Genomic DNA, 117,282 nt, shown 5'->3' with positions numbered 1-117,282 from the left:
CCTGGTCTCGGATTCTGCCAGTCTTTTCCGTCTATTCCATATGGTCCATCAACCTGGTGATCTTCTGTCCGAGGCTCTTAACTCTTTTCCAAGTCCCTTCTGCAGGTCTTCTTCATATTTTACATGCACTTTACTTTGTCTTCTGTTGATCTTGTTCTTAATTTCCTTCCTTTGATGCCAAGGAGTAGATCTCGGGGAGGCTCCAACCTAGCAATATTTTTATTCTTTCTCGACAGGTCAGCCAAATCTCCGTAGTTAGCATTAAAGTCCAAAAGATGTTTCAGGACGTGTTTCAAAATCCCTCCAAAACTGAAATTCCCCACAACTCCAATCTCCTCCTGGCCCAAGTCCAAATCCCAAAGGTCAGTACATCCCTGCATGAGGGAATCTATCCAACTTTCCTTCTCAAATCCAAGCAGGGTTCCAATCCTCAAAATCTGACTTTCTCTAAATTCAGTCATAGAAGGCAACAACTTATATTTATCAAATTGCCTCTGTAAGACTGGGACTCTCTCCACTTGTATTACTTTAGGTTCAACAACAACTTTCTCCCTTGCCTTCTCAACAATTTGCCATGTCAAAGCAGATTCCTGAAACAATTCCTGAATAGTTTCTGTATAGATGTTCACTTTTTGTCCCAAATCAGTCACTTTTTGTCCCAAATTGTCAATTTTGATAGTCATCACATCCGTCTGTTCCAATGAGGCACTTATCTTGCATAATGCAATCACCAAGGCTTCTTCTGTCGACATTCTTACCAATCCAAGGTTTGATCATGTTGCCCAGGGAGGAAATATTAGAGAGTGGATGGTCATTTTTTGAAAACTCTGGATTCAGGCAGGAGATCTTCATAATGAGGCATTGGCCCATCCAGTCAGTCCCTTCAGCTATAATAAGCAGGGATCAAGAGATGGTGGATTCAGCCTCATCGCTGCATCCTGTCTAAATCCTCAGTCTGTAAAAACAGAAACCAATTCCACGAGCTGTGATTCAGTGGTGCTCCAGGGGCCTCCAACAAGCCCAAACCAATTGTGGCATCGAAAACAGTATTAATGTCACACATATTACCTCAGGCTTTCCTGTTTGCTTGCAGCAGGAGTCTTATTATTCAACATATTTTCTCTCCCCCAAAATAAGATAAAAGGTTTTATTCTTTTGTTTTCTTTATGGCTGCAAACATACAATTTTAATCACACACCTAAACAAAGTAGAGGGTTGTTGTTGTTGTTTTGGCCTGTTTTTGCTTTAAAATATTTTCGGTGAAACATGCTGGAAGAGGAACAAAGGAAGGGACAGTTCAATTACACTAAAATATTAAAATGTAAACATTCACATTTTATTTTATTTATTATTGCTTTTATATTTCAACTTTCCTCCCACAGCTCAAGGCAGTGGGGTATGTGGTTATCCCCCTCCACTTTTTATCCCCAAAACAACACTGTGAGGTAAGTTAGGCTCAGAGACACTGGCCTAAAATGCCATAAAATAAAATAAAATCTTGTTTCCCATGACCTAATTAAGAAATGGGAGACCTGTGGTCCTCAAGACATTGCTAGGCTCCTGTTCCCACCATCTCTGGTCACTGGCTATGCTGGCTGATGCTGATGGGAACTGGAGTCCAACAGAGAATCTGGAGGGCCACATGTTCCTCATCCCAGTCTTGGTCCAACACTCTGACAAGAGATAAAACGAACATGAGATAAAACAACTGGAATGTCTACAGCCATCTAAAAGCAATTATAATACAGCCACAGACTGGGAAATAACTCTGCTCAAAAGGGGGTCAGGGGCCCTGAAGATTAAATTTCATTACTTCCATAGTAAGTAAAAGGAAAGTAAAGGACCCCTAGACAGTTAAATCCAGTCAAAGGCAACTATGGGGTATGGCGCTCATCTCGTTTCAGGCCGAGGGAGGTGGCGTTTGTCCACAGACAGCTTTCCAGGTCATGTGGCCAGCATGACTAAACCACTACTGGCACAATGGGGCAGCATGACAAGTGCCAGAGAGCACAGAAACACTGTTTACCTTCCTGCCACAGCGGTACCTATTTGTCTACTCACACTGATATGCTTTCGAACTGCTAGGCTGGCAGAAGCTGGGACCGAGCAATGGGAGCTCACCACCAGAGCATGGATTCAAACCATCGAGCTTCTGATCAGCAGGCCCAAGAGGCTCAGTGGTTTAGAATTCAGCGCCACCCGCTCCCTTCCATAGTCTAGATCTGCCTTGATGGGAGGAAGTTCTGAAACCCACCTTCAAGATAAGGTGGGAATTGCTGTCAAACCGTGCTTACCATACCCATCTCATTAAGTTGGCGCAGACAGATGCCATGGTCCATGGTATCAAAAGCTGCTGAGAGATTGAGGAAGAACTCTCCCTGTCTTTCTCTCAATAAAGGGAGAAGGTGATTCAGATTCATGGTCAGGCCTGAACCCAGACTGATTCTGGGTGAGATTGTGTGAAGCTAGTAATATGACAAGTTGACTATTTTTTCCCATTCTCATAGCACCACTATATCAGTAAAAAAGGCAGCAAGCAACATAAAGGCCACTTCATGCCTTTAAATTATGATGTGGCTTTTTCTTGTAGATTGTGGGCATAATTAACAGAATTGCCTCCACTTCCGCTTCTCTGACCTGCATTTCTACAACCACAAGCCTTAAATTTGTGCACACTTTGCAAACTGTTCCTTTTGAAAATGGAGTTCATGACCCTCTTGTGGTCTTCAATTTCACATTGAGCAGAAACAGACCAGGGGTGTGTGGGTGTGCATAGGTCAAGTGCTACATGCAGCAGTTTTGCTTGTTTGCTTTTAAATGCATAATATACTTTTGGCCCTTACTTGGACTTGGACTTTTTACAAGCTCCCCGCCCCCACAAGGAATTTGAAATATAGCAGTCAATCATGCAAACTCTGTGGTACAGCATATAATGCAAATTATGTGTTTGTGTGCATGTTTGCACAACACTTGGCAGTTAAATACCCAATCCATAATGTCAATTTCATGGAAATAGATCAAGGCACCGGGATTGAAAGTTGCTCACTGGGGCAAGATGGTCTGAGCCTATTACACAGATCCTGTCCTGATTGCACTGGCTGCCAATTAGCTTCTGGGTCCAATTCCAAGTGCTGGTTTGGACCTATAAAGCCTTAAACGGCTCAGGACCACTATACCTCAAAGACTACCTCTCCCCATAAGAACCAACCCAGATTCTGCATTTATCATCTGAGGCCTTTCTTCATGTGCCCCCTCCATGAGAGGTCCGGAGGGTGGCCTTTCCTGCAGTGGCTCCCCATTTGTGGAATGCTCTCCCCAGGGAGGTTCGCCTGGCATCTTCATTATACATCTTTAAGTGCCAGGAAAAAGCTTTCCTCTTCAACCAGGCCTTTGTCTGGTTATGTCCTTTGTCTGTGGAAACGGGGTTATTGGTTTTCTTTGTTTTTGCTTTTATTATGTGCTATGTGGCTTTGTTCTGCATTTTTACGATGTGAACTGCCTGAGGATCTTCGGATGAAGGGCTGTATACAAATTTTAATAATAAAATAAAAGTATAAAGAAGGAATCAAGCAAACAAATACACATGCTTTGTTTCAGAAGGGACACACATGGAAACACAGAATGCGAGTCATCTAGCTCAGATCTGTCAACAGAGGCGGCCGGCAGTTCTGCAGGGTTTCAGGCAAGGGGTCTTATTACACCCTACCTGGATATACCAAGGAAGGAAAAGTGGACTTTCTGGATGCAAGGCAGGTGTCCTCTCTAGCGCTCAGCTACGCCTTTCCTCAAGAAACATAGGGAGGTCAGTCTTTCTATACTGAGTCAGAGCATTGGTCCATCTGTATGCCAAGCAATGCTTTACCATGGAGGTGCAGCCCTTTCCAAAAGGGCAATCATCGCCTTTCCTGCTGGGTTGTTGTTGTTGTTGTCCTGCTTTTGTTACACTATAGTGCAAGAGTGTTCCTCCAGATGTCAAGGATGCAAAACGCTGGGGAAGCATTACAGTACAACTAATAAAGCAGAATGGCGTATTGACTGCGACTCCTATCAAATGTAACTGATCTGTAGAAAAGACTTTACAACCTGAAAAAGACAATGCACATACTTTTTGTAAATCTTTAATAAAAATTAGTTTTTGGTTTTGTTTTGTTTTAAAAAGAGTGGCGTATTGATCTTCAACTATACATCCATCATAATGCACCACTGTTGAATCAACGACATGTTTCAGGAATACACCTGCAAAAACCCACCTGTTTGGAGGGGACTGTGGTCTAACCATTGAGTAAGCTTTGCACAAGTAAATCACAATGAACCCTGAACAAAAATGTCATTTGGAGGTACCCCTTAAATATCTTCTTCTGTTTCATCCAAAGGAAGCAAAACTCTCCCAGGACTTCTGATCGCTGGGAGAGGTATGGAGAGCTTTACAGGATGCGCCAGCAAAGGCTGGATAACCATATGCCAGGGGTAGCAATTGAACTGGATTTCCCGCACTGATGGGTTTGGACCAGGTGACCTTTGAGGGCCTTTCCGGTTCTGTGATTTCTGTGATGCAAAATTATTGCATTATTTGCAGGCATCATGTCGCCCCATGAGCTTCGCTGTACCAAAGAGCAGGTTGAGCACATTGTAAAATTAATTTGCAGGGAGAGGCACACGCAGACATGAAAGCGCAATCAGCCCCCCCCCCCCGCCTCTGGTTTCTGCGCTTATTTCAGGGGCACCCAGCTGCCTAAGCAACAAAAGAGTCTTGCTGTTTCTTTAAAGTCTAGCAGATTTATTGCCATCATCCTCTCTCTCATGAAACAGACCACAGCAAGGCTTGCAAGCTGTTTAGCTGCACAATTACATTCACAACGAATGTCATTCACACACACACAAACTAGCACGCTGGCTTTTTTGGGGGGGAGGGGTAACTTAAGTTAAGAGAGTAAAGAGTGTACCAGTCACAAAATGCGAGTCTTAAACAGAAGCAGCCTCTCTGAAGCCCTCGCTCCTCCCCCTACCCCGGAGTCTGGGGCGGGGAGGAAGAAGGGAGCTCTCCTTTCCCCGCCTGCTGCTGCTTTTCTCCCCACACACTGCTGCAACCCAGCAAATATGTACAGGCTGGATGTAACGGAGACCTTTGCCGGCCTCAGCCTGCCTGGCCATCTCCACACCCAGGCGTCCCTGAACTTTGCCAGCACTTTCCAGTTCTGCAGCTCTGATGTCCTCCTGGTTACCTACCCCAAATCAGGTAAGGGCTGTGTGAGGCAGGGCAGTGGAGGGAAAAGCCCCTCAGAGGCTCACGGACCTCCTGCCCTCCTTTCTGTCTGCAGCAAAAGCCATTGGGCTGAAACAGGAACTTAGGGAGTTGCTTTATTCTGTGTACAAATGGCCAGCTTGAAACATAGCTAGGTCACCCTTCTTCTTCCTTTTTATTTTAATTACCATATTTACTCAAATCTAATGCTCACCTTTATTACGCTGCAAAAATCGAGGGGTGCATTAAATTCGATGGCGCATTAGACCTGAGTAAATACGGTAGGGTTTATTTAGGGTACGGCGCATCAGAATGCGGTGTTTTGCAAGAAACAACAGGTTAGGTACAGGCTAGATAGGGGTTGCGGGTAACTGACTGCAGGGTAAATGAGAGTGTGTATACAGCCTTGGACAGACCACTGGTCTACTGAGTTGATGGGGCCCTCCAGGGTTTCAGGCAGGGGCCTCTCTCTCCCAGGTCTATCTGGAAATGCTCAGGACTGAAGCTAAGACAGGCTGCATGCAAAGCCGATGTTGTACCCCTGAGCCACAAAGATCTCTTAGCTGCATAGGAAGCTGTCTTACACTGTCAGAGCGTGGTCTATCTAGTCCAGTGTTGTCTTCTGTGACCGGTAGTGGCCCTCCAGGATTTCAGTGAAGGTTCTGTCCCAGCCATACCTGGAGATGCTGGGGATTGAATCTGGGCCCTTCTGTTAAAGGACTCCTCTTCCTCTTCCAGAGCTGCAATTCCCAGAGTGGTTTAACAACCAATCCCTCTTCCAGGGAACTCCGGGAATTGTAGCTCTGTGACGTAAACAATTGGGAGAATTACCTCCTAGTGACTTTTAGCACCCTTAAGAAACTTAACATAACAGGACTCTTTGGGGGAAGCCATGACTGTTTAAAGTGGCATGATTCTGTTTTAAATGTGTGGGGCAAATGTGTACTTAGTGTACATTTCTCCTAACATATGTATGCAATTTTGCTTTACATGAAGGCTTTTGCAAGCAATTTCCCCCCTCATAGGCATCTTTCTATATTATTCGCATTAGTATATGGAGTTTTAGGCACACTTTCACTTATGTACACAGTTTTGTGTTACTATTTATTGTACTCTTACCAAGTAACTCAAAGCAACCCACATTAAAACCAATTAAAAACAACAATAAAAACCTAAAAACACAACAATTCAAATAAAAGACTAAAAACACAAACAAAAAGGCAGGACTACAAGCCCTACCTCACGAAAAGAGGCCATGGTATCCTTCAAATCAGAGGGCAAAAATCCAGGGGAGAAAATAAAAGTCTTTGTCCAGTGCCTAAAACAGTATGAAGATGGCAACAGGTGTACCTTTCTGGGGAGAGCATTCCACAAACAGGGGGCCTCTACTGAAAAGGCCGGTTTGTGTGTTGTCACCCTCCAAGCCTCTTGTGATGGGGGCACACAAAGAAGGGCCTCAGATAACTGTACACTTTATTTGCTTAGAAAACTGCACTGCAAAATTGAGAAAAGGACAGATTTCAAAAGATACCTCTGTTTTCATTTGCATGCTGTTTGAGATGTGCAGATTAGAAAAGTTTGTGGTAAAATGCAAACCAAACCAAATGTCTCACCCATCCTTAGATAGTGTGATAACTTTTTAAACAACCAGAAGCCTTCCTGTTAGGTATTTTAGGTCAAGATCTGCCAAAAGAGAAAAGGGCATTATTTATGTATGCTACTACAGCGGCAAGAATTTTGATAGCACAAAACTGGAAGACTGGGGAAATTCCAACAAAGGAACAATGACAAGAGAAATTGATGAATTATGTGGAACTGGCAAAACTGATGGATAGACTACGAGAAAAGGACAACAGTGACTTTGAAAAAGAGTGGGAACCTTTTATAACATATTTGCAGAAACAAAGAAAAAACATTGACTTGATGACAGGATTTAAATAAACACATCTTTATTGATAGAGAACATTTAAAATAATGAAGAAATGATACAGTGGATTGTAAGAAACAGCAGTATGCAATAAGGGGGTAACAAACCAGAAATGGAAGCTGAGGGAAGCCTGGGAGGAAAGGGGTGAAGATGTGTAATATGTATGTTACTGATATGAGATGTTTGTAATGACAGAAAAGAAAGTTTAAAAAAAAATATTTTTTTTTAAAAAAAGATAGTGTGATAACTTTGAGTGTGGGAGATAGGTGGTGTCTAGTGAAAACCCAGGCAGTGCAAAGAGGAAGTCCATCTCGATTTTAATCATGGACATCACCTGGCACACTGGGTTGCTCCAGGTTCATAGCAGTGGGGTGGTCCCAGCATCACACTTTGGCCTTCAAAGCTGCATGGAACCAGTGGCCTAACCAGTGGCTCAGTTTTGCAACAGGATGGTGACTCAATCTGTAGTTTTCTATCACCACCACCAACACCCTCAACAAACTTTTTGATACGCATACCTGCAGTGAAGGATGTGGTGTCAGAATGTGGCCACACCACTGTATAATTCAGCTTTGCTAAAAGGGTCCAGCAAATTAAACAAATTAATCCTTTTCTGATTGGTGTGGGGAGAAACAGGACATGCTCAGCTCATCTGTTTTTTCCTTTCTGGGATGCCTCTTGTTTTATCATGGAGTCAAGTTTATAGCAGTTTGTAAAGTGGAAGGCCAAGGGGCTCCTTAAGCTAAGAGATCTTCCCCCCTAAATGGCAGACAAGTTAGAGGGGAGAAACTGGAAAGTGCACTGAAAAATGTGTAGTTTAACTGCAGGGGTAGGTGGGTTGCACTTCATATCCAGCTTGAATACCGCTAGACAGAGGTGTATGGAGTCTTAGGAAGAAGAGTTTGGATTTGATATCCCACCTTTCACTCCCCTTCAGGAGTCTCAAAGCGGCTCACATTCTCCTTTCCCTTCCTCCCCCACAACAAACACTCTGTGAGGTGAGTGGGGCTGAGAGACTTCAGAGAAGTGCGACTGGCCCAAGGTCACCCAGCAGCTGCATGTGGAGGAGCCGAGACACGAACCCGGTTCCCCAGATTACGAGACTACCGCTCTTAACCACTACACCACACTGGCTCTCACTTCCTTGAGGGGTATTACCTGTGGTGGGAGACATGTCATGCTCCTTTTGGGGTAGTTTGTCCACTTTTGATACCCATCCTGCACTCAGCACTGAACTGTGGCTCCTACAAGCTGTCAACATGTGACAGTGGCCACACCCCAGCAACAGCTTTGATGACTGGCTAAACCAGGTGAGGGTAGCCGATGGGTCTCAAGCCCTCATTGTTCTAGGGACTTCCCCTGCATGCAAAGACAGGCTCCGGCTGATTAAGTGGACAAGACCAATAGTGGGTCCAATGGTCAAGAAGGTGGTTTCTGCACGTGCTGTAGAGGGAAGTGAGGGGCAGTTGGAGCTCAGCCTGGGAAAGTAGCCCATCTTGGAGAAGGAAAGCATGAGAGATGAGGCAATGTTCTGATGACCAGAGGGTGGTAGTGGTTGCGACTGGAAGATGAAGGAACTGCATGGAGTTAAGACTCACAGCATCGAAGGCCTTCAGATTCCTAAGCTGTCCCTTTGATCTCTGTGCTGACCTACCCTTTGAGGTCAAAGTGAAATGTGTCAAGTTGCATTGTCTTTCACTTCCACCTTCCCTCACACACTTTTCTCTGGACCTTGAGCCAACAGGTCATCTCAGATGTCTCTTCTGACAACCAAGGGGCAAGTCTGGCTTCTTTGTTTCTCCAACTAATTAGTGCTGTAGAACTCAAGAATATACTTCCCTTAATAAACATAAGCTTTCTTCTTTTATAGTCCCAGTCTGAACACCTTCCATTTGAAGGTGTGCTCCAAAACAAGGATTCCTTTCACTAAACTTCTGGTATTGCATCAAACTCCGTTAGCTGACACAAAATTTGGTTACAATATCTGAAGCAGTATCCAAATGCTTGGTGAATGGACTGATGAACTGCTTTCCAAAATATATAGTAGAGACTACAGAAATGAATTTAACAAATAGCAAAATAAAAGAAATTCTTTACCCTCTCCATATCTGTGTTGAGCCTCAACAGTCTCTGCTGGACTGGTACCAATGATGAGAAGCTGAAGCAGAACCGCATCTGGTAATAATGACAATGAGGCCACGGACTCACTGAGAGACAAGTGGGGAGCAGTCGGCCCAAGAGTTTTCCAGTATCTGGATTAGAGACTCAAGGAAGCCTTTCATTTGTGCCAATGGGAGTTTCCACTGAAATGCAATAGCAGCTTTAGAAGCTCTTATTTTTGTTGTGGACTTTGGCAGAGAAAGAAAGAGAGAGATGGCTGCATAAACACCATACCTCTAAAGCATATTCCCACACTGCCCAAAAATATCCTTGTAACTGTAAGGGTGCTGGTAATTGTAGTTCCATTAGGAGTAGACTACAGTTCCCAGAATTCGTTCGTGTGTGTGTGTGTGTGTGTGTGTTTTAAATGTTTGGTATGTATGCAGGGGGAGAGAGAGAGAGAGAGAAAGAAAGAGAGAGAGAGAATGTGTTCAACTCTCCTCCCCTCCTCCCAAAATGTCTGGCAACGAGTTTCCATACCAGAAACGACTGTAGACATATAACAATTTATTCATAATTGTTGGATTTTCTACAACAAGGGAACATCTGGATTAAATGTATAAAAAGTAAGGGTTGGCATTTTGATGATGATGATGACTTGTGAACATTGCCAAAAACACACACACACACACACACACACACACACACACAAAAACTGAACCAATGCCACAGCAAACTCCCATCTGGACCTGCCCCCAGTCTATAAGAAATGTCTAACTCATGCTTTTATTCTTTGAATGACGTCAAATGAATAAGCTAACACAGGCTGCATGCACACCATACATTTAAAGCACAAGATCTTCCCTCTCAAGAATTCTGGAACTATAATTTACCCCCGCAGAGCTATAATTTCCAGCACCCTTAACAAACTACAGGTCCCAGGATCCTTTCGTGGAAGTCATGTGCTTTAAATGTGTGGGGTGTGCACAGTCACAGTTTATGTCATCCATACAATACATTTAAAGCACATTTAAAGGGCATAGCTTCCTCCCAATAATATTGGGAAATGCAGTTTTTAAGGGTGCTGGGAACTGTTATTCTGTGAAGGATGAAACTACAGGTCCCAGGATGCTTTGGTGGAACTCATTTGCTTTAAATGTACTTCACATGTATAGTGTGGATGTGACCAAAGGTGGACCAAAGACTGCCTTTGATAGTCTGTAACCTTATTACACCTATATGAATAAGCCTTCTTCTTTGCAACAGAAACAATTGCAGTCCTTATATTTAACAAGCCTGCCATTAATGAGGTTGTCCCTGGAGGTCATGCAGTGGTTGGAAGTCAGAGGCCTTCCCCTGCTGATGTTCTTGTCCTCCCCTCTAGGCACCACCTGGATGCAGGAGATCCTGACCTTAATCTACAGCAAAGGAGACCCTCAGCCTGCCAAGAACATCCCCAACTGGACCCGGAACCCATGGCTAGAGCACACTTACTTCTCAGAGATTCTCCGGGAGACAGAAGGACCTCGCCTCCTCACCACCCATTTGCCCTACCGTGTGTTATCAGCTTCTCTGAGGAAAGCTAAGCCCAAGGTATGTGCAAGGAGATATCATACTTGGCCATATTTCTCATGGCATCAGGACAGGGCTGGCACTACCGTTAGGTAACTGTCTCAGGTGGCAGATGTCCAGGGGTGGCGGCAGCAGCAGCAGCAGCAGCAGCAGCAGCAGCAGCAGCAGCCTTCATGGCTGTTTCCTCCTGAGCCCCTTGGCCATTCCCTTCTGTTGGAACATAAGCAGCTGCCTTTTTCAAGGCAGACTATTATTCCTTCTGGCTCAGTGTTGGCAACATCAGGCATGGGGAAGCTCAGGCCTCTCTAACTGGCCCCTGGGTCCCTCCCCGCAGCACACCAGCTCTCCCTAAGCCACACCCCCTCACTGGCCCTGCTGCACACCCTCGTTGGGTGTTTTTGCTCATCAGGAATATATCCTTGAATTCTTGCTTGGCTGGATAGAGAACAGAGAAGGGCGTGTGAATGTGTGTGGAAACTATGCTACTGTTCAAAGGTAAAACTTACACCCCTTTGCCCCACCCACTTTTGCCTCTTGCCACGCCCACCACTGGCATGTGGCCCCCAGAAGTCTCCCCAGAAGGGAATGTGACCCTTGAGCCCAAAAGGGGTTCCCCACCCCAAGTCATCAACACATGGACTGCCAGCAGCTCTCCACGATTTCCCACCAGGCATTTTAACATAAGGAAACTTATTGGCAACCAGCAGCACTCTCAAAAAGATAAGAAGAAAGATGGATTTGACTCTATGGTCTCGATTCATGTCGTTTATTAACAACAGTACAGCGGAATTCCTTCTGTCTCAGTCACAGCAGCCACTATGGAGAAATTATCTTAACACTTTAGATTGAAGAATACCCTGTGGATGTGAGTTTAATCTGTAATGTAAAACATTTTCCAAGTCTGTTTTGATGTCATGTGGATGACTGCATACAAGACTTAACATGCTTACATGTATTTGTCCTGGAAGACAACACTTTATGTTTTGTATTTTATTTTATTTTTTACAAATTTCATTAAAGTTTGTAAAAGGGAGGGGAATAAGAATATAAGAAGAGCCTTGCCTGCTTTGGTTGCATGCTCACCATACGTTTAAAGGACACTTCCTCCGAATAATCCTGGGAGCTTTAGTTTGTTAAGGGTGCTGGGAATTTTAATTCTATGCAGGGTAAGCGACAGTTTATCCTGGAAATGTGTTTTAAACACTATGGTTTGTATGCAGCCTTAGATGGCTTTAAAATTTGGAGTTAGACAACTTCAGGGAGGATAAGGCTATCCGTGGCTGTTAGTCATGATGGCTCTATGCAGTCTCTAGATTCAGATATTGTATGCCTCTGGGCACCAGTTCCTGGGGAACAACTGCAGCAGGAGGGTCTTGTTTGTGGGCTTCACAGAGGCTCCGAGGTGGCCATTGTGGGGCTGGTTGGTTGCTTCCAGAAGGGCTCTTGTTATGGAGGGAAAGGAAAATAGAGGGGTGCTTTTCGTCCTTTCCACCTGGGCTGCGGTGTGTTGACTTACATGGCATGTGCCCTCTGCCTCTTCATTTGCTCCAGCAGGTGATCCACCTGACCAGAAACCCCAAAGATGTTGCTGTGTCCTTCTATCACTTCTGCAGAATGGCCAAATTCTTCCCTGACCCTGGCACCTTTGATGAGTTCCTCCTCAACTTCTTGGATGGCACAGGTGTGTGAGTCAGGTCGGACATCTCTGCGTCACAGGCGTCATTTGGGCTGCCTGCCTAACAATGCCTTAACTATCATGGCTTCAATCACACACACACCCCAGAGCCACCTGGGAATATGTAGTTTTGAGATGGTACAGATACTTCTACCTATTAGAGGAAGGGCCAAAGCTCAGTGGTGAAAGGTCCCGGGTTCAATTCACAACATCTCCAGAAGAGACACATGTCTGAAACCCTGGAGAGTGTAACCCAGGGGTGGGGAACCTTTTTCTGTCTGAGGGGCACATTACCTTTGAGTAACTTTCCAGGGGCCTGAGCACAAGAGCCCTCTCCCTTCCTGTGTGCTTTCCATCAACTGATATTCAGAAGCATCACTGCCTCTGACTGTGGAGAGCCTTATTCTCTATCAATGTGTCCAGTCCTCTTTCAAAGCCATACACCACTGCCTGCTTTGAGAGCGAGATCCATAGTTTAATGCGCTGCATGAAGAAGTCCTTTCTTTTATCTGTCCCGAATCTCCAAACATTCAGCTTCATTGGACATCCATGATTTCTAGCATTGAGAGAGGGGGAGGAAAACATTTTCTCTATCCACTTTCTCTGTGCTGTGCATAATTTTATAAACTTCACATCTTGCTCATCGGTTCTCTAAACTAGTTGCTGGGTCATTTCTCTTGGCAGCAACACTGTGCCCAGGGTGTTTCCTAAGGCAGCTGGGTGCGCTGCGAGACACAGAGTGTCATGGAGACCCCAGTCACCTTAAGTTGCAGAGGGCCTTATCCACAGTGTACTGGGCCCTGGAAAACCTGTTAGCATCCCATTCCTCAGAGTAAGCAAAAGGCAGAGTTTGTATTTCCCACCTCTGGAATCTGGCCTGATTTTGAAATTGTACCTCTAAATTAGCATATACAAATTTTATGCAGATTTGCACTGTTGGCCTGTGCCCTGGAGTCATTTAAATACCCAGCAGCACTGAGGGCTGGGCCCATAATGATGCTACCTGCAGCAACAGAAATTCAGTTCCCTCCAGTGTCATCATTGCTGCTAAAAAGCCATGAGGAAACTCATAAAAGCTGAGATTTAAGGTCACAATAACACAGTAAAAGAACATATAACTTCTCTCCCTGTGTGCTCTCTGGGATCTTCGCTGCTAGCAATAGTGCCTGTTTGTAAACCTTACATTTGCTCGCATTTCGATTTTACTCTGGGATCTATAGTGCTACCAGTACAATCTTAAAAAAGGTAAAGGTACCCCCGCCCGTACGGGCCAGTCTTGACAGACTCTGGGGTTGTGCGCCCATCTCACTTAAGAGGCCAGGGGCCAGCGCTGTCCGGAGACACTTCCGGGTCACGTGGCCAGCGTGACATCGCTGCTCTGGCCAGAGCCAGAGCCGCACACAGAAACGCCGTTTACCTTCCCGCTGGTAAGCGGTCCCTATTTATCTACTTGCACCCGGAGGTGCTTTCGAACTGCTAGGTTGGCAGGCGCTGGGACCGAGCAGCGGGAGCGCACCCCGCCGCAGGGATTCGAACCGCCGACCTTTCGATCGGCAAGCCCTAGGCGCTGAGGCTTTAACCCACAGCGCCACCTGTGTCCCTAGTACAATCTTAGTACTACTACAATTTACTGCTTCTATTTAGAATTTCTAGTACCACTAGAAGTGTCATATTATTACTACTATCTGGGATCCCTAATGCTACCAGTAGTGTCTTTTTCTCTTTGAAATCCAGTTTGTTTGTTTTTTGAAAAATAAATAAATAAAAATAAAACATTTTGGGGCAGTCTGGCCTCCATTTTAAAACAATTTAAAATAGTAATTGAAATTCTTACACAAATATGAAACCATAATAAGAAGCTGTTTGATTTCTGCCCTCTGAGGTTCGTACTGAGATTCCAGGAGGGTCACTCTAAGGGAATGTAGCTTCTTAAATTTCCAGCTGTGTTAGCTTGGCTACCTTCCCAAACTTCTGCCCTTTTAATATGAGCTTATGAAACACTTTTCTAGCAAACACCCACAGGACAGCAGAGGTCAGGTTTCCCTTTTGATTCTAGCAAAGTTCACTGCAGTTTGCAGCCTTGGAGCTGTGTGATTTTAGTCATTGCAAAGTGGCAGTTCTGAAAAGCAGAACCCCTAAATAAACCCAGCTTCTAACTTGCTTGAACTGATAGTTATTGAGACCACCTTTATTTAATCAGAAATCCAGTTGAGACAGCTTGCTGTGAAAGAGAATGGGAAGGATCCTTGCACCTATGGAACTTCTGCCTGCCATACCACTAATGTTAAAGGCACAGTATACTTTCTATTCTATTCTATTCTATTCTATTCTATTCTATTCTATTCTATTCTATTCTATTCTATTCTATTCTGTATTAAGTGGCAACTCCAACTGTGCCAGATCACTGGTTTTGATTCTTCCTATTTTAGATGGGGAGCCTGTTCCCTGCATTACTAGGGGAGATTTGTTGATTCAGAGCAACATTGCACACTTTGCTATTTACCTTTGCTTAAATGAGCCAGAGCCACTGGATGGATTAACCACATTCTGAAATCTCAGCAAAGGGCGTGAGGGTGGAATGGACCCTGCCCTCCAAGAAGACCTGTAGACTGGCTGGCTGGCATTATTGCAGGGATGGAAAACATCAGACCCAAAGCCTCTCTGTGTGGCCCTTGGAACTCTCCCCAGTCACACACACCCTGCAACAGTCCCCAAGTGCTTTTGCTGGGCTGGAATGTGTCCTTGAATTCTGATCATACCACTTGCTTTTGTGGATGGAGGTTAGAGCGTTGTGTGTTGAAAGTAGCCTACTCTGTATAAAGGTAACATTTACAGTCATTGCCTCAACCACTTTTGCATCTCGTCCTGCCACTGCTCCCATGTGGCCATCAGAAGGTCACCCCAGACTAAGATTAATGCAATGTTGTAGGCAAAGGCGCTGCTTTCACCCTCTGACCCATCTCTTCTGTTCTGTCCCACACAGTGCACTATGGCTCCTGGTTTGAACACACCAGAGGCTGGCTCAGCTGCAAGGAGGAGTTGGATGTTTTCTACATCACCTACGAGGAACTGCATCAGGTGAGTTTCCCTAGCCCAGGGGTCACCAAACTTTTTCAGCAGGGGGCTGGTCCACTGTCCCTCAGACCTTGTTGGGGACCAGACTATATGGGGGGGGGGGATGAATGAATTCCTATGCCCGACACATAACCCAGAGATGCATTTTAAATAAAAGCACACGTTCTACTCATGTAAAAACACACTGATTCCTGGACCATCCACGGGCCGGATTTAGAAGGCGATTGGGCCGGATCTGGCCCCCGGGCCTTAGTTTGCCTACCCATGCCCTAGCCCCCCCCCCACATGATATGGGTGGTTAAATTGATGCAGCCTTTGGTTTGGAGAGCAGGTGGGATGTCTTGCTTTGGGAGGGTGAGTGTGAGCAATTGCCCTGGAGTGACAGGTTCATGCAGGCGGCTCAGGGAACAGGTTGGATGGTGATGCTTGAGGAAGGGCTGAAGATTAGCAGCAGAAACCCTGCTTTGCATGCAGAAGGCTCCAGGTTCAATCCGTGGCATTTCCAGGTGGGGCTGGGAAAGGTCCATCTGAAACTCTGCTAATCAATGTATAGACAGTATCAGAAAGCTACATTCCCTGTATTGTTTTGCTATAGCTTAGCAGCAGAGCTCCTGCCTTTCATGCAGAAGGCCCCTGGTTCAATCCCCAGCCTCTCTAGGTAGGGTTGAGAGAGATTCCTTGCCTGAAACCCTTGAGTGCTGTTCCCAGTAAGTGTAGACAATACTGAGCTAGGTGGGCCAATGGTCTAACTAGGTATAAGCTTCCTCTGTTCCCTTTTCCAGCTTTAAAAAAACCCCAGCTTTGCAGAGTAGCTGGACATGCTGCAAAGCTCAGTGCCAGTGAGACCCTGGGCACCTACCCATCTTAATTTGCCCAGGGGCAAATGAGTGTCCCAGGCCTGCGCCTTGAGTGTTTTATGTGTCTCTCAACAGCTGGATGTAGCCTGTAAGGTCCAGCTTCTTCCCTCTACTCACTTCTGTGATCCCAGGGTAGGGATAAGAGATAAATTCAATTCAGGTTGCACGTTCTGAAACAATACGCAAACTGAAGCAGCAATCTTTTGTAATCTGCACTTCTCTGAATTTTGCAGCGCAGTTCTCAAGACAAGGAAGGTCAACAAAAATGCACCAACCTGAGTAAAGCTTACATTAAAATGATTAAATTACTGAAAATGACATGCATTATAGTAAAAGAAAGCCACTTTGCAAAAATGTTTATATTAGGCAAAATTGCATAGAAACCTGTGTGTATTGGGATTCACAACTAAAATGCCGGTGAATTTTCATTCTTAAAAAATAAATCTCACACTAATGCAGAAATGCACAGAACTGAAGATTGGGAAAAATAAGAAACTGAAATGGATTTCCTTGCCTGCCCTTTCCCCAGGATCTGGAAGGCTCTGTGGAGCGACTGAGCGCCTTTCTTGACTGCCCTTTGCAACCAGGCCAGATGGCTTCCATCCAAAAGCATTGTAGTTTTGCTTCCATGAGAAACAACACCATGGTGAATGGTACACTCATCCCTCATGAGATCATGGATCCAAGCAAGAGCCAGTTCATGAGGAAAGGTGGGTGGGGAGACAAGGAGGGCTGGGTGAGTGGGAACTTCTGCAGCAAAGCTGCTGCTCCCTGCTGGAGTTCTGTGCTCCTTCCAAACACACCCAGTATTAGTTTGCTGTAGTCTGTGGCAGGGTTTCTCCTGCATGTTCCATCTCAGAAGGCTGCTCTCCAGTAACTCAGACCAGGGCTGCTAGTGTGGCCGCCCCTGTTCTGCAGAACACCATTCCTGTTGAGATAAAACAGGCATTCACTATCTGCATTTCCCACACTCCTCAGTCACTGATTGCTGCCTCTGGCCAGATGTTGCCGGACAAGGTGAGGTCTGCTGTGCTCTGACCCAGCCAGACAATGCCTTTATGTTCTTCTTAGGTATTGTTGGAGACTGGAAGAACCACTTTTCCCCACCGCAGATTGAGATGTTCAACAAGAAGTACCAGCAGGAAATGGGAGACTGCTGCCTGTGTTTCATGGATTGATGGCAACATGATCCAGGAGCCAAGGGATTATAGCCAGCTGGGGATTCCCACTGTGTTCAAAGAACCAAATCCTACACACCAATGGTGGGTGTATGGGGACCAGCTTGCCAGAAAAGGGCAGCCACTGGACAAAGGCTCTGCAGGGACCTTTCCCATGCCAGATGAAATGTGAACGAGCTCCGAGCCAAGGTCGTCACCCACATAGACAGAAGCTGTCTACCTTCCATAACCTGGTGTCTACCTTCTGTAACCTGGTGCCCTCCAGATGTTTTGGACCAGAACTCCAATCAACATCAGCCAAGTTGACCATTGATGTTGATAAGAGTTGTAGTCTGAAACACCTGGAGGGCCCTCGCCAGCAATGAAGTGCTTTTACCTGATATTCCTGTTACCTGAGGTTCTTTAACCAGAGATGGATGAGATTGAAATGGGGATCTTCTTCAGAGAAGCCACATTCTCTGCCAATGAGCAGGGGTGGTTGGGAAGGCTCTGTGGGGAGTAAATTACCAGCTTACCACTCTGGCAGGGGTGGGAAACCTGATCCAGGCCCTCCGTATGCTGTTGGACTCCAGTTCCTATCAGTCCCAGCCAGGATCGCCAGTGCTCAGCAGTCTCTTAAGTAGTCAGCTGCCTGTACCCAGGACTCAATAAAATGTTTTATCAGTACCATCTTGTGTGTATCCTAAACATTGCTGGAACTCACAGAAGTAGCAAAGTGTGCTTCATCAGTTTTGTATTACTTATCCTTTGCTTTTAATTTATTTTTACTCCCACACCACAAAGTACATAAAAATACAATAAAAATAAATAAACTGCTAACAATCCAAACCTAAAAATCCAGAATGGCTGTTGGCTGAGGCTGATGGGAATTGTAGTCCAAAGCTTCTGGAGGGCAGCAGGTTAGGGGAAGGTGGCCATTTTTCTCTCTTTCACACACATGGACCAGACATAGTTCTGTGGTGCTCTGATACCCAAGTGGGGACCCCATGTACACAGGAGTGAGTTATATTCTGGCACACTGAATTAACTCCCTGTCATTTTTATAATGGTTTTCCTGTATTGTATTTGCATTTTCTGCCACCACATTTTATAATTTGCCACCCTGGAAATGTTGTTGAGTGAGGGAGAGAAATCCATTAGCAGTTTTTATGAGGCTGTAGAAGACCTCACATGAGCTATAGTGTCAGGAGACTGAGTGAACTCTGTTGCTTAGGGACCAGGAAGCAAAAGGCTCAGTTGAGTTCTACAGAGTGTTCCAACAGCCACCCCCTACCTACAAATGCAATATCACTCAAAATTGTTCTTGGGCAATATTGTATTCTAAAGGGGAAGAATATAATGGAAAGGAATGAAAAACAGCAGCACAGAGGAGATTGCCCATGGCATTTTCTCAACCTGCTCTGTTGCCTTTCACAGCCCACTGGCATGCTGCCATCCAGAAGTTGAGATTTCCTCCCCCACCCACATGTCAGGAAAAGCTTCACCATGTCAAATCCTGTACAATAGGCTTCTGTCAAGGCAGAGGAACAGGGCCAGAAAATTATGCTGGCAATTCTCCCTCCATCCCCCAAACTACTGGCATGGGGGAGGGGGGAGCAACCCAAGGGCCTTTGACAGTGCTAGCAGAAAATAAAAATTAGGAGGCAGAATCCAAAAGTTATTTCAAAAATCTTTATTTTTATTCAAACATTTTAAATTATAACGTAATATTTTTTCTCCAAGGAACACAACACTTACAGATCAGAAAGGAAAGGGGGAGGGTGGAGAGAGAAAGGATTGTTACTTACACGCAGAACTCCAAGCCACAAAAGGATTTTTAAAAGGCTTGGAAAACAATAAAACAGAGGGGGATAGTTTTAGAGAGAGGTTTGGGTTTACAAAGTAGATTTGGATCATTTCATGCTGCTTTTCTTTTCTTTACATAAAAAATCAATAATACTCTCAATATGGCTATTTTAAGCAAATCAGATACAAACATGCTATTTCGCATAATCGCTGCTGCACAACAGCTACAGAGTGGGAGAGAACACCCCCCCCCCCACACACACACAGAGGGTAGGAATATTGCAGGTGAAAGGAGGAAAACAAATAGAGGGCTCTTGGCATCCCGTCATGAACACAGCTAGTTTTCTGAACAGAAGCCCTGCCTGAGATCTTAGTCCAATTTTCTTGCAGCAGAAAAAAAATTCTGTAACAAGTTTGCCCCAATACCCCACCCGCCACTGGCCTTTTTGCAAAAAAAAAAAAAAAAAATAGAAATAAAAAATGCCTACTTAGAGAGGGAAAAAGTTTCCCAAGAGAATTAGTCACTCTCTATGCAATGGCTTGTGTTTCTGCATGTCTGTAACTGCTAGGATCTTAAGGAGGGGAGGAGGCAATTGAATCAGAAACCTTGATCTCTTCATTCAGAGATGTTGATCTCTTCAGTTCTCTGTTCTCACTCTGAATCATTTAAAAACTAGTGTATAAAATAGTTAAGAAGAAGAGGTTGATGTGGGGCAGGGAGAGACAAGGTTATATAAAAACTGACTGGGCAGCAACAGGATACAGGGAGGGAGGGTCGAATTCTGCTGTAAAAAGACGAACAGTCACAGGAGTGCTACATGCTATATCATGGCTTCTGGGAACAAGGAACTAGTTGCCCAAGCATTTTCCACCCCTGTGGGATGAGGTGAATCCAAGTGGTGGTCTTTTTCTGCGGGGTTTGCAGTCTGCGCTGGCACGTGTCTTCTGTTTTAACCCACTGCAGCCTGGTACATCTCTTTAGAGGAGGAGTGGAGAGCCTTTGGACCTCCAGACTCCCAATGGCCCTGCTCTCCAGGGCTGAAGGAGTTGAAGCTTAGCAGCGTTCAGCGGGACAAAGGTTTTCCACTTCTGCTTGAGATGAAGAGATTCCAAGATGTTATGAGGTCTGGTATGGGGTCTGTGGCCAATTCAACATGCCAAAAAAAGGGGGGGAGACCCTACAGGGTAGTCAGCTCAGATCAACTTCACAGATGTTTTCATTTCATGGCAATTTCTTCCTCGGTTCATGAGCCTTGGCTGTTACGGAACGTGACGATGGGTCTCCCACACGTGTTTTTCTGTCAACAACAGCCCAGCACACTGGAGGAGGGAAACCATTAGCTAAAACCCTACTCTTAAAATTCAATTGGATGGCAGAGTCTGGCTGCTAAAGGAGCATTAAAATAGTCACCATGACCCTTACCATTTTTCATATTTTATTACTATTATTATTTTTAAAAGGGTTTCTCTCCTCGCCACCAAGTCTCCTTTCCGTGGGTCTGGGGGAACAAAATGGTTGCTGCAGTGTTTGTAATGGTGAAGAGAGGAGGAATAGAAAGAGAGAACAGAGATAGAAATATAAATGGGGGGGGGGGGAGAGGCAGCTCTCTGCTCAACTTGATGTTCCAGTGACCCCTGCTTTCCTTTTACATCCCTTGTACAACTTTTGCCTGCGGCTGCTCTATCACCACTTCCCAGCAGTTGCTTTGGGGGTGGGCAAACCACCCAATGTTTTGGCGAAGCATTTCTGAAAAGTGGGAGCAGGCACATCAGGGTGTGGTGTGGCACAGCACTCGTCCCCAGCTCCTTGGCCTTCTCAGCTTAGACCCTAGTTCAGCCCAGCCAGTCACAAAAATAACCCCCAAGTGGAAACCCAGCCAAGTAAGACACTGAGTTTCCTCTCTTGAATCACTTCCTGGCATGGCTGTTTCCAGAACTGCCCTTCCAACTGCTTAGGCATCCAGGTCTCTCCCAAAAGATACATGCAGATGTGCTCCAGGAATGGCCCTCATGCTGCAGCAAGGTTTCCTCAAACCAAACTGAACTGAGTAAGGAGAGCCTAGATGGGTGTTGGTTTGTTACAGTTTGGCTTGGCCTTCTTGGAAAAGCTGATGCTGGGAGACTCATGTTGCAGGAGGAGCCTTAGGGGGAGGTTATGCTGCTCACAGCCGCACTGATGGTAGGGAGCTCCTGCTGCTGTTGTTGTTGCTGCTGCTGCTGCTGCCACCATTCGTCCTCTGTGGCCTTATAGCAAGGCCAGCACAGCTTATGCCCGATCTTCTGGAACTTGTGCCGGAAGCTCCTGTTGGTCCAGAAGTAGACAAAGCAGTTGAGGAAGCCGCTGCCTATGGGGAGCCACAAGGCCACCATCTCAACCCATCCATGGACTCTTTTGTGGGTGATAGCTGGAATGAGACAGCACAGGGAAGGCATGTTTTAGCCAGGAGGCTGCAATGCATTAATTTGATTTCATTCTTTATCTTAGAATATTTTTTTGTTTCTTTTATTTCTTTATAAAATTTGTATACTGCCTTTCATCTCTAGATCGCAGGGCAGTTCACAGCATTATTTCTTAATGGCTTTATGTTCAAAAGAACCTCTAATAAGTGGTATACAGGATAGAAATAAATACAATGCAATATATTAAGAAAACCAAGCAAAAATCCTATTAAAATAACATTATAGTGCTCCAAAATTAACAGTGACCAGGCTTGGATTATCCTTCTGGGGAAGCCAGGTGAAATAAAAATGTATTTCATAGCAACCAAAATCCCCAAAGGATTTTGTATGATCCTTAAAGGCACCTGTATTATATCCACTGGAAAGAAGTTCCATGCCATGTGGGCTGCTCGGTTAAAACTCTGCTGCATGTCACCACTGAGCAGATCTACCACGTAGCTCAGTGGTAGAGCATCTGCCTTGCAAGCAGAAGGTCCCACGTTCAATCCCTGGCATCTCCAAGTAGGGCACAGAAAGACTCACTGTGTGAAATCCCAGACAGTCACTACCACAAGCAATACTTGATTGACCAATGGTCTGACTCTGTATACGGCAGCTTCCTATCTAAGAAGTGCCTCCTCCAATGTCTGCAGCAATATATAGCAGGTAGGGTGATCTCTTACCTGGAGCATTGGTAGATGGTGCACCTTGGGACAGGTAAGGCATAAGACAGGGAGTCCAAGAGCACATGGAGCCAAAGTCAAAGACAGGCAGAGCAAACTCATTCCAGTTTTCTCCCCCTGCTCAGTTCTGCAAAGGGCAATGCTGAGACAGAGGAAGAGGAGGTGGTGGCAGAGGAGGAGGAAACTGACAGGCAGGACCACCCTCTGGACTGGTTATGGGTAAGTAAGAAGGCAGGCTGGTGGGGGCTGGCAGAGGGCAGACTGAGGTTGGAAGGGGAGTACCCATTCACTCCAATCATGGATAAGCCTTCTCTGCCCCCCGCCATGTTGCCTGAATGCCCATCTTCTATGACACCAACTCAGTTTGGATACATGATCATTTTGAACTAAGTCCCTCTGAATTTAACAGAGCTTACTCCCAAGTAGGGCTGGGTGAATTGGAAAAATGAGAAACTGAAATTAACCCATCTTAAATTCCCTTCTGCACTGAACTTCACACCAGTTTGCGGATTCATATTATTTTCTTAAAGTCTTCATGAGAACCCACCAACATTTTAATGCGATTTTCTCCTAACATACTCAATTTTTGTTTTGCAGTTTTGTCAAATAGCATACACACATTTCTGCAAAGCAGTTATGTGTGTTATTTTTGCGTGCTATTTCCACCATGTACCCTAGAATATGCACTTTTCTACACGTTACTCAGATGGAGAAACGGATTGCAAAAGTTAGTGAATTTCAAAAGGGAGGCAGTGTTTCAGTTCGCAAATTGTTTCAGAAAGTGTAGATTTGGTAGGTTTGCCTTTAAATTTGAAGCAAATCAAATTTCTCCCCCATCTCTACTTCCAGGTAATTGATCTTAGCGTAACAGTCTTAGCACTGGCTCCTACTAGTTTCTCTATCCCTCCCACCCCTACTCTTGAAATGCCATCCACAGACACACACACCTTACTGCTTGGAAAGAGGAAAATCTACCCAGCGATGTCAGAAATTTGATTGAAACTGTAGTGCTTAATTACCTCAGTCTCTAGACCTCCATGCAAAGACTCGCCCAACCACATCCATCCTTCTAGGGTCAAATTACCTAACGCCAAACATGTTTTAAAGAAGTGAACATTGCAGGTTGTTTATGTTTGATACATGAGGTCAAAGTCGTTTTTTGTTTGTTTTTAAGCAAGCTTCTAGACCACATTGTCTGGAAAATCTTTGTGAATAATGCACTGTAGTATTTAGGGAATTGGGGTGTATACGTGTATGTAACGACTGTGTCTTAATTGCAACACAAACAACCTCCCATAGTTTGGGGACATGTTTTCTGTTGCTGCATCCATACAGACTTTTAGTTCTTTATGTTTCTTTGCAGGATGGGGAACAGCAAATCAGACGCTGCAGCTGCTGAAGTGTTTTTCAAACTGTAGATAACCTCTTTAGAACAATTATACTTGCGTTCTCTCTGTTGAATCACTTTGGCTTTTCAATCAATGAAGTACAAATTGCCGCAGAGTTAACCAATACAGCATCTAGTACTTGGAGGTGGGGAGAGCCTCAGGCAGCAATAAGAGTGCCCATGGCCCTACTTTGCAGAGGAAGTTTCTTTGTTTGAACTGCTGTCAGAGGACAGTCCTCTTTTGGGACCGGTCCATGTCAAATTTAAAGATTAAAAAACCCATGAGAAGGGGAGAGCACATCAGCCTTTGAAATTGGCCATCAACAGTTTGTTCTCCAGGTGTTGCTTACTGAGATCCTGGTCGTAATCTCCCCAAGTGTTGTGAAATGTATTGCATTTCCATTATTTTGTACCATATATTTTGGAAACTTGTTTGTCTGATTGCTTTGCATCTGAGCACCTCTTAGGATATCATATCCAAATTTTGCATGCTGGTTCCAGAGCTCAAGAAGCAAGTTTTCATCTATGTTTGGATATAATTAGATACCATTTTGTTTCAAGATAGCAGACCGAACCTTTCAATACTGCACCGATTTGGACCCCCGATTTCAAAACTGCAGCATCTTTTTTGTTTTGTTTTTGTTTCAGCGTCTGGCAAGAGCCTGCTGGTAGTAATTAGATCAAAGTGTATCTAGGCGCATATGAATTGCTAGCCAGCCCCCACCCCTGCCCCTCTTGCTTTCGGTTTGCTTTGGATCCCCAGAACAGCAACCACTCCCTCTCTGTACACTCACCATTGTACAGCATGGTGACGATGCAGGGCACCCAGCAGACATAGAAGGCGATGACGACAGGCAGGAGGATGCGGGCTGCAGCATCCAACGGCAGCACACAGCGCATCTTCAGCCCTGCCTCTTTCGCTGGAAGGGCCCTGCCACCTTTCCCACGCTGGCACTGGGAGCGGGCTGCCCGCCACAGACACAGGTTGGCAAAGGTGATGGTCCCAGCAGCAGGGCAGAAAATGGTGCCTGCTATGAAGAGGGAGTAGGTGGTGTTTGAGCCGTAGTCTGGCTCACACAGCAGGGCTGAGGCCGAGAAGCGAACTTGGAGCAAGGCTCCTGGGCCCGGCACGGCCAGCGGCACCAGCAGAAGGGCCGGCAGGAGCCAGGCAGCGGTGATGAGGAGGACCACCCTCCTGTGGCTCAGCAGGCGCCTATAGTGCAGAGGGTAGAAAATGGCCACGTAGCGCTCCAGGGAGACACCTGCCAGGGAGTAGAGGGAAGCCCCAAAAATGCAGCAGTTGATGAAGGCCACCGCCCGGCAGGACGACGCCTCCCCTTCTTCTGCCATCGGCCCCACCACCAAGCTACGGTAGAGGTTGAGGGGCACCACCAGCACTGCCAGGGCGGTATCGGCCGCAGCCAAGGACAACAGCACCAGGCGGGTGCTGTGACTCCAGCCAGACACAGAGGAGGCAATGACTGTGATGATGGTCCCATTGCCCACCAGGGCCAGCAGCCCCAAAACACAGATCAAGCTGGTTTTCACCATCCAGCTGCCGCACCACTGCTGAGGGCCTCCATTGCTGGGGCAAGGGCCCTGCTGCCAGAAGGGACCTTCTTTAATTTTGTGGTCCTCCCCTACAAGATCCTCAGGCAGCCTTGGCTCAATTGTTTGGGTTTCTTCCTTCCACTTCAGGTTGGGAATTTGTTTTCCCAGGGCATGCCCATCTCTCCTTGCATCTTTTCTCTCTTGTACAGCCAACAGGTTTCCTTTTCTAGACTCCGGCTGCTCTGGTCCTTTAGTCACAGGAGTCCAGGCCTCATCACATTCTCCCTTTTGAGCAGCCCAGGTGCCTGCTAGCTTTAGAAGCAGCAGCAAGATATAGCAGGGAATCATCATGGTTGATAAGCACACCTGCTAGCCTTTCAGGAGTCTTAAGTCTGTGGAGCTGAGCCTCACATAGCCTCCTCAGGAGGAGAAGTCACCATCAGGATGCTTTCTTTGGTTGCACTGGGAGGTGGAGGCAACGAAGGAGGTAATTTGCACCTGGAATTCTGTTCTCAGGGTGGAAGGCCTCAAACAGCTGGGACTGGGGGGCTTGAAGGTCCTTGTGGCCCTGGCTGGATTTCTCACACTTTCTTCTTCTACTCTCACACGTGGAGCCCCCCAAATCATGTCCAGGTAACAAGACTGGCCAACCCCTCCAATCCGTACCTGCCAACAGCCACAGATGATGGGAATTGTAGTCCATCAACATCCCTGCAACTGAAGCATGTCCTGCTGAGATGCTGAACACCACAATCTGATGCAGGCTGCATTTACCCCATACATTTAAAGCAGTCTTCTGCCACTTTAACATTCATGCCTTCCCCGAAAGAATGCTGGAAACTGTAGTTAAGGGTGCTGAGAGTTGTCATGAGAACCCTCATTGAGCTACAGTTTCCAGCATCCTTAACAAACTACAGCTCCCAGGATTCCTTGGGGGAAAGCTGTAGCAGTTAAAGTGATATCAGAATGCTTAAATGTATGGGGTGGAAGTGACTGCAGAATTAGGCAAGCTGAGGACTTTGCTATGTATAGGAATGGGCTGTGAATGGGAAAGACGGCAACAAAGACAGCCTTGGATCTCAGAGCAAAGTATTAGGGCTTGGTTCCACAGTGACACAGTGTGAAATACTGGGCCCTCTTAGTGTCAGCAAGGGATCTCATACTGTCATGATAGTTCCAGGGATGTACCATGAATAGAGCGAAAGACCGTAGCTCAGTGTCTTGCATGTAGAAGGTCCCAGGTTTAACCGCCACCAGTATCTCCAGGCACGGTTAGGAGAGATGCTTGCCTAAAGTCCTGGAAAGCAGCTGCCAGTCAGTGTAGACAATACTGGGCTGCATGCACCAACGGATGGAGCTGGTTAAAGGCTGCTCCCTGTGTTCCTTTGCTGATAAGGACCTGAGCATTGGATTCTTTTCTCATGAGGTGCTGGTGGTAAAAACATGTCACTTGTCACAAGCAGGATATTTTCATGCCATCCTTTATCTACCTAGATGTGGCTCCATCATCCTAGCCTGTTGGCCAACCTGGTCAAAGAGGGTTGTGGAAGATGGAGTCCAAGGAAGTTTTCTTTATGACCCCTAGCTTTCTTCTCTTGGCCGCCACACCCATATGCTTTTCCTGGCTGGCTTTGTGGTCAGTGAGGATGATAAAAAGGCTGCCTTCTCTCACTCACACACACCCTGCTGTGCCTTTAACATGCCAAGCAGAAATTAATTCAGCCAGTAAGTTTGTTTTCCTGGCAAAGATCTGAAAGCTGGAATACTGCTTGTCATAGCAATGTCAAAAGCAAAGGAGTCAGAAAACCCTTTTGTAGGTGATCCAGTGAGCACCTGCTCTCTCCAGCTCATTCTCATTTCATGATGATCACCCTTGTGCTTCCATATGGGGCTGAATTCCACAGTGGGGGATGGGATGTAGGCTCTATTTGAAAGTAGCTCATGACTCAAGACTTAGAAACCATGACCCTAATTTGTTTTAATTTGTTGTATCTATACCCCACCATTTTCTCCAAGGAGCTCAGGGTGGTGTCCATAGTTTCCCCCAGTCCTCATTCAAACCTCACAACAACCCTGTGAGGTAGGTTAGGCTGAGAGACTGGGCCAAAGTTACCCAGTGAACTTCATGGCCGAGTGGAGGTTTGAACCCTGGCCCCCCAGGTCCTAGTCCAACTCTTTAACCACCACAGCACACTAAGAGATGACTCTTCACAAATGCAGGACCTCAGTAGTAGTTGCAGAATGGAGGCCCATGTCTATCAGTTACTGTTGCATTAGGAAATACAGAAAGCTGCCCTACATTGAGTCAGCACCTTGGTTATTTTGCTCAGCACTGTCTAACTGGTAGCAGCAGGGACTCTCAAGAGTTTCAGGCAACGAAAGACACCTACCTGAAATTGCTCAGGACTGAACCTTCTGAATGTAAGGCAGATGCTCTGTCACTTAGAGCCTGTAAGGATTCAAGGAGTGGGGAGATACATATTTCTGAAGCAGCTTGTTGGGCAGGGTTTCGGACAAACTCATGGGACATAAGGTGACCTGTGGCCACCAGCCATGATGGCTGTGTCCTACCTCTGAAGGCCAGTGGCTGGGGAGAGGGCTACAGCACTCATGTCCTGCTTGTGAGCTACCTCGAGGCATCTGATCGCCCACTGTGACAAGAGTATGTTTGACTAGATGGGCCTTTGGTCTGATCCAAATTTAGGTCTCTTCTTAGCGCTCCATTTGCCAAATTGCTAGGGTAACGGAAGACCTGCCTTGCTCTGCAGGTGAATGGCGAAGATTATGGGGTTTTCAAATTTGATTTACAGATCAGTGCAGAGGAATAAGGAAGTTAATCAGTCGGGGGTATATACTGCTTTCCATTGATGCAGTTTCTTCTTCATTCTCACACCACTTTTGCAAAGTTCTAACTGAAAGCAAAATGTATTTTATATTCTTATTTTGTATTTTTCTGTTGTGAAATGCCCTGGGATCTTTGGGTGAATGGCAATATACAAATTTAATTAATAATAATAAAAATATTAATTTCAGCTGGCAGAAGATCTTTTGATAAAGCTCAAAGCATTTTACAAGTTGAACCTACACAGTCAGAAGTAGGTATGATTGAGTTCAATGGATTTTACTCTTAGTGAATTAGCATAGAATTGTGTGTATATGGTTCTCTGGAGGCCTGGTGACAGGACTGTCATGAGGAAGTCCTGCACTTCAAAACTTGTCACTATACTGCTTGATTGTGTGGGTGAGCTTTTACCAAGCTGGTGCCTTCCAGATGTTTTGGCCTCCATCTCCCATCAGCCTCAGCAAGAACATCTGGAAGGTACCAGGTTGGCGAATTCTGCTGGAGATTGGCATGTTGGTGTGTTGCAATTCTTTGGCAGGATCTGCAAATACTTAAGATGTATATTCTGTCTTGTCTCCACTATTTTTATGAGTAAGAAATGCAAAGCGGGCTGGGTGAGAAAATTCCAAAATCAAATGGGGGGGGAGCATAAATGTTTTGGCCCATCCCCCACCTCTGCTTAATGTGGATTGTGAACTTCCTGCACCTCCTTTAATTCCCCCTCTTCCATGCACACTTTTCTCCAGTGATTTCTGTCCCATACTTTCTCCTCCCTAAATCTAAGATTCCCAATGTAATCAATGGAGCTCTCCTATTCAAATTTTCAAAGTGCAGGTAATCTCCAGATTTAGGGAGGAGAAAGTGTGGGGCAAGCAGCAAAAAGAGCTCCGCTTGGAAAAGAGCTTTGCTTGGACGAGGGGAATTTTCAAAAACTGGCATGGACATATTCCTTTTCAGGCTGGTTCTAGACATAAGTTTCTGTCAGTTCCCATCTTACAAAGCAAGTGATGCTTGGCACTGTGCTCCACACGGGGTGGGGAGCTCCCCCTCAGGGACCTCTTCTCCTACAAGCCGGGCCTCTGATCTCCTGGAACAGGCGATGTTCCCTTTCAAGTGTGCCACAGGCAACTGCTGAATGATTCATTGGGGCTTTGAGCCTCCATCTCTCTGCGTTGTGGCTGCCTAATTTGCCAGCCTGCAGGCCTGGCGCACGGGTTAAGCGGTCTCTAATGAGGTGGGCACCCTGCTGCAGGGGGTGCATCTGCTTTGTGGCACCTCCCCTGGCCTCCTTTGCCTCTGGCTAAATTGGGTCGCTCAACAGGAGGCTGGCAAATCCTGATTAGTAGGCCTGTTGAATCATCAGCTGTGCAAAGCCAGGAACGGAGCAAAATATCACCACAGGGAGGTGATCAGCTGCAACCCTGTAATAAGCCTCAGCAACCCACTTTGTCTTGCGTTGTGTCAATCAACTGGTTATCTTTATGGGTTTGTGAACCAACTGCAATGCTTAGAATGGGGAACCCTTCTCAGCCTTACAATCAACACCTAGCATCTGCTGCCTCAAACAGCCACCTCACTCTAATGGTAGGGCTGGCCCTGATGCTGGGAGTCTGCCCAGAGGTTCTGAGATATGCAAAACAAAAGCAGGCTCCTACTTTGGTAAAATCAGAGAGGTGGGGAAAGCACTGGAAAGTGTGGTGCAACACCACCTAACACCCCCACATCAGAGTGAATGCCCATTAAATAGCCAGTGTTGTCCACTCTCCCTGCAAACCAAACCAGGATGAATGTTTAATTTGCAGCTTTTCTGCAAGCTTCTCCATGTTATCGACAAAATGCTCCTGTCCTTTCTGCTCTTTTGTTTCGCAGTCACTTTAGCCAGCTTGCCGAAGGCTTTGGGTTTTGGTTTAGGCTGGCAGCAGCATCATGCAAGGCACAATCCCATCAAAGGACAAGCTCATCTTGTAGACCCTTTTCTCCATTCAGTAGCAATTTGCTATAATCTTGGAAACGACAGAGCGAAAGGCTTTCTTTGAAGCTGATGAAGCAAGGAAAATGTTTTCTTTTTAAAAAACCGCACAACAACAGCAGGAGCGGCACTTGTTGACAACTCAACTGTCTGTGTTCGGAAGATGCAGGTCACAGGTTCCTCCACAGAGAGGAAATCTATTTTCCTTTCACAGATAATTTTGCGCTCTGTTGGAGGCAGGATTATTCTTTTGTTGCCGAGCAATTTGCAAACGCAGATACGACACCTTCATCCAAAGCAGCCACTCTGGGGTGGAGAGGGAGGGAATGGGGAGGGAGCAAACCGGGCCATATCAGCCGACCTGCAGGGGATGCTGTGCTTCCTGGGAAAGTTAACTTTTTACAGATGCACTTAAGATAGACCGGATGTTTTGAGGTATGGATAATGGTGCATTGAAAAATGTGGGGTTTGCTAAATGTTTAAGGGCAGCACCTGCCCATTGAGATTGAGCAGGCACCTTCACTGTACTCTTTGACACCTGCTAAAAACATTCTTATTTAAACAAGTCTACCCAGATCCTTAGAAGACTGAGGAAATTTTAATCTCAGTATTTTAACTTTTATACAGTTTAAAATATGGTTGTATTTCCCCCCTCTGTTTTATTATTTTATCTTCTTAAAGCCACTCGAAGGTTGGTTGGTTTTTACAATCAAGCATTGTGGAAATTTTATGAAATAAAAATAAACCAATAAGATAAATAACACCCCACGAACAAATCAGGATGAATGCAGGACAAATGTTCATTGTCATATAACCTCCTGTAAACAAATCAGAACAAATGCTCTATAAAGACCAGATATAGTCAAATCACCATGTAAGCTTTGTGCAAGCAAATCAGGACAAAAGCCCAAGAAACAGGTTGCCTGCAAAATCCTTGACTTGGTGACTGCTGCTTGTTGGCAAATCTAACTGAAGGCCACCAGGGGGCAGCAGCATCCCATTATGGACAGAGGAGAAGCATGAGATAACACTTCTGGTTTGCGAAAGAGAGGCTAGGACAGTGATGGCAGACCTTTTAGAGACCGAGTGCCCAAACTGCAACCCAAAACCCACTCATTTATCGCAAAGTGCCAACAAGGCAATTTAACCTGAATACTGAGGTTTTAGTTTAGAAGGGGAGGTTGGCGCATCCATATGGAGAGAGAGTGGAGCAATACAGTGGAACCTCAGTTTTCGAACAGCTTAGTTCTTGAACTACTTGGAACCCGAACACTTCAAACCTGGAAATGAGTGGTCCGGTTTTCGAACTTTTTCCGGAAGTGGAACATGTTCTGTTCTGAGTATAATTTCTGTTTTGAGTGCCACACTTCCGTTTTCAGAGTGAGGGAAGGTGGGCCGGGCGGCAAGCGAGCAGGCAAGGGATGTTGCCGCCACCCCAGCCTGCTCCTGCTTGCAGGCAAGTAGGAGTGGATTGGGCTGCTCTGCTAGGCAGCACTGCTGCTTGCACAGGAACAGGAGCTGGATCGGGGCTGCGGCTGCACTCCCCTCAAGGGAGAAGTTTAAAGGAGCCCCCACCTCCGCATCAGATGCCCTGCACCCCCGTGAAGGCAGTCAGGCTTAATAGTTGCTGAGGTTGGGAGAGGTGGGGGTAGCCCGGAAGCTGCATCTGAGAGCCTCTGCACCACCTGAAGGCAGCCAGGCGCTCCTCAGCTGAGCTGCCTTATCCCACTCCTACTTGCGTGCAAGCAGGAGTGGCGGAGGGGATCTCTCAGAAGTGGAGGCTTCGCACTTCCCAGCTGAGACATCCCTGCCCTGCTCCTGCTTGCACGCAAGTAAGAGTGGGATCCGGCAGCTCAGCTGGGGAGCGGGAAGCCTCCACTCCACTTCTGACTCCACTCCCATTGGCCCCAGCCAGAGGGTGTGTAAAGCCTCAACCTTGCAGCAGCAGCAGGAGGAGGAGGAGGAGGAGGAGGAGGAGGAAGGCGGCTGTTCAGAACTTTTGGTGACGCTTCTGAGCCCTCCCCACCCACAGCGGAGGCTCCCCAAGAGAAAACCCGTGCCCTGGAGGTTGTGGCTCCGTTTTGCGCGCACACACACCCCTGACGCCCCATCTGAGGAACTTCTCCTTGGACACAAGTTGAGCTGAAGACTCAACACACTGCCCTCGCCTTCTGCCAGCTCTGTGCTGGGGTAACGGCGCGCTTGCCCACAGAGAGGGCTCTGAGTGCCCCCTCTGGCACGCGTGCCAAAGATTCGGCACCACTGGCCGAGGAGTTATCTTTGGGGGCCAGGCTGCAGACTGTGGACCTTTTATGAAAGCCAGGGTTCCACTGGACACCAATTACATACAATACACAGCACACACAGGAAAACGCAAAAGTCAGCATGAGTACAACCACTGTAAAATCAGAACAAAACCAGCACACTCCCCAAGTGACCCTCCACCCTATCCCATGCACTGCTTCCTCCAGTGGTATTCTGCAGAATGATTTATTTGCGTGAATGAGGTTCACTGTGTTTCAACAGTTGATCAGCTGTGCAGCTGGAATTCACTTGTGGGCACTTTCAGACCGTCTGTTTTTGGGTTGATCATCCTGATTTCATTGCAGTGAGATGAGATGGCATTGGCTGTTTAATGAGAGTCCAGGGATGTTGCGTCAAAGCAAGTGTCACTCCACATTTCCATTGCATTTCCCCATCACTTTACTTACTGCAAAAAAATTATATTTTGGGGAAGCGGATTTGTTGCGTAAGCCCTCCCAATCAATTATGGAACCTGAATTTGCCAGTATTGTGATTAAATCCCATCCAAACACAATAATTGTCTGTTGCCACTGCCACTCTCTTGTGGCCTGTTAATAGTTACAGCCCCCTGGCTGTTAGTTCTAACCTCCTGTGAGTTTAGAGAACCTAACTGTGCTTTGCAAGCTGAGGAGAAGGGGGAATGGCACACCCTTTCCCCACTCTGATTGAGATGTGTTTCTACCTAACCTGACCTTGGATGAGTTCTAACCGCATAGAGCAAACTCCACTGGAACCAGCATGAATTTCTGGTTCATTGGCTGAGGACAGGGAATTAAAAACACTTTCAAAACATACTGTCTCTAGCTGATGTGCAGTATCTCCACACATGCGCACGCATATACCTACCAAAAACCTCTCTCTCTCCATCCATCCAGCACAGTGGTCTTCTCTGTCTTGACTCCGCCCCAACTATTTCTGGAGGCTCCCCCACTCCTGCCGTTTGTTCTTCATCTGGTGTCAGCTCAGTCAAAAATTGGTCCTTCTTCCCTTGGCATATACAAACTTGCACAGCACCTTTCCCCTCCTCCTTCCCTCTGATTTGCTGCACTCCGGCACCTGCTGTGCCCACTCCTCTCTCCCTGAGAATAATTATAGGCTGTGCCATTCAGCTGTGCAGCCAAAGCAATTTGCCCTGCAGGGAGCCAGAAGGTGGGCGACTCTCTCCATCCACAGGTAGCAGCCTCCCTGGTAAACCCCTCCTGCCAGCCAGCTTGGTGTGGAAGGGGGCTCTGCGAAATGTGCGCACTAGCATATGATGGTTGCTGTGCATAGGAGCACCAAGGGGGGTGAAGTGGCCTCCCAGCTGCGGGAAACTCTTTCCTATGACTGTGTCCTGCATGGGTGGCCCAAGCCAGGTGTGGTGCCATCCTTCCCTGCTGCTGCTCCTCTTAAGGCATTGCCATGCCCAGGGATGGTCACACAGGTGAAACCAGCCAGGCCAGGCATGGACTGATGATACCAAACACCCACCTGTCGGGCTGAGTGCATGCCACACCAGAAGCAGAGCAAAAGATGCCCTGGAACATCTGTGGCATGAAAACATCCCGGATTTCATCAAGAGGTTATGGGACATAGACTGACTGGAGGTGAAACAGTATGTCTACTCTGAAACCTTTGCAGACACAAATAGTATTGAATGTGGGATCATGCAGAACTGATCCAATACTATCATGAGCACTGAGCACCATGAATGTGCAATGAAAAGCTCATATGGAGGAGCCTGCTGTTTATTCTTTATTGAGCCTTCATTCTGATTTATTTGTGCAGTGGTTATATCCAGATATCCAGCTGCTTTCTTTTTTGGCTCTGAGTGGATATTATATGCTGTTGTTCTAAACTGATGGGTTTGTTTGTTTTTTACATTGTGTTTCTATGCAATTGTTTTAAACTGTTTAAAATATATGTAACATTTCTTATTAGTATGGCTTAATTTTTAATTGCATTTATATCCCTCCTTTTCCTCCAAGGAGCTCAAGGTGTCATGCATGGTTCTCCCCTTCCGCAGTTAATTCCTGTGACAACCCTGTGAGGTGGGTTAGACCAAGAGATGGTCACTGACCTAAGGTGACCCAGTGAGCTGCATGGTCAAGTAGGGATTTGAACCCTGGCCTCTCAGGTCCTAGTCCAACAGTCTAACCACAACCCTGTGCTGGCTTTATATATGTCCTTGTATAGTAAATAGCTTTGAGATGCTTCATGGGATGTGATTCATAAATGAAAAATAGTAACAATACTAATAATATGACAATGAGCATTTGTCCTGCTTTGCTTGTTGGTTGTTTACACATCTTCCCATTAATCATTCATTCAACCCCCCCCCCTTTTCAATGCATTTCTCCATCATTTTCCTAACTTCAAACATGCCAAAGTGCATGGTTGCACGAATATGACAGAGCACTCAAATCCACTTTAATTGTGCAAACCTAAACTTCTGTTGTGCGCTTGAATCCCTCCCACAAGATCACAAGTCTTGAAGCACCCATCAAGAGTTTAAGTTATCCTTTGTCTCCCCATTGTGCAGGTGGAGGTGGGGCATGGCTTGCAATGGCCCAAAGCCTGTTTGGAGATGCAGAGAGGTACTATTTAAGGTGCCTCTGTATCTCTGTGTTGACTAAGGAAATGGGTACCAGCAATGAAACTTCATCCCAATCTTTTGGCAGTGGGTGGGGCAGGAGGAGTGAGAAAGGGAAGGGGGCTGGGGAGGGTTATAGGAAAAAAGCATCCCTGGGCAGCCTGTTGCAATGTGCGTATAGGCACACATCTTGAAGTGCTGCAGTGTTTCACATCCATGCAAAGCACATGTATGTCCATGTAGACATATGAAGAAGCCCTGCCCCGCCTCACAACAATCCCCTGCTACTGTTAACCCACCATCCAGGACAGGGACGACATTAAAAAATGATGGTGAAGTGCAAATGGCGTTAAAGATTCATCCCAGTGATTTAATTAAACATCCCTGCTTTGTTGTGCATGAAGCAAAGTGCTCTGTGCCACCCCAGGGAGCGTCTCCTGCCAGTAGCCTAGAGCTCAGCATCCTTTGGTCCAGCTGGGTAGGTTGGACTTCTGCATGCACAGGATCCCAGCTCCACAGCAGCATTGCAAGGAGTGGCAGCGACACCACTCAGGTCTCAGTCTACCCCCAGGGGTCAGCAAAATTACCACGCCTCAGACTGGTGTCTCCAGTGCTCATCGTGCGGCGGGCCAGAGAGCGGGGGAGTGTGTGCCCATACACATGCGCACACGCTATTTCCAGTGCACTTCCAGGTCGGAGAAGCACCGGAAATAGCTTGTGTGCATGTGCACAGGCATCCTCCGACCCAGATGTGCACCGGAAATAATGTTTGTGCATGCGCAAATAACGTTTGTGCATGTGCACAAGCTATTTCTGGTGCTCCTCTGACCCGGAAGTGGGCAGCCGCGCAGCGCAGTGCTGGTAAGAGCGGGCTGCGGCAGCGGGCGGCAGGGGTCGCCATGGGCTGGATAAACGAGTCCCTCAGGCCTTATCTGGCCCACAGGCCTTAGTTTGGGGACCCCTGGTCTACCCTCAGCCAGCCCCTGCCTACCTGCCTGCCTTCTCACTTACACCCAGCCAGGGGGTGGCTCTGTCTGCTGTGGGCTCTGCCTGCACTCCCTGCTGGTCTCCCTGCCTTCTGCCCCATCAGTCCCACTGGGCACCAGCCACTTCTGCTGGTCATGCTCATCATAACCAGCAGCAAAGGGTTTAATATTGGGCAGAGTAACTTGCAAAACTGTGGTTTGCACTCCTAGCAGATTATGGAAATCTGTAACAGAGGGAAGAAAAGAGGAAGGAAAGAGTCTGGGTCCCTATAGAAGAGCCCTGTGATTGAATTGGTCTGAAGTTTTTTGGAGTCTCGGAAGGGTGGGCGTTTGCTGCTGGAAGGGGGCACACATGGCTGCCCATGCACCCTGCAATCATTTCCGTTCCCCGCCTTAATCACTCCCTGCAATTAGCAATGTTTTGTGTCTCTCCGCTCGCAGCTGGCTGGCATGTGCTGTGGCTGGACTCACAATGCGCCTCCAGTCACCTCCGTGCATTGCCAAAGCGGATGCTGTTGGGGAGGCTATGTGCATCAATGGCTGCGAGACAAGATCAAAACACATCCCTGGAGGGAGGAAGCACAACAGCTCCATGCAGAGCCAGTGAATGCCTTTAATTCCTGCAAGGGTGGGGAATGTTTTTCAGCCTAGGGGCCACATTCCCTTCTGGGCAATCTTCTGAATGCCACATGCCAGTGGTTGGTGGGGCCAGAGGCCACATCTTCACCAGTCACTTGAAACAGTGTAGCAGAAGTGTGGAATTGGATCTCTCTTGGCCCTCATGGGCCAAGTTGGGCAGGTGGGTGGGGCTCCCCACATGGCATTCACCCGACATCACAGTGATGCACAGCACTAGGCAAAAATGGGTAGTAAAACAATGCTGTTGGGTGACCTATTTTTGCACAGTGCTATGGACAAGCATTGAAGAACAATGTGGATGGCGCTTTGGAAACCTCAACAGTCAGCTGATCATTCGGGCTTGGTAAGTCCTGGGTGCCGTGGTTTGGAAGGCCTTGCTGCAAAGCTCCACATGAAGCAAGCCTTGACAACCAGCTGATTGGTGGAACTTGTAAAGACCCAATCAACTGATTGTCTGCTCTTGCAAAGCACTTTGCCCCATGCCCTGCACCCGGCATCTAGCATATAGGATTAGCCGCCCCCAAATTCCAGTGGGCCTGTCCTGAGTGGAACTTAGTCTGACGCAACCCACAGTGATGGAGTCCAGTGTGCCTCACGTGGGCAATGCATTCTGCAGGACAAGTGTTGCCATAGACAATGCTCTAGCCCTGGTGGTTGCTGTCAGTCATGCCTTATGAGATCCAGGGATCTGGCCCTTTGCCATCCTGCCTGTTAAGTTGTGGGCAAACATATCAGACAACACAGGGATTCTTCCAAAGCAGCTCTTTATTTGTAAGCTGGAACAGAACTGAACTGAGGAGCTCAGTCAGCCTGCTTATATAGAGCTCCACTAGAATGCAACAGTAACCATATTCTGTAACTAGCCAATCACTGAACGTCACTTTCGATCCTTCATTTGCATACAAACTATCCAATCACTGAATGTCACTTTCGATCCTTCATTTGCATAACTATCTACAGTATCCCCCTGCTGGCCCAGGGTGAGAACTTCAGTACATAACACTGCCTGTGCACCCATTTGCTGCCACGCATTCCCTTCAGCCTGGAGTCAAGTGCAGGGCCTGGAAAAGAGCTTTTCTGCAGCTTCAGCTGGAGGCATCCATCTAGCATCGATTTTCTACTTAACCCCAATCAGGGCTTGGCCTGAACTCCAAGAGGGAGGCAGCAGCGGGGTGGGGGTGGGGTGGCGGCTTTCATGCTGCTGGATTGAATTGTGCAGCTTGCAACCCAAACCTGAGGTTCCCACATGCAAACATGACAGTATTGTGAGAATCTTTTGAATTTGAGATCTGGGTGTGTTCTGAAACTGGCATTTTATGGGGTCAGAAACTACCAATTTATTTCAATAAAAGGTAGTTATCACGTTTCTTTAAAAGATGTTAATTAACAGAATCAATTGACACAGACTTCTTAAATATTTAATGTTTCTTAACATTAGCTTAAATCTAGCCTAAAGATTCAAACTGCGACTTTGGAGCGCATATGTGAAAACACACAGAAACTGTAGGATGCAGTAAAATTGGTCAAGAAAGGGTGCCGGGTGCTGGGGGGTGGGACTGCCTATAGATTTATGGTGTACAAAAATGTTTGGAGATTAGCTCTTGCTGGGAAAACTCATGGAATAGAAGTCTTTAAAAGGACTGAAAAATCAGACCAGTCTTAATGGTCTTTGGTGTCGATGCATTTCCTATGCTAAGGAAATAGGAATCAGGGGCAAACTGCCAAATATGTCTCTTACTTTGTTATCTTCCGTTGCTGGGAAGGTGCATATGGAACGGATTCTAGTGGAAGTTTGCACACAACATTATCCCATGTCGAATGCCACTAGGGGCATATGAGAGTGGATGGGCTGTGAGGGCTTGCTGTACTTTTTATGTCTGCTGTTTGTTTGTATTCTGTATCGGTAAAATCCTATATCAGTGCCCATCCTGGCTCTCTGGGGCAGGCTCACTTCTGTGGTGGGTGATCTCATAGCTCAGTGCATAGAACCACGGGTGGAGAACTTTCAGCCAGCAGGCTTAATCAGGCCCAGCAGGGTCCCAATTTGGCCCATGATGCCATTCTCCCTAAGCCACACCCACCTGCTAGGTTTGAAGCAAGTGAAGGCAAAACTGTCATCAGTTTTTATGTCCATTTGTACTGAAACTGCTTACAAATGGACTTTAAAGGTGTGTCCCTTTCCAAGGTTTCAGCTGATGTCCTTGTGATGTGAGGTGATTGACAGGTGGATGGCTCCTCCTACCTATCAAATACAGCAGCCAAGAGCCGGCCCTCCTTGAATGAATCACCCTAAGTATAGTGAAGGGGCATCCCTTAAGCACTTGAATCCGTTTGATGGCATCCATATACTCGGTCACAGAGAGCAGTCTTAGGGGGCAGGTTTGGGTCCAGCCAGGCCTGTGCAAAGCTTGTCTTGTTCTTGCTCGGGGTGAGAGTCTTGTTCTTGACATGACAGCTTAAGTACGGCAGGTCCCTGACAAGGGCCCCTGACCAACTTAGCCCTCTGAGACCCAGGGCAAGTGTACCTGGCTGCCCCCACTCTGCATGAGCCTGGGTCCAGCTGAGTCAAGCCAAGGCGGGTTTGTCGCAGCGCAGACCTGCCAAGGCTGCCCTAGGCTGACCTCCTGATGCCCTTGGTTCTCCTCTCTGCTTCCTGCCCAGCCTAAGTTTCATTCTGTGGTCTGGCTAGTCTAGTGAGCTTGCTCTCTCTGCGGTCTCAGATTGTAGCATCTGCAGCCCTGGGAATGTCCCTGAGACCAAATGTTCACCTTAGCTTGGCACAGAGTGAAAAAAACCAGCTTTCCTTCCTTCCTTCCTTCCTTCCTTCCTTCCTTCCTTCCTTCCTTCCTTCCTTCCTTCTTTCTTTCTTTCTTTCTTTCTTTCTTTCTTTCTTTCTCTATCAATCAATGTTTCTTACTGGTTTTCTAAAACCTCAAGCCTGTGCCCTGCTCAAAGGAAAAACCGGCCTCCTCTGCTGAGGCATCTGCACAATTAGAAACAGGGCCATCTCAACCATTGGGCACAGTTAGACAATTGCTTCAGGCAGCAGGTGCTGAGAGGTAGTGGCTGTTCCTCCTGAGTCCCCCAGCCTTTCCCCTCTGTTGGAACATAGATCTAAGTGTGCTGTGTGCCCTGCTTGCATCCCCTGAACTGGCATGCTGCCTTCTGGTGTGTTGGGGGGATGTATTGAAGTAAGATTCAGCTGACATTCCTGTCATCTTCTGTGAGTGGAATGGGGTGGGGGTTGCCTGCCACCTTGTCTTTTGCTTTGGGGGGGGGGAATGCTGTGGGTCAGAACAGGAAAGAGAAATGATGAGTAATTGTTGCAAAAGTGTAAATAGGTAATAACTTGACTCAAGAAAAACAGCATTCATTGATTTTACCAGGCTCATTATTAGGGAACTAGAAGGAGAGAAAAGTACATACCCAAATGCATTTATAATATTTTTATTGCACATGTCTTCCAATGAGCTCCCAGATGTTTTTCCTTCCTCCACCACCATTTTACTGTTGTTAGCCGCTCTGAGCCCAGCTTCAGCTGGGGAGGGTGGGATATAAATAAAATATTATTATTATTATTATTATTATTATTATTAATCCTCACAGCAACACTGTGAAGCAGGCTGGGCTGAGATAGTAACTGAGGTCATCCAGTGAGCTGCATAGCTTAAGTGCAAATGTGAAGCCAGGCCTCCCTTGCCCTAGTCTGACACTTTCACCACTACACCAACATAACAAGTACAATTCAGCCTTTCAGAAAGAGAAGAAATGTGCAGCTACATGGCTGGTCTTTGGCCCAGAATCGTTGAGCTTGCAGTACAGAACTACCAACCAACAGATACAGAATATGCTCTTGTTCCACACCCAGTTGCTTCCCCAAGGTTGCTCTGTTTAAGGACAGCACCATCCAGGTGAGAGGAGGAGGAGGAGGAGAGAGATCCATAGCTTGGTGGTAGTGGGGGGGGGGAAATAGTGGCTAATGAAGACAGACAAGCACCTTTGCTGGGTCACAGGACTGAGTAAGAGCAACAATGGAACTGGAGCAGCTGCAGGAGGAAAGTGAGCTAGCTGGTGGGGTGGCCCGCTCTGCTGTGACGGAGGTCTCTGAGGGAGTCTCCAGTTTCTCCTCACTCAAGAAACATCTGCTTCAAGCAGAGGGACAGGCACCAGCATGAAATTCATCAGGCACAGGAGTTACTATGGCGACGTCTATTATCCCTCTTTATAGGGAGATGAATCAGGAGCTATAAATAAGAAATCTGTAGCAGATTGATCCACGAGAGGTGGCATGTGGCTGGGGCAAAATGGTTGATGGGAATAATGCTCAGCTTCTTCCCAAATGTAGAGAGAGCTCAGAGGATAGAAGGATGTGTATAGATTTGCACAGGGCAGATGGGAATGCGCATGTCAGCTGTGGGCCACATCTTATGCTAGGTGGGTAACTGTTAGATCAGAGGCTGCATCCATATGCACAAATTCAAATGGCCTTAGGTGAACTTTAAAGGCTTTGTTTTTGTGGACTCAGGTGCTTCCAGATGACCTGCCTCTTGATTGGTTTGTGGGGAAGTTAGATGAAGTTGCACTGAAGCAATGTGTCTCCACACCTTCCAGTGCATTTCCCGTTCACTTTCCTTATTTCAAAAAGTCTGAACTTTTGGGGAAGATGAATTTGCCCCAAAATAGCAACTTTCTGAAAGTGCCCTTGCCCTGTTGGCTATTCTCCTCTTTAAGGCATCGTGCTGTTCTCATTTCTGATACGGTTGTGCAGCAACCCCAGGGAAAGGGGGAAGAGATCCCTGAGCTGTGAACACCAGTTGGTCCAAACAATCCTATTATGCCATTGCTTTGTGCTCTGCTATTTTCTGGAGCCAATGTGGCTATTCAGACTTAGAACCATATAATTGTAGTGTTGGAAGGGACTTGTTTGCCCTCTGTCTTTGCATTCTCTGGATATAGAGTGACCCTCTTTTCCTCCCAGTTTCCCTTACTTTGTGGACAGCTTGTCTTTCCTTGGCACATTTGCCTATTAAGAGATCTGGGGGCTTAGCCTATGCATGGCTATAAGTGTGAAAGGCATCCTCAGAGCTGCTCAATTGTCAAAATGGGGCATCTATGCACTGGTGAACCCAGCAGCCTCCTGTGGAGCCAGGCCTGCTTCCAGCAGCAGTTGGCAAATCATGGCAGAGACGGCTCACTTGAACAGTTCAGTGTAGTGAGGAGGGAAATATCCGACTCCAGCAGTTTTGCTGGAGTCTCGGGTTCACGCGAGCTCTTCTCTGCAGCAGGTGTTTTCCCATCAAACTTCATCCTTGTCAGCATGAATGCATCTCACTTCAAGCCCCATTTATTGTTAGAACAATTTGAGCAATTATCCCGACAGTCAGAAATAATCACTTTGTCTCTGTTGAATAGAGCTGTTTTTGTAACGAAAGCCCGTCTCTCTTGTGGGTGTGGATGAGTGTGGAAGGGGGGCGGTCAGGTGGGGGAGAGTGACAGTTGCGCTGATACTGAATGTCCAAACTCTAAGGGCGATTTGCAGGGAGCTTAAGAGTGTGTATGTGTGACTTTACTTTCCATGGCTGCATTACATTACTTGCTGAAATAAACATGTTCAAGTTGAAGGAAGGCTGTATCACAGAATGGAAGGGACCTTTGAGGTCCTCCAATCCACCCCACTGTTTAGTGCAGGATGCAGCTGCAGCATCCCTGAGTGGTGCCCTGTCCAACCTCTGCTTAAATACCTCCAGTGAAGGAGGTATTCCTAATCAGTTGGGAGAAATTTTCCATCTAAAACAATGTGTGGTTAATATAGGGGATCTGTTGTCATTAGGTGTTGTGATGGCTTCTAGTTCAGGGAGCTGTAAGGGGATTCGAGAAATTAGTGGAAGGGGAGGAGGAGAGGTCTTATCAAAGCCTAGTAAACCCTGATAGCTAAATGGAGCCTCCATGTTCAAAGGCAGTATACCACTGAATACCAGTTGCTGGGGAGCAACAATGGGACAATTGCTTTTCCTGCCCTGTCTATGGGCTTCTTAGAGGCATCTGGTTGGCCACCAGATGTGGAAAAGAGGATGCTGGATGAAAAGGACTTTTAGTCTGATCCGTTAGGGCTCCTCTTATGAGAGTATGTAACAAATGGAAGAAGGGAGAATAGTGTTCTATCCCTTTATGAAAGAGAAGGAAAGAACATATGTGGTGAAGGAGAACATGGATACAGGAAACTGTTGAGGGCAAATGCTCACATTCCTCTGCAAGCAGCCAAATAATATGGCCACATTAATACATGTGGGAAAATGTAGTCAGAATACAAAACCCATGTGGCTTTTCCAAGCATTAACTATGGACAGTAATTGGCAACAACTGAGCTTCCTCCTGGCAGATACTTCCTGGATTTTTCCAGAAATAGTGTTTCTGCACATACACACACACACCTTCCTACACAGAAATAATTCTCATGAAAGAAAACATCACTTTGGAGGGAAATCCAAAATCTACAGTCATGTATTCCTTTTATGAGGGCCAATTAAAATGTCACAAAGTACTGAGCAAGCAAGTTTGAGTTTTTCAGACACTCCTGAGTAAGCCTATAAGACAATGGGTTATCTTATGGGTCGATAACTGGTTAAATAGCTGAAAGCAGCAAGTCAAAATAAATGGGTAGTTCTCACAAGAAAGTGAGGTACCTCAATGATCTATATTGAAAGCTGGTTTTAACTGGTTTTAAATATTGTATTTTAACATTGTAACCTTCCGTGGAATCTTAGGGTGAAGAATTTGTAATCATAATGGAATATTAATCGTTATTATTATCATCATCATTACATTGGGATTCATGCTTTTTGCCTTCATAAATGATCTGGAGTTAGGAATGAGCAGTGAGGTGGCTGAGTTTGCTGATGATGCCAAATTATATAGGGCTGTGAAACCATAATGATTTTAATCTGATTTTAATCTGTATTTCAGTCGATTTCTGGATTTTATGTTTTAGTGTGTTTATTTTGATGTTAGCTGCCCTATGCCCGGTTTGGCCGGGGAGGGAGGGATATAAATATATTATTATTATTATTATGAGCTCTGAAAGGATCTCTTCAATCTGGGAGAATGGGCATTAAAATGGCAAGTGAAGTTCAATGCAAGCAAATGTAAAGTGATACACAAAAAGCCCAGCTTTGCATATATGCTGATGGGGTCTGAGCTGGGAGCCACTGGTCTGGAAAGGGATCCTGGGTTTGGGATGGATAGCATGAAGAAAAAGTGGGTTCAATGCATAGCAGCCATGAAAAGAAAACTTCCACATTGGAGATAATTAGGAAAGGGACTGAAAAGAAAACTGTCAATATCATATAGGGTAGGATCAAACGAAGTTCTACTCAGAGTAGACCCATTTAAATTAATGGCTCTGAGGAGAGTTTGATTCAGCCTAATGCCTTTACACAAATCTGTGGTGTGACTGCTCTTGTTTTGTGTACTGCCACACCTCTCTCTAGATGATAGATAGATGATAGATAGATGATTGATAGATAGATAGATAGATAGATAGATAGATAGATAGATAGATAGATGATAGATAGATAGATAGATAGATAGATAGATAGATAGATAGATATAGATATATAGATATATTGCAATGCTGGAAAACTGGCAGAAAGGGGTAACTATCAAGGAGATGGAGCACCTCTGCAACATTTGAGTCTTTTTAGTTTGGAAAAAAGGTAAAAAAGTAGGGATATGACAGAGGTGTAAACAATATGCATAGTGAGGAAAGAAAGCAATTTCCCCCCTTAAATATAAGAACTGAAGCTGAAAGTTGGGAGATTTGGGACAGTTAAAAAAAGGTACTTTCACCAGTTAAGCTATGCAATTCAGGCCACAAGTTGCAGTGATGGCCGTCAATTTGGATGGTTCTTAAATGAGTTTAGACAAAATTACAAAGGATAAGGTGATATATATTGCCTTCGGTATGCCTCTGAATATCAGTTGCTGGGGGTCATGAGTTGGGGAGTGCTACTGTGGGCTTCCCACAGGCATCTGGTTGGTCACTGTGGGTCTCTTTTTATGTTCTCAATTCTTCTTTAGGCTTAATGTTTTGCTTAATTTCCAGCCTGAAGAAGAGTTCCAGAAAACTCAAAATCTTGCTCATACTTTATGGTATTTTAGTTGGTCCTAGTAGAGAGATATTGGCAAAAAACAAACAAGCCAAGTAATGGGTCCTCTGGGCTACATACAAGTTGTGTGCGGTTTTGATTAATTAAAGGAACTGGTTGCAGTGTTCCCCCTGTCCATGGTACTGAATTGCCATGAGCCCTGATTGTAGATGCTGCCCAATGTCCCGAAAAGGCTAAATAGGTCAGACTGACCAAGTTAAGCTATTGCAGCTGCCCAGAGTGTATTGCACAAATCTTCCCGCCTTCTCTCATCTCTCTGTTTTTCTGATTTTTCTTATAATGTGACACATAGGCTTTGAAGCTGCCTCTCTTCAGATTATGTTAAATTTTCCCCTTGAGTGTTAAAGCGTCTATTATTTGCTGGAGTATTTATTGCAAATGCTGTGAAACGGCCTTTTAATGACACTGAAATGGTGATTGGATTAGAGCTCCGTTCCCTCTGTGCCCATGTGCAGCCCCATCAGGGTGGCTGCAATCAAAAGAAAGAATGTACAGGATATTCTGTTCACAGACTGGCATGGTGTGCACTGAAACTGGAAATGAAGATGGTCATCTAGGGACATCCACCAGGAAAGGTTTATCGAAGAAAGCAAGAGAAATAATAGACAACCAAGCTGCACTCTTGGTGATACACAATTTGGTGGTCTGTTTCACAGCCAGAGGCAGTAATGCTTCTCAGTGCCAGCTGCTGGAAACCACAGGAGGGGAGAACGCTCTTGAGCTAGAGTCCTGCCTGAGGGCTGCCCACAAGCATCTGAGTGGCCACTGTGAGAACAGGATGTTGGGCTAGATAGGCAAGTGGCCTGGTCCAGCAGGGCTCTTCTTATGTTCTTATTGCATCTCCCAACACCACTCCCTTTGAAGTTATTTTTTCTCCCTCTCTTGAATCTCCCTTTCTTCCTGGCAAATGCACATGGCTACTTAAATAGCATAGGAATGTGGGGAAGTCCTTCCCAGATTGCATCTCTTCTTGAGAGAGCAGGCAGGGGAGGTTTCAGAAAGGACTAGTTGACTTTGCAAAGAGACTCTTCCCCATGTGGGAAAGAACACATGTGTGCCATCTTGACTCCACACCATCTATCACAAGGATGAGAAGAAGTTAGATTGGGGACTAATGACAAATCTCTGAGTGATTTTCCAGTAGATCAGCAATGATTTCGGACTCCCAACTGTTTACCAAAAGCAGCTCTAAATTATACTGCTAAAATTAAGCTTGGAGTAAGCAGGAGTAGGCTCCCTCGGCCAATAAATCGAGATGAGCGCCGCAACCCCAGAGTTGGTCACGACTGGACCTAGTGGTCAGGGGTCCCTTTACCTTTAAGCAGGAGTAGGCATTTTTGTGGAAGGATGGTGAGCTCTGTTCTGGTACTCAAAATAAATTCCTGGGCTCAGTGCTCTTTAAGTCTAAGCCTGTATCATTTGTCCCAGGCTATGATTAGTTGGTCTTATTAAAGAAATAAAGGAAGATTCCATAAGTCTGAAGTTTGCCCACCCCTGAGCATTATGCATTTGATGCTCAAAGCATTCATTTGGTCTTCTCATGATCCAGTTGAGACTTGGGGGAAGGTCAGGTAGACTATTCTGGTCCCTAAAAAGGAAATGGCAGAGTTTCACAAACCTTGGCACAAGGTCTTCCCCCTCACCTCTTTCCCTGAAGATTGGAGCTCAGCTTTCTATCTACAGTCCAAGCTGAGGAGAGTGTTGGGTGGCTCAATGGCAGAAATAGATTGTGGTTTGGATAGTTATAAATACATAGATTTATGATACTTCCATGACCGAAATTGCTTTGGGACATCTTTGTGTTTTCCTTTCCAGATTTCTGCTCAGTAATTCTCTGTGAGCTGAACAGGCATTCTTTCGGTGTGGAGACTTACCCTGAATTGAGCTTACCCCACAGTGTGACTGATAAACACAAACAGAAACTTGCAATGACTTGGCTTTATTGATCATGCATCTGTTTGCTATTTTCTGCCAACCAACCAAATTCCTACTGGAAGGCAGAGCATCCTGATTATTGTCCTTACCAGTGACTAATCAAGAGCTACTAAGAAGTTTTCCCACCTAACTGGCCTAATTTGTCTAAGATGGGGTAGTCAGTGTAGTGCCCACATATGTTGCTGAGTTGCAACTCCCATCATGCCTGGCCATTGGCCATGTTAGCTGAAGCTGATGGGAAGTGCAGAGTACTACTGTGGTTGTCCCTAGTCTAATAGAAAGGGGAGAGACCATCTAGCATAGGCTTCCTCAACCTCGGCCCTCCAGATGTTTTTGGCCTACAACTCTCATGATCCCTAGCTAGCAGGACTAGTGGCCAGGGATGATGGGAATTGTAGTCTCAAAACATCTGGAGCGCTGAGGTTGAGGAAGCCTGATCTATCATGTTGCTATCAGGTGTGATTTAGTCAATCAAAATAAGTCCAGAAAGAACTTTTTTAAGGCTTTATACAAGCCAGCTTTGATTCTTCTAGTTCTTAGTCTTTCTATTTTTCCTCTCTCTTATCCCTGTGGGAACAGAGAGCCCATGCATTATTTTAAATAACAATAGATCTCAGAAGCCTTGGATATGCTAACCAAAGCAACCTGCTTCTGAGCTTGGATGATGGACTCCATGGGAAAATCCATGGGAAGTAAGAGAAATAACGTTGTTGCAACTTGTTTCTTAATTTTCAACAGTCTTCTTCCCACTGAGATCTAACTCCAAGAATATCTCCATGACCAGTAAACCAACCTTGTTGCCGATTGTGGTAGATGCCCACTGGGAGAGTTAGGGCAGAAGGGAGGGAGATCAACAGCAGGTGTAGCCAACCCAAGGACAGGCAGAGCCAGCTACTTCTAGTTTGTCCCCATCCTCCTCCTCCTCTTCCTCCTCCTCCCTAATGAGTACTACAAGATTGAGATCAGGGAGGAGGAAGCTGGCAGGCAATGCCAACTCCCGGACCAGTTGTAAGTAAGAAGGCATGCAGGTGGGGGCTGGCTGTGAGAAGATTGAGACTGGTGGGATAGTACCTCATTCTCCCTAACTTCTACTGGTTGATGCTGGGCTGTACATGTGCTCAAGAAAGAGGGCAGAAGAGAAGCAGCAAGTGAGCTCAGCACTTTGTCACCAAGATACATTGCAAGGCTTCTTTGTGAGAGGTCTCTGTCTCGCCATTCTCTAGATGCTTGGTGTCCTTCCCCTTTCACATTTCTATTACTGACTGAAGACATTGGGTGTGTGCGCGTCATTCTCTGCTTTAATTAATTTATTACATTAAAGTCCACTTTTCCTTGAAGGTTCTTAAGGCATCATATGTGGTTTTCAGATATCCCATTGCATAATCTGGTAAGATAAGGTTAGTCTGAGAGAGGCTCTGATTCACCTAACTTCACCACACTGGGCTCCACTACTTTTCGGCTCTAGCATCCCCACAACCAGACTTCTTCCTTTCCCTGCATTAAAAGGTAAAAGTAAAGGGACCCCTGACCATTAGGTCCAGTCGTGGCCGACTCTGGGGTTGTGGCGCTCATCTCGCTTTACAGGCCGAGGAAGCCAGCGTACAGCTTCCGCGTCATGTGGCCAGCATGACCAAGCCGCTTCTGGCAAACCAGAGCAGTGCACGGAAACGTCGTTTACCTTCCCGCCAGAGTGGTACCTATTTATCTACTTGCACTTTGACGTGCTTTCAAACTGCTAGGTTGGCAGGAGCAGGGACCGAGCAACAGGAGCTCACCCCGTCACGGGGATTCGAACCACCAACCCTCTGATCGGCAAGTCCTAGGCTCTGTGGTTTAACCCACAGCGCCACCCGCTTCCCATTTCCCTGTATTACAATTATCCTGAAGCAGGGAGCACAGATGATGCTGTAGGTGAAATGTGGGTACAGTTTGGCTTTGGACTGCATTACTCATACTTGCACATCTTCTGGCGATTAGGTAAAATAGGTGGCCCTAGGGACCGAGTACCATGTTGCAGCCTTGTCATGTTATCTGGTCTCTATCCCCCTGGCTTAGGGGAAGATTCCTCCTTCCCCACTCTAGCCTAGAATGTGGCTTTGCTGAACTCCTCAGACTTGGAACATACCCCTGATGCAGTTCTCACTGCCTCTACTCCGTAAAAACCCCGTAACTGCAGAAACACAGGGAGCTCTTTGGTGAGTTGGGGGTAAACAGCTTGACCAACCTGCCTTCAGACGGCCTCAGCATGCTCCTGTGGCAACAGCTCTCCTTAGGTATGGCCACCGTGATCTGTCCAAGGTCCTGAAAGGCCTGGCCTTGCCTGTTGCGATCCTGCATAACTTTCCAGTTCTGGACATGACCCTGTCCTTTTATTATATGCCACAGCTTCCAACCAGCATACCCTGGGAGCCCTGAGTCAAACTAAGGCAGAAGAAGTCTGGCTTTAACTCTATTGAAGGCGATTCAAGCTTTTACAAAAAAAAATATTAAATGAATAAATCCTGCCATTTCAAACATTCAAAGAAAGGAAATCAAATCTCTGGCTTTGATATTGGGCTCTCTATAGCCGCCAACACTGTGCAAACAGACCTCTGTCTGTTCCTATGTGGCTAAACTTCAAAAAAAGGAAAGGCTGATCGGAGAGAAGCATCAGTGGTTTCAAGCTGGGTTGCCTTTTAGGCTTCCCACCACTTTATTTGTAAAATAGACTGTGGCCTCAGATCCTATTAAGAGGTCGCTGCTTTTCATCTCTAATTGGCATCACTGGTCTCCAACCAGACATGTCTTGTATGCGTAACTGTCGGGAAACATAGGACCAGGATTTTTTTGATATATATATTTTTTAATGTCATAGTGAGATTCAGAGCCTGATTAGACCCAGAAAAAGCAACACCCCAGTTGGACATGGAACAACCGGCATAATAACACAGCAGGGGTGTAATTCTGCACACACACACACACACACACACACACACACACGTATGCATATGGAAAGCACATTTATTTCAGTGCGAATTTCCAGTCACTGGATCTTTTCTGTTGCTTCTTTAAAGTGGAGCCAGTTGTGACATTTAACGCAATCTCTTAGGCTTGCCAAGGCTAAAATGCCCACTGTGTGGATATGTCCACACTGGCCACCTCCTGTTACAAATTCAATTACTAAGCTGCCCAGACATGCCATGGTATTTTGCTGTCGCGAAAATGCTGTACTGAATAAGCCAAGGTGTTTGCCCCACCAATTATTTGCATCATTGCAAGGCATTCTGGGAAGACGCCTCTGGGGTGACACCTGGCTACTATGTGGGCACCCTCCCAAAAATCACTGCCTCCAGGAACAACTCCATCTAGTAGCCATGAGGGCTATGCTCTGTCTCCCTGGCTGAAGGCAGTTGTTGGAAACCATATGGGTGGGAGGGGATGCTCCTGCACTTGGGTACTGCTTGCAGATTTCCCACAGGCACATCCATGGCCACTTTGAGAACAGGATGCTGGACATGATGGGGCATTAGCCTGATCCAGCAGCTCTTACTGAGCTGCTGCTCCTCTCAGCTCCTGTGAATTGGTCCCAACACCACTACCGTTCAGTAGCCTTACTTTGGGGCACATTTTAACTTTCCACATCAGAAAAAGTGCAGAGAACAAGGGGGAACAGAACATATCCTTTTATTTGGCTGCCTCTTTTGGTACATCAAGTAGATTTGTCATGCAAACCTTAGGCAAACAACAACATCATAGTGAAAGACAACCACGTACCATGTGGAGGAGTAGGCAGAGCTGGGCATGGTGCCTCCACAGGAACCCAATGAACTTCATGCACAGAATGGGATGGTGAAATGGACATAAGTGCAATAGCAATGTATCTGGGGACCCTCTTAAGCCAGTCTTCCTTAGCCACTTATTTCTCGAGACATTTTGGACTACAATTCCAATTAGTCCCAGCCAGCATGGCTAATGGTCAACAATGTTGGGAGGTGCAGTCCAAAACATCTGGAGGTTGTGGGAGGCTGGCTCAAGCTGTCCACTGAGGCCACACCCTGCATGCCATGCAGAGGGAGAGCCATACCCCCAATGTCAACCAACGCCCCCCCCAATGGTGCTGGGCATCAAGGGAAAGTTGAGGGACTCCAGCTGGTCACTCAAGAGAATCAAGGATGGTTTGGGGTTGGTTTTCTGCAGTTGACATGGCAACGGACAAGGTGTTGAAACAGTTCTTGCAGGGACTCTGCCTTGGCTCCTCTCATCTTTCTTAAACCGGGGGGGGGGGGCAGCTGGCATTATTACAGCAACACACACCAGCAGCCAAGGGGGAAAGGCAGCACCAACTCCAACAGCACAAGGGGGGAGGCATTTCCTCTTCTCTGTTCCCTCTCTCCCCTTCCACTATCCTCTCTGCTTCACTAGCTCATCCACTTCCACCAGGCCTCTCCATGGAAGCAAATGGGAGCTGCAGACTCCCTTGCCACAGTTTCATCCAAGAAGAGGGAGGCTGGGGGCGAGGGGTGGATGGGAAACAGAAGTAAACAAGGTCAGAACTACCTTCTTTGAGCAATGGTGTGTGTGTGTGAGAGAGAGAGAGGGGGGGGACAAAGCTACTCATTCCGCCCCCACCCACTAAGCTTTGTGCATCCTTCCCTGCCCTCAGTCTCCCATCTCCAAATGGCCAACATGGGGAATGCCAGTTGCCCACCCAACGCCCTCTCTCCCCTTTTCCGTAGGTGAGACAGAAGTGGGTTTTCTCTGGTTGTGCTTTAGGTATCTCCTGGGCCAAACCACATTCACAAGGGAATTTGTCACACTGTGTGTTCTGCCTGGGGTAGTAGAGGCCCTTTTCTTCTCCTTGGGAGAGATGGGTCCTCCTAGAACTCACTCGCTTCCAAGGGGCCAGCTCTGATCTCTTATTGTGCCACTGGGAGAAGGGCATGCAAGGGATGTGGTGGTGGTGGTGACAGGCTGGCCTTCTCCTCTCCTTTTTTGGTGGCTGAAGTTTGTTGCAGGACCCGGGAACCTTCTATCCTCCCTGGCACTGGTTTGGGCTCCCCTTTCTCTCTCTTTCTCTCTCTTCTACTTCACTGGGGGAAGGAACTGGCAGATGGAGGGAAGACAGACAATGTGGCTGAGGCCCAAAGGGGTGGGGGCCCTTGTCACTGGGGTGAGGGTGAGTTCAGAGTCGGGTCAGGGGTGCTGCCTTTGGGGCATCGGGGAGGTAAGGCCTTGTAGCTGTAATATTCCACAACCTGCTTGGGCACCTCTGCCAACACACATTTGGCCAGGGCAGTCGGGGAGGCCTGGAAGGAAGAGGAAGGAAAAGGTTAGTGGTCTCTTTCCCTTATCTAGAATTGATGCTGACATCAAAATGCATTTCAATGGCCATTTGGAAGAACATGTTGCTGCGTACTGTCACTTTAGGATTAGGAATCTAGGAAACAGCCAGGCCATAGCTCAAGGTTGCCTACACAACCAGAGTGGAAAACTGGATTCAACCAGCAGGCAAGATTCCTGATTTTCACCCATTCTGCCCCTCTGGGTGAACTTTAACAGGTGAGCAGGACTGCCTACCTGTCAATCACCTGGCGCCACAATGACAACAGGAGACTGACACCTGCCACAGTTCAAAAGAGGTGGCTGCCACCAGCTGCTTGGCAGATACAGCAGCTTCCTTTTAAGATGCACTTCCCGTGCCAATCAGCTGACTGGTTCTGGAGCTTGCCTTCAAAGGTGTGGTTTACAGAGAGCTCCTCTGAAGTCCATTTTGAATCCATCCTGCTTCCTCTGCTCCAAACTGCTTCCTCCAACCGTCTTGGCTGCACTAGGGATTTCCCAGTGGGGAGCTGCCTAGTACAGGCCACCCCAACATAGCTCCCTGCCAGTGCTGATCAGCTGGGAGCCCAGCTAGCAAAGGAACAATTGGGAGGTCACATTAAGCTCCCCATTGTTCATTTGTAGCTGCCCTGATGCCACTTCAGGTGGGGGCAGGTAGATGCAGCTTGTAGTGAATGACTGAACGAAGTAAACAGGGACCTATCCTGGGCCCAGTTAGTCTGCACTGACTGGCAGTGGTTTTCCAGGGCTTCAGACATGAGTCCCTCCCAACTCTTTTTGGAGATGATGGGGCTTTAACATGGAACTTTCTGCATGCGCCTAGGACTTGCCGATCGAAAGGTCGGCAGTTCGAATCCCTGCGGCGGGGTGCGCTCCCGCTGCTCGGTCCCAGCGCCTGCCAACCTAGCAGTTCGAAAGCACCTCCAGGTGCAAGTAGATAAATAGGGACCGCTTACCAGCGGGAAGGTAAACGGCGTTTCCGTGTGCGGCTCTGGCTCGCCAGAGCAGCGATGTCACGCTGGCCACGTGACCCGGAAGTGTCTCCGGACAGCGCTGGCCCCTGGCCTCTTAAGTGAGATGGGCGCACAACCCCAGAGTCTGTCAAGACTGGCCCGTACGGGCAGGGGTACCTTTACCTTTACCTTCTGCATGCAAAGCAGGTGTTCTGCCACTGAGTCACAGCCCTCCCCAAAAATCCCTAATGCAGAGACCTCATAGCCTTGCAAGGTCTCCTGCTCCACAGAAGAAAAGCCCCTGCTTTGCTGCTTCCCTTCCTCCTCCTGAGCAGAACTGGGAATGTTGCCAGGATGAGGGCATTCTGAGGAAGGGCAAGTTGTCTCCCTCCTCCTTCCCGCAGAGAAGGTCCACGTCTGCCTCTCTCTCTCTCTCTCTCTCTCTCTCTCTCTCTTGACTAATAGCGCCTGTCACTTCTCGGCGCTCTTGGCGCCAGGGCCCAGAGGGTTAATCTCGCCTCACTGCTCACTCGGGCTCAGCAGCAGACAGCTTGTCTCCCGAGGCCTAAATTACTGACAATCAAGCCCAATTAGGCCTTCGCAATGGCCAAGCATCTTGTGCCTCTGGCTGCCAGAAATACCCAACTATGGATTTTCCTTTCCGACATGCTGTGGAGTGAGAAAACAGGCAAAGTGAAAGAGAAAACCCCCAGCAGGCCTGCCCCTGCCCCTGCCCCACTCAGCCCTTGACACCCCCTCATGTTCCAGGGCTGGGAGGGCTTCGGGGGAGAGACTGCAAGCCACAGTCTATGCCAGTGGCCTAGATCACTCTTCCTGCACCCTTGTGCTCTTCAGTTGCAAAATCAGGGGATGGGGGACCCCTTTTCAGTTCGACAGGAAAAGCGGGCAGAGCAATAAATGGTTGTTGTTTTTTACCTTTGTAGAGAAGACTAATTTCTTTCTTCTTTTTTTTACAACCCAATCATATTTATTTATTTTTGATTGGGGTGTGTGTGGATAAACCACTTAATATATGTTATATTGTTTATTATATTTGCATTTATGTTTAAAAACCTTAATAAAAATTGATTTTTAAAAAAAACACCACTTAATAAAAAATTGTGAACTTAGTAAACCCATCCCCATTGTGGGGAGACATTTAAGTCTGTGAAATATAATGGAAATGGAATTAGTTTGCCAAATGTTATTCATTAATTTATCTAAAAAGGAGGTGTCTCTGTCCTATCTATCTTATAATTAAGTATATTTACTGGATACAGTAGATTTCCCCCCCCCCCCCCGAAATGGAGATTTGTATACTGCAACTTGTGTTATGATACTATAAGTATAATGTGTATATTGTAAATGGATTTAGAACCGGTGTTGTTTATAATTTCTTTTAAAAGTGAGATATTTCTTTTTTAAAAAAACACCTCTAAGTGGTGTGCATAAAACAATTATTGATAAGGCACACAAAAACTCAGCAAAATGTTGAAGACAAGTAGGCAGAACTAAATCATATGCCTAGGTAAGCTTCCTGAAATAAAAATCAGTAGACTAGTATCTACAGACGCTCACAAACACCTGCTCTGCCCTCCACCCAGGCAACTGAGAGGCATGATCAGAGTTCAAGGACACATTCCAGCCAGGCTGGTGCTAAGAGGAGTTAGTATCAGATGTGTTAAGAAGAGGGTACCTTCCAGCCCTGTGATCCTGTAACTCTGGGTTTAGAATCTGTAAGAGATGCATGCAACACCAGAGAGAAAACGGGTCTGTCCTAACAGAGCGGGAGAAACTAGGGGGAAGATACAAATGTGTCTGCATTGCAAGGCAACTTACATTCTTGAACTCTCGGAAGGGGACAAATTGCACGATGTCACGCAGGACGGGCTCGCCTTTGGGGGAGCGCAGGATGCCATCATCCCCATCCAAGACCTGCATGTCAGTGAAATCGGCGTTGCCCACACCTACGATGATGATGGACATGGGCAGGTAGGAGGCCCGGACGATGGCCTCCCGCGTGTCTCCCATGTCACTCACGACCCCGTCCGTCAGAATCAGCAGGATGAAATATTGCTGTGGAGAGAGAGAGAGAGAGAGAGAGAGAGAGAGAGAGAGAGAGAGAGAGAAAGGATGAGGGGTCAGGGGAAAGGGAACCAGGAGAGTGGCTAGAAGGTCCAAGGATCTCCAAGGTTCATTGCGGGAATTTGGAGCACAGTTCCTCATGCAAGATGCATTTTATTTGAATGCCACTTTTCCAAAGTTAAAACCATGCTCAAGGTGGCTTACAACTTCTAAAATAAATAAATAAAATTACATAAAATTACATAATCACAAAAATAACAATAGTAGTCGTGAACAATGAATAAAAAGTACATGCTGAACAATGTCCATAACAAAAAAACCGCTAAATATTACCCCAGCTCAAGAGTCTGTTCCACAGCCTCCACTTTTGTAGCTGGAGTCAGTCTTGGCCCCACCCTCCCAGGCCAGGTGGGAGGCCTGCAAGGCAGGGAGCAGGTCTCCCGGGACTCACAACCAAGGTGGTTTCTGGCCTCTTCCCATAAGCATCCAGCAGGCTGCCCACAACAGACAGTGCAGCACAAAGACCAAAGAGAAGATGCAGCTTTCAGGGTACCAATAAAAGCCTTGAGGTCACCAGCACAGAGGGTCCCTATGCCCTCTGGAAATTGCTGGCCTACAATTCCTATCATCCTTAGACATTGGCTCTGATGATTGCTGGGAGCTGGAGTCCAACAACAACTGCAGGGGTTCACATCCCCATGCTTGCTATTCTCTGTCATCACACACATGGAGCCCACAACAGTCTCTGCTTACCCCCAACCCCAAAGAAAGCCCCCTCAGGTTGGCATCCTTCATGCACAGCTCTAACCAAGTCAAGGAAATGCAATTTCCAGCCCTCACCCACCCACCTGAAGGTCAGGCCCGTAACGCCACATTAACTACTGTCACTAATTGATGGGCTCAGCAGCAAAGCTTTCAGACATTTAGCGAGCAAACAGCTGACATGATCCCTGAAGAATCCAAACTGGCATGTCCCTGGGTCCCAGAGTACTTGGCGTGTGTAAATAATGAAGGAGAATTTAGTTAAAGTCCCTTTAGCCTGTCCAGGGCTTTCGTGCATGCATGCAAATAGCCCAAGCAAACCCTCCAGAATGTGAGTCCCCCAGCCCCAGCACTCGGTAGATTTCCATCAAGCAGGGCAGGGTGAGGGAGCAGGGCTATGAAGCATCCAAATTCAAGCTCACACACAAATCCTTGAAATTCTGGGGTGAGAGCAGACTTGCCATCCTAACCGTCCCAGAACATAGGACGGTGCCTTATACCAAGGCAGAGGAAGGACCAGTGAGCTCAGTGCTGTCTGTGCTGACTGACAGCAACTCTCCAGGGTTTCAGGAAGGATACTTTCCCAGCCCTGCCTGGAGATGCCAGGATTGAACATGGTACTTTCTGGATACAAAGCAGATGCTCTGCTACCGAGCTATGGTGAGAAAATGCAGGGAACCTAGGAAGCCACTGGTCCACCTAGCTTAGTACTGCTGACACTTTAACTGGCAGCAGCTCTTCAGGGTCTTGGGCAGGAGACTCTCCCAGCCCTGCCTGGAGATGCCATGCATGGAACCTGAAGCCTTCTGCATGCAAAGCAGGCACTGCACAACTGAGCTGCAGCTTGGTGGCCCACTTACAGAGGCTTCCTTTGTCTTCTCCTCGTCTGCTGCCACTCTGGCTACCTTGGAAATGATTGGCGCCACATTGGTTGGCCCGTAGAGCTGTATCTTGGGCAAGCAGTTCTGATAGGACTCCACCACGCCTTGGATTCCTAGCATGAAGAGGGAAAGGCTGGGGTTAGGGGTAGCCAGAAGCCATTGCCTTCAGTGGAGCACTGTGATAAGGCAATCTCTAGGGTTTCAAGCAGGAACATTTTCCAGTCCCAGCTGGAGATGCTTCCAGGGATTGAACCTGAGATTTTTTGCATGCAAAGCCAAGGCTCTTCCTGCTGAGCTATGGCCCTTTCCTGAAAACAGACCTGGAGGTGCCAATCCAGGTACAAGTACCGTACTGGTGGAGTCAGGGGTTGGGGGGGGGGTGATGGACTCAGGCATTGGCTTGGGGGGTGATGGAATGAAGACTCCAAAGCAACCCTGGTCAGCTTCTTACCTTCACACTCATCATCATTTGGGTTGAAGTTAATGGCAAAATCATGGGAGATCTGCCCAGGACAGGAAAGACAAACATCAGCATGTATATGAAAGGGACCCACAACACCAGCCCCTCCTTCTTGCACCCTCCTCTGGCACTGATCCCTCCCCATCCTCCCTTATTTCCAACCCTGTCCAGGGGCCTCTTCCCCCTCCCAGCCCCATCATTTCCCAGGTGGTCCTTCACTTACTTCATAGTTGGGTGGGATTCTGGCCCCAAAGCCTAAGGCAGAGAATTTCTTATCACTGTGGAGAAGCAGAGTGCATGGTCTTAGGGTGTGCACTGGAACGGTTTCCCTGCATTCTTGGTTTGGCACCGTAAACACATGAAGAGTCACCCCAGGAAACCAAGGTCACATTCACATTATAACACCCACATCATATATTTTAAGCAGATGGCTTTCCCCCAAGCTATCCTGGGAACTGTACTTTGTCAAGGGTGCTGGGAACTATAGCTCTGTTAGTAGTGGACTACAGCACCATGATTCATTGGAGGAAGCTGTGTGTGGTAGCTGTAAATGTATGATGCAGATGTGACCGGTGACCTCTCTCCTGTTCCTGGGCAGCCCAGGACATCCAGCCTCACCATGTGAGAGGTTATCCCCATTGTCCTTCATTATTGTGGTGCAGAGATGATGTTTGTGCGCCATTCTCCTTTGTTGCTGGGGATGAAACATTATCAGCCCAAGCAGACACAATGGTTGCTTGTGCAACTGTTCTAGCACTGAGGGTGAAACTGGATGCAACCATTAAATGCATCTTCATTTAATGTGCATTTTTGTAAATGCACACAATAGCTTCTGGGGAGTGGCGATAATTATCAGAAGTGCAGCAGGTTTGGAAGGAGAGTTTAGCTTGATGAAAATGGCTTTCTCCAGAGCAGCTAGTTGCATTGCGATGGAACCAGGAACTTTTGTTAGAAGTACAGCAGATGTAAAGGTAAAAAAAGGTAAAGGACCCCCTGGATGGTTAAGTCCAGTGAAAGGCGACTATGGGGTGCGGTGTTCATCTCACTTTTCAGGCTGAGGGAGCCAGCATTTGTCCACAGACAGCTTTCTGGGTCATGTGGCCAGCATGACTAAACCACTTCTGTAGCAATGGAACACCGTGACGGAAGTCAGAGCTCATGGAAACGCCATTTACCTTCCCACCACAGACGTTCCTATTTATCTACTTGCACTAGTGTACTTTCAAACTGCTAAGTTGGCAGAAGCTGGGACAGAGCACCGTTGCATGGATTCAAACAGCCGACCTTCCGATCAGCAAGCCCAAGAGGCTCAATGGTTTAGACCACAATGCCACACACGTCAGCAGATGGAAAGGGCTAAACTCCTCTTCTCACCTGTTCAGATATGAAAAATGATCAGCCCCACCCACCCATCAGCTCTCTGCATTATTTTTTTAAAGTGTGCACGTTAAATGCAAAGGGTATAATCCAAAGGCACTAGAGGCCACCCACATGTTCCTGAAGCTAAGAAGGTCTGTATCTGGACAGTGTCTGGATGGGTGAACACCTGGGAACTACCTGTACACTACCTTAAGTTCCATAATGGATACAAGGCAGGATATAAAGCAATAAAATAATTAACTGAAGATGCATCTAAGACCACATCTTATTTGGTCCTGACCATGTTCTTCAAGACACATTTGTGTTCATTCCAGGGGGCAACTCTGGTATACCAAGTACGTTGATGAATATGCTACAGCAGGAGTAGAGCACTGGTGGCTCTCCAGGTGCTGCCAGACTACAACTCCCATGGATTTCTGAAAAATAAGTCATGTCAGACTAACCTGATCTCGTTTTTTAACAGAATTACAAACCTGGTAGATGAAGGGAACACAGTGGATGTAGCCTACCTTGATTTCAGCAAGGCATTTGACAAGGTGCCCCATGATATTCTTGTAAAGAAGCTGGTAAAATGCGGACTTGACTATGCTACCACTCAGTGGATTTGTAACTGGCTGACTGACCGAACCCAAAGGGTGCTCATCAATGGTTCCTCTTCATCCTGGAGAAGAGTGACTAGTGGGGTGCCACAGGGTTCTGTCTTGGGCCCGGTCTTATTCAACATCTTTATCAACGACTTGGATGATGGACTCAAGGGCATCCTGATCAAATTTGCAGATGACACCAAACTGGGAGGGGTGGCTAACACCCCAGAGGGCAGGATCACACTTCAAAACAACCTTGACAGATTAGAGAACTGGGCCAAAACAAACAAGATGAATTTTAACAGGGAGAAATGTAAAGTATTGCACTTGGGGGGAAAAAGAGAGAGGCACAAATACAAGATGGGTGACACCTGGCTTGAGAGCAGTACATGTGAAAAGGATCTAGGAGTCTTGGTTGACCACAAACTTGACATGTGCCAACAGTGTGACGCGGCAGCTAAAAAAGCCAATGCAATTCTGGGCTGCATCAATAGGAGTATAGCATCTAGATCAAGGGAAGTAATAGTGCCACTGTATTCTGCTCTGGTCAGACCTCACCTGGAGTACTGTGTCCAGTTCTGGGCACCACAGTTCAAGAAGGACACTGACAAACTGGAACGTGTCCAGAGGAGGGCAACCAAAATGGTCAAAGGCCTGGAAACGATGCCTTATGAGGAACGGCTAAGGGAGCTGGGCATGTTTAGCCTGGAGAAGAGGAGGTTAAGGGGTGATATGATAGCCATGTTCAAATATATAAAAGGATGTCACATAGAGGAGGGAGAAAGGTTGTTTTCTGCTGCTCCAGAGAAGCGGACACGGAGCAATGGATCCAAACTACAAGAAAGAAGATTCCACCTAAACATTAGGAAGTACTTCCTGACAGTAAGAGCTGTTCGACAGTGGAATTTGCTGCCAAGGAGTGTGGTGGAGTCTCCTTCTTTGGAGGTCTTTAAGCAGAGACTTGACAACCATATGTCAGGAGTGCTCTGATGGTGTTTCCTGCTTGGCAGGGGGTTGGACTCGATGGCCCTTGTGGTCTCTTCCAACTCTATGATTCTATGATTCCCATCATCCCTGAACCCTGGCCATGCTGTCTGGGGCTGATGGGAGCTGGAATCCAAAATCATCCTCCTTCTACAAGCTTGGCTGAAAGAGAAGGCAGACTTGTGAGCTCCAAGCCCCCAGTCTCCTCCCCACCCCCCAACACATGGATGTTGTGGCTGTTCCTGCCCTACTCTCTCTGCCCCGCCCCAGCCCAGATGTCCTTAGGCAGGGCTGGTGAGTAAGAGGTAAGGGGGTTCAGGTCTGCTCAGGAAGCAAGAGTAGGAGCCAAGACACATCGGGTCACCTGTCATAGTCTTGGCAAATTTCCCCCACGGCTACCAACGCCTTCAGGTATTCATTGGGCTGGTAGGGGTTGATGTAGTGGAGGGAGCAGCTGTTTCGGGGGTCTCCGTTGGAAGCTGTGAAGTCAATGGCCACCTGGGAAGGCAGAAGAGCAGAGAGGAAATATAACACAGAAGGATCCTCCACTTGGTTTCATGTTTTCATTTGTGATGGTCTGACAGGGTGATTGGGGATGGTGGGAGTCTTGAAATGTTACATATCCTCTAGTTTTGGTTTAAACATGCCAAAGTCCACGGTCCTCACATCATATCTCATTGCAGACAGGCAACACACTAAGATGCTTACAAGAGCATCTCCCTCCTTCTTTCTCTCAGTTTCACTCAAACTACAGTCTGTTCTTCTTTTACAACACAGACACCTAGATTAAAACATCCCTTTGCTGCGGGTGGGGAGTTCTGTCTTTTGCGCACACACCCAGAAAATGTTCTAACAATTAGTTGCCATGGAAACAAAATGCCTGCAACAACTGACACGCTTGTGACAAGACTTTTGTCTAGCCAGGAACTGCCTCAGGGCAACCCGCACAGATCGCCCTTCTCACAGATGCCTGATAGGAAAGTCACAACAATTTGTATTTGCCTTAACAAAGCAGCCGCCTCATTCTCCCACTTGCTCTCCGATTTCACACCTCTCTCAGCCGAGAAAAGAACAGGCGCTCCAAGTGTGTTTATTGGGTTGAAATAAACCGTTCATGCAGTGATGCAGACGTGCCGTTTGCAGGTTTATGAGAATAGACGCGTCAAAACCAGAAGCGAGTTAGCAGGCGGCAGATAGATCCCAAAGTGGTAGGCTTGAAGGTGGTAGCCTTGACGATGGCCGCCTCCCACTCGACAAGGCAGAACCAGGAATCTCTGCTAAGATCCTCACTCCATCTCCAGCTGCAGTGCTTAGCAGTTTTACATGGAGAGTTTGGAGCAGCCCTGAAATATCTGGCAAAGCCTCCCCAACGCAGCATGCACACCCGGCCAGCCGATGTTTCTGACTATCAGCTCCGCAGGTGACTCCCATTTACGGAGCTTTCATCTTGACTTGTTCGAGCAAAGCTGACACGGAGCTTAGAATAGACTCAGTCCTTACTGAGCATTCCTTCAGATTTCTTTGCTGGGAACTTCTAATTTATTTATCTATCACGTTTATATCCCATCTTTTTCTCCAAGGAGCTCAGGGTGGTGGATATGGTTCTTCCCTTTCCTCATTTAATCCCCACAACAACCCCGCAAGGTAGGTTAGGCTGAAAGGTCACCCAATGAACTTCATGGCTGAGTGAGGATTTGAACCTCGGTCTCTCCCAGGCATGGGCGTGGCCAGCGGGCGGCGGCGGGGACGACGGGGACGGGACAGCTGCCTCCCATCAAGTAAATAAATAAAAATACTTAACTACCAATTGCATTGCAGATAGCTCAGTCCGACTCCTGCCCCCCCCCCCACATAAATCTTGGGTACGCCCATGCTCCCAGGTCCATCACTAACCACTATACCAATGAGCTCCCTTCCAATGAGGCATAAATCATTCATCTTGCATTCATCCTGATTTGCCCGCATAGCAGTTAGGCATCTCCCATTGATCATTCATTCATTCCACACTTTTCAATGCATTTTCCTGTGACTTTCCTAATTGAGAAAAGAGGGTTTCTTTTTCTAAAGTGGATTTGTTGTGTTATGGTGCTTTAACCCACTGCCCAAACTTAAGCTTCCTCGTGGGCACTTATATTTCTCCCACACAGCAGTGAAGCACCCTATAACTCCCAGCAGCCCCAGACAACACAGCTGTGCTGGCTGGACCTGATGGTAGTTCTTGTCCGAAACATCTTGAGGGCACCAGGTTGGAGAAGGTTGCTATTTAGCCAAGCAATTTGCTGACTATGGATGCGAAAGGAGTGCAGAGAAATGAGCCTCTTCTCTTCCTTGGAAGATGAAGCAAGCTTGTTTTCTACTGCTCCAGAGGGTAGCACCTGAACCAATGGATTCAAATTACAAGAAAGGAGACTCCAACTAAACTTTAGGAGGAATTTACTGATGGCAACAGCTATTAGGCAGTGGAACTGCCTCAGAAGTGGTGGACTCTCCATCATGGGAGGTTTTGAAGCAGAAGTCGGATGGCCATCTGCCAGGGATTCTTTAGTTGTGATTCCTGCATTGCGGGGGGTTGGACTAGATGGCCTTTGGGATCCCTTCCAACGCTACAATTCTATGATTCCTTCTCCTTCCCTTGCTAAGTAGCTGAATGGATCCATCCCAACCTGATATCTCCTGAAAACAGGCATTTGCCACTAGACTTGAACTCAAAGGGAGGACTGCCATCTTGGTGCACTTTCCCATTTTGCCCACCAGGGGCAGCACCAAGCACAGCACAGCTTTGTGCCACCTGCTGCTACCATTCCGTTCTTGCTCTGCTGTTCGCCTCTACGCCGCGGAACCAACAAGCAACAGGCCTTGGCACCTCCAGACATGGCGAGCCTCTAATTCCTGGGATCGTTCCCAGCTCGTATCCCAGCGAGCGGAGAGGCTGAGAGCCAGCAATCTGTTCCTTGAATGTTCTAGGATCTGACTCACTCCAAGAAGGAGAGTTGCTCTTTCAAAACGCAATCTGGGCGCTGGTTGTTTTCAAGGGAGAAAAATCTGTGTGAAGCTGCAGCGAAGGCCTGGCAGCAGGGACTGTGAAAGCCCAAGGAGGAAAAGGAGCTGCTCCCCACACATGCCCACCTGGCAGCTCACCAAGGCCTGGGGGAGGATCACTGAAGAAGCCTCCATTTGCAAAACTGCCTGGCCAAGCCTGTGGTTGATTTGCACGTGACAAGCTGGCCTGCCAAGGCAAGGGCTGTTTGTGCGCACACGTGTGCAGATAGCATACCCTAAGCCTGTATCCTACAACAGTGTTAGCGACAGCAACCAGGGAAGTGACATCCCCATATGGAGGAGAGTTGACAAGCCTAGCATCTTTGCTGAGATCGACACTGCCTTTGAGCATATGCAGTGTTTGGAGGGTTTTCTGTATTTCTGTTCTACTGCAATGTGTGGAACATGCTTTTGAACCTCGAACAACCATGGCGATCCAGGACAGTGACAGGATCCCACGGATTTGCTGCATGTGAAAAGGCAGGATGTTGCTGCTTCACATATGGAAATATCAAGGGCTCGCTGATACCCATTTAGACTGGTAGGGTGGAAGGCACGGAGGCCAACAGTAGGTGGAAACAGAGCCAACAACAGGCAGATTCAGAGCCAACGACAGGCAGAGCAAACACGTTCTGCTTTTGTTTCCATCTTTCTCCTCCAGGCTGAGCATTGATGCTGGTGCCCATTGGGACTGGTAGGGTAGAAGAGAGGGAGCCCAACAGTAGGTGGTGCCAGAGCAAATGGCTGGCAGAGCCAACTAGCTCTAGTTTTGTCCCCACCCTCCTTCTCCCTGCTGAATTCTACAAGGACAACACTTGTAATTGAGGAGGAGGAGGCTGATTAGACTGGTTGGAAGTAAGAAGGCAGGCAGGTGGGGAGGGCTGAGCATAGACTGATGTTGTTGGGGCGGTGCCCCATTTGCCCTAATGAACTGGCCTCCAGTGAAAGACACACACTCATCAGAAGGCTTGCCTTAAAAACCCAGACTATCCTATGATGTTCAGTTGAGGCTAGAATGGGTTCACTGTGCAGCGGGGGAAGGCAAGTGTTGCTACTCACCGTGAAGTGGATCTGGCAACCACCCATGATGTAATCCAAGAAGGAGTAGACCCTGTGAATCTTTCAGACAAAGAGCATGTTAGCTAATATCATGGGTGGGCACATCCACCTTCCTCCTGCAGTCTTCCAGGCATGAGGAGGCAGCCATTAAGGCTGCACATCCAGGTCGATGGTGTGTGGGGAGAGAATTCAATGAGGACCTGGCTTTGCTTACAGCTCAGCAACCCACCAGATTCCAGAGGGGAAAGATTTGGAGAAATTCCCAGTCAGAGATGGGCAAATATACTCCATCTTGCTTTCTCTCCATTTCTCATTTTTTTCCAATCTTAGATTCAGTTCTCTGCAATTCCACATCAGTTAGTTTTTTGGTTTTTTTAATGTTTTCATCAGCATTTCAGTGTTAATTCCTCCCAATATATACAACCCTGTATGCAGTTTTGCCAAATGTACACATTTTTCCAAAGCAATTTCCCCATATGTAATGCATATCTGTATGTTACTTTCACTATCATATGCATTTATATGCATGCTTTACTCTTTTACTTGTTTGGAGAAGTACTTTACAAAATTCTCAGAACTGCGAATTTTGAAGATGACCGTGAATTGGTTTGCTTACTGTTTAGGAAAGTGTAAATGGGGTCAGTTCCCCTTTTAATGCAAACTGAATCAAGTTTCAAGTTTCTTCCTCATCCCTACTCTCTGATACCAAACTGACACAGCCAGACTGCGGGAGTGAAAGGGTAGCCAGCAGCAAAAGGCTCAGCTTTTCTGCTGGGTTCCAAAGATGTCTTGATGCCCTTCTATCTCTACCCATGTAGATTTCCCCCTCCCCCAGGCACTGTGCAGCCTCTTCTCTCAGAGGAAAACTGTCCCATCCTGTGTACATTTCCCCCACCGCACAACTCACCTTCAAGTCTAAGAGAATGACCACACCCGAGTTCTTGTAGTTTCGCTTCTTCAGCTTGTACTTCGGATTCATACAATCCCACTGGATCTGATTTGGGGAGCAGAAGCAAAGGTGAGAAGGTGTGCCGTGCCCTTATGAGAGGTAGGCACTGCTGGGAAATGCAAGCGTTCCCTTCCCATACCAGGTGTCTCCCTTGCAAGCTGCATCAAGACAAGTGGGGGTCTGAGCAAGTAAGATCACAACACCTGGTGCTGGACACATGTTGTGCTCAGCTGGGACCAGGCAAGGTCTGAATGAAAGGGGAACCTGACTGTGTGTATGCCAAGCCTTGGGGCATCCTTCCCAGGGCATGCTCACGCTAAGCCGTCTAGAACAAAGAAAGGGAAAGTGGGTGGGAAGGGCTGGTGCCAAGGGATGGCATGGCATCTGCCAAGGGTCCCCACCCCAGCAGGGCCCCACTGAAAAGAGCCCTTCTGCAGGGAGGAGGTTGGCTCACTGGCAGAGGGGCCCCCTGTGGAGCATGTCTTCCCCAAGGGGCCCCCAAAATGAGAGGGGGGACCCTTGTCTATTACAAGCAGATGGTGGGCTGCCCCATGGGCCTCTCTCACACTCCTCTCCACACACCAACCTTGTTGCCCCCCATCGCTTTCTGCATCTCCTCAAAGGTGGTGTAAAATTCTCCGATGAAGTCGTGTTTGCCCCGGGAGTCATAGTCAAATACGACACACTGAATGCAGAGAGAGAAAAAGAAAGAGAAAAGGAGAGAGCTGCTTAGTGTGTGGAAAGGGTGAGCAAGCCCCCTTCTGGTACAAGGCCCAGTGGTGGAATGGTCCAGGGTTGGGAGCAAGGGTCGAAGATCCATTACTTTTTCTGCAGCAGGGTCCCAGCAGAGTTCCAGCACCCTAGAGCAATCCCCCATCAGCATGAAAGGGGAGCAATTTAGCCACTGAGAAGAAGCCTTCTCACCCTTTGTGCTGATTGGAGCCAATCGGAGTGAAAGGAGGTGAGTCAGCCACTAAGGACTGGCTCCTAGGGTCACTCTGGAGAAGGCACACAGGAAAAACACAGAGGAGGCGGGAGTGGTGATGGTTCTGGATGCTCCAAAGCTAAGCCTTTTGGAAGACTGAAACACAAGGTGCTTCCCTTTCAAGAGAATATGTGCATGTTCTGCTATGTACAATGCAACTTCATGGAAACCACAACTAGATATTAGAGCACTCTAGATCATTTGTATTTCTGCCCATTTATATGGACAGAAAATAGTAGATCTCTCATATGTTGTTAGCCGCCCTGAGCCCGGCTTCGGCTGGGGAGGGCGGGATATAAATAAAATTTATTATTATTATATATATTTATGTATGTATATGTATATGTATAATTTCTATTTTAGAATTTTAAATAAACATTTTATATACTTTAACATATTTAGTGATTTCCCTTCTTCTCTTTCCACAGTTCACTTTGCATATTTTACATCCCTGCATATTTTACAATAACTATTCCAATTGGTTTTCCGCTATTACATCCATCTAAAATTATTTACTCTGTTGAATTTATCTTAATGCTGCCAGTGTTTTCAACTGTACACTGATATTTTCCATATACTCAAGAAGCGTTTTCCAACCTTCTTTTAATGTATGTTCTTCTTGCTCTCTTATTCTATATGCTAGATCCGCAAGTTGCGCATATTCCGTGTACTTAAATAATAGATCTGGCTGGAAGGCAGCACATGGAAATCTGCACTGATCATTGCAATGCATTCCTAATGATTGTTATTGAATAATTTAAAAATTATTGCTTGTATAATCTTAGAAGGGGGCATGGCAGTAAGGGGGCATTGCTGTGACTATCATGAAGGGACCCTGCTCTTCTGAATTCACCTCTGCACTACTGGCATGGTCAGCCTCTGTGCTGAGTGTGCTGTCCAGTCACAGACTCCCCCCCTTTCCCATTTTGGACTTACCCTCAGCTTCCGCTTCTCTTCACAGCTGCACAGGGAGTTCAGTGAGACTTTAAATGGCTCCCACACGGGACTCAGGTTGTTCTTGACAAACTGCAAAGCACAAGAAGGAGAGGGCTGGTGATTCCTGACAGCAAAGTCTTACAGAATGGACTTCTCTTCTCAGGGGGCTGCCTCCATTCTTGACTCCCTTCACCTGGAGGCTCACCTCAGCTAGAGCCTGAGCATTTCCCCAAACTGCCTGAAGACCTCCTGGCTTGGATTGCATCAGAGGTCACATCCATACCATACATTTGTTTTTTGTTTTTTTAAATAATATTTATTGCTTTTAAACCTTACAAACCAAAAGAAAAAGAAAAAGAGAAAAAAGAAGAAAAAACAAAAGAGAGAAAAAACAATACAATACAATATATTAACAATACACCACACAATATTAACGCTTTAAACTAAACAAAACAGAACAAAAACAATTTAAAAACATACATCATACCATTTCAGTGCCTTATCTTTCATTCCATTCCCTTGTTTCCTCGACTTCCTCTCACCTCCCTTTTTGTATTCCACTTCTATTAATTGTTTCAGCAATTCTTTTCCATCTTTCACTATTTTCTATCATATAAATATCTTAACTTATTTTAACCTTATTTTCCATTAATACTATAATACTTATCTATACTTAACTCCTTATAACACTTCTACTAAAGCCATATAATTTCATTCCAACATTTTCCTAACACTCATTAATTTTACCATATTTCTATAAATAAACTTTAAACTTTTTCCAATCTTCTTCCACCGTCTCTTCTCCCTGGTCTCGGATTCTGCCAGTCATTTCCGTCAATTCCATATAGTCCATCAACCTGGTGATCTTCTGTCCGAGGCTCTTAACTCTTTTCCAGGTCCCTTCTGCAAGTCTTCTTCGTATACTTTGTCTTCTGCTGATCTTGTTCTTAATTTCTTTCCTTTGATCCTGAAGAGTAGGTCTCGGGGGAGCTCCAACCTAGCAATATTTTTATTCCTTCTCGATATGTCATCCACATCTCCGTGATTAAAACTAAAATCCAAAAGATATTTCAGGACGAGTTTCAAAATCCCTTCAAATCTGAAGGTCCCCACAACTCCAATTTCCTTCTGACCCAAGTCCAGATCCCAAAGGTCAGTAAATCCCTGCATGAGATGATCTATCCAACTTTCCTTTTCCAGTCCAAATCTGACTTTCTCTGAATTCAATCATAGAGGGCAACAACTTGTAGTCATCAAATTGCCTCTGTAAGGCTGGGGCTATCTCCCTCTCCACTTGTATTACCCTAGGTTCAACAACCACAACTCTCTCCCTCGCCCTCTCCACCATTTGGCATGTCAAAGTAGATTCCTGCATCGGTTCCTGAATAGTTTCTGTATAGATGTTCACTTTTTGTCCCAAATTAGTCGCTTTTTGTCCCAAAATATCTATTTTAATATTCATCACATCCATCTTCTTATGAAGCTGTTCCAATGACTGACTTATCTTGCATAGTGCAATCACTAAGGCTTCTTCTGTCGACATTCTCAAGCGATCCAAGGTCAATCTCACGGTTTTCTCTTGCAGCTGGAGATTCCACCAGCCCAGCTCTTGTAACAATTTCAAAAGCTCCCTCTAGAGGAAACAATTTCTGTTTGTATCAATCCTTTTAAGCACAGTTCAAGCAGTAAGATTAGTTTCAATTTTCAACTACTTTTACTCCTTTTTAAACGCAGAAGGAGACAATGGAAATAATGTATTTCTCTTATTTAACTAACTGTCACAGTCAATGAACTTTCCCAAAAACATCAGTCTTACTAGCAGACCATTTCCAGGTTCAGATTGGTGGTGATCCAGCTTTCTTCACTCTCTCCTGCAGGCTTACACGATCCAAAATTTTCCCCCTCTTCTCCTGCCTCCAAGGGGGGTTTAATGATTTTAGCCGATGAAAGTTTATTCCTTTACATAGGACTTTCCAAGACTTTAGCTTGCAAATTCTTTGCTTCAATCTATTTACAAAAGGGGAAGGCGGACTTCCTGTTTGAAATCTCCCCGTTTCAGTGCCAAATTAAGACGTTTAAAAATCCAATTTTCCGTTCTACTCACGGGTAGTTGTTTAGAGTCAAATTGTCCACAGGAAAAAGTCAGCGCTCTCCGGCAACAGCAATACGGCTTCACTCCGTGAAAGAAGCAGTCAATTCGAAGCACCGCACCGCTCACCCCACATCGCTCCGGATCCCCGAAACCGGGCCTCCCCACGAGTAGGGGAGGCGCAAAAGGTGCCAGCCGAATCCCACGTTCACAGGCTTCTCCCACCTGCAATTTTTAGTGGGTCTCCGCCTTCGCCGTGGCGGCCAGACCCTGAATTCCACGGAGCAAATTCCTCCCGATCAGAGGAATTCCACCATTGCCGGAGGCGCTAACCCGGAAGTCTTTCCATGCCATACATTTGAAATGCATGGCTTCCTCCCAAAAAACTCTAGGAACTGTAGTTCGTTAAGGCAGCTAGGAACTGTAGCTCTATGAAGGGTAAACTACTGTAGTCTCTACATTTACGTTTCAGGTTTATTTCCCTGTTGCTGCTTTCCCCCCTTTAGAATGCACAGTTCTGGTTTTCTCTCTCCTTATGGTAATATTATTGTGGTTTTCTTAAGGCTAGTAGGGCTTTTATAGCCTGCTTCTGTGGACATCCCCCCCCCCCCGTATTTCTCTCTAAGGCCCTTGTGGAATTCCAGTAAATAAGCACATGATTCAGGACATTCCAGTTGCCTCTCAGTTCCTCAGGAAGGTGTAAAAGAGGTTATCTCACTGCTTGCCCCCCACATTTCCCCAGGATTTTAGAAGGACCAGCTCAAAGATGAATAAAGGAGCAACACACCTGGATCTGAACCCTCATTCTCTATTCCACTCTGGGTTCTCAGTCAGCTGGCCAGGAGTGAACGTATTGGGGAATTACACCTTTTGGCCTCTGCTGTACACTCTTACCTCTGTGCGGTGAACCAGCTGCTCACTCCCATCATCATTGATCCGGTAGATCTCCAAAAAGGGATCTGATTTGCTGAAGAGATCCTGTGGGGAGAGAGGGTTTGAGTCCCATGATCTTGATGCCAGGTCGTTTATTATTGTTGTTGTTGTTGTTGTTGCTGCTGCTGTTATTTCATGGAGGAGAGGGCTGTCGAAGGCTACAAGACGTGATGACTATGCTCTGCCTCCACAGCCAGAGGCAGTAATGTTTCTGAATATCAGCTGCTGGAAATCACAGGCATCCATGCTTGCAGGTTTCCCACAGGCATCCAGTTGGCCTGATCCAGCAGGGTTTTTCTTATGTGCTTAATAATAATTAATTAGATGTATTGTGTTGTTGGCTCCCCTCCACCCACGGGTGCTTCAATAAAGAGCCCAGTGCCAGCCCTCCCAACAGAATGTGGCTAAAAATGGGAAGGCTCAACCACTATACTGCTTGCTGTGTGTGTGTGTGTGTGTGTGTGTGAGAGAGAGAGAGAGAGAGAGAGAGAGAGAGAGATGGGTCCTTTGTGGCCCCTGTTACCTTGTCATCCAGCTTCTTCGCTCGAAAGAACAGTTCCACAAAACCATTGTCCCCAGAAATCTCTTCAGACGTCACCTGTTGTGGGGCGGAGGTTCAAGAGGGAGGCCAGTCAGAAGCCATTTTATTTATTAACTTTTTATATCACCCTTCACCTGAAGATCTCGGGCAGTTCACCGCATAAAAATACAAAATAAAAACATAAAATACGTTATAAAAACAAGAACAAAACCAAAACAAACCCATAATCCCCACAGGGCCTCAGGTCATGGAGGCCAGAAGGCTGTCATAAAATGTATGCTTCAGTGACCGAGCTGCTCACCGTAATGGTGGACTTGCCCGCATACTTCCCGTACTTCAGGAACAGAGGCTTGGTCACCCGCTTCTGGGCCACAATCTGCAAAGGAAAGCAGAAAGAAAAGATTTGTTTGTTTGACCATGTTTTCTGTGTTGCTTGGTTGTAATAAAACTCAAGGTGCTTCACAACAAATGTTAAAATGAACACAAAAAATCTGTTAAAAGCAATCAATCAAAAACCTTTAAAAGATAATGGAAATGAGCAGTAAGTTAAAAAGAAATCAAAACACGTCAACATCTGTGTTGATAGGCTTGCCTCAAGAATAATGTTTTAAGCTGGTGTTGAAAGCAGTATAGAGAAGGTGCCTGCCAGATGTCAATAGACAGGGAGTGCAGGTGCTGCCACACTGAAATTCAACACCACTCCTACTCAGGAGTAGACCCATTGAAGTTAATGGACATGACTCACTTCGGTTCATTAATTTCAATGGGTGGATTTTGAGCAGGACTTAGTTAAATGGGGTTGGACTAGATGACACTCGGGAGGCCTTCCAACTCTGTGAATCTGCGAATTTCAATTTTTGCACAAGTGAGGAATGACTATTATACGGCATCTATAACAGATTGAAGTGAAAAAGTGGGCACTATGGGGGTCAGACAATCCCGCAAGTATATCCCACAAGACACCTTCCCAGTGACGCTTGCCTTGGCTCACTACCAAGCGCCACCTCTTTTATCTCTGCTCTCAGGGGCCCCAGTATACCATTCCTCATGCGTTATTACACTCTCCATGTGATGCACTGCTTCACTTGGAAGGAGTGTTGGAGTCTATTGGCATATTGGGGTGCAGGAAGGAGCTTGAGGCAGTCCCACATATAACACATTTCAGGAACCTAACCTAGAGGTTACCAGAGTATAGACATAGACATGGAGTGCATAGTTATGGACCTCGCTCCCACAGGAGGCTGTGCTGGTCACCAACCTGGATGGTTTTAAAAGAGGATTGGACAAATCCATGGAGGAGAGGGTTATCAGTGGCTACTAACCTGGTGGTAATGCCCTACCTCCCCTGTCAGAGGCAGTAATGCTTCTGAATAACAGCTGTTGGGAATCACAAATGGGGAGAGTGCTATTGTGCTCACTTTCTGCTTGTGGTCTTCCCACAAACATCTGGTTGGCCACTGTGAGAACAGGATACATCGGCCATAGGTCCGATGCAACAGGCTCTTCTTATGGTTTTTTTTAATGGGAAATGATCTCAGCACTGGCTCAGGGACCAAAACGGGTGAGTCACACAATGGTTCTGCCTGACAAAAAAGCACAATGAGGGGGAATCCTGCAGCATGCTGGGCATGGGGGAGACTCAGCAGGCAGACCCGTGGAAGCTGCTCAGAGCCTCAAGATACTTGCTCATCATTGCTTTTGCACATGAGCCACACAGCAAAGCCACAGGAGGCTGGCAATGGCTGGCAATTATCCCATGGAGAGAGAGTGTGGAGAGCTCCAGTCCGCATGCTGCTTCTTGCTTTTAAGGGGCAATCGCTGTGGACGAGCCACAGCAGGAAAGTGGATGGCAGGCCTTCGCAGAATTCGGAAACTCCATTTCGTTTGAGCTCAGCTTCAGCATATCTAAAAGGGAACTGAATCCAGTTCACATTTGTCCCTTTGCAAAATGAATTATTAGTTCAGTTCACATTCAATGCACAGCTCAATTCAAGTTCATCCAAGCAATCCTTAGCCATTTTTTTGTCTGCATTCATTTGGTTACAAACTGCTGTACTGACGTATAAAATATATCCTTGGGCTGGTCACTCCCTCTCAGCTTAACCTACCTCACAGGGTTGTTATGAGGATTAAGGGAGAACCACATAGACCATCTTGAGCTCCTCAGAGAAAAGGTGGGATATAGATGCAATGCAATGCAATACTGAACTAGGACTGGGCCTTTTTGTTGGCTCCCAGATTGGCCATGCAGCTCTTTCCCTTTCTTTCGCTTGGAGCAAAGGAGAGCTGTTCTGTTCTGCTACCACTGTTTGCGCCAACCTCATGTGGCGGCACTTGCCCCTCCTTACCTGGCCCACTGTGCATTCCATGCCGCCCAAGAAGTCATCATCGTGTGTCCCAATGCTGCTGTGACCATGAATGTCATACACTTCAAACCGCAGTTTCTGCACCTCCTCAAAGTAATAGTCAACCATGAAGACCTTGGCAAAGATGGGGTTCAGGTTGCTTCTGATGACCTCTGATCGGTCCACCTGTGGAACACATGGGAGGAAAAGCAGACATTCAAGATGAGTGCAATATCAAGTTCAGGGTTACTGGAAAGAAAACTTCGAAATGAGCCGCTCACAGGGCTGGCCATATTCTTAGGCAGAGCGAGGCAACTACCTCTTGCAGCATATCTTGAGGGGCAGGGATTGAACACAGATGGATGTACCGTGCAGTCTGTCTGCTGCACTCAGTGCAGGTAGAGGACCCTATTCTATCACCAGTGTCAAAATAAGATTCAGCTGCCAGGCCAATTAGATTTTTCTCATGGAGTGGGGAGGTGCCATTTTGCCTGAGACAGCAAAATGCCCTGGGTCAGCCAGCCCTGGACATCAGATCCAAGTCCAACCACCTTTGCCACTGGCCTACTTGTGGCCTCTGAGAACAAGAGCAGCAAACCTCACAGCATTGCTGTGAGAGTTAATGCAGAACAAAGATTGTAGGCTGTTTTGCAAATTCACAGTGCAATCCTAGGCATGTTGCTTACTCAGAAGTGAGTCCCACTGGTGTACTTTGCAGAGCTGACTGACAAGTTAAGTGTGCACAGAACTGTAGCCTAAACATAGTGTAGACATTATAAAGAAGGGGAGAGGAGACAGGGTCACTGCACCCAGAGTAATGCCAGTTTCTTGAGCAGGCAAAGCAGGCAGACTGGTGCCATTAACTGCCTATAGTGGGAGGTTGAAACACTGCATGCTGGAGTCACCATTTGGTGTCCCTGAGCCAGAACACAGAGTCTGTGGTGAAGACAGACCCAACTCTGATCACTTCCTCCTTCTCCTATGTCTTGTGGGTGAAATATCATTGAGTCCCGCTCACCAAAGCATTTGTTCTTCTAGTTAAAACAGAATGCAAAAGGGACAGGGGTATGTATGCATTATTTTTTAGTTCAGAAAGGGCTGTCACACAGTGGTACAGCACATACACCCAGTTTAAACCCCTGGCATCTGTAGTTTGGGCAGAGAAAAACTGCCCTGTCTGAAACTCTGGAGAGCCACTGCTAGCCAATGAAGACAATACTGAGTTAGATGGACCAATGGTCTGACTCAGGACTCATCCTGACTTCCTTCTGTGCCACATTTCTAGGCACAGGTGAAGACTTTAGAACTCTGTGTCCAAATGGTGTTTATTATTATTATTTGTCCTGGCAGCTTACCTGGGAAAACCTGCACTTTACTGCTGAACTGGAGCAAACGCCAATCAGTTCTTTCTGTGGATTGCCGCTTGTTACGATTGGAAGGCAGCTTCCAATGTTCCTATTGAAATCAGCTCTTTTTCAAAATCATGAGGACTGAGGTGAGGCTAGGAAAACTCCGTCTGAAGCTCTGGAAATCTGCTGCCACTCAGAACAGCTAAGAGTCTTGTGGCACCTTAAAGGTAAAGGTAAAGGGACCCCTGACCATTAGGTCCAGTTGTGACCGACTCTGGGGTTGCGGCGCTTATCTCGCTTTATTGGCCGAGGGAGCCAGCGTACAGCTTCCAGGTCATGTGGCCAGCATGACTAAGCTGCTTCTGGCGAACCAGAGCAGTGCACGGACACACTGTTTACCTTCCTGCCAGAGCGGTACCTATTTATCTACTTGCACTTTTTGGGGTGCTTTCGAACTGCTAGGTTGGCAGGAGCAGGGACCAAGCAAAGGGAGCTCACCCCATTGTGGGGATTTGAACCGCCGACCTTCTGATCGGCAAGTGCTAGACTCTGTGGTTTAACTCACAGTGCCACCCGCATCCCTTAAGGTCCTGCGGCACCTTAAAGACAAGCAAATACTGAGCTAGATGGACCATCAGCCTGACTCAAAAGAATTCCTGTGACTGAAAGTAAACTCAGGGCTTCACCAGCTAAGTGATGAGCTTCACGTTTTTCTCCAGAGACGTACCTCTAGGTCCCCTGTCTTCTGAAGTTAGGCAGGGGATTGGGGGGCAGTTGTGGTTGTGGCACCCCATGTATGGAAAGTCTTCCGGGGGGGTGTACCGCCTTGCATCACATACAAATTTGAGGTTTTTCCAGTGGTAGGCAGAGAGTTTTTATGCTTGTCCAGGACTTCCAGCATGTTACTGATGCAGTTTTTGTTTTTCCCCAATTGGTTATTTCTGCTGGATATTATTGCTTTGCTGCTTTCTGCAGATATTAACATTGAGTTTCCTTGTATTTTTTATTTTATCATTTTAAATTATATGCATCCATTTGGTTTAAACAAAATAACGCTCACATGATGGCTCATATGAGTATGTTGAATATATAAAAAATAGAAATGAGTAATTAAAAAAACCAAAACGCCAAACCAAGAGTTCTTCAGAGGTAACAGCTTTGTAAACACAGACACACATGGACAGTGGACTTTTATAGCCTAAATTAAAAGGTCTTTTTTCCAGTAAGAAGAAAACGAATTCTGGAGCCAATTTTTTAAATATAATTAATATGAAATGTTGGAGAAAATGCCGCAAATCTGCAGGCCCTGTTCCCTGCATTCTCTACATTAGCAATATCAGTCTCTCTCTCTCTCCTGGATTAGCAGTGGAATTATTCTGATGAAGGAAAGGATCTGCACATGTGATATTCGTGGTAGGAAGGGAAGGGAAGAGTGTGTGCCTTCTCCTGCCCTTTATCTCCAGCTCCAGAGGGCTGGTTATTTGAGGCTGGTTATTTGCGGCACCCGGATAGCATCACAGCTCCCTCCCTTCCTCTCCTCCTCCTACCTACCTTCTTAAGGGATAGAAACTGACGCTCTTATGGAAATGGAATAGAATTTTGCCTAAACATTCGGGGAGTGGAATCGTTACTGTGGTGAATGCAGATGAGATGCTAATGAGCCATTCCTCAGGCACTGATCCCAGGTTTTGTGGGGAGGCTTTGTGAGGGTGCCAGGTTATTTTTTTTGGGGGGGGAATTGTCAGGGTGGCTGGCAGCCTCAAGCTGAAGGTACCTGCCCTGCCTCTCCACCAGCGTCAAGAGGGCCACTCCAGACTGGTGCTTGGATTTTTTTGCAGCATATACTGCAACACTGATGCAACCATAGTTCGCTGGCATTGGGTACAAACTGGACCCATCCACACATCTGTCTGAATGATGAGTTATCCTGTAATAATTCCCCAATGCCACCACATCATGGCCATCTGGAGTGAAAGTGCTGCAAAAAGCGAGGCAAAAAAAATAAGCCAGAACATTTGGGGTATGGAAAGTTGCCGGATTTCAGCAGAAAGTTATGGGACATGCACTGACTGGAAATGAAGCAGTCCAAAAACTTTTGCAGGTGCAAACAGTATGGAAAGCAGAACCTCATGAGACCACCCCAATACCATTATAAGCACAAATAATCAGGAATGCAAAATAAAAAGGGGGCCCTTCCCTAGCCCTTCTGCTTACTTGGTCAGGGGCTGTCCCCTTGCTCTCTTGTCTAAAGTAGATCACAGGTCCTCTGTTCCTAGTATGCGAGTAGTGCTCTGTAAACAACAACTCCCCCTAGGCAGTGGTGGATCAGGGGCTGTCACAGGTCCAGTCCCCAGCATCTCCACATAGGGGTGGGAGAGACTCCTTCATGAAATTGTAGAGAGCTGCTGCTAGTCAGTGTAGCAGATAATACTGAGCTAGATAAACCAAAGGCCTGACTCAGTATCAGGTGTCTTCCTATGAATCTATTCCAGGCAGCCTGAGCTTTCTTTCACTTGCTATCCCTTCCTTGCCCCTGCCCCAACACACGCAAGAACAATGATGGCATCAGAATCCATTATTCCATCAGGGCTGGCGCCAGCAACTACATGACAGCATCCCTTGGAGTGCCAGTGAGGGTGCCAGGGTGACACTGCTTCATAGCAGTTCAGATTGGCATTGACATTCCTCAGGAATGTGCCTTGGCTGGCTTGCACGAGCCATCTGCAGCTTTCCTTCTGCAGGCACCACTTTCAGTGCCTCTGCTCTCCAGTTCTGGCACAGTGTGGCAGTGGAGATGGTGTCAGTTGGTTGCGGCAGGAACCGATGACAGACTTGGCCATGCCTTGGAGAAGGAGGCAGGTGAACGGGAGGAGTGCAAGTGTGCTGGGACCCTATGGAACAGCTCCCACTCCGCTCAATGAGCTTGTGCAGGAGACGCTCCTGCTGCTGTTTGTCCAAAAGTGATTTCTTTTTTTCTTTTTTCTTTTTGTTCCCAATTCCTCAAGCTGAATTAAAGCCTTTCAGACCAGCAGCCTTTTCCTTTGGGGGAGGGAAGAAAGTGCTCTTGCTTGCTTTCCCACCTGAAAGTGGGAACTTTCTTTCTCATCCTGGCAGGGAAGGGAACAAGATTAGCCTGGCACAATGCCTCTCTGCTTTCCATATTGATTACGCAGCAGCAGGGAGGGCCCTTCCATTTGCTTCCCCAAATCCTGATTTCATTTGAGTTTCAATGAGCCAGCCGGAGGTATGCACGCTCCGTGGCAATCGATTCCCCCAAAGCTCCTTCATCTCAGGAAACTTCACCAAAAACCTCCCCCCTAATGAGCAGGGATTTATTAATTTGATGCAATAACTGTCAGCTCTAATCTCCTCCAAACGTACGGCTAAGATCATCCTGGAGCAGCGCTCGCCATCCCTCAAGACGTCCTCTGAGGGTTTAATGCCAAGAGTCAGTGGCCAAACTGGACATGTCAGAGTGGACAGGGCAGCTTCCAAGTCCTGTCCATCATGTATGCTCCAGCTGGAGCTGCTGGCTGGGATTTTCTGTTTAATGGATTGGCACAGTTCTTCCCACTAAGCGACAGCCGCTTCAAAGTTGCTTGTCCAGTTACACTGAACAGCAGGGGGCTTTGAGAGAAACAAAAAAATGAGGCTGAGGTTGAGTTTCCTTGAACGGGTTGAGCCTCCCTCAACCTTGGGTCCTCCCAGATATTTTGGACTACAATACCCACCAGGCCCAACTGGCCAAAACATCAGGAGGGCCCCAGTTTGAAGGAGGCTGTGCTAGTTGCTGGAAATGAGACTTTGGAAAATTATCCCCATTGGGTTCTGCCTTTAGTGGATTCTGGAGCATGTGTTTATCTGCAGTGGGGCAGGCATTGCCCTGGCATGTAGCCTGGAAACAAAGAGATGTTTGCAAAGATGCTGTGGTGAGCCGTCCATTTTCAGTTGCACAAAGATAGGTGATCTATCCCAGTGGTTTCCAATGAGTGAAGTACTGCAGACCCCTTGTCTTTCAAAAGCTAAACCATGGATGCCTTACTTTTGAAAATGTTGATGTCTCTGTGGTAGTTTTTGATATGTGAATGGTGCCCCCCTACCCTCCAACATGCCCCAGCAGAAAACTGGGATGTGTATCTTCCAGGCTACACTACTGTGCAAGTCATATGATCCACACAAGAGCATGCAAGAGCACAGCCCCCCAAAACAGGATGTCTCAAGAAAGTTGAGGGATATGTGCCACGGACTCCCTGGGTGAGTTACTCAGACCCCTGGGGCTTGAGTAACTGAGAGTCCCTGCTCTACACTGTAAAGGCCACCTTTCGCTAACCAACAACCAGGAAAGGTAAATGGTTGTTTCCTCTCCCGCCCTCAGGGCTGCCCTGGCTGCACAACAAGTAACAGGTGCCAAGCTGTGGAGTTGGCCTCAGTGTCAGCTGCCAATAACCCTTTGTCCACAGAAGCCTGAGCAGCTATCAGACGCTCCCAGAGGAAGGCAGAAATCGCTGCTACATTGCTGTACTTCTGTAATGATTTTTAAATAACGACAAAGCACAAAATGGTAACTTTATCAACGTCAGGGCAAAGCGCGCCGTCGGGATGCTGGCCAAAGTGATTTTCCATGGCCGCTAATATGGGCCAAGACGGCTGGGCTCCCTCGAAAATACAAGAGCCCATTTCACTATTGATTTTTGCCATGCCATCTAAGTGCAAACAGTGGGTTTGCACTGCCTGCTTCAGACAATAAATTAGCCTCAGCAACAGCCAAGCGGGCTTGTTCCAGGAAAGGAGACTTTCACTATGCTCAGCACCGCTCAGACCTGTCCCTTTCGCAGGGTGATCTTCAGGACGTTTTCCATGCTGTGCCAGGCCAAAGATCCACTTAGCCCAGAGCTTTGTTCTCTGGCAGAGGCCAGCCTGATGCCCTTGGGAACAAGACACAAGACCTTTTGCAGAGAGGCAGCAGCTGTGCTGCCCTGTTGCAGCGAAACCAGCCAAGATTCCTGTAGCACCTCAAAGGCAGACACGTTTATTAGGGTATGGACAGTGCATTTCAAACAATATGGATCCAACTGCCCAAAGAAGTGGGTGTGCATAGCTGGCTCATTATCTACTAGATTAGGCTTCAGAATATGCTGCCTTGGATCTATTGATACGAAAGAACACAAAGCTGCGATCTCAGATGAAAAGCATCACATGCTCTCTGGCTCTGCTATAATTGTCTCTTCATCGTCACATTTCAAAGTAGCTCTTCCCCAGAATCGAGGCCGAGTCTGGCTTACTGGGCCTCTGCCAGAGAAGGGGATGACGAAAGTTAGGACTGGACAACTCTCCTCCTCCTCCTAAACAACTTTCAGGCTGGCTTCCCTCCCTCTGAAAGCGGCTCCCTTAATTCAGCCTTTGTTCGGCTCCGTTTCCGCTTCACTGTGGATTTTTCACAATGTGATAGGCAATTAGAGCCCGCTTTCCAGAGCTCAGCTTGCTAGACCAAATGAAAGAAGCATGAGAGGTGTTGCTTGCTGCCAATTAAATTTCTTCTGGAATGACCAGGTGGGTGGGCCACATTTTGCTCAGGGCCTGTCATATATTTGGGATTGAGAAGGGTGTTTAACTGAAATAAAAAATAAAAATAAAACTCTAGCTTTTAGGAGGCTTTTCTAGGTTTGGCTCCCCTGCAGTGTGTTGGTGGCTTGGCTCACTTTGGCTTCTCTCGTTCTGCAAACAGAGAATGGTTGAGCAGAGGAACATAGGAAGCTGCCTTACTCCGAGTCAGATCAGCAGTCCAGCTAGCTCAGTATTGCCTACCCGTGAGTCAGGGAGCCAAATGCAGCTCTCCAAGCCTCTCTCTCTGGCCCTTGGGACTTGGCTCATGTCATACACCCTCCCTACTTATACCTCCACCAGACCCTTTTTGCTTTTTGCCTGGATGGAATGTGCCCTTGAACTCTGGTCATTAATCTTGCTTGCCTCTGGCTCCACCTTCTGCTGGAATGTGGCCCTTGGAAGATTGCCCAGGACTGAGTGGAGCCCTTGGGTTAAAAAAGGTTCCCCACCCCTAGCCTGCACTAACTGGAAGCAGCTCTCCAGGATTTCAGGTTTCCTTTGCAGCCCTACCTGGAGATGCCAGGAACTGAACCGGGGATCATCTGCATGCAAAGCAAATGCTCTACCACTGAGTTATGTCCGTCCCCCCCGCGCACCACTTTTGGCACAGCTTTGGGCTAGGCATCCCTCTGGCAACTATTCTAAAACTAAGCTTATTTAAAGTAAGCCTTGTAGAAGAAAGAGAGGCTGAAGCCGAGATCCATGCAAGACCAGAATTTATGTGATTCTGCTAAACCTTAGCTGCTAGGTAGCTCAGACATTAAAAAAAATGTAGCAGAGCTTTCATGCAGCAACTTTGTCAGTCTGGTAAGAAGGTGACGCATGACCCAGAACTTACAAATGACGGATAATGACACACACTAAAAAAGAGATAATAACGTAGGCCGTGCTGCTGTAAAACTGAGCTGTTTAGAGATACACCCCCCCAACCCCACGATTAGGCTTCGTGAGGATTGTGATCTGTATTAATGCAAATCTTAAGATTTATATTATTCAAGAAGGGCTGGATTGTTTTATTCTTCACAGCAGCTGTCTGGTGCCCTCCCCTCAGGATGTCTTGCAGTGTTGCTGTGGGTCTGTGGTCCTTAGGGTTCTTCCTGATGACCTCCTCCTTTACTGAGCATTCATCCTGATTTGCTTGCACAAAGCCTGAGTGGAGCTTAGAACATAGCCGGTCTTTACTGAGCTTTCATTCTTATTTGTTTGCAGGGAAGTTCTATGACAATGAGCCTTCGTCCTGCCTTCATCCTAGCTTGGCCTGCATCCATCCTAGTTTGGTGCTTCTATGTCTTGCCATTAGCTCTTTGTTCATCCCCCGTGTTTCAATGCATTTCCCAGTCGCTCTTCCAAACCACAGATGTCAGTTCTTTTTAAAAGCAGATTTGTGGCACCAGGGCAACAGAGCCTTTTCATCCGCTTCAATGGCACAAACATTAAGTTCCAGTATGCACATCACAACCGCCCCCCCTTCCTGCGAAATAGTGGCATTTTCAAGGCACTCTCAGACCATGCAATCCTGGAGTTACCATTCCAGCATTTATGGCGTATTTCTATACCGCTATATCATATCATAAAATATCTGGGCACTGTACAACACTAAAGCATAAAGAGAGCTAGTGTGGCGAGTGGTTAGAACATTGGACTAGGACCTGGGAGACCAGGGTTCAAATCCCTGCCATTATGCTTACTGGGTGAGCTTGGACCAGTCAGTCTCTCAGTCTAACCTACCTCACAAGGTTGTTGTGAGAATAACATGGAGTTCAGGAGAAGCCACTGTTCCGCCTTGAGCTCTTTGAATAGAAGGTGGGGTATAAAGCTAACAACAGCAATCACCATTTTAAAAAAAGACAGATAATTATCAAAGAGACTGAATAAAAAGTAATAGTTAAACTGCTGCAAGAGTCTGTCGGCATAAAAGGGTTTTCAAGAGATGCCTGAGAGTCAAAAGCAATGGCTGCAGAATTTTCAGGGTGACTTAGAAAAATTAATAAATTGCAAACTGATGTGTAAGTGTGAATAACTGAATTTAGGATTGAAAAAAAGGAGAAACGAGAAAATTGACAGATTTCTCCTGGGAAAATGTGTGTAGGCTGTAATCCTGTATACACAATTTCCTGGGAGTAAGTCTCATTGAACTCAGTGGTGCTTACACATCTGAGTAGGCATGTCTAGGATTGCATGCTAATTTGCCTTCTTTTGAATTTTCAAAAGTTGGCAAGTATGTTGGTTGATGGCTGCTATAAGCAGGGATTGAGTGGAGGCAGAACAGCTGATTTTTGCTAATTTTTAAGAACTGTCAAACAAACCCAGCTTGTTGGCAACCTTCCATTCTTCTGCCCTTGACCAAAACACTTCTCCTGCTGCTCCTTTCTATCAGCCACTGATGTCTCTCCTGACCTTGCGCTGGGGACCCATAGCTTAGCAGTTGCCAACTTTTTTTACCAAGGCACCTGTGCCTTTAAAAACAGCTTAATCTGAAGAGCAGGAAATGTAGCTCAATGGCGGAACATATGCCTTGCATACAGGAGGTCCCAGGTTCAATTCCCAGTATCTCTAGGTAGGGCTGGGAGAGATTTCTACCTGAAACTCTGGAAAGCCACTGCACATCAGTGTAGACAATACTGGGTTAGATGGACCAGTTGTCTTCCTTGGTAAAAGGTAGCTTCATGTGCTCTTGTGCAGATTGTAACAGGAGACAGCGCTGATCTCCATGCCATAAAAGCTTCACCTGATCCAGCCAACGTTAGTGGCACAGGAGCAGCTGGGGCAATTCTTTTCCTGGTCAGTTGGTAACCTTGATCAAATTCTCTTTGTTGATAGCATGACATCTGCTTGGGACCAAGCTAGGAGGACTGAAGAGTGCACTGTGAGCAACTATGCTTATCACTGCAGTAAAGTCTGATCCCACAGGAAAAGGGACAGCTGAGGACTGTGTGTGTGCATCCCTGCAGTTGAGCAATCCAGAAAGCTTTAACAGCCCTCATTCATCATGCAAATTGCAAGGGAAGAGGGAATTAGTGGGAAGAATGCTATCGCTGTGCAACACATGAGGGCTTGGCCTACTTGCTCCCAAGGTTGGCAGGAGGCCTCCTTTGTCATCCAGCAAGCTCCCTTCCTCTCTCAAGAAGCCTACTGCCCACTTCCTAATGGGGGGGAAATCACATTCCCACAGAACTGATTTACACCAGCATCTTTGGCTCTTCCCCACCATCCCATCTTGAGTCAATTGGGCTTGCAGGGCTGGGCCAACCTTGCAGGGTAACCTCCCACTGCAAATCAAGGCACAGTAGAGCACCCAGAGCTAACCTAGTTATTACTGCACCTGGCACCCCAACCTTTTATGATAATGAGACACCCTAAGGAAGGAAGCTTTATACAGTGCTGGCATGCATGGATACATGAGTGCATGCACAAAAGCATGAACAGGGTTGGAAAGATTTCTCTTGTGCAAGCTTTTGGGTATCACAGAACTCTTTACCACACACCGGCTGAAAATGGATCCTTTGGGACTGATGTAGCAACTGTGAGCAATTGAATAGATTTTAATAGGGTTGAATCCCCCAAACATTTCCCCCTTTCCATGTTCATGATGCCATGGAAGTTGCAGAACGTGAGCAGGGTACTACACAAATTAGTAGCAAACAAGAAACCCCTTTTGGAGAGGCAAAAAGGACATGAAAGTTCAAGGAATTCCAGGAGCTCTCAAGTCCCAAACCTCACCTGGATCCTTACTAACCACTGGAAATATAGTAAGCATGCCCTTCGGGAGAGGGAAACTCCCAGTAGGTTTTATGGCACCTTGAAGATGAACAGCAAATTTTATCATGGATTTTATGGGGTCCACTTCATTAGAAGCATGAAGCATAATTCTCAGTTGCAGACAGAGAGAGAGAGAGAGAGAGAGAGAGAGAGAGAGAGAGCACTTAGTTTGTAAGGGGGGGGCAAAGGCTCTAAGTTGTGGTGCCAGATGAAAATGAAATTCAAAAGGTGCACATAGTGACAATTCAATTAGAGCCAGAATGAATGTGAGATGAGCAGAGTGATGCTTTACAACAGCAGAGACAGGCGATGAAACAATCCACTTGGCAATGCTCAGTGAATTAACATCTCTAGTGGGAAAGGAAGGCATGGTCTCCATTCAGACCCAAATGAATAGGGTGGCACTGAAGGGCTACACTTCCTGCATCTGATGATGCAGTCCATTAATGTTTATGCAGTCATAAAAACACATTCCTCTTCAAGGTGCCACAAGACACTTCATTGCAACTGACTTACTACAGCTGCTACCCCTCTGGAAATGACCCTTTGGCCTCTCCCAGCTTTGTGTCCTCAAGATGTTGTTTTGAGTTGTGTGACTTAACTAGACACCACATTTTTCAGCGTCTGGGGCCCCTCCAGGATTAAGGGCTCTGAAGCTTAAGCTTCATTCATTTCACAGTAGATCTGGCCCTGCAGTGAAAACAGGATGCTAGACTAGATGGGCCCCCTTTGTCTTTACCCAGGAGCCAGGCTTGTCTTATGCCCTCTGCCAGCAACCTGCTCTCATGCCCTGGGGTGCCTGGTGGCTCTTGTCATTCCCTCTGCAAGCTGAGCCAGAAGGTCCATCAGCCTGAGCACATCAGCCCACATCCTCTGGAATGGGTAGCCAAAGCATCTTCTCCAACTCCAGAAGTCCCTGATGGAGAAAAGGGCCTTGGACGTTTCAAGGGACTGGCTGTCCATCTCTTCTAGCCCACCTGCCTGGCCTCTATTGCCACTGCCTGCTCAGCAATTCAAGCAGAGGATGAAAACCTTCAGTGCCAACATCTAATGAGCATCTGAAGCTACAGGCAATTAACCCTGAAACTGTTACAAAAGAGCCATGTGCTGGGAAGTGAGGAGAGGGAATCAGCCTGAGAGCCGGGAGCAACAAGAAAGCCAGGCATTCTCCCTCTCCTTTGCAAGTGCACAAAGGAAGGAAAGGAAGATTGCAGACAGGAAGTGGTTGGCAACAGGCCCAGGTGAGGAAGTGAGCAGAGAGTGGTTTGCAGATGTCGTGACCCAGCAGTTGACTGCTGTGACTCCTCAGAAGCCCCCCTCCCGGGGGTCGGCAGCAGGGCAAACCAAACTAACCTCATTCCCCAGGACATTCCAAGAGAGAATAATCACAGGATCAAACCCTTTTATCCTGCAAATGTATCCCTTTACGCAGATTAATCAGGATTATGCAGAGTGAGGTAGCTGCCTCAGGCGGCTGATGGAGCAGGGCAGGCAGCTCAGGGAAGGTGTCGGAGGATAAAGCTGTGGGTGCCATGCAGCCTGCCCTCTGCACTCTAAGTCCACTTCCAGGCTGTCAGCATTTTGCAGGAGGAATTCAAGCACATGCCGGAACTGTAGGCTTGAGCATTTAAAACAGATTAAAGTGCTCTGTTGCCCCGGTGAAACAAATCCGCCTTTTGAAAAGACACTGGCTTTTTTGTGGTTAAGAAAAGGACAGGGAAATGCACTGAGAAGTGTGGGATGGTGAATGAATGATCCGCAGGAAGACGTGTAAACACCATACAGGGCAAACCAGGGTGAATGCTTATGGTTGTATAACCTCTCCGCAAGCCATTTCAGTAAAGACTGAACACAGTCTAACCTCCACATAAGCTTTGTGCTGGCACAAATGCTGAGGAAGCAGATCATCTGCAGGTGTCTTAAGCCTGCCTGCTGCCCTCAGGTGTAGTATTGGAATAATATTTAACTGCCAATTCAATTGGTTTATCTACTTGGCATGCAGCTTGGGAGTGCTGGGGGGTACAGACCACTTTGCCCTTAGCTCAGGCAGGAAAATGCCTCAGAGCTGACCTGGAATTGAAGCCACAAGTAATCATGGTTTAGTCCCAGAACATCTCCTTGTTCAATGTCAGGGCTTACTCCTGAGGTATGTGACTTGATAACGGAGAAGGGTGCCTCAGAGCACATCAAGAGGGCATTGCCTTCACCTCACTGAATAATCTCCACCAACTTTCCACACTTCTGGGATCAGGGAGCAGAAGTTCAAAATTCTAGGCAGCTTGTCCATCTAATGCAGGTCTGGGGAACTTTTTGCCCTGCAGATTTTGCTGATCAATGGCTCCCATTGTCCCTGGCCATTGGCCATGTTTGCTGGGGCTGATGGGATTTATAGTTCAGCAACATCTAGCTTTCCCAAGGCTCCCCACACCAGGTCTCATGCAGTTGGGCAAGGAGGGGCTGCATCTCTTCTAGGAGTTGTAATGAACCTTACCCACTACATTGTGCAGCCGTGGCAGTGACCAGAAAAGGAATGACTACTGAGAAGAACACAGACAGAAGAAACGCCTTGGTGCATCTGCAGCAGCACAAGCAGACGCTTTCATCGGTCCCAGCTGCAACAAAACATGTCTTTCCCGTATCAGTCTCTACAGCCACAGCAGGTGCTGTAACTCTCCAGCAGTTTGACTGCACCACCAAAGGCACACTTCTTTATTGTCTCCCAAGACGGACAGATGCCAACCATAACACCATTTATTAATTAAATTACTTACATGCCGCATTTTGGGGCATTGCTGTCCCAAGGTAGCTCACATTATCAGAATAAATAAATAAATAAATAAATAAATAAATAAATACTATCTTTTTTTAAAAAAAAATCAACGGCAACAGCACTGACAATTATTATAAAAGGCCAGCTTAAAACAGTTACAAAGACTAACAAAAACAGCTAAGCAGAGCTATAATTTTGTAACAGCGCTGCAAAGAAAGCCTTTATGAAAAGGAAGCAGAGAAAAGGCATGGTTTCTAAATCAGTTTAAAAATCCATAGCATAGAGGCCATGCACCCCTCTGTGGGGACAGAGTTCTATTCATTTATAAGATTATTTATCATTATTATTTTAAATTATTGTGAACAGCTGAAGAAATAATTAAGGTCACTATCATCACTAACCACTAATTAGAAATGCAGGTTCTTCTATCCCCATTTATCAAAGTGCTATGAATGTGCATTCTTCAAGTTTTGCATAGAAAACGTTCCAGATTTTAATAGCATTTATTGGTATCTCCTCTCTCTTTTTAACTGTTTGCTTTTTTATCACTGGTTTATTACCAGACACATTTAACCTGTAAATAATTAAGCAGATGAGAAGGTGAGTTTGTGATGCAAATGCATTTTGCTTACTGAGTGGCCACAGCCCGTCGTCTCCTATTGGGAAGCAAAGGCCAGGGATGCTGTCCAGGGCAAACTTGGGCCTCCCCAGTGCCTTGATCTTAGAAATTAGCCACTGAGGCTGGCAGGGGACCTGGTATCCTCTTCCCAGTTTGACAGTTCACAGCCAGCAGGAACCAGCATCAGTTGAAGCTAAGGGCAAGAATGCCTGGCACACGCTACTCCAGAAGTGCTCCTGCCTTCAGCATCAGTTAAGTGCTTTCAGTAGGGATCCATTTGTATTTAACTCTTACAAAGCACTCAGTAGATTGACAGAGATGCATTAATGCTCACCAAAGATGTGCTTGAGAGCAGAATCTCCAATAAGACCCTTCCACTGCATCGCTGCATCTCCCAATGGGTTCCCTTCTAGGCTGGGAGTTCCCAGAGAATATAAAAGGTAAAGGGACCCCTGACCATTAGGTCCAGTCGTGACCGACTCTGGGGCTGCGGCGCTCATCTCGCTTTATTGGCCGAGGGAGCTGGCGTTTGTCCACAGACAGCTTCTGGGTCATGTGGCCAGCATGACTAAGCCACTTCTGGCAAACCAGAGCAGCACACGGAAACGCCGTTTACCTTCCCACCAGAGTGGTACCTATTTATCTACTTGCACTTTGACGTGCTTTCGAACTGCTAGGTTGGCAGGAGCAGGGACCGAGCAACGGGAGCTCACCCCATCACAGGGATTCGAACCGCCGACCTTCTGATCGGCAAGTCCTAGGCTCTGTGGTTTAACCCACAGCGCCACCTGCATCCCTTGCCAGAGAATAGGAAGGGGTAAAAAGACATACTGGAGCTGTTTGACATTCACGCACCACCACAGCAAGGCAGAACCATCCTCAAATTGACTCCCTTAGCGCACAACCTGTGGCATAGGTCTATGCAATGGGGGAGGAACCCTTTTCAACCCAAGGGCCACATTCCCTTCTGGGTGACCTAGCAAGGGCCACATGCCAGTGGTGGGTGGGACCACAGGCAGAGCAACAAATGCAGATTTTACTTTTGTACAAGAGGCTAGTTTCTACACACTCACACGTTCTTCTCGGTCCTCCATCCTGGTAAACAAGGGTCATTATCAGCGTTTATGGGAACACTCCATAACCAGAGAGAGAAAAATATCAATGGGCAAAATAGGGTCAGTGATGGGTGTGGCCTGGAGAAAGGGGGTGTGGCCTGAAATGGGGTGTGCCCAGGACCAGAGAGAGAGACCTGGGCCTGAGGTTTTTCACATTAGGTGTATCCAGTCCAGTCCACCATAGCAAGCTAAGAGCCAACGCAAAACAGGCTGGAGCCAGCCAAGCTCAGAGCTCCAGAGTGAGCCAAGCTGCATTTATGAAGGAAGACAAAATGTCCCTTATACAGCTACATCCCTCACCACGGGATCACATTCACCTGGTGCTATACCAGCTGCACTGGCTCCCGGTGGAGTACAAGATCAGGTTTAAGGTGCTGGTTTTAACCTTTAAAGCCCTATACAGTCTAGGACCCTTGTACCTACAGGACCGCCTCTCCTGGTATGTCCCACGGAGGACCTTACAGTCTTCAAATAAAAACATCTTGGAGATCCCGGGCCACAAGGAGGTTAGGCTGGCCTCAACCAGAGCCAGGGCTTTTTCAGCTGTGGCCCCGATCTGGTGGAATGCTCTGTCACAAGAGACTAGGGCCCTGCGGGACTTGACATCTTTCCGCAGGGCCTGCAAGACAGAGCTGTTCCACCAGACCTTTGGCCAAGGCACAGTCTGACGCCCTCCTTCTGTAATCCTCAAAGAACTCTAGCCCAATGGTTGCCATTAATTTGATTCTGAATTGATTGTAGAATGAATTGATTTTAGAATGTATTTCAATTAATTGATTGTGATTTTATGTAAACTGTGCTATTTTTACTGTTGTTAGCTGCTCTGAGCCCGGCTTTGGCTGGGGAGGGCAGGATATAAATTATTATTATTATTATTATTATTATTATTATTATTATTATTATTACAATATTTAACCAATCAGTTAACGTCATTATTATTCTTATTTAAATTACTAAAAAGTGTCCCCCAGTTAACCAGGCACGGACACACACACACAAAACTGTAAAAACTGCAGATGACAGGTACCCTCTTAAAAGGGGCCCTGCTCTTACTCTCTCACGGAAAAAGGGAAAAACACTGCAAAGATAACAGAGGCATCCTTCCTCTAAAAACGACTGCATTTTGCTTCAGGAATATGGTTTTACCCACATGAAAATATATGCAGTTTTAATTGCTAGATTAATTAACTAAATCTCATAGGATTAACTGAGTAAGATTTCTTTAATCAAGTGACAGCCCTAAGTTACTAATCAGTTGAACTTTATAGTGTGTGGAGAGGGGAAAATAGTCCTTCTTGAGCGTAAATCAGGCAATCAGAGTTCGAACATGATAAAAATTGTCTGATGAATCTCCGCCAAATCAATTGTGCTGAGCATTGTAAAACCAAGACACCTGGGCAATTAATGCAAGGCTATTGGAAGTGGGGCTATGTCCCACCTCCCCTCTTCCCCAAAGCCAGCCCTTTGTGGCCCTCTGATCCTCCCACACACAAAACCACACACCTATGAAGTAGCCTACAATTGTTCCCATCTGTGGACAGGAATTCAACCATTACAAGCCCATGTGGTGGCTGAAACACGACTGCATGGCAAACACCACACCCTGGGATCTGCCATTTTGGAAGCAAACAGTGAACCCATCTTTCTGCTCTATAGTTCAACGGGACAGGCCAGTTTCCAATTTCCATGTTCTCCTCATTGTCCAAGTGAAACCATCCAGGCAATGGGGATTGCAAAGGTTTGCATCCATTCATTCACTCGTTCGTTCAAAAACCCATTCAGGCCTCTCCTTCCTAGAAGCTCAGTGAGATCCAGTTCAACAGTTGAAATCATTATTTTGAAAGCCCTGCCCTTCCACTAGCTCAACCCTGGTCCACAAAAGCCAGTCCGTCTAGAAAAGGCTTATACTCGGACTTTTGTAGGTCTATGAAAGCAGAACCACCATCAAAAACTCTTCTCAGAAATACACCCTTGCACTTCTATATGTGGCACATGGGTGGAAATTGGAGGAGGGTGCCCTGAGTCAGTTTCATAACCAGATGAGCTAAAAGATGATGAGCTGTAGCATAGGGCCCGATATACCTCAAATAATGCCTAGAAGAAGAGGGGAGAGAAAGGGGAGGGCTCCTGCAGCAGTGGCACCTTGTGCTTCCGGCACCAGCAGTTGGTTCACTCTGCTCTGCACCTGCTGAAGATGCTTGCAGGGCAGCAGGTGAAACCAACCTGGTTGCTTAGCAACACCATCCTCCCATCCCTCACCAGCCCGCCTTACCTGCCTCCCCACTCTGACCTTCCGTTCCCGGTGAGCCTGTTGCCTACCTCCATCCACTGCCCTTGAGACTGCATGAGGAGCACCACGCAGGGATCCGACTTGTTGAGCGTGTCGCGGTCAAGCAGGTGCTTGCAGCTGACCCGCAGCTCCACCTTGGAGACGCAGGTGGCAGAGACAACGCCCAGGTTGGCCTGGGAGGTTGGGTCCAGTAACTCGTTCATCCTGCTCAGGGAGGAGGGCCCTCGCTCAGCAACAGCTGCAGGTAGCAGAGGCAGCAGAGAAGAGTGGCTCAAGGGCTTGGGTGCCCAGGAACATCCACAGCCAGATCTGGGGTCCGGTGATGATGGGCTGGCTGCAGGGCGGCTTACGGCACAGCCAAGGAGCCTGGCTCACCTTCAGCCCTGAGGTGTCGCCACTTATCAAGGGACTGCTGAGTTTTGTCTGCAGTCTATGTGGTCAATGCAATTCCAGAAGCTTGAGGAACATAGCCTGAAGGAGGCACTGCCTCTTGTTTGCTTGGCTGCTGCCAAGCAGAGCTAATTAAAGGAGTTTGTCTTCTCCCTACAAATTAACAAGTTGTGTTTTGCTGCTTCCTTCTTCTTCCTCTCACCCGGATGCCAGATCCCACTCAGCTTGCCTTGTTGCTGGCACAGATCTAGCCTGGGTGCGTATGTGCCCTGGCGCCCTCCCTGGAGAGATTGGGGGAGGAGGTGGCCCTGTCTTCTGGCCTTTGCTGGTATTAGGGACTTCAGAGAATAACAGGGCAGGTTGGGGAGGAGGACAGGAGTGTGGGGGGGGAGAGACGAGGCTCTTTTTCCAAGTTACCAAGAGCAGAAATAACCTGGCAGTCCCCTGGATTTCTGGATCTTGGGTTGACACAACAGTAGACAGGGCACGTATTTCACAAGGCAGATCTACCAGAGGATAACCTGACGTCTTCTTGTATCTGACTCCAGGCTGGATCTCTAGACACGAGTAGAAACCGCAATCCACAGCAGCACCGGGGTCTTTGTGTGATGCTCACAGACTGGCAAAATGGGTTACCTTGCCATGGGAAATGTGCTGACAAGGTCACTCAAGCAGCTGCCTAAAGGATATAAAAAAAAACGCAGGGTAGGTAAATTGACAAGCCACATCCCAACATTCAGAAATCAGGAGATATCTAATAATGTAAGAAGAGCTGTGCTGGATTAGACCATCTAGGCCAGAATCATGTTTTCATACGGGGTTGGGGATGGTAGCACGATGCTTTGAGGAAGCACACAGGGCATGAAGGCATAGGGGTTCCTAGCTGTTGTTCTCCAACAACTTGTATCCAAAGGTAGACTGCACTTGAATTTGGATGCTCCACATAAGCATCATAATTAAGGGCTGAGATTGAGTCGGAGACAGTGAAGTCAATTTATGTGAGCATTCTGAATCATCACAACTGAGCAGCAAGAGCAGTCTCTCTTGCAACCTTTTCAAAATGTGAGGATGCAGTGGAGCTCTGATCCATGTCAGACCAGTCATACCAAACATTAGCTTAACTGACAATTATTATGAAATATTTGCCAAATGGTCTATGACTCCACCGAGGCCTGAAACATGTATCTTCTCATTTGTCTTTGGAGTGCCGCTATGGTAATTGTCAAAAAAGCTGCTACGCCATCTACCTAGTGGAATTGTCCATTTATACGGGAGTTATGAACACAAAAACAAAGGAGAAAAAAATCAAAGAAGTAACAGGTTTGGGAATCTCAGTAGATCCTATAACTCCTCTCCAGAAAGATAGTCATGTTAGTTTCTTGCAGCAAAAGCAACCAGGTGTTTTATCACACCTTAAAGACTCACGAATTTATTGTGACATAAGCTTTCATGGGCTACAGTCCACTTCAACACACAATCATCTTATGGTAGATTGTAGAGCACAAAAGTTTATATTATAGTAGATTTGTACCACAAATCTTTAATGTACCACAAGACTCTTTGCTATAACTTTTTTATTAGGGTATCTGGAAGGAATAGGGTCAGATTGGGATATCAAATTAACATATTTCTTATTACTGGCATCAAGAATTTTGGTAGCTCAGCACTGGTAATTATTGAATGGCAAATTAGGATATGGTCCTTAGTTAAATGTGTCAGAGTCACTTCCCCTAAATGAAAAATAGGGAAGAAATAAGTAAATAATAACAAGGAGTATTTTCAATAAATAGTTTTTCTTTACTGCACCAAGATCCTAAACCAATTGGATTGATATTATGCACTATTTTTCTAAACAGATTATTGGATCCAGATTGCTCCTTGCACTTGTGAATTGCTAGTGGGTTCCCAGAGGTATTTGGTTGGATAATGTGAGAACAGGATGTTGGACTAAATGAGTCTTTGGCTCCATCCAGCAGAGTTCTTATGCTGGATATAATGGCCAGTTTGATGTAGATTAAATTCAAGGAAGTTGCAAGGTGTGGTAGATTGATTTAGATGGAATTCAAGATAGATGCTAAACAAAACATTGGATATCTGTTAAGAATTGCGATTGGAAATTTGATCTGTTTCTCTGTGTCTGTTATAAGGGGAGTTACACCAACCATCACCAACCATCCCTTCCATCCAGTGGGGTTGAATGGGCACCAGCTTGTATTTTGCTCGTGTGACCTGATAGACCTTGGCTGTAACCAAATCCTTTGGTCTGATGTAGCAGGACTCTCTGTTGTTCCCCAGCAACAGGTAGCCAAGGTCTCACGTCTCCATGCGACATATTTGCACAAACTGTTCGTCACGTATGCACACTTTAATTAAGAACAGAAAGTCGTGAGCACCTATCACTGCAGTGGTGCACCTAGATTCCAACCCTTCACTATGCATGCTGGCAGTTAGCTGTGTCAGGTGTCTCTGCCTAAGCCATCGCCATCCAATTGCTCACAGACATTTTGGAACTCTGGGTCATGTCAATTGAGAGCTCTCCCTCCCTCTCTCTCCCCCCTTCACTGGAGGTTGGTGGAGCAGCAGGATGAACAGGGCGACATCTTTAGAAGCTTTCCCCATAAACTGGAGAAGACAGAAGAGAAGCCTGTTTTCTTCAGAGTCCACCTGGTGTTTGGGGTTGAACTGGAGAGTCTCTCTAACCCAGGAAGCCCTGTTGCAAGCTTGCTGCCGAGGCCCCAAACCAGAACCGGCAGTGCAGTGGACTGTCATTGTGGCGTTTGGCACACCAGCGACTTCATATAGAAAATAGTATTGGGTGTCATGGGAGTAACGTGGGCATCCTTGTGGCTTTTCTTTCTGCCCATTCTGTCGGAGCAGAGCTCAGCACTTTCTCTGGCAACTAATTCCTGGGCTCTGGGAAGTTCCAAATTCTTGACCCTGCACATACACACACACACACCCCATGGCAAATGGAAAGCACAGCAGGGGGTCCCCCCAAAGGGGAGGAAGTTGGGGGCGTTCCTGTGGCCAAGGACTTACTTAATTGCACACAGCTGGTGCCTAGGCTTGTCAGTGCCTGGGATTGGCAAAGAGACTTTTTGATGCATGTTTCTCTCCCCGCCCCCCCGCAAAACATACAACCCATATTTGCCATTGCATGGAGATGCTCAGAAGCATGCAGTCCCATATGCATGCACATATGGGGGCACACTCATGTGTGTGCATGCTTCACAAGCACACACCTCAGTGTAAACGCCATTGATTATAGATGCACACTTCCGTAAACATTCCCACATGCATGGGCAGTTAATAAGCTTGTTAGCTATTTTTGTTATTGTCCAGAAAGAGAAATGCATGTTTTGTGAGATACAAGCATAAAATCAAAGTTGCTTAACATGTATAATTCATCAACAATCATGCTATGAATTACCCTACTTGTCACCCAAATGGTAAATACACGTTCATGCAGAAGTGTGTGTTTCCTTGCATATGCACCCATCTCCTGGCTGTTGCATGTCATTTTCCTCAGAGGTTTTATTCACACACATCCAAGAATGAACACCTTGATGTGCAAACATTGGTGTGCTTCCTTTTGCTCCTTCTAAGCCTATCAGGAAGCCAATGTACCAACGCTCTGTCATTCACGCATTATGGTGCAAATACAGTTTTGCTGACACATAAACATTGCTGTCTAAAAAAGTAGTGCAGGGAGTGTCCTTCAGGTGTGCATTTACACACTCACTGGTGCATGCACCCCAAATGCACACATACACAAACAATTTCCTGCATGCACACTTCTGTCAGGCTAACACAACTGCTCAGGCACTGAGATTACGCCCATGCTGCCACAAACACACCTGCACAAAGTTTGTGGGCTCTTCTCACGTACAAAAAAAGAGAGAAAGGCAGGCATGGGTGTAATGCCCCGTGCTCATGTTCAACGCCAAGTCTCTGGAATTTCGGTTCAGGCATCCACACGTTTAGCGTTCACGTGTCTCCTTCCGGAGTAGCTAGAGAGCCTCCCTTTCCCTGCGCGGATCTGGAGCTCGGCAGTGTGGAGGCTGGCTGGCAGCGTCGGCTGCCCCGCCGCGTCCGGAGCTCGTCCTGCCAAAGTTGCCGGCAAAGGCGCTGACCTCCTTGGCGCTGGCCCGCTGCCCACCCCGGGGCAGCCCACCCGCCGCCTGGCGCCTTGGCTCCCCCACTCACCGGCTTTAGCCACAGCGCGCGTCCCTCTGTCCGCCTGCCAGCAGCGCTCGCTCGCTGCTGCGCCTCTTCTGCCAGCGCCAAGATCCGCGCTCTGCCTGCCTGCGCCTGCTCTCTCCTGCGGAGCTCCGAGAGCCAGACTCGACTACAGCAACAGCGCAGGGATTAACTGCTTCAGCGCCGGCTCTCTTCTAAGTCGCGGGTGGAAGGGGGGACTGCTAAGTCCTCACAGTGGAAAGATTGGGGCGCTGTCCCACCAAACTGCCCGTAGCCAGCTCCCACCTGCCTGCCTTCTTACTTATCATCCAATCCAGGGGGTGGCACCGTCTGCCAGTTTCCTCCCACTCTCGAATATCAAGAGTTGCGCTTGTAGAACTCAGCAGGGAGGGGGAGGAGGAGGAGGATGGGGCAAAATTAGGGTGAGTTGCCTGTCATTGGTTCTGGAGCCTCTTGCTGTTTGGGCTCCTCGCCTTCCGCCTTGCCAGCTCCAGTGGGCACCAGTCACCTCTGAACGCTCAGGATAGGGGTCTCTGTCTCCGAGGAGGGTTAGGTCCTTTGCCTGAAACCAGAGCCTCCCCTCTTTCCCATTTTTATCGTCCATCCTGACCTGCAAACAGGTTACTGCAAAATAAATGCACGCTCTCCCCCAAACTCAGTAACGCTCAGCGTTTTGCAAAATCTGGCCTGGTGGTGGTGGGAAATTCTGCTTGTGCTGCTTGTACTCAGTGAGCCAACAGCACACCTGTGCCCTTGCCCTTAACGGTGGGGCCATTGCCTCCCACAGCACGCAACAGCATGCAACCTTTCCCTCCAGATGAATTGATGCAGCGTCATGGCATGTGCAGAGACATCACCTTGCCAACAAAGGTCCGTATAGTTAAAGCCATGGTTTTCCCAGTAGTGATGTATGGAAGTGAGAGCTGGACCATAAAGAAGGCTGATCGCCGAAGAATTGATGCTTTTGAATTATGGTGCTGGAGGAGACTCTTGAGAGTCCCATGGACTGCAAGAAGATCAAACGCATCCATTCTTAAGGAAATTAGCCCTGAGTGCTCACTGGAAGGACAGATTGTGAAGCTGAGGCTCCAGTACTTTGGCCACCTCATGAGAAGAGAAGACTCCCTGGAAAAGACCCTGATGTTGGGAAAGATGGAGGGCACAAGGAGAAGGGGACGGCAGAGGACAAGATGGTTGGACAGTGTCCTCGAAGCTACCAGCATGAGTTTGACCAAACTGCTGGAGGCAGTGGAAGACAGGAGTGTCTGGGGTGCTCTGGTCCATGGGGTCACGAAGAGTCGGACACGACTAAACAACTAAACAACAACAACACGGCACGTGCTGGCCCTAGAACTCACAACCAAAAACCCCATTTAGAATCATCATCTTCCTCCTCTCTCCAAAATCATCTTGCTGGTATCCACCTGTCTCGTTTGCAGCACCAAAGTGACCTCCTGCGATGTGCAATGTATATGGAGGTCCTGGGTTGCCCAGCTGACAAGAACCCCCTCTCTGCCTCACTGATGTCCAAAGGAAAGCAGAGCAATATATCTGACACCAGCTTGGCTGCAGGAGTTGCCAGTATAAGGTGCCATCCAACTGTCTTAAGGACTCCACTCCAGATAGCGGAGATTAAATATCAGAGTTTTTCTTCTCTTAGAAGGGCTCCCTTCCCAGATTGATGAGCCCCATCTGCCCCTCACTTCCCTCTACTGTACATCTTCCCTCTTCTTGACCATTGGACCCACTAATGGACTCCTCCACTCGATCCACTGGAGCTTGTTTTCATATGCAGGGAAAGTCCCAAACTCACCAAGGATTTGAGACTAGGGGTGCATGGCCCTAGAATAAAATATGGGGGGGGGGGAGATAAGCCCCACCCTGCACAATCAATCATGTGAACACCATTTGAAAGGCAATGCCCGTCAGCTTTGGGGTGGGCTCCTATGTTTGAGATCCATTGGCTACCCTCACCTGGTTTAGCTGGCCAGCCAAAGCCATTTTGCAGGGTGTGGCTGCTGTTGCATGCTGACAGCTTCTAGGAGCCACAGGTGAGAGCTGAGTGCAGAGTGGGGACCAAAGGTGGACAAACTATCCCGGAAGGAGCATGGTTTATCCCCCACCAGAGGTACTACCCCTCCCCTCACACCCCATTCACTGCAAAACAAAACAAAAATCTATTGAAACAATAACCTTCCTCCACCACCAAATCCACCCTTTCATTTCCAGGTGGATCAGCCTGGCTGCAAGCACAAAGAGCTCAATGCATGGCATGCTGGCTAATCTGTCAGAGCCAGTGCGGTGCAACGGTTAGAGTGTCAGGCTAGGACCTGAGAAGCTGGGGTTCAAATCCTCACTCGGCCGCAAAAGTGTACAGGCTGACCTCAGGCTAGCCAGCAGCCTAATTTATCTCCCAGGGCTGTTGGGGTTATAACTCACAGGGGGAAATACTGCCTCATCTACCTTACAAGCTGCTTGTGAAGATAAATGGGGAGGAGACCCCTCTCTGTCACCTTCTTCTTTTTTAGCTCCTTAGAGGAAAGAGGGAATATTAATAAAATAAAATAAAAAAGGCACTTTTGAGTTTGCATCCCTAGAACTGAAAGCACTCTGTTCCTACATTTGGGGTCAATGGGTCCCTTCTGAATTTGTCCATCCATCTCATGGTTATGGAGAACTTCAGATCATATCGGCCTCTCTAACTGGCCCTCTTTCTACAGCTCAGTTGCTGGGTGAACTATCTATTGCAGTCCTTGGCCAACTTCCCGCCTTTTCCATTTTGCTCAATGTTGGAGTCTCAGTGATGTCTCTGCCTCAGTTTCCCTCCTTCTTTCATGCCAGGGACAGAATCACACCTCTGCTTGCAGACTTGGCGCCTCCTGATTTTCCCCGCCTTCGATTTTCAGCTGCTAATTTGGCGGGAGCCTGCCTCAAAAGCTTCACACCTGTCTCTGTGAAAAATAATTTGCCATCCTGTGATCATTCTGGGCAATGCGCCAGCTTTGATCTCTGCTGCCTGGGGGCTCCTATATAGTTGTTTTCTTTGTCAACAGACTTCCTGGGAATTTTTCTGGGGTGGCTGTCCCTGCCCAGAGCCCTCTTCCAAGCTGCAGACTGAGGAAGCGCCTTGCTTTCCAGCACTATGTGTTCGAAACGTAAAAGTATCTCTGCTGGGTGGGACCAAAGGCGTACCCAGCCCAGCATCCTTTACCCCAAACTGAGCAGCCAGATGCCTCTGGGAAGCACACAAGCAGAGTAGCAGGGCAGAGGTAGACTGCCTTTGAACAGGGAGGTTCTAGTCACCATGCATAGCAGCCATTGAGAGACCCATCCCTCTTTAAAGCCATAAAATCTTGTAGCAATTAGCTGCTTTGAAGAAAATAGCACCAGATGTTGTTTGTTTTTGCATTGAATAATTTTGCTGAAAATTTGCTGGCACCAGTATCTCTGCCATAGGAAGTGATACCCGCCTCCCTCCAGCTGGTTAGAGCTTCAGGCCACACAGGTAGGCAGAATGGTGCGCCAAGCCTGCCAGTTCTACAGCAACAAGTTAGCAGGAGGACTGTAGCTCCGTGGTAGAGCATCTGCTTTGCACACACAAGCTCCCAGGTTCAATCTCTCGCGTCTCCAGGTGGGGCTGAGGATGACCCTTGCCTGAAAGTCACTTCCAGTCAGTATATACACTACTGAGCTAGATGGACCAATGGTATGACTTGGTACTGGGGAGCATCCCATGTTCCTTTGTTTCATTTGCACAGGGTTGCAAAGCCAGCACTTCTTCCAGACAAAGGGAGCCCGGTGAGTGCATGTGCAGAGTTATCACTTTGCAACATGGCAGCCAGCACTGCAGGGCTGGCAACCTGCAAGCAACAGTTGCATGTGAATCCAACTGCTGCCCCTGGGGCATAAGCTGACCTGCCCTACCATTGAACTCAAGAGCAGTGTCTTAACAACAGCTCTGCAATGGGGCTATTCACATTTTCAGTCTGTCTCCTTGCAAGAAACCTGTCCGCACACCAACCCTTTTGCATGTTCGTGGGAGTGCACACAATCCTTATGTGCATACACACTTATCCACTCTGTTTCTGGGAAGGAAAGGAGGGTGCAAGAAAGATGGGGGGGGAATGATGGAATTAGCCAATATTTCAAAGATTTTGCAGTGCAAATGCTCTGGATGAGCCTGTTGATGGAGGCCACAGCAGGAGCTAATCCCCTCACTGCTGGCAGAACTAGGACACCTGCCTCTTGGTTCAGCAAGGTACACAGCATGAGGCAACTTTGTGGGGTCCGCATGCTGGGGTCCACGTGGGCCTCCATGCAGAAAGCTTGGAGCTGACATGCTCTGATGCAAGGACATCTACTTTGCACACACAAGGTCCCAGTTCAATTCCTGGCATCTCTAGGTAGGGCTGGGAAAGATTCTCTACTTTAAAGATTCTCTACCTTAAGATTCTCTACTTTAAATGCTGCCAGTCAGTGCAGAGTATACTAAGCTGGGTGGACTAATGGGCTGACTCAGTATCCTATGTTCCTTGGAGTGCAGGAAGGAATTGTGAAGGGGCAGGAAATTCCATTATAGAGAGTCTTAAGGGCTCATGTCTAAAAGAGAGCAAAACAGTATGCTCTGCTCTCATAAGGGGCTGCTATATACTGAGTCAGACTGCTGCTCCATCTAGACCAGCATTGTCTACACTGAGTGGCAGAGGCTCCCCAGGGTTTCAAGGAAGGGGGCTTTCTTTGCTCTGCCAGCAGATGCTGGGGAACAAATTCCAGGCCATCAACATGGAAAGTCAATGTTCTACCCTCCTTAACAGGGTAGGAGATCATTTGCTTCTGGGCAACCCTTGGAGGACCATATGTCAGCAGTAGGTGGAGCAATGTGTGTAACTTGAATGTGGGAGGCTAGTTTTTACCCATACTTGCACAGCTCCTCTATACTCCATCCAGCCCAGGATGCATTGTCAGAGTTCAAGGCCAAGCAAAAACACTGGAGGAGGAGGAGGGTGTGAAGAGGGGATGGTGAGGGGTGTGGCTTGGACAGAAGGGGTGTGGCTGGGGAGGGTGTGTGGTTTGGGGAACATTCTGAGGGAGGGAGAGAGAGGGGGAGAGAGAGAGAGAGAGAGAGAGAGAGAGAGAGAGAGAGAGACCTGGAGGGCCTGATTCCTTGCCTCTGCACCTCAGTAATGGGCCAAGTGGCAACTGATTGCAGGTCTTGTTCCACTTAGAATCTCACAGAGAGTCTAGGAAAAAAGAGCCGGTCCAACCAACAGGACCCTGTTCCAGTGCATGAACTGAAGATTAACCTTATCTCTGGGCCCTTTGATCCTCAGCAGGAACAACAAGTTGGATGCAGGAGCTCCAAAGGTTCTCGCGAGGCCGCCAAACAAGTCAGACAACAGACAGAAATCAGAGCAGGAGGGGTTGGCTGGAGGCGGGCAGGAAGGCCCCTCAAAGACATCCACAATTAGGAAGCCGCACTGCCGGTGAAGCTGGAGTGGTGCTAATCTTGTGAAATTGTGTGGGTGGGCAGATCTGCTTGGCAAGGAACCAGGCTTCCTAACTCTAGAAATGTGGGGAATGACTGCGGTTAACAACATAAGAGGAGTCCAGACCCTCCAAGTGTCCCTATTTTGCAGGGAAAGTCCTGGATTTACAGAAGCCCTCCATGTTTCTGATTTGTTCTCGGAATGTCCCACTTTTCCTTAAGACATCCCTACTTTCATCAGAGAAATGTTAGCAGGAATGGAGTTATGCCACCCCCAAGCCAAGGAGAGAAGTAGCTATATAACCTTTAGAAGACCTCTGATGGCAGCCCAGTATAGGGAAGTTTTTTTAATGGTTAATGTTTTGAAATGTTTTTATATGTGTTGGAAGCCTCCCGGCATAGCTGAGGCAACCCAGTCAGATAGGTGGAGTATTATTATTATTATTATTATTATTAAATATCCCTGTTTTCATCAGAGAAATGTTGGAGGGTATGAGAGTCTGCTGGGTCAGGCCAGCATCCCGTTCTCACAATGGCCAGTCAGATGCCCCTGTGGGACCCAGGCACAAGATCACTCCTCCCTCCCTAGGTTTCCAGCTGCCTGCATCCAGAAGCATTTATTGCCTCTGACTGCGGAAGTGGAACATAGCCATTGATAGGCTTATCCTCCATGAATTTCTCCAATCCCAAGTGTTGTTCAGAAGGTGAGGGAGGGATGTTCTGGACATGCTCAGAGCAACTCATCCATCTTGCAAAGGTGATGGTTGCGGCGGGATAAATCCCAGCTAATGCCATAATATTGCTTATTTGATCCCCGTGGATGAAACTAAATTAGGATGCCATATGATTTCCTGCTAGGCACCAATAAGTTGATGGAGCCAGGTGGGTGTGAGAGGACATGGTAAGCACTGGGCTGTTCTCTATCTCTCTCCCCAAGGGTCTCCCTGCTGCGTCTTGTACTAAGTTGTCACTGCCCTCTGCTGGGCTCTGCCACCATCAGCCAGGATGGTGCCTGATGAAGAGGCACAAGAAGTAAAGGGGGAAATAAATCAGGTTCACTTTGCATGTAAAAGTGATTCTGACTAATTCAGACTTCCTGAAGGAACACACAAGCCAAAACACAGCCATCCTTCAAAATACACACTTCTCAGAATGTTACAATGCAGATCTCAAGCGGAGAAACAGATGCATATAAATGTATATATTAGCGAAAACAGCATCCAAAAATGCATTTTATTAGGTGGAGATTGCTTTGCAAATGCATGTGTTAGATAAGAGAGTGTGTGTGTGTGTGTGTGTGTGTGTGTGTGTGTGTACATGGAGAAATTTACACTAAAATGTTGATGAATTTTCATGAGCTTTTTTAAAAAACAAAGAAGAAGAAGAAGAAGAAGAAGAAGAAGAAGAAGAAGAAGAAGAAGAAGGGTGTGGTGGAGTCTCCTTCTTTGGAGGTCTTTAAGCAGAGGCTTGACAACCATATGTCAGGAGTGCTCTGATGGTGTTTCCTGCTTGGCAGGGGGTTGGACTCGATGGCCCTTGTGGTCTCTTCCAACTCTATGATTCTATGATTCGAAGAAGAAAAAGAAGAAGAAGAGGAAGAAGAAGAGGAAGAAGGAGGAGGAGGGGGAGAATGCAAACTGATGTGAAATAGTGGAGATTGGGAAAATGAGCAACTGAGAGAATCTGAAATATATATTCTCCTCCCTAGGTATACCATAGCTGACACACTTTGAAAGGCAGGGACAACAGCCTAGAGACCCTGGGTTAGGTCTGGGTCATATGTTCATCCCAGGAAACCTGGAGTCTCATCCAGTTATTCCCATATTGCTGGACCCCAGCCAGCCCCTCAAACAATCAAATGATAAACCCCATTGGCATTAACTAGGAATTCTACCTCACCTTTCCATGGTCGTTCTTTGCCTTAGTTTTCTTGAGCTCCCAATTCCTTTGGAATCTGTCTGTAATATTTAAACTGTTTATGTAGACTCCTGGCTTCTGATACAGTAATTTGAAATACAGGTGGATGGAGGGATAATTATACAGGTTCACCTTGCAGGATTACTATTCTAACCTATGCAAAGTACTTTGAACAACCTAAAGCACTACATAAGTGCTAAAAATATTAATCATTATTGGTAGATTCATGCAGGATTACAGCAGTTCATCTCTCTGACATTCTTTTGGTTACACAGCAGTTGGAATCCAATTTATGGTAAAACAAGCAAAAGGATTATGAACGAATGTGTAGGGTATGAAAGGAATAAGGTCAAAAAGAAGCAATGAATATTGGCAGCAGTTTGGGGGGGGTGTCAGATGCAAACAGAAGCTTGAACTTTGCTCTTTTACACAGCTACTAGCATATTTATTTACTTAGACATTTCAAAAGCTGCTTAGTCAAAGAGCTCTCCAAGCAGAGTGCAAATAAAATTAAAGCTAGAATGTGGCTAAAAATCAACAAAACCATTTTAAAAAGCACTTAAAACTGTTATAATTAAAACACAGATCAAATCAGTAAAAAATTGAAATGTGAAGTGTTTTTAGTCAATATGTCGAGCTATGGCAATAGAGTCCTTTGAACGCCTTCAGTTGTGTGACTCTAAAGTTCCCCTATGTGCTTGAAGACCTTCTGTGAAAAAATGACTATCTGGAGATGCCTAGAAACTCTTCCTTGCAAAGTGGCAAGGAATACGAGATCCCAACCCAGATTTCACCAAGCTGGGACCCTCCAGACAAGAGAAAATAAGTGTATGCTGTACAGCATTTCTTAACGTTTATGGCTTACTGCATCCAGGTTATGTCCTTAGGGCCCCAGGTTGGCAAAGGCTGCCCTAACCCCTTTGGAATAGAAGGGGCAATCCATCCCAGTTCACCCATTCTATAAATCAACATACTCAGAACTCAAGAGAATAAATGACACATTTTTACAACTTTACAGAAATTTGACCAGTGTGAGCCATGGGCAGGAAGGTTCAGGTGACAGAGAGAAAGTCCTCATTCTGAAGAACAGGCAGCCCTACTGAGTCAACCATGCCTGTGGCTCTCATCCATAATCATGACGCAGTGATGTACACTTTCTCTATCTGAGAGCATGTCTGGCTTCCTCCCAGCATCTGCTCAGCAGCATCTCATTTCTGAATTCTATGTTTTAATCCTAACCAATGCTGGTGATTCAGAACTCCTAGCCTGGGCAATGCATAATCCCCGTGGGCCTCTGGAAGCACTTTCCAAATAGTCACCAACAAACAGTGGCTATGAGTTATTCCATTTCTGGGAGAGATTTCTTGGCAGAGAACCCTTAGGCCCCTCCAGGCATCCTTTCGATGGAGCAGTTATATGATTTGTGCTCTTGAAGGTATCAAAGTGGTTATCCACAAGCCCACTTTTAACACCGTTTACACCTGGAAAAGTTTAATGGTGGACATGCCACTTTCTTTCCAGTTGGTGCATATCTTGGAACACCCTGCTGAAATCTTGTAACTTTTCATCATACAAATATCCCAGGGTGGGTGGGTGTTGTCCTGCTTTTGCTAGACAGTGCTAGAGTGCAAGAGTGCCTCTCCAGATGGCAATAATGGGGAACCACCGCAGAACAACTCAGAGGGAGAAATGATGTGTGAACGCAGCCCAGTACAAATCCACTGCTAATGCACTGAGATTGCAGCCTGTTCACACAGAGGCCAACCACATGCCTAAGGGAAGCTCATAGGCAGGACATGAGCACAACAGCTCTGGATCTGTAGAAGATTTGGAGAGGCAGGTATCATCACCCAGGCAGCACTTAAAGCCCAGGGGATGTAATTCTTCTGAATGTCCAGCTAACTCCAAGCCACCAATTTGAAAAGCTTTAAAAGGATTAGACAAATGCAGAGAGGGTAAGGCTATGAATGGCTACTAGCCACAATGGCTATATTCTACGTCCACTATTGGATGCAGTGTGCTGTGCTTCTGAATACCAGCTGCTGGGGATCTGTTGTACTCATGTCCTGCTTGTGGGCTTCATATAGAGATCTGGTTGGCCACTGTGAGAACATGATGCTGGACTAGATGGGCCATTGACCTGGTCTTTCCGGGTTCTTCTTGGGTTCTTATTTAGTCATATGAAGGTGTCTTAAACCAGTTACAAACCATTGATCCACCTAGCCCAGTATAGCCTACTGACTAGTAATGCTTCCCCCAGAGTCTCTTCGGCTGGGCTCTCTGGAGATGCTGGGAACCTTCTTCATGCAAAGCAGATACTCTATCACTCCCTACTGACAACAGCCCTTTTCTGTGGTCAATCTGAGCTATGCATTATGCAGCATGTTGGCTGACCTGAGTCTGGATTGCCTTTGCTGATCTGGGAGGATTCTGAGTGGGCTGAAGTGTGAGGCAGCCCAGCTGTGTTCCAGGGGGTGCTGGATTAGGTGGCCACTAGGTCACGTCCATCTCCTGAATTCAGGGGTTAAGAAACCAAGCAAGCAAGCAGCCAGCAAGTCTGCAAGAACGAGAAACCACACAGGCTGTTTGAAGAACAATTTGCCTAGAAGAAATTTATTGTAGCTTAAGCTTTTGTGGGCAACAGCCCACTGGGTGCTGGGTTCTTGCTCATGCAGAAAGGAGATGCAGCAGCCCAGAGATCCTTGCCCTGCCAGGATAAATGCCTTGCATTGGGTGCTGAAGGCTGCACCCGGCCACTGATGCTCCCGTTGCTGGGGGCAGATGGCAGCAGATGGATGCTTTTCATTAGTCGTCCTTTCTTATTGCTGCCATTCATCCTTGGTGAAGCGAGCTTAGGAGGTGCTGCAGGTCTGATGGTCTGTGCCTTATCTGTGGCTGAGATTTCTTGCAATATTGAGGCCATGCTTCCCCAAAGACATAGTGTAAAGCGCTCCTTCTGAAACTTAGATCTCATGATTGCTCCCATTGTAAAATAAAGTCACCACCGCTATATGAAAGCACCCTGGCATTCCCCCACAACCAGTCCGTTTTCACTCTGTTCTCTTTCAGCTCAGTAGGCACTCAGCTACAAAGCAACCCACACAATGACCAATGTCCTTCCCGTATTGGTCTCTACAGCCACAGCAGGCACTGTAGCTCTCCAACATTTTGACTTCACCCCCAAAGGGTGAAGTCCAATGTCTTCCAGTGTTTCCCGAGACAGACAGATGCTGCCAACCTTCTCATTAACCCTACCCCAGTCTGTGCTCTTCTATGGCTGGGCCCCAGATGTTTGCTGCTCATCTTTCCTCTGCCCCTTTAGAGGAAGGGCCATCATAGCTCAGTGGTATAACATCAGCCTTGCATGAAGGAGGTCCCAGATTCAATCCTCAGCATCTCTAGCTAGGGCTAGGAAATACCCCCGTCTGAAAGCCTGGAGAGTCACTGCCAATCAGTGTAGGATCAATGGTCTGACCCAGCAAAAGATAGCTTCTGATCTGCCAGTGCAAGTATTCTTACATCACCTGAATTGGGGGGGGGCACACTTGGGAGTCTGTGGGCATCAGTTGTGATGCATGGGTATCAAGGTTTCAGGCAATCCTATCCCTCTCACGGTGGGATGCCAAGAAGCAGAAAAACAAGAAGAGTTCTTACCAGGTAGTTTATTCAATATTCACAGAGAGAGATGAAGGAATGTGGTCTCTCTTAGTTAATGGCATTGCTCCGAGTAAAGTACCATCCCTTCAGTCCCTCCTATTCTACGTCACCCCTACGCCAGCTGATCTGTGCTTTCTGCCTCTGAGTTTTCTGTTCTATCACTCTCAAGGCACACCTTGTTCTGGGAGAGGGGAGTGAGTCAGGAATGCTTTCAAGAGACACTGAGTCTGTTAGCTGTCTCTCCCCAGGTACTTCTTTTTCCTGCTGCTCTCCCAATATTTCCCAGCTCCTCCCCTCTGCAGCCTCGGAACTATGACCTTCTGCAAACCACTGTTCTAAATCTATACTGTCCTCTTCTTGGGAAGGTGCAGGAAGAGGGGGGAAGGCGGTTCCCACCATTCCTCCTTAGTCCAGCCCCTGACAGTGGGTGGGTGGGTGTTTGCACCCAGCGAGTCCCTCCCCCAGTCCCAATCCACCCTGATTTTGTTGTTTGGCCACATCCCCACCCAAAATCCTTCTTCTTCATCTCACTCTTTTCCACAAGGAAACAAAAGTGGGCTTTCTAAAGGCCACATTGCAAGTGTAGTATAATAGTTAGAGTGTTGGACTATGATGGGGCAGACCAAAGTTTGAATCCCCACTCAGCCATGTAGCTTAGTGACCTTGGGCCAGTCACCTGCCTAACCTACCTCACAGAGTTGTTGCGAGGATTACTATGCAAACTATGCACATTGCCTCAAGATCCTTGGAGGGGAAGGTGGTATATAAATATATATAATAAACAACAACAATAAATAGACATCTACATCTGTAGGATGGCATGAAGGACACCAGGAAGGTTTAAAAGGCCCAGCCCAGGGTCTTCATGACTGAGAGAGGTTTGTCCCAGTCCTGCAACTTGGAGTCCTGGGAATTAAACCTGGCTTGATTTTTTTTGGTTGTTTTTTTCCTGCATGCATAGAATGTGCTGTACCAGTGAGTTACTGCCTCTACCCTAAATGCTCCCCCTTAGTTGCATCATCCTTGAATCGCTCTGATTCAAGATGGAATTTTGTTATTCCAGAACTCTCATCAGCATGAAAATCCCTACATGTGTGTGGTGGTGTTTTGTTTTTCTCCCTTTTGAAAATCTCTGTAAAATCTTGCTCTTCCACGTGCCGCTTGCTGATTACTCAGGCGGCTGCCTTGGCTCACACGCACACGGGCTTTTGTGCTGCTGCCCTGGCATTTGAGCAAGCAATATTTCATCTGATCCAAAGCAGCTTTCTTACATACTCCCAAGGAAGTTGCATTATGACATGACCTGGTCAGCACCCACTCTGCGTCTCAAGCGAAGCCTGCTTTTCCAAGGCAAGAGCTGGTGCGCTATGTGGAGACCTTGCTGTGCCAGTCAAGCCACCCTTCCCTTCCCAGAGGGGCTGAATATACTGAAGCTTGCCTTACTACTGAGTCAGACGACTGGTTCCCCTAGCTCAGGTTTGTCTACACTAACAGGCAGCGGGTCTCCAGGGTTTCAGACAGGGTCTGCCCACCAACCCAGCCCTACTTAGAGATGCTGGAGATGGGATCTGAGGCCTTCTGCACCCAAAGCATGTGCTCCACCACAGAACTAAGATTCCATTCCTCCTGGTTCTAAATAAAGGGCTGGCTTAAATAGGATCACAGCAAGCCGCCTTCTACCAAGTCAGACCACTAGGTTCATCTGGCTCAATATGGTCTACACCAGTTGTGAGGAACCTTTGTCCCACCAGGTAGGGTTGCCAGGTCAGGAGCATCCCAGACCCTGAGATTTCAGGGTTCAAGCTTGAAACCTAGGAGTGGGCCCTGGTGATGTCACTGGGGCAATCCCCAGTGATGTCATGGAGGGTGATGTCATTAAGCATGATGCAGTAAACATTGGCCATGGTCGTCAAGAGCATGTCGTTCAAACAGTCTAACAAATTAGCAGATATGCTACTGGCTGGAAGTTGATAGAGGCCTTAGCTAAAGTGGGTTGATCCCAGGTCCAGCTTAATAAAAACATTTTTTTTAAAGGCACTCTCCCCCATGTGGAGATTCAAGCCACCCATCTGCCCCCTGGAGGGAGCCAGACAAACATGGAGACTCCAGGTCAACCTCAAGGTGATGCTGAATTGCAGCTTCCATCATCCCTGGCCATGAGCCATATTAGCTGGAGCTGATTGGAGTTCCCCATACTATGCTAACTGCAGCAGGTCTCCAGGGTTTCCAAGAGGGTCTTTCCCCTGCTGCACCTGCAGAAGCCAGGGGTAGAACCTGGGACTGCCTGGATGCAGAAGGGATGCTCTGCCACTGAGCTGCAGCAGCTGCTTTCCAGCTGGCAGGAGATTGGAGGAGAAAGGGGTTGTTTTTAACCAGAGCTGCCACCCCAAACGCTTTGATCTGAGCCTCTTCTTCCCTGTGTTATCAATGAGGGGCTGCCATCCTTGCTCCATTGGGACTGCGAGGGGCTACACTCCTCTTGCCCCCATCAGAAAGAAAGAGCTGTTTCCTCTTGCTGGGCCAAGGTAGCCACTGCAGCCATACAGCTCCATGTCCCGAGAGAGCCGGCAGGCAGGTTAATTATAACAAATGGCTGTAATTAGCAGAAGGAAAATCAATGCAGGAAAAATTACCCTCCTGCTGCCTCTTGTTTTTCAACATGGATAATTGCCTGGGACACAGGTCAGCACTTTGGAGAAGGAGGCTTCTTCAGTCAGTTTCTCATTCTCTCTCTCTCTCTCTCTCTCTCTCTCACACACATACACACACACACACACACACACACACACACACACTAAAAACACCACACACTCTTACCTTGGAGGAAGCTTCACCAAATACAGCATTAAACAGGATTTAGATTCTATCTATCATCTATCTATCTGTATCATCTAACTACCAACCTACCAACCAAAAACAACAGGACATATATTGAGTAGACATTGTTAGGATTGTGCTGACACATGGGATTTTCCTGATCGGAGGTTGAATGCACTATCTATCTATCTATCTATCTATCTATCTATCTATCATCTATCTATCTATCTATTTTTAAAAATGCTTTGGAAACCTAGCTGATCTGAAGAGGTAATGTAAATAAATTCAGTAAACGGTATCATAAATGCTTCACAGACATTTTCACCCAGGCATCCTTTTTGCTTAAATGTGCACAGACTCGCAGAGTCTTAATGTTTCTATTCATGTCCGGAGGAGCAGAGAAGTGAGTTGAATAACAGAACATCCACCGTTTTTAACCTGGCCTTTCAAACATGGGTATCTGGGCCAAGGGAACCTCAGTTGCGGTCCTCCCGGTCTCAGGGTCCTCTCCTGGCCATGTCCCCATTCTAGGCCACACCGCTCACCTGGTCCAAGCCCCACTTTCCTTGAGTGCGTTTGCCTCCTACTTGCCTGGGAGGAGAGGGGTGTGAATGGAAACCTCTGACTGGCTAAGAGCCTAGTTTATTGCTTCACACATTTTTGTCTCCATTTTGACTGTCCCTCCCACCCACCCCGGTCATGCAGCCCCAGGCTAGTTATCCATGAGCAAATATGACCCCTGGGTTGGAAAAGGGCCATAGCTCAGTGGTTAGGGCATCTGCCTTGCATGCAGAAAGTCACAGGTTGAATCCTTGACATCTCCAGGTAGGGCTCTGAATGAGCCCAGTTTGCAAACCCGAAGAAGTGTTGCCACTCAGGGCAGACAATACTAAGCTAGATGCTCCGATGGCCTGACGCAGTAGGAGGCAGCTTCCTGCGTTCTTGTTTCTGATCTAGACTATACAGATGGCTGGCAGCCGTTTGGCATGGACGGGTTAAAAATATATCGAGAATACAAAATGTGCTCATTGCTGTGGCGCTGAAAACATCGGAGAGCTGAAAACCTGCCTGGCTGAACACTCAGCGGATTCAATAAAAGCACCGTGGGATTAATTCTGCGATGCTGCCTTAATGTTTGGAAGAGGGCTTTGAATTGACAGGCAAGTCCCACTATTGACGGATTTCAGCCGCGTCCCGAAGTATTTATCTGTTCAGCAGCAACAAATCGTTGATGACTCATTCGTCAGCACTAATTCTCCTCCTCTTCATGTTTGTTGTACATTCACTCTCTCTCTCTCCCCCCCCCCTTGTAGGTTTTTCTCAGCCTGCAATTTCATTTTTATTGTTTGCCGCCGAATACTCCAACATCTGAAGGTCATTTTTTAATTCACAAGTTCTTCCCAGAAATGTCTACACATCCGCTCTCGCCTCCCACCCACTTTGTGCAACAGGCACCTCTAACATGCCCTCCTCTTTCCACCGTGAGCCTGTCCCTGAACGTAACCACGTGGAGGCACATGCCGCTGGAGACACACGGCGTCCTTGGAACTGGTGAGGAGACCCCTCCTGGAAAAGCTGGCGGCTGGCTCTATCTCTCTAACTCAGCAGCGGCAACCTGGCAACACAGCTTCCTCTCCCACTATAAAAGGGAGGCTCAAGAGCATACACAGAGGCCCTTGCCTTTTGCACACATCCACCCTTCCTTCCAAGGTGCAAGAGGGAGGGCATTAGTGGCCATGGCAGGAGGAGGAGGAGCAGACAGCAATATAGGTGCAGTAGAAAAGAGAGCAGAGCCCAGTGCTGGCTGCGAAGGGACAAGCCACAGTGGCCACTATCCAGAGCCCTCTGAGGCAGCACCTAGAGTGGCCTTCAGGTGTTTTGGAATACAACTCCCATGAGCTGCAGTTGGCCCAGCCCAATGGAAGTTATGGTCCAAAACAGCTGGAGGGCACCAGGTTGGGGAAGGCAGAGCTGGGGAACATTTTTCAGCCTGAGGTTCACATTCCCTTCAGGCCAATATGCCTGCGGTGGCGGGGGGGGGGGGGGAACCAGAAGCAAAGGTGGACAGACCAGTTTCTTTAAGTTGTATATTTGCAGAGTAGGTTAGTTTCTGCTCATTCACAGCCTCCTTCATGCTGCTCCAGAGAGGAGGACTTGAACCCATGGATTCAAGTTACAAGAAAGGAGATTCTGACTCAACATCAGGAAGAACTTTCTGACTGTAAGAGCTGTTTGACAGTGGAATGGACTCCCTTGGAAGGTGGTGGGCCCCCCCTTCCTTGGAGGTTTTTAAGCAAAGGTTGGGTGGTCATCAGTCATGGATGCTTTAGTTGAGATATCTGCATTGCAGGGGGTTGGACTAGATGACCCTCAAGTCCCCTGCAACTCTGAAATTCTGTCATTCTGTGATTCATTTGAAGGAAACCAAACTCTGGAAACGCTTGGAACCACAGGAGTCTCCTAAATAAATAAGCCGTATCTTAAACTGATTCTTCAGTCCCGAAAGCCTCCTAGTGATGTCTTCACCAAGCCGGGGCGAGATGTGTCAAAGCAAAGATGCTGGAAAAAGCAAAGAGACGTTTGACTCGAGCACATCCAAACTGACTGTGTGAATCAGGCAGAATGCTCAGCCCCGTCCCCTCTGGCCCACGGAGCCAAGAGGCCTCCTTCCTTCCCCCTCGCACAGCAGCCCAGGTTCAGCTGCCTGGGCCAAGTAGCTGCCAGAGAGTCAGGCTAATTAAGCCGCTCAGTCAAAAGGTCGGTATTTGCTAATTAAATGAGTGTTAACAAGTGCCTGGGAGCCAAAAGGAGAAGGCGAGGGGAAGAGACTCAGCTCCATCACATGCTGAATTAATATCAACAGGACACTGGGGAAATCAAGGGCTTCCCCTTCTCAATAAGCAACGCTCACCCACAGATGAAAGGCTGTCCTTCTCTACGGCCATTTTTATACAATATGATCCAAGATCTTAAAAGACTGCTTGGTTTCTCCAAATGCAGCAAGCTGCCTTTTTATCAAGTCAAAGCATTGCCGAATATTATCTAAACTAGTAAGCACATTCTCAGCCCCACCTAGAGATGCCAGGGATTGAACCCTGGACCTTCTGCATACAAAGTGGATCATCTACCCACAAGGGGTGTTGCTCAGGGCACAAGCCCAGAGCATAAATCTGCATGATGTTTGCATACGCTAATTTATATGCAGAGGTACAAACACAGGTTGATTTCAGAGGGAAAATGAATCTGGCTCTTGCTGTCAGGGCTTACTCTCACCCTCTCCTCTCTGGGCAAGAACTACTGCTGACGTATATAAGGAAACTAAAGCAAGTCTTATCCACCATCTAATGCAGGGTAGGGAATTTGTCAGCCCCAGAACCACATTTCTTTCTGGGCTGCCCACCAGATGCCAGTGGAGGGCAGGACCAGATGCGAAAGTGGTCGGAGCAACAAATGCAAAGTTTACCTTTCTATGGCAGGCTGATTTCTATGCACACTCACATATCCTGCTCTGTCCTCCATCCAGGCAAGCAAGAGGCACATTCGCCTGCTCCAAGTCACCATCACTCCATAGAGAGATAGTGATTTTGGAGATAGCAACTAATACCAAAGGCTTGGAAACTCACACTTTGGCTACTTAACAACATTTCCTTCTGCAGGCCCCGAGGATTAGGAACCCCCTGGCAGAAGCAGCTGCCCCCTGTACCCTCATCAAGCTCCATGAGGCCTCTGCCAAGCAGGCAAGCGTGTCTCCCTCACAACTTGCCAGCACCCGGGGTTTGATCAAGCTGGGTGAGATCACTATGACTCCTGTTCCTCTACCAGGGTCTCTTTCTAGTTCACAGCGCATGTTAGCAGCTTCCCTGTGCCTGCAAGATGATTGACAGCTCTGGGGAAGATTCTGCTCATAGCAGGGCAGCCCAAAAGAAAGAGCATCCTCAGCAGGGCCAAAGGGTGGGGATCTCCATCTGTCAATTTCTTTCCCCGTTTGCTCCTGACAGCTCCATAGGAGTGGGCCGATCTCAGCTCCCGTTCTAAAAAACAAAACAGATTCATGGAGGAGAGGGCTATCAGTGACTACTAGACACAATGGCTATGTTCGATCTCAAGTGTAGGAGGCAGTATGCTTCTCATTAGCAGTTACTTGGGAGAACAAGTGGGAAGAGCTTGTGGGCTTTCTGATAGACCAGTGTGAGGTCAGGATGCTGGACTAGATAAGCCTGAAGTCTGATCTGGAAGGGTTCCTCTTACGTCCTTACCTGACCCTCTGAACCTGACTGCTGCCTTCTCATTTTCGCTGCTGGGCACCAAACATGGGGAACAAGTAGACTGATAAAAGCAGAGCCGTATGGTGAGGACCGGGTAGGGGAGCAGGAAATAGAACCCAGAGGAAACTGAAAAGGGCATCCCATGATCTGAGAAACACCTTGGACCACTGGCAAAGAAAGCATCACCCTTCCACCTGCCAGGCACTGCCAACATTTTGTCTTGTGCGAGGCCATGCGTCACAATGCGCATGGAAAGGGCAGCGCTCGTTGCCGCATGCGCTAGGACGGAAGTTACTGCCTGCACTCGGAGGCAGCGGCTTCTGCAAAGCAGGAACATTACTCAGAGTAGCCCCTTCCCATCTGTGCTCCCAGCCCTGGCAGGTGCCCAAGAGTCTGCCTAGGACCAGAGCCCAGCAAAAGAGAAGCTGCGCTGGCTGAACACGCAAAGCGGGCAGCATTTCCTGCCTCTAATGAGAACAATTTGCAATGCTGGCTGCTTCCTGGTGAAGTCTCTGGAACACAGAGTTTCCCTTGAAATTTGCTTGATAGAGTAGAAGGCATGCTAAACTTCATTGTCCAAGGAGCTCTGATGTCCTGGTCTCCACAGAAATTAAGTTCCTTCTAGAATGGAGGAAGGATCCAGCCACGGCAGCACGCAGGGGCATTTAATTGTATTTCTTTACCACATTTTTGTCAAGGCACCCAAGGGGGTTTATAATTTTAAAAATAACGAAAACAAATAAACGATATTAAATGTAAAGAGTAGAGTGAGGGTGGAGGAGAAGAGAAAGATGCAGAGGTATTCACAGGCCAAGGAGATTTATGCAAAGGTCAGATTGGCTAGTGCCAATGTCTCATCTTTTCTGCTCTTCTCTTGCTCTTTTATTGTGGAACAGCTCAGATGGATTGATCTAGTGCAGCCCTGCCTTTCAAAAATGGCCTTTTCATTCATTGAATCTCTTACCCTACGTGCTGGAGGGGCCCATGGCCTAGCCTTAGGAACACAGGAAGCTGCATGATATGGAGTCAGACCCATGGATCAATCTTGCTGGGCATTGAACTTGGGATCTTCTGCAGGTCATGCAGATGTCCTGCCATTGTGCTATGGGCTTTCCCCAAACCCTTTGTTTTTCCCAAAAGTTTTAAGGCTGAGCAGTGAATCAGGAAGTCACCGGTTCTCAGACTGCCATCCACATTCGGAATATAGAAATGACCATCTACCATGCAGGGTTGTTGCAATTATTGAGATGGTAGATAAAGCGTGCCTCAACTACTCTGAAGCACTATGTATTATATATATATATATATATATATATATATATATATATATATGGTAGCAGCTCTTCCATGTTAGAAGCAATGAGCCAAAAGAGTCACCACGGAGACATAAGAGTATGAGATTCTTAATCCTGGGATCATGGGTTTGAACCCCATGTTGGGCAAAAGATTCTTGCATTGCAGACAGTGCACTAGATGACCCTCATGGTCCCTTCCAACTCTATGATTCCATTTCTCACTCTCTCAATAGGTATTGCAAAGAAAGAAGAATTTCAGCAACTGCAACAACTCACCTTGTGAAGCACTGGGGAAAGTGATACCTAAACAAAGTCTAGTTTCTGCACTGCCACCTTGTGGCATCTTGAGTCAGATGGCCCTGGTCATTAATTACCCTTCTGAAGCTGAGCTGAGAAACTAAAGAGGCAGGGAGTGAAGGAAAGGTACCAAAGGAGAGATCAAATCTAATCACAAAGGTCAGCTCCTCAAGACAGGAGTCTCCAGGGTACTTCCACGTGGGTTATAGGATGTAAAGAGGAAATCCTGGAATCAAAACTCTGTTACTTTCAACAACTTGAGTGTTAAACTTACTGCTAAATTGAGGGCTTACTGCCACCAAGTGGAACCAACATGTACCTGCATGTCTCTCTTTGAAAAAAATGCCGTGGAGAGGATTTCTCCTTTGGGTTAGTTAACTCAGCCAAGGGATGGATACTCCAGATGTGCACCCCTCCCTCTTCAAAAAAGAAGAGCCTCCAGGGCACTGGCACGGGCTTTGAGAGGCAGATTTATTAGACTTGTTAATGAATTCTCTCATGGTGGTCAAAACAAGAAATGTGATAGCCACATATGAAATCAGTTATTTTGGCACAAGCATTAATGGGCCATTTTCTCAGTTGCATGAAGCAGATTTGCAATGGCTGTCCTGGACTGTCAAGCAGTTACTGTAACCCCCAGCACCTGATACATGATCATATGTGGAGACACAGAGGACTGAACCTGTACTTAGAAATGGGTTGACTTTAGATTTCCTCAGCTTCCATCCATCACTTGCAAGCCTAGTATGAAGAGGTTGGACGAAACCACACTTAAAGTTTGGCAGGATTTCAAACAGTGCAGAGACTTCATGTGCAAGCTCCCACTGCAGAACAAAAAGCACCACTCCAAGCTGTGAAGTCTCCGAGCCGAACAAGAGATGCAATTGTGTCCTCCCAAATACACTATTGGAGCAATGCACACATGGAGTGCATGGAGCATAAAGGGAGGGGCAGTACCTCTGGTAGGTGACACATCGTGCTCCTTCTGGAGTAGTTTGTCCACCTTCAGTCCCCACCATGCACTCAGCTCTCACCTATAGCAGCTGTCAGCATGCAAGAGTGACAATACCCCAGGAACAGTTTCAACTGGCCAGCTAAACCAGATGAGGGCAGCTGATGGGTCTCAAACCCTCAGAAAGTTAGGGACTTTCTCTGCACGCAAAGACAGGCTCCGGTGGATTGAGTGAACAAAACTAATAGTGGATCCAACAGTCAAAAAGGTGGTTCCTGCACACACTGCACAGGAAAGCGAGGAGCAGATGGGTCATGTCAACCTGTGAAGGTAGCTCATCAAGGAAAACTCTGGTCCTAAACTTCTGCAGCTTTGTGGAATATCTTCAGGGAAAAAAGGCTAAGGAGCAAACCCTACAAAAATCTGGAACTGAATCCCCAAAATGGTTGGATGGCATCTAGTACACCTCCTTCCTGTCAAGCTGGTGCCAGGTGTATTGCTGGATCTTGTCATCTGGGCAGCCCACACATACTGTCCAGGCTTGTGCCCCAGGGGTCACTTCAGTGCCAAACATAGTGGTTTGACTTCACCCCCGAAGGCACACTCCATCGTCTCTAGAGACAGGAGGATGCCAACTAATGTGTGCATACACCTATACCCCATTCCCAAGTCTGCCCTTCTTCAGAGCAACATGTGACGCCTACCTGCTCTGTGTCCACAAAATTTCACAGAATGGACTGATGAAGCATGAGGGGGATTTGTAACTTTACCTGCTCCAGATCTGTAGCATGTCAAGAGAATTAATCTCATCTCCATATGACCTATGGGGATGGGTAGATAAGTGGCAACGCTAAATTCATGGCTTGGCTAGTAAAACTAAACCAGACTTGTGGTTCCCATCCACTCCCATAGACACCCTCTAGTTATTGTAAATAGGATCCTCTGCACTTCACATTAAGCACACACTCAATTTTTCCAGCAGAGCTGAGTGATCAACCAAGCCCAGCTTCTATTAATCGACTAAGTACTTCTCATTCATTTCCTCAATGGGATGCAGTGGAGGTGAAAAGGCAGCTCATCCACAGTAAAGAGTACATTATTGGAAAATGCATTCCTGGAAAATAACTGCATCTGATTCTCTGGTGGCTTGTTTGGTCTTCACTTCAGCTCAGCTCACTTTTGCTCTCAGAAAACACCACACCTGGTCTACATTAATCAAGTAAGGAGTTGACACTGAAATGGCACTGTGGTAAGAATCAGGTATCTCTGGTGAATCCCTTGCAAGATTCAGTGTAAAAAATTTAAGAAGCCATCTTGTACCAAGTCAGAGCATT

At 47.0% G+C, this 117,282-nt stretch overlaps 3 protein-coding genes and 1 long non-coding RNA gene across 5 annotated transcripts in view; 2 read left to right on the top strand and 2 right to left on the bottom strand.

Moving 5' to 3' along the window:
* Positions 1–1,446, top strand: part of LOC307223435 — a 7,705-nt gene extending 6,259 nt beyond the window's left edge. Inside the window, exon 3 of the long non-coding RNA XR_013842085.1 lies at positions 1,383–1,446. This is a non-coding gene — a long non-coding RNA (uncharacterized lncRNA). The remainder of the gene's footprint in view (positions 1–1,382) is intronic.
* Positions 1,447–5,045: 3,599 nt separating this feature from the next.
* LOC307222729 (sulfotransferase 2B1-like) lies at positions 5,046–18,293 on the top strand. Of its 2 annotated transcripts, none has more exons than XM_079988174.1 (6): positions 5,046–5,236; positions 10,654–10,862; positions 12,393–12,522; positions 15,500–15,594; positions 16,978–17,158; positions 17,520–18,293. In XM_079988174.1, exons 1-6 carry the CDS (start codon positions 5,098–5,100, stop codon positions 17,624–17,626), a joined length of 861 nt encoding a protein of 286 aa, XP_079844300.1. In that variant the 5' UTR covers positions 5,046–5,097; the 3' UTR covers positions 17,627–18,293. The 2 variants fall into 2 exon arrangements, with proteins under 2 accessions (XP_079844300.1, XP_079844301.1); XM_079988175.1 differs by having other exon boundaries at positions 5,047–5,236; positions 12,396–12,522.
* A 1,408-nt stretch (positions 18,294–19,701) lies between these two features.
* LOC307223424 (putative G-protein coupled receptor 21) lies at positions 19,702–25,471 on the bottom strand (the record flags this gene model as incomplete). Its single annotated transcript, XM_079989391.1, has 2 exons — positions 19,702–21,816; positions 24,715–25,471. The coding sequence occupies 2 exons, from the start codon at positions 25,469–25,471 to the stop codon at positions 21,554–21,556; spliced, it is 1,020 nt and encodes a 339-aa protein (XP_079845517.1). The 3' UTR covers positions 19,702–21,553.
* A 25,059-nt stretch (positions 25,472–50,530) lies between these two features.
* Positions 50,531–95,584, bottom strand: CPNE7 (copine 7). Its single transcript, XM_079988825.1, has 16 exons — positions 95,270–95,584; positions 90,703–91,742; positions 73,171–73,353; positions 71,124–71,198; positions 70,805–70,879; positions 70,243–70,326; positions 67,260–67,349; positions 65,925–66,023; positions 65,297–65,383; positions 64,390–64,449; positions 60,656–60,789; positions 57,567–57,621; positions 57,335–57,386; positions 56,863–56,996; positions 54,995–55,231; positions 50,531–52,168 (listed from the first exon to the last, which is right to left on the bottom strand). Exons 2-16 carry the CDS (start codon positions 90,874–90,876, stop codon positions 52,025–52,027), a joined length of 1,683 nt encoding a protein of 560 aa, XP_079844951.1. The 5' UTR covers positions 90,877–91,742; positions 95,270–95,584; the 3' UTR covers positions 50,531–52,024.
* Positions 95,585–117,282: the final 21,698 nt, after the last annotated feature.

This window comes from Podarcis cretensis, assembly GCF_951804945.1.
Source record: "Podarcis cretensis genome assembly, chromosome: 8".
Lineage (NCBI taxonomy): Eukaryota > Metazoa > Chordata > Lepidosauria > Squamata > Lacertidae > Podarcis > Podarcis cretensis.
The sequence above is the reverse complement of the archived record's forward strand: the minus strand, read 5'-3'. Positions and strand labels throughout refer to the sequence as shown.

Excerpts from the sequence above, each read along its gene's own strand:
- CPNE7 (XM_079988825.1), bottom strand. The coding sequence starts at position 90,876 with ATGAACGAGTTACTGGACCCAACCTCCCAGGCCAACCTGGGCGTTGTC. Across the intron at positions 66,024-67,259 it reads AAGAGAAGCGGAAGCTGAGG|TGTGTCGTATTTGACTATGA; the intron begins GTAAGTCCAAAA and ends CTCTGCATTCAG. Across the intron at positions 57,387-57,566 it reads GAATCCCACCCAACTATGAA|ATCTCCCATGATTTTGCCAT; the intron begins GTAAGTGAAGGA and ends TGTCCTGGGCAG.
- LOC307222729 (XM_079988174.1), top strand. The coding sequence starts at position 5,098 with ATGTACAGGCTGGATGTAACGGAGACCTTTGCCGGCCTCAGCCTGCCT. Across the intron at positions 5,237-10,653 it reads GGTTACCTACCCCAAATCAG|GCACCACCTGGATGCAGGAG; the intron begins GTAAGGGCTGTG and ends CCTCCCCTCTAG. Across the intron at positions 15,595-16,977 it reads CCTACGAGGAACTGCATCAG|GATCTGGAAGGCTCTGTGGA; the intron begins GTGAGTTTCCCT and ends CCCTTTCCCCAG.